This window comes from Notolepis coatsorum, assembly GCF_963971535.1.
Source record: "Notolepis coatsorum genome assembly, chromosome: 13".
Lineage (NCBI taxonomy): Eukaryota > Metazoa > Chordata > Actinopteri > Aulopiformes > Paralepididae > Notolepis > Notolepis coatsorum.
The window spans coordinates 18,611,904-18,756,082 of NC_140177.1; the positions used below are offsets into that span (position 1 = coordinate 18,611,904).

A 144,179-nucleotide genomic window follows, 5' to 3' on the forward strand; every position below is an offset into this window, starting at 1 on the left:
TAAATATAGGCAATAAAATTAGATCTGAATATAAAAATATGAGAAAGAAATAAACAGTGTAAACAAAGGTGCAGATGAGTGCAGAAAGTATGCCCTATCGGTTATATTATATGTTACAATAAATATAGGCAATAAAGAATTTTAATCTGAATATACTATGAGTAAGAGTAAAAGTAAACAGTATACACAAGGTACCCTAACTATCATGATATACATCATACGTTGTAGTCCGTGCAGGTTTTGGTGGATAAGAGTCAGACACACTTAGTGCTCAGACGTTCCTACTGTAGTAGTTCTCGAGTTCTGCGGCCGTTAGTATCGTGACGAGACCAGTTTGTCATATTTAATGTGCTGTTCCCACGGTGTGTCAGTGAACTGCTTCATCATTTGATTGTTTATAATATTTCATACCTGGATTTTGCTTGCTTGCTTTTTCTCAGCGCCGCCGACTGCGATGGTGGCAAAGTACTGGATGACACGCTTAGTGTTCACTGTCTTTCCAGCTCCAGATTCTCCACTGTAGAGAGTTGAAGGAAACATATATTTAAAATAAAAAACAAATGTTCATCAGGGACAATACTAGTAAGTGATGCAATCTGTTGTAAACACTAGGTTTTACAGAATGTTACTCACGTGATCAGGACAGACTGGTTCTCCCTATCTGTAGAATATATACAAACATTGTTTTAGTTTAAATATAACAAGATATAACTGGAAAAATCCCTGATGAAGACCAGCTTGGTCGAAACATGTTTTCAAACTATGTAGCCGTGATACAATAAAGACTTTTTAACCCTTTCACTACCACACTATAGAGGGTTAACCCTTTCACTACCACACTATAGAAGGTTAACCTTTCACTAACACACTACAGAAGGTTAACCCTTTCACTACCACACTACAGAAGGTTAACCCTTTCACTACCACTCTAAAGAAGGTTAACCCTTATGTAGTGTGGTAGTGAAAGGTTAACCCTTCTTTAGTGTGGTAGTGAAAGGGTTAACCGTCTGTAGTGTGGTTGTGAAAGGTTAACCCTTCTGTAGTGAAAGGTTAACCCTTCTTTAGTGTGGTAGTGAAAGGGTTAACCTTCTATAGAGTGGTAGTGAAAGGTTTACCGTCTGTAGTGTGGTAGTGAAAGGTTTACCGTCTGTAGTGTGGTAGTGAAAGGTTAACCCTTCTGTAGTGTGGTAGTGAAAGGTTAACCTTCTGTAGAGTGGTAGTGAAAGGTTTACCGTCTGTAGTGTGGTAGTGAAAGGTTTACCGTCTGTAGTGTGGTAGTGAAAGGTTAACCGTCTGTAGTGTGGTAGTGAAAGGTTTACCGTCTGTAGTGTGGTAGTGAAAGGTTAACCGTCTGTAGTGTGGTAGTGAAAAGTTAACCTTCTGTAGTGTGGTAGTGAAAGGTTAACCGTCTGTAGTGTGGTAGTGAAAGGTTTACCGTTTGTAGTGTGGTAGTGAAAGGTTAACCGTCTGTAGTGTGGTAGTGAAAGGTTAACCGTCTGTAGTGTGGTAGTGAAAGGTTAACCGTCTGTAGTGTGGTAGTGAAAGGGTTAAGATATTTTACTTCCTGGAAGTTCCTGCTAATACGTTTCGAGTGCCTGGGATCTTGTTTCCAGTTATCTTCTCAGAAAGACGTAAAAGCGCCTGACCTGAACTAGAGCGCAGGCCTAGTTGAACTCCGCTGCTTTGTAGAACAAAATAATTATAATTCTGATACATTTGACCCGGCTAAGAGGTTACCTCACCTGTGAGCATGTTCTGGAAGGCATTGTCGGACACGGAGAAGATGTGGGGCGGAGCCTCCATGCGCTTCTTTCCCCTGTATGCGTTCACCACCTCCTGGTCGTACACCGGGAGCATCTTGTAAGGGTTGACGGTGGCACAGAACAGGCCGGAGTAGGTCTGTGGGCAGGAACGCAGTGACACTCAGGCAGCTGCCATCACTTCAAGATCAACTAACCTTTTTTTTTTTTTTTTTTATGTACCCTACTACTATGCTACTATACTTATACTATTGTAACCGACTCACTGTTCACACTTTTTGCACAATACTGCACAATTGCACAGCCCTGTTAAATATTACATCCCACTGTATTGTTATTTTTATTCTAATTAGTGTATATAGTCGACCACATTGTGCACAATTGTACAGCCCTGGCCTATTTTATTTAATAATTATTATTATATTCTATTGCACTTCAATCTTAATTTAGTTTATATTCCATTTATTATTTTATTATACCTTAATTGTCTGTCTGTTAATGTCGCACCGAACGACCAAAACACATTCCTTGTATGTGCAAACTACTTGGCAATAAGGACCTTTCTGATTCTGATTCGGTGGCAGTCAACCAGCACCTGCTAACGGGTCTGAAGAACCTTTAGCTTAGCTGGTTAGTGCGGTCGCCTGTGGATCCTATGGTCCCAGGTTCAAATCCACTCGGTTACACTACTACCCGTCATGCTAATATGTCTATACTACCATGCACTCAAGAGTGTAACACTCAAGTTCGACACTATTTGAGAACGCCACTGACCCTTAGCTGCCAGAGTTGTACCCTTCCTGATGACACGTTGTTCACAATCTGTAAGTCGCTTTTAATAAAAGCTAAATGACTAAATGTAAACATGTGACACTGGTGGCCTGCATTCGTTTCCTCACGTAGATCATCCACGCGGCGTAACGCTCTTTGAGGTTATACAACACGGAGGCTTCGTTGAGGTGGGTCATCATGGCCATGTCCTCGATCTTGTCGTACTTGGGAGGGTTCATCGGGGTGACGTCCTCCTCCTTCACAGTTACAGTCTGACAACCCAAGAGATCAGAGTCTTCAGTTAGTTACCTTGTGTCTAAATGACAACGTTAGCGATCTATTTCTTTGACGTTCTCGCCAAATACCTCCTGGCTGTCCGTCATGATGACGGTGACTTTGCCGCCCTCCTTGCTCAGGATAGTCCCCTTGACGTACAGCTCCTTGGGGTGGGCCACGTAGCAGGCGGTCCTGCCATCGAAGGGCTTGTTCTGGGCCTCGATCCTCTCCTTCTCCGGCTTACGGAGGTAAATGGAGGCCTTGCCATAAGCGGCCATCTCTGCGTCCGTGCTCATGGTGGCAGGTTAGTGGTGTTTCTAAAAGCACAGACAAAGGTAAGGCAAGTCCACATTTCAACTCCTTTACCCTTAAACACATTAGGGGGTGATGGACACGGTAACGTTCCATGAACTGTGACGGATTTTAAGTCAATAGTCAAATTAAGGATCCAATTCTTTACTCACCTTTTTCGAGAGGAAATCCAGAGACGCAATTCTTCAAGGAGCTGGAAAACATAATGGGATCATTCTTTAACAACACATATATTACTAGAGAAGTGAATGAATGAATGAATGAATGAATGAATGAATGAATGAATGAATGAATGAATGAATGAATGAATGAATGAATGAAAACTTTATTTAACAGATTGCAGAATGGGTACAATACAGTACGGCTCAATACATACAATTGTTAAGGGGATGCAGACCTGAGAAAGACGTTTGTCTTGTTTCCATCATGGTCCCCCATTTTCAATTCATATAGACATTTATGACATACACAACATACATGACATTTATGGCATAGGGACATATAGGTATTTAGTACTGATACATTTGTGACATAAACGGTATTCAAATATACAGTACTGTTACCCCTAGATCCTGACAGAGTATATATGATGGGGAGGGGACTGTACATTAGGAGGGGGTGGGTGGGTGGGAGAGAAATATACATACGGCGGGGAGGGAATATATACATGCGGTGGGGAGGAGACTGTCTATTAGGAGGTGGTGGGGGTTTTGGGCATTTACGGTGGCCAGTTTCGAATTGCAGCCTCCCGTAGGTGCTCTTTAAGAGCGGTTTTGAATGTGGGTAGTGATTCACATTCCTTTACAGCTTTGGGTAGGGCGTTCCACATTGTTGTGGCATAATTGCGAAACGTGTTTAGTCCCTTGTTTGAGCCGAATCTGGGTTTTACATGATTTGTTGAGCTTCCTCTGGTGTAGTGGTTGTGGTATTCACTGACCTTTGGGAAGTATTTTGACATGTACATGGGTACCCCGGTCGTATAGTGTATCTTGTAGACCAGGCCCATTGCAAGTTGCTGTACTCTGTCGTCTACTCTAAGCCATCCTAGGTTGTCAAAGTGGGCAGGGGTGAGGTGGGTTCTGGGGTTCAGGTCAAGTAGTAGTCTGACCAGTTTGTTTTGTGATGTTTGTAATTTTGTTTTAAGCGCCTTTGAGGTGCTTTGGTACCATGAGGTGCACGCATAGTCGTAGTACCCTTGAATGAGTGCTCCTATCAGAGTCTTCAGGGTATTCTTGTTTACCAGAGAGGAGATCCAGTACAAGAATCTAGTTCGTTAGTTGACTTTTTTTATTACATTGGATGCCATTTTGTCACAGGAAAGATTTGCCTCTAGGATGGAACCCAGGTAGGTAATTTCGTCTTTCCTTGTGACAATATTGTCACCCACTGTAACTGAGAAGCCGTCGGTCTTGCTGAGTTTGTTATTTGAACCGAAGAGAATGGACTCTGTTTTGCCCATGTGTAATGATAGTTTGTTATCAGCGAGCCATATGCAGATTTTGCCTAGTTCCGTGCTGAGGGTTTTTTCAACCTGCAACTTGTTCTTGTCAGAGACCAGCAGGGCTGAGTCGTCCGCAAACAGGAACAAGTTGCAGTCACAGGCTGACGACATGTCATTTGCATAAATTAGGAACAGTAGCGGTCCTAGTATGCTTCCTTGTGGAACACCACAGCTCACTGTGAGGGGAGGGGATAGAGTACCGTTTACCTCTACCATCTGTTCTCTCCCCTCCAGGTAGGATTGCATCCAGCTCACTGATAAGCTATCAAAACCAATTGCTTTTAGCTTGTCCATCAGTGCCTGTTCAAAACATGGCCATTCGGAGGGCTCAACAATACACCCACCAAGTGTGAAGACCAGTTCTGGAGATATGTGTAAAGTGACATTGTTATAGCGCCACCATCTGGCCAAATGGCACCAAATTCGACGCTGCACTCCCCTGATTCCCCAGCAATAACACCCACCAAGTGTGAAGCCGATCGGATGGACAATTCTCCAGATATGCAAAGGACAGACTACAGCGCCACCATCTGGCCAAATGGCAACAAATTCAACACTGCACTAGACTTGCTGAACATGAAGTCGGTCAAATGAAGGGGTTCTCGAGATGATGCTTAGGAAAGTTAGACAGTTAGAGATGAAGGTAGGAGTTGAGTGAGGATAGGAGATGGCTTGCTACAGTGTTGCAGACCACACTCAGGCTCTCTCAACAGAGGTCTGGAGAATGCACAATCACTGGACAATCCATTAACCTTAACTTAATTCCACAAAGCATTACTTCAGATGCCCGACAATAAATCCCCAGGACCCGACGGCTTCCCTGCTGAATTCTTCAAACATTTCTGGTCAACAATATCTCCACTATTCATAAGGATGGCTAATGAAATAAAACATACCTCCAGAATCCCCCCACACATGAACACAGCACTCATCTCACTACTGCTCAAGCCGGACAAAGACCCAACCCTACCATCTAGCTACCGCCCCCTCTCACTGATCAACACAGATATTAAAATAATAACTAAAGCGCTAACCACCAGACTCATATCCACCTTAATTCACCCCGACCAAACAGGATTTATTAAAGGATGCCTCGGGTCAAATAACATGCGCAGATTATTCCATCTAATGAATATAACTAAACAACAAAACCTCGATGTAATAATCACCTCACTAGATGCAGAAAAAGCTTTTGATAGAGTAAACTGGTCATTTTTATTCCAGACATTACAAACATTTGGTTTCGGAGAGTCGTTTATTCACTGGATTAAAACACTATACACGTCACCCAGGGCCACTGTTACTACTAACGGACTAACATCACAAAGCTTCACACTTCACAGGGGAACCAGGCAGGGATGTCCACTCTCCCCCTCTCTTTTTGCCCTTTTTATTGAACCTCTCGCAGCAGCAATCAGACAAAATGATGATATCAAAGGAATCATTACACACAATACTCACCATAAGATCAGCCTCTATGCAGACGATGTGTTGTTATACCTACAGGAACCAACCAATTCACTACAAGCAACTACCAAACTCATAGACTCCTTCTCTAAAATATCAGACTACGCTATAAATTGGTCGAAGTCAATCATCTTGCCATTGTGGGGGGGTGATAGGAGCCCTGCAGCTCAGAGCCCATCCTTCCCCTTCCCCTCAGGGAATATCAGATATCTAGGAATCAACATTTCACCCTGACTGTCAGAGTTATTTCAACTCAATTTCATCCCACTGTTAAAAACAATAGAAGACGACACACAAAGATGGCTAAACTTACCACTCTCACTAATAGGTAGAATATCAACTGTCAAAATGTCAATTCTCCAAAAAATAAATGATCTATTCACTATGATCCCAACCCAGCCTACCACCAATTGGTTCACCTCCCTGGACTCCACCATTACTAAGTTTTACTGGAAGAATAAGAAAGCAAGAATTAAGTTAACCACCCTTCAAAAAAACAAAACCCAAGGAGGACTTGAAGCACCTAACTTTCTCAACTATTATCTGGCCAACCAATTAATATACATCTACAAATGGATTCACCCTACCCAACAATACAACCCCTGGGAAGACATTGAGAAGGACGTGTGCATGGAAATCTCACCACAAGATCTGCCATTCTTTAGCACAAGCATAAAACATCGCTCTTGTTTTAGGAATACAGTCATTTCCACAACTCTGACAGCCTGGTGGAAAGCCAACAAAATCACTGGTAACACACTAACCCCCTGTAAACAGTGGTGCAGTCGTGGTCACACGCGGTTACACGCCGTGTTACTAGATGATCACTGAGGCAGAAGTACGCGCGCACAAAGATGCGCTCTATCCATTCGTTGTGCGCTAAGTACCCGGCCAGTGGCCACCCATAACAAAAGCGCGTCTTCAACCACGCCCCCGCCCGCAAATACAAACAGATACTCAGCTGATAGAGTTGTGCCCTTCCTGATGGCTTGTCGTACAGAACTTGTAAGTCGCTTTGGATAAAAGCGTCAGCTAAATGACTAAATGTAAATGTAGATATGATCATTTGAGTACACCCGGCCACCCATAACAAAAGCGCGTCTTCAACCACGCCCCCGCCCGCAAATACAAACCGATATAAACAGATCATTTGACAACAGTATCATGTTCCTACCTGCAACGTAACCTGAACCAACGATGCCACCGCCGCTCCCCAAGAGAAGAAAGTTGCAGCTTCAGAATCAGCTTATCCAAAGCAAACTTAGTTTCGCTATACCTGCACGACCTCCAACGCCCGGGTACAGTACAGTACAGCTCAATACATGCATACAATTGTTAAGGGGATGCAGACCAAGACTTTCGTCTTGTTTACATCAGGGTCCCCCATTTTCAATTCATCATAACATACACCAGATAGACAGTCTTGCTCTCTTAATATGCTGGTTAAATCGGCTGTCTTTAACCTGAATTAGCAAACAAGATACAAAGCATTCAGTTGACTAATTGTATATGTTCTAATGTTCTCTGTTCTAATGTTCCTGCTACCTTTTTCAGCTTCGCTATTTCAAAAAAAAAAAAAAAATCTGTTCTGTGCGCATGCACGTACCGGCGGTCCGGCGCGTGCGCGTGCGTGGCGTGTTACCAGGTCCCATATTACGACTGCACCACTGCCTGTAAATACACCCCAATCTGGCACAACCCTGACTTTCAACTCGGCAAATCACCCATATACTTCCCAGCTTGGAAACAAAAAGGCATTACTCATCTTCACCACATCTTCACAGACAACAGCCTAATCACTTATTAAGATTTGACTGAAGGATACGGCATTGGGACAGACCAACACTTCCAATTTCTACAGCTGAAATCAATTTTGAAATAAAAAATTAACACTACACAGAATGATCTTGAACCACCTCCAATTATATTAGCAATGAATAAAATAACATCACAGAAGAAAATATTTTCAAAAATATACAAAATACTGGCAAGCGCAGACACTACATTCCATCTCCCCTTCACAAAAGGGAACAGGACTTGGCTTTCTCTCCCAATGCCGTATCCTGGGAACAAATTTGCACCAACACATTCACAATGACTAACAACACTAACCTTCAATTAATCCAATATAAGGTGTTACACAGAGTACATATCACACAGCACAGGATGTTTCAAATGGGATTTGCAAGCACAGATATGCTCCCATTGCACCCTCAACACCCCAGACAACTATTTCCATGCCACCTGGCTCTGCCCACCTGTTCAAGACTTCTGGAATTCCGTCATCAATACACTATCCCGGGTCATGAGCTGCAGCATTCCTCTCTCCCCCTCCCTCTGCCTACTTGGGGATACTACTGCTATCAATTTATTAGTCTAGAACACCAAACCCCTACTCGTTTCTCTAGCTGTTGCCAAGAAAACTATCCTCTTAAACTGGAAGACAAGAAAAAAAATTGAATACTGGGCAATGGTTGGGCCTTCTCTCAAATTACATATCACAGGAAACAATCTTAACCGTGGATCACATCGAAGTCTCACAATTTAATAACATCTGGGAATTGCTTGTGGATAATCTAGGCTCCTAATCATAGGAGATTGACCTGTGAGCCATCCACTCCATAACCCACCCCTCTCTCAATCCCCCTCCTCACCCGCTACTTTACTTACTCCCCTCTCTGCCCCCCCCCCTTTCCCTTGTCATGTGTATTCGTTGTTGTCCTTCATTGTCCTTAGTTGTAATTTGTTTGTCAATGTCTAGTCTGAGTTCCCCCCCTCTGAGAGGGCAATGAAATATATTTTTTTAATATTTTTCTTATTTTACTACACTTTTTATTTAATTTTGTACTGTAAATAGTTAAAACGTATAATAAATAATAAAGTTGTCCCCCGAAGAGGGGGGGGGGGGGGGGGGGGGTGGATGGAGTGCCCTCAAAAAAGGGCACAAAAAAATTAAAAGTTAAAAAAATAGACAAATTAAAATAACACCCACCAAGTGTGAAGCCGATCGGATGGACAATTCTCCAGATATGCAAAGGACAGACTACAGCGCCACCATCTGGCCAAATGGCAACAAATTCAACACTGCACTAGACTTGCTGAACATGAAGTCGGTCAAATTAAGGGGTTCTCGAGATGATGCTTAGGAAAGTTAGACAGTTAGAGATGTAGGTAGGAGTTGAGTGAGGAGATGGCTTGCTACAGTGTTGCAGACCACACTCAGGCTCTCTCAACAGAGATATGGAGAAATTCACAGTGGGATAAGTCACTAAACTCCATTGAACCCACACATCAGACCAAAACAAAGAAAATGTAAATAACATGCAATACCAAGCAGGGCTTCTTTTTCCTAGTGATTGCAGTTTGACAACATCACAGATTCTCCCTTTAAGTGTGTCGGGTGAGGTGAACATTACAGTTACATCACAGACTCTCCCTTTAAGTGTGTCGGTGATGTGAACATTACAGTTACATCACAGACTCTCCCTTTAACCATTTCACTGCCGCACTACCAAATGGTTAACCCTTTCACTGTGACAACACATCAAGTTAACCCTTTCACTGCCATACGACAAAGGGTTAACCTTTTCACTACCACACTACAAAAGGTTAACCCTTTACTATTACACTACAGAACCATCTGTAGTGTGATAGTAAAGGGTTAACCTTCTGTAGTGTGGCAGTGAAGGGGTTAAGTGTGTCTGGGTGATTGAATTTACAGTTACATTACAGATTCTCCCTTTAAGTGTGTCGGGGGGGATTGAATTTACAATAACCATGCTTTTATATAGAAATGTGTAACAACTTCTGTGCAAAACCGTTTGTATTAATTGAACCATCAGTGGCAGAGTTTAAAGTATGAATAAAGCTATCGTTCTAAGTCAGAATGTATAATGAAATGTAACTTTCCACTAAGTCGTGTTGGGGTTTGGATGAGGAGACTCACCTTCAGTTGGAACCGCTCCTAATCCCTCTGAGGGAAACTGTCCCCGGGACCATTATATTGGCTCAGTTCTACTTGGCCAGCTGGCACAACACACGGCCATTTTTGGCGTTGGCAAAGTGACACCTGATCTAAAAGTGTCAACTGATTTACAGCACGTGACAACAGCTTTAGTTCAGGGAACCTTGCAGGATTTACTGGTAAACATCATCTTAAAGATTATATGGCCTTTGGTTAGTGAATTATCGCTTTTGGGGGTGGATTTCTTTCAGATATTAGATTAGATTCAAATGTATTGTCATTATACAGCACAAGTACAGTACAACCTAAAGAAGTTTGGCATCCAACCAGAGTGCAAATGTACAGTAAAGTGTAATAGTAATATACAATGTATACAGGTGATTAAACTGGGTATAAAATATATAAATTAGTATTACTGAGTAATAGTGCTAATCAGATGTATGTACAGAGTTGAAGTATTAATATGTACAGTGATACAGGTATAAAGTCACTATGGTAGTAAGTCATACTGGCCAGCAGCGTAACTAGTAAGAGTGGATATTTGTCAGTTGTGGAAATACTATAGCATTGCTTTTGTTATTCTGATTGGTGCTTGGTTGTGTCATTATCTTTGGAATATTGTTTCAGGTTTGTTTCAGTGTTGTGTAATCAGTTGACTGAAATATTAGAAATTACAGCTTAATGATTTTTTTTATAGATTTTCTTTTTATGCTTTAATATTTATCATCAGGCCAGATGTATTGAAATGTAATGCAGTAATCGGGAAACCAGGCAATACTTTTTATATTTACAAGTAATGTTCTTTGTTTGTTTGTTTTTAACCAATTAACACTTACAATTAACTTATACAAATACAAGATGTTATAATTCACTGACGTGTCTCCAAAGAGGATAGCATAATATATATATTTTTTTCTTTTCATTTCTTTATTACAGAACAATAATTGTACTTAATTGTTCCCTGATGGAATATGTTAGATGTTTTTTGAAAGTGACATGTTTTAGCATTAGCAACACACACCACTGTGGATTAATGGGACTATCATGGACAGGGTGAGCCGTTTGAAATACCTGGGAGTCCACATTAGCGGAGGACCTGACATTGTCAACACACACAGACACTGTGTTAAAAAAGGCGAAGCAGCGCCTCTACCACCTGAGACAACTCAGGAAATTCAGAGTATCAGGGAGACATCCAGTCCTTCTACTCTGGGGCTGTGGAGAGCATCCTGACTGGAAACATCACTGCCTGGCAACTGCACTGCCCAGGACAGGAAGGCTCTACAGAGAGTGGTGCGCTCAGCAGAGCGTACTACGGGTATTACACTACCACCCCTGCAGGACTTATACAACAAGAGGTGCAAATCCAGAGCCTGCAGAATAATGAAGGACCCTCACCACCCCAACAACAGCCTGTTCAAGCTGCTGCAGTCAGGCAAGAACAGAGAGACTCCGACTCAGCTTCTTCCCCCAGGCCATCAGACAGACACACACACACACACACACACACACACACACACACACACACACACACACACACACACACACACACACACACACACACACACACACACACACACACACACACACACACACACACACACACACACACACACACACACACACACACACACACACACACACACTTGCACTCTCTCACACACCCCACATCCTGACCATCTGCCCCCTATACAGACCACCCTCGGAAGCCAGCCTCTTTGATGTGGGACCAGAGTTAAGGGCATGGCTACAAGATACGGAGTTGGACCTCTGACGTTACACGAAAGAAGAAGAAGATCCTCACTTGCACTCTCTCACACACCCCACACATGAACACCATGTATATGGTAACAATGTTGAGCTACACAATTAGACATAAATGGTATTTATTGTAAATACACAATCATTTTTAGTTTAGTTATTATTTAATTATTTTAGTTATTTTTTAATAGGCCTGATTTTAGAGACCAAACCAACCAAACACAGCAAAGTTAAACTTCAAATTAGGGAACGATATTTGTAAATGTGTGTATGTCTTGTTATGTCCTTCAGCATATCATTGGAATGAAGACCATGTACTGACGGATGAAGTAAAGGGACCTTTTTCTGCCAGACAGGACTCTGCTCAAATTCCTGACCACCAGGGGAAACGAGGTCAACAGGTTAACAGCTGAGCTGACGGTTGTTTAGATCTTTTCGTTGTGTTTTTAGTAGCAGGAGCATCAGCTGTGGTGGTTGGGGTCTTTGATAAATCCTGATAAATGCTGACACTCTGTCCGTGTACAGTAAACCCTGAATGGAGGGTCACTGATGTCCAGGACTGTCCCTCCCCTCCGCAACACAGTGCATCTTGATGATTAGCCTGTGTTTGTTTTTGTTTCAGTAGTTGTTTGGGAGCAAACCCTATACAGTGTGGTCATGTTTTATCATACCATCGCAATTGTATTATGTGCTTCATTGTTCTTATTTCTATTATTATTTAAACTTCAATTTGTCTTAAATTATTTAGTAGTTATTTTATTTTATTTATTTAGTATTATAGACAAATTATACACATACCATTGATTGATTGATTGATTGATTGATTGATTGATTGATTGATTGATTGATTGATTGATTGGAAATTGTATTAACAGATTGCAGAATGGGAATACAGTACGGCTCAATACATACAATACTGTTAAGGGGATGCAGACCAGAGAAAGACTTTCGTCTTGTTTACATCAGGGTCCCCCATTTTCAATTCATCATATGTACTGTTACATCCAGACATTTATGACATACAAGATATAAAAATATACAGTACTGTTCTGTTTAAGAGACAGATCCTAAAAGAAAATATATACATTTGAGGGAGAATAAACTGTATATACATTAGGAGGGGGTTGGGTGGGGGGGAGGGGTTGGACATTTACGGGGGGCCAGTTTCGAATTGCAGCCTCCCCTAGGTGCTCTTTGAGGGCGGTTTTGAAGGTGGGTAGGGATTCACATAATTTTACGGCTGTGAGTAGGGCGTTCCACATTGATGTGGCATAATTGCGAAACGTGTTTAGTCCCTTGTTTGAGCCGAATCTGGGTTGAACATGATTTGTGGAACTCCCTCTGGTGTTGTGATGGTGGAATTCACTGACCTTTGGGAAGTATTTCGACATGTACATGGGTATCGTCGTGGTGTAGTGTATCTTGTAGACCAGGCCCATTGCAAGTTGCTGTACTCTGTCGTCTACTCTCTAAGCCATCCTATGTCAAAGTGGGCAGGGGTGAGGAGTAAGGTCAAGCAGTAGTCTGACCAGTTTGTTTTGTGCTGTTTGTTTAGCGCCTTTGAGGTGCTTTGGTACCATGAGGTGCAAGAATAGTCGTAGTACCCTTGAATGAGTGCTCCTGTTAGAGTATTCAGGGTATTCGTGTTTACCAGAGAGGAGATCCGGTAAGAGAATCTTGTTCGTTGGTTGATTTTTTTTATTACATTGGATGCCATTTTGTCACAGGAAAGATTTGCCTCAGGGAGCCCAGGTATAATATTTGCTTGTTCTATTATCCATCATTCTATCACCCATAGCAACTCCCATATATCGCCGTACAGCTTGATGGGGAATCCCCTTTCAACTGCCCATCTGAGTTTTTTTCCTATTGCTAGGTTACAGGGAGTTGTTCCTTATCTTCATTGGGGAACGTCTGGGAGTGTACAATGGACCTGTCTCAAACCCTGCCCCTTTTCTTGATCCTCCAATCACAGCTGTCGCTTACCTCGGACAAACTTGGTTTGTCCGAGGTAAGCGACAGTTGTGATTGGAGGATCAAGAAAAGAGGGCAGGGTTTGAGACAGGTCCAGTGGATTTTATGGTGCGTGTGTGTGTTTTTTTTTATGTCGTGGATCTATTGTGATGTTACTTACTCTGTGTCAGTTAAAGGAGTGAAACTCTGGAACAATATACCGGATGAAATAAAAAAACAGCAGGAGTATTTTTAAGTTTAAAAAGATGTTTAAAAACAGGGTTCTAGAATCTTATAGTAAAATTTAACCTACAATCTGTTTTTTTTTCTACCATGAAACTCTGGTATTGAAGATGAATTTTTGATTTTCCTATGTTGGTTTATGTTCTTTTCAGGAAAGTTTTTTGTTGATTGTTGATTTTTTTGTTTGTTTGTTTGTTTGTTTTATCTTGCAAACTTTAACTTTTTTTGTTCTTTCTGGATCGGTTTTTGTTGGTTTTTGATTTATTTTTTTGTTTGTTATATTTCAAACCTATCATTTTCGTTTGTTTATTTGTGAAAATGTTCGAAAAATTATTTGTTTGTTTATTTATTTGTAAACATTCGAAATAAAATAATTCATTCATTCATTCATTCATGTTACTTGTTGTGATTTTGACTGGACTTGACTTCAGATACCGGAGTATCTGGGAGAAGACAGACCTGTGGCTATCTCTGAAGTTGTGAGGCGCACCAGAAATATTTAAATAGCTCGTCTTCTAGCGCCCAGTCATTGGTCGGCAGGTTTGTTTGTCAAGAGTCGGCCTGAACAGCTGCGTTAAGATAGCAATATGCTAATATTTCACCCGGGTGTTTCAAATGTTTAAAACCGTTGTACACCGGATTTTGATCACTGTCATGGAGCTCCATGATGACGCTCATAAGTCATAACAGGCTGAGGTATAATATAGGTGAGACGAATATGTCATATCTTGATCAAATAATAGCTAATTATTTAATTAAAATCCACTCCCATTCAGCCAGCGATCAGAAAGAGAAGGTATCCAAGCTAAATGAAGCTCTTTGTGGTGCTACATATCCCCGCACCGACAATGCAAAGAAAAAGGCGTTTTGAGCAGTGTGACAAAACAGTGGCCTCAGTTTGACAGCTTTACCCGCAGGTGTCGCCTCTCCAGCTGACCCTCAAAACAAACAGCATATCTGAAATAGAAGATGTGGTGTAAAGGTCTCATGCATTTTAATGTGCTGTAGGTGGTATTTTCTTGTTAAAATAAGTCTACATATCCTACCTATTAACATTTTATTGAATAGGATCACCCCTTGAGATGTACCATCTCGTTTTGGAGTTGGTCTCCCTCTAGTGGTCATGAGTAGTCACTGCACCGTGCGGGTCAGGAGATTTGTTGAATGAATGAATGAATTAATTAATTAATTAATTAATTAATTGATTAATTAATTAATTAATTAATTAATTAATTAATTAATTAATTAATTAATTAATTAATTAATTAACAGATGCAGAATGGGTACAATACAGTACGGCTCAATACACACAATTGTTAAGGGGATGCAGACCAGAGAAAGACGTTTGTCTTGTTTACATCAGGGTCCCCCATTTTCAATTCATATCGACATTTATGACATACACAACATACATGACATTTATTGCATAGGGACATACAGGTATTTAGTACTGATACATTTGTGACATAAACGGTATTCAAATATACAGCACTGTTACCCATAGATCCTGACAGAGTATATACATATGATGGGGAGGGGACTGTACATTAGGAGGGGGTGGGTGGGTGGGAGAGAAATATACATACAATGGGGAGGAGACTGTACATTTGGAGGGGGTGGGTGGGTGGGAGAGAAATATACATACGGCGGGGAGAGAATATATACATGCGGTGGGGAGGAGACTGTCTATTAGGAGGTGGTGGGGGGTTTGGGCATTTACGGTGGCCAGTTTAGAATTGCAGCCTCCCGTAGGTGCTCTTTGAGAGCGGTTTTGAATGTGGATAGGGATTCACATTCCTTTACAGCTTTGGGTAGGGCGTTCCACATTGATGTGGCATAATTGCGAAATGTGTTTAGTCCCTTGTTTGAGCCGAATCTGGGTTTAACATGATTTGTGGAGCTCCCTCTGGTGTAGTGGTTGTGGTATTCACTGACCTTTGGGAAGTATTTCGACATCATGTACATGGGTACCTTAGTCGTATAGTGTATCTTGTAGACCAGGCCCATTGCAAGTTGCTGTACTCTGTCGTCTACTCTAAGCCATCCTAGGTTGTCAAAGTGGGCAGGGGTGAGGTGGGTTCTGGGGGTAAGGTCAAGTAGTAGTCTGACCAGTTTGTTTTGTGATGTTTGTAATCTTGTTTTTAGCGCCTTTGAGGTGCTTTGGTACCATGAGGTGCAAGCATAGTCGTAGTACCCTTGAATGAGTGCTCCTGCCAGAGTCTTCAGGGTATTCTTGTTTACGAGAGAGGAGATCCGGTACAAGAATCTAGTTTGTTGGTTGACTTTTTTTATTACATTGGATGCCATTTTGTCACAGGAAAGATTTGCCTCTAGGATGGAACCCAGGTAGGTAATTTCGTCTTTCCTTGTGACAATATTGTCACCCACTGTAACTGAGAAGCCGTCGGTCTTGCTGAGTTTGTTATTTGAACCGAAGAGAATGGACTCTGTTTTGCCCAGGTGTAATGATAGTTTGTTATCAGCGAGCCATATGCAGATTTTGCCTAGTTCTGAGCTGAGGGTTTTTTCAACCTGCAACTTGTTCTTGTCAGAGACCAGCAGGGCTGAGTCTTCCGCAAACAGGAACAAGTTGCAGTCACAGGCTGACGACATGTCAGTTGCATAAATTAGGAACAGTAGCGGTCCTAGTATGCTTCCTTGTGGAACACCACAGCTCACTGTGAGGGGGGGGGGGGGGGGTAGAGTACCGTCGTTTACCTCTACCATCTGTTCTCTCCCCTCCAGGTAGGATTGCATCCAGCTCACTGATAAACTATCAAAACCAATTGCTTTTAGCTTGTCAATCAGAATGGAGTGATTGACAGTGTCGAAGGCCTTTTGTAGGTCCAGCATGACCATGCCGCAGTATTAGTACATGCCGCAGTCCGATAATATACTATAAGATACAATATAAAAAGTACAAAATACAAGATAGTACAAGGTAAGTATAGGTAGCAACAACAGTAGCAGCAGTGGCAACATCAGTGAAGTGACGGCACCACACGTAGCAACAGCAAGCAGTACAGTGAGTGGTGCAGACAGTATGTACAGTATGAACAATATGAATACTATGAGCTGTGTGGACATATTAACAGTGTAGCATTATAGCAGGACAGAGACTGACTGTATAAATATGAGAAAATAAATAAACATATGAGTACTGAAGACACTATAGCAGTATTAACAGAATTAACACTATGGACAGTTTAAACAATATGCATATATATATATATATATATATATATATATATATATATATATATATATATATATATATATATATATATATATATATATATATATATATATATATATATATATATATATATATATATATATATATATATTAGCAGAGAACAATATATAGAGCAGAGAACAATATATGTATATATATATATATATATATATATATATATATATATATATATATATATATATATATATATTGTTCTCTGCTCTCTCTGCCTGGAATGGACTTCAAAAAACGTTGAACTGCAGGCCCTCACTATACCATATCTGATTTTAAAGTTCAAATTACGATGATTCGAATGTCGATGATTCACTGCATAATGTGGTGTTATATTTTATATTTATTAACTTGACCTTCTCTCCCCAGCAACCTCCTGCAAAGCCTCACCTTCCCTCCTCGTTCTACCTTTTTTACCCATACCCTCCAATCTCCCCCAATCCCATTCAATCTTGTTTGCTGCAGCTCAAATGTATCCCCTTGCCCCATTTTGCCTTTTATGTCTCTGTCTGTGTTTGTGTATTGATTGATTGAAAATGTTATTAACAGATTGCAGAATGGGTACAATACAGTACGGCTCAATACACACAATTGTTAAGGGAATGCAGACCAGAGAAAGAGTTTTGTCTTGTTTACATCAGGGTCCCCCATTTTCAATTCATAACATTTATTATGACATACAGATATACAGTACTGTTACATCCAGACATTTAGGACATACAAGATATACAAATATACAGTACTGTTTATTTATAGACAGAGTTTCTAAAAGAGAATATATACATTTGAGGGGGAGGAAACTGTACATTGGGTGGGGGTGGTTTGGACATTTACCGGGGCCAGTTTCGAATTGCAGCCTCCCGTAGGTGCTTTTTTAGAGCGGTTTTGAAGGTGGGTAGTGATTCACATTATTTTACGGCTGTGGGTAGGGCGTTCCACATTGTTGTGGCATAATTGCTAAACGTGTTTAGTCCCTTGTTTGAGCCGAATCTGTGTTGGACATGATTTGTGGAACTCCCTCTGGTGTTGTGGTCGTGGTATTCACTGACCTTTGGGAATTATTTCGACATGTACATGGGTACCTTAGTGGTGTAGTGTATCTTGTAGACCAGGCCCATTGCAAGTTGCTGTACTCTGTCATCTACTCTAAGCCATCCTAGGTTGTCAAAATGGCCTGATGGAGGCGCTAGAGGAAAGATCAACAGGTCATGAATGTGCACATGTATGTCTGTAATAAATAATACAAGGTGTATACTGCACCTTGTGTATACTGTTTACTCTTACTCATAATAACTCATATATTCAGATTAAAACATTTTATTGAGTATATTTATTCTAACATAATATAACTGATGGGGCATACATACCCCAGATCTGCACTTATTTTTCTTTTTCTTATATAGTTAATTATAGTTATATTATTTTTCATATTTTTATATTCAGATCTAATTGTATTGCCTATATTTATGTCTTTCTACTATTACCCTGCCCATACCTGTACCCCCCCTCCCCCTCCTCCATGCTGCTATGACTCCCGCATTTCCCCAAGGGGATCAATAAAGCAACATATTATCTTACTGTAGACTCGCATGTTGGTTGTCCTTGTACCTAGAAACTTGACAAAATGTTTGAAAAAACCTGGACGTGTAAATAAATTTGTGCTCCTTTAAACATCTGATCCATTCATCTATTATTAGTTTTGTGTAAATAAGGAATTACAAAACAAGAAGATGTAAGACGTAGTTTATTAAATGACATATTCCTACAGCCAAAAAACATTATCATTGCCTTTATTTATCCTCAAAAAAAAATTGAGGGCGGGCCATCATTCACAATGATGTCAAGACAGAATAATAAAGTTACAAAATAAACAATCAATTAAAACAATTATATAAAAACAGTTCATAAAAGATACAAGATACAAAAATAGGTACAAACAGAGACAGAATGGTTTAAAACCGTAGCTTTAAAATGTCCCAAGGGTTACCAATTTTTAAGGTATTTTGCATAGAGTTCCAAGTGGTTGTCGGGTAAAGAAACCCAAGGCAGATCTTCTGAGCTCAGTACGACCTGGAGGACCTGCAGCGAGACCTGTCATTAGATACATACAGGATGCCGTGATGAGTGCTGTTGTAAACTACTAACGGGTCAGTCGCAGTCAACCAGCACCTGGCAACGAGTCTGACCCTTTAGCTCAGCTGGTTAGCGCGGCCGCCTGTGGATCCTATGGTCCCAGGTTCAAATCCACTCGGTTACATTGGTGACAGTGGTGGGATCTCACTGCCTTGTGAATTTGGATCCAGGTTCACTTAGAAATGGGGATGGGATCTCAGTGCCTTAACCCCTGGGAAAGTGCACGCATGGACGAAATAACGTGCAAGGACGCACTTCTGGGAGGGGATGATGACTGTAAACTAATAACGAATCGGTTGCAGTTAACCAGCACCTGCTAACGGGTCTGACCCTCTAGCTCAGCTGGTTAGTGCGGCCGCCTGTGGATCCTATGGTCGCAGGTTCAAATCCACTTGGTTACACTATGAACATCACCAGTAATAAACCTAAGAGGGAAGACAATGATAAACAGCATCTGAGTAGAGGCAGACTGAGGCCTAGAAACCACCACCATCCATAACAGAGAGAAGCCTATAGAAACCACCACAATCCATAACAGAGAGGTCTAGAAACCACCACAATCCATAATAGAGTTAGTTCTATTTCTATACAAAAAAAGATTGTCTATATGATATTTGAATGCGAATTTGTCGTCTTCCAGAACTTGAATAATGATTTGAATAAGTGCTGAAGACCAAGTTCAAATAATAACCAGGTGTAGCTTTTCTCACAAGAGACGTGCATTTATTCCTAAACTTCTAAATTAAACCCATAGCGGGACGCCTCTTCAGTGCTTCTGTTTCTCACCAAGAATAAGATTGATAGTCTGGACTAGACCTGTTTTTCACCTACTCTTACAGTAGGTGCTTATTTACAAACAGAAAGGAACGTTTTTGTAAAAAAATAAAATAAAATAATTATAAATAAAAAACCTAAAGCTAATTCAACCTCAGGAATTTCAGATGTAGGATGAATGTCACAGATGAAAAAGATATTTTTGTCAGAAGCTGCCTTTCAAAAGAAAATTATATTCTGTTAATTTGCTAACAGCTAATTCTGCTAATAATTATACAATTTAATCTGAACCGAAGGGTTGTGCAGAACTGAGGTGAAGATCTATACTATATTTACAACACAATCAACAGAGATTAACCGAGTATCGTTCGGTACCAGCACTGGCGCAGGTGTATTGGCAATTTGGTAATTTCTTCTTAACATGAACATTAACATGAGATGGGTGGGATGGCACAGCCGGGAATGTGTTGATGAAAATCCACTGGCAATGCAATGTTGGTATCCATTTTGACATAGAATCACAGGGAGCATGATGGTCAGTAACATGGGTCTCCCAGTCCCTCCGTTCTGCAGTAAACACAAAAATAAAATGTCTGATATCGCGTAATCCAATCAGGAGAGAAAACTCCACACTGAAAAAATTGTCTGACAAAAATAAGAAATAAAAACATGTTTTAAGCAAATTGTCTCCTTGAAATAAGTAAAACAATCTACCAGTGCAGTAAAATAATTGGCTTGGAAAGATTTCTTGAAATAAGTCAAATATCTAGGGTTCTTTCTCCTGATTGGATAAAGTGGGAAGGGATACCAGGTAATATATGTTGTGTTTACTGCAGAGCAGAGCGACTGAGAGACTCATGTTACTGACCAAACACTCTGGCTGTCAGAATGTAGAGCTATTTAACACTTATTCTAACAAAAATAAATACCACTTACTGTAAGTGACTTACAGCACCTTTAATGCACTGTTCTTAGGGGAATGAGAAGTGCTGATTTGATTGGTCATAACTGAAGCCCCAACCACCTGCTAACAATGTATTTATCAGATTCTTTGGACAAAATGTAGTGCGCTTGCATCTCTGGTCACAAATTACCAAAAACAAGTTGGACACACCCACCTGCACCAGTGCTCCAAGCGTCTGCACTCACATGTAGATCTTTTTCACCGTATATACGATGCATTTTTATACAACCTCATTCATTTTGCATAACCTTCGCATTATGTTATTTTCAATATGAAAATAGATGTTCTTTCAAATACTGGTTCTTGTACAAAGAGGTATTCTACGTTGGTGTGCAATCAATTGTCTAATTATTGAGACAACAAGATAAAGGAGGTTGTCTTTGCTGGTGTTATTGTTTTGACAAGGTTTGACACAGAGGTAATTAAATGGTAAATGGTGCATTTATATAACAGCTTTTATCCAAAGTGCTTTACAATTTATTTCACATTCACCCATTCACTCACACATTCACACACCGATGGCGGAGGCGACCATGCAAGGTGCCAACCTGCTCATCGGGAGCAGTTAGGGGTTAAGTGTCTTGCTCAAGGACACTTTGACATGCTGCCCGGGAGGAGCGGGAATCGAACCGGGAACCTTCCGATTACCAGACGACTGCTCTACCTCCTGAGCCACTGTCATTAAGGACCCATAATTATTCTGTCCTCAGATTCGTCTTTTGATGTGATCTAATGGTTGGAGTAGTCAGCCTTAATGACCTCTGTGTCAAACCATGTCAAAACAATGACACTAGCGAATAAGACCATCCTTCTCTCATTGTCTCAATAATTACATGATTGATTGTATATCAACATAATATTACCTTTTGACTATATATCACAGCATAAAAAAAAGAGGCACAACTGTCCTCAACGACATTCTGGTGTGGTTGCAAAAAGAAACAGTACACACATTGTATTCCTTTCTTTGCACAGAATGACTTCTCACCTTGTTCTCAAACAGTACTCACTGAACATGACAGTGATAGCCACATCTAATCATACATCCAGGCCCAGTGTGTCTGTGATGAATGGTTACGGGGCCTTGGTTTATAGAACATGACAGAACCGGTCACACCTGTCATATTGTCTTTCCAGAGCGTCGCCTGCGTGCAGCACCCTCCCGGCTACGTTAGAGGACCTGGGCTCCACAGTGGAGCCCCCCCCCTCAGGGTGCACCCTGCTGTCCGCCAGCTTAAACTCCACAGATGCGAACGAGGAAAAGCTGCCATTTTTCTTAGTCCACGTCCTCGAGGTGTCAATAGTGGGCGACGCCCTGAGGCCGTTTCCCTGGCTGCCGGTGCCATCTCTGTTCCGACTCTTGACGCTGGCGTCGTCCCGAAAGGGGTCGGAGTCGCTCCCGTGTGGCATGTTGAAATAGGCGCACTTGGGGGTCTGAGGCTTGGCCATCTCCTCGAGCTCCGATGAGGAGATTGCTGCGAGGGGGTCCTGTCTGGCGCCGCGGCGCGCGGGACCCTCGTCGCTGGAGTTCCCCGTGTCGACGGAAGTCATGTCCCCGTTACCGTACATCCCTACGTCGTCGGGGGGAGACCTTCTGATGAGGTGGTTCTCCTTCAGTAACCACCTCCCCTGATCGATCAGAACCCCGTCGCTTGAATCGGCCTCCGACGCGAGAGGAGTGCACTGCACTGGCTCCGTGTCGGCCTTCAGAGAGCTCGCAACGCTTGTCGAGACCTTCATCCCTGAGTCATAGGAAGGGCGGCTCCCCTCGCTTTTTAAGGTGGGACTTTGTAACATGTCTGATTTGCTTCCAGAGGATTGTTTTGAGCTACTATGCTCCCTGTGTGTTCTCCTGGTGGGAATGTCAGTAACACAACCGTGCCTGTGGCCTGGGGACTGTCTCTCCTCTCCGCTCTCTGTGGCGACATCCGTAGATTCCTGGCTCTTATAGCCGCCGCTCTCTGAGGTATCCGGCCTGTAGTCAGATAAGTCTGAGGTGTTGGGGCTCGGGAGTCGCTTCAGGCCGTACACACGGTCCTCTCTGGTCTTAGGGATCACCATGCGTCGCGTCTGTCCGAACAGAGCGCTGTCTGGCTCTATCCTAACGTTCCCCCGGGCATCGTACGTGAATATGAGCGAGGAAGACTGCAGGGCGGAATTGACGAAGTCCAACAAGTCTTGTGATATCTCCACAGGGTGAGGTAGGCGGCTGCTGCTCTCCTCCTCCTGCTCCTCCACTCCGTCCTCCGTTTTGTGCTCATTCGTGGTGTCTGTTCCGTGACCCTTGTCTTCGTCAAACTTCAGTTCGCATGAGGAATTGTACGACGACTGAACCTCTTTCTCTGTCCCCTGGGCGCCTGCTCCCTCGCTGCTGGCCCGGTCCTCGTCATAGCTGCCCTCTAATATTGCCCCGCCGGCATTACCGTCGGCGATGCTATCGGCATCGGCAGGCTCGTTGAGACCTTCCTCTTCTTCATCTCCCTCGGACGTACGTTCACACCCTTCGTCTAAGTCATTGTCTTGCTCTACCTCCTCTTCCTCCTCTACCTCATGCTGAGCCTCCTCTACATCTACCTCTTCCAGCCCCTCTTCTTCTTCTTTCTCTTTTATTGCTTCTTCCTCGTCACCCTGTCTGTATTCCCCCATATCTTGTTCCTCCCCTATTTCTGCTTCTCCTAGCCCTTCCTCCTCCTCCCCCCCTTCTCCTTCAACCTCATCAACCTCATCATATTCCTCTTCTTCTCCTTCTACCTCATCCTTCTCTCCGTTCCCTTCCTTCTCCTCCTCTCCCTCTTGCAATTCCTCCTCTGGCGCTGACACTTCCTCTCCCTCCTGCTCGTACATTACCCCCTCCTCACCTCCCTCCACCTCCTCCTCCTCCTCACCTTCTCCTTCCTCCTCCCTGACCTCAACCTCCTCCTTCTCCTTCTCTCTCCTTGCATCTGCCCCCTCTTCCTCTCCATCCTCCTCCGATTTCTCTCCTCTCTCTTCCATACTATCCCTCCTGTTCTCCTCTCCTGTTTCGTCTCCCTCCTCCCCATCATTCACCTCCTCCTGGTCTGCATCCTCTGCCTCTTCCACTCCTTTACACTCATCCCCTACTCCCTCTGCCCCTACTTCCCCGTCCTCCAGCTCCTCCCCCATCTCCCCCTCCCCTGACATGGTTCTGGTAGACCCACAGACGTCACCTTCAGTGCCCAGCTCGGAAATGTTTTCTAAAGTGCTACCTGGTTCTGTCCCTTCTGCTTCTGGTTCTTCTACATCGGAGTCCATTCCTTGACTCTCATCAGGTTTGTGTTCCGAATCATATATTTCTCCAGCAGCCAAAAGGTTATTTTTGTTGTCCTCTTCTCCAGGATCAGACTCTGACTGCTCTGTGATGTTGTGTTCTTTGGCAAACAGCTCCAGTTCATCTTCTGAGTCTGTGTGATGCCTCTCCCTTTCCATGTAGGTGATACTCTCTTCTATCTCAGGGTAGAAGCTTTTAGCTTGCTGGAGTGTTGATGAAATCTCTTCCCTCATGTCTCTAGAGATGTTGAGCTCATCCATTAGCTCGTCGATACGTAACCGCTGGTCATCGAACACGTCACCTCCTTCAGAGAGCACATCAAGCGCAAACTCGTGCTCTGATTTGGGAGATAGGGGTTCACTTTCAAGCCGTTCTCTCAGCACCTGGAAATCCCTCCATCTTTCTCTGAGCTGAGAGGATGTTCTGTTCTGGAGATCTGTCAGGCTTGCCCTCAGCTCCTCCTCATCCTCAATGGTGGAAATCTTCTGCAAGGACTCCATCACTAACATGGCCTCTGGGGCGCTTTTTGAGTCCTCTTGAGGCGAGTCCTCTTGAGGTGAGTCCTCTACCGCCGTGGAACCCATTAGAGTCTCTCGCAGGGACGTCACCGACAGGAATGAGAGGAAGGCTTTGGAGGTTGAGCCGAACACTGTGGCCATTTGAGATGAGAAATTGGAAACACTGCTACTCTTCTTGATATCGGGAAGTTGCTTGGGCTCGGCGACCCTTCTGATGAACTCAATCGAAGAGCAAAGCTGCCGCAGAATGGGTGTTATCTTAGTGTTGGCGCTCAAGAGGCCGGACGTGTAGGATGGCGATTCGCTCCCAAACGGACCGATGACCTCGGCAGAACCGACTCTGATGCTCGGCATGGAGGCACACAACCTCTGTCCTTCTGAGGCAGGTTCCCCGTGCCGCCCAGGAATCAACAGACAAGACATGGACTTCATGCCATCGTCTCCGAGCGATAGACAGTGTTCGCCTGTGCGAACCTGGCAGTCGCCCTCAGCCTCCGATTCAGAATCGGCACCTATCTGAAACACAACCTTTGTTTTAGGCGACTCCTCCGGGGCCGTCTCCTTGATGTATGGCACTGAGTGCTGGAGCCAGTTTTCTACATACTGGTGGACATCGGAGGGGGTGGGATTGAGAGCCGGCATTGAGATGCTCTCGTTCAACTTCAGAGTTTGCGTTGGCGATGAAGTTCTATAGTCATTCATGGATTTATGCCTAGCAACCACCTTCTTGGCCGGCAACGACGACCGATTGGGTTGTAAAATGCTTTGTATGTTTTTCTTTATTGGTGGTCTTGCAGTTCTGGTCTCGGGGGTATTTACATTATTACGGTATTGACCGTTATCCTTGGCAGCTCTCGGGTTCGTGTTCAGCTGTTTTCTAGACGACGACCCTTTTGTATTTTCAATGTTCAACGATAAGGCTTGTTTCACGCCGGATGTCGCGTCGTCCCTACTCACTCTCTTCCTCGTTAAAGGCTTCTCTGCTCCTTTACTTTTACGGAAATTCTTATCGCTTTCCGACGCGCTCCCGTTCTTCTTCCCTAGAGTGACACTGCCGGGTTTATCCCCGGAGGAGCGCTTCGTACTCCGCGAGGAGTCTTCTTGTTTTTTATCCGAGCCGCTTGTTGAAGGCATACTCTTCTGTTTTCCGTTAGGCTTCGCCGCCGTCTTCTTCTGCTTCTGTCCCGCGGCGGCTTTGTCTTTCTTCGCCGACGCCGTCTGCTTGGGTGGAGATCGAGCCTCTGGGTTTGCCGCGGTACGGGCCTTGTGGTCGACGGAAGACGACAGGTTGTTGCTACTCTTACACGTGGCGGATACAGGCTCCGACGACAAGGACAAGATCTCCTCTTTCCACCTCTTCACTGATTCAGCGGCGGGTGACTGCCCGGTGAAATCCACATCGCAGTCGTTGCTAGACGAATAGGGGCCGGAGTCCACCGAGGCTCGACTCTGTGCCGTCACGTAGTTATGTTTAGGTACGCCGTCTGAGCTATATTCCTCATTCGCAAAATAGTTGTCGTAGCAACCCTGCCTCTCGTAAATGTGCATCACAGTCTCTGTAACCTCTATCCCGTTGTTTTGTATCTGGAGGACCTCTGCTTCTCCCGGTGACCTGGGAGAGGAGTTGGACTTTTTGTTGCGAGCCCCTGCAGAGGCCGTCTTCCTGGGCTTGGGGATCGGCCTGTCACTGCTCTGTCTGACCACACAGTAGCCCTCGGCCGTCTCACTGTCGGCCGTCCTCTCCATGTAGGAATACTGACCCAGGCTGCTCTCACGAACCCCCGACTCCGTCACCGTCTTCACGCTCTCGACAGACGCCGTCTTCCTAAAGTGCCGAGGGCCCGGGGTAGGGGTTCGTTTCAAAGCGGATTTGGGTTTCTCGCATCCTCTCTCGTCGCCGACGCCCTTCCCGGCGTGAGTGTGGTGGTTCTCTTCTTTGCTTTCCTCTTCGCTGAACACGTCCTCGGCCATGGCGTTGTTGGAGTCGGGCGAGTCGCCGCCCGCCCGCGGCCTTGAGGCGTACGCCGGCGGTCTCTCGGCGAGGCTGCTCCGGCTCAGCGTGGTGGTCCAGTGGAGCAGCTCCTCTTCCTTGATGTTCAGACGGACCCTCATCTCCACGGTCATGCTGCCGTCTTGGTTCACGCGGAAGGACTTCTCGATGTCATCGTCCTGAGGCACCATGGAACTCTGGTGCCTGTCCTCCACCCGGAGGCGCTCGCAATTCTCCCTGTCTGCGCGTCGGTGGCGCGGGGTGACTTCCGCTTCGAACGAGCCGCTGCGGTGCTGCGAGTTCCTGCTGCTGTTGATTTGGTTGACGATGTATCTCTCTGAGGACAAGGAGAAGTTCCTCGAGGCTCTTCCACCGGAGTAGGGCCTGTGTTTCTCTTGTGTGGTGTTTGATGGAAGTATGGAGAGAAAGAGAGAGAGAGAGAGAGAGAGAGAGAGAGAGAGAGAGAGAGAGAGAGAGAGAGAGAGAGAGAGAGAGAGAGAGAGAGAGAGAGAGAGAGAGAGAGAGAGAGAGAGAGAGGAGAGAGAGAGGAGAGAGAGGAGAGAGAGAAAAAGAGAGTTGTTAGTGGGGTATTTTTTTTACTTCCAATTCAAAACCTCAAATTAGAATAAGCATTATTTATTATATTACTGGATATTAGATAGATAGATAGATAGATAGATAGATAGATAGATAGATAGATAGATAGATAGATAGATAGATAGATAGATAGATAGATAGATAGATAGATAGATAGATAGATAGATAGATAGATAGATAGATAGATAGATAGATAGATAGATAGATAGATAGATATCTTTATTGATAATGAACATATTGATAATGAACATACATATAGAGGCCCACCATTATCAAAAGGATAAAAACGCAAGAAAGCGTACAGCTTATTTTAAAGGGTAATACCACTGCATTTCAGTTTTGAAGTACAGTATGCTACTCATGACCTGTGTGGTCTGCATCAGTGAACATTCATCACCATCTCTGATGGCCAGAAACACCCCCACCCCATCCCCCAACCTGATTTGTGTAGTCATACTGATGTACAACTAGAGAATACATTGGAAAAGAGTGGAAAATGTTATTGTTGCAATACCCAATATGACCACCTGGGGATCGGGGCACATTTCAAGGTTTGGAAAATGGTCAAATAAATGTTCAGATAAACTTTCTTTGTGCCCATAGTGTCTACCGTTCATAGTTAAAGGAACACGTCCATTTAAAGGAACATGCCAACATTATGGGAAATGAGCTTACCGTCTTCTCAGACAATAAGATAGATACTCATTTCCTCTGTGCATTCCGTAGAAAGCTATCCGGCTGCAAGCTAGCCTAGCTTAGCACAAATGAATGAAAGCGGATACAGACCACTAGCCTAACTCTCTGGGAGAGGTGTTTTTGGCCAACAGCTATAGCTGGTCCGTATCCGCTTACATTCATTGGTGCTAAGCTAGGCTAGCTTTCAGCCGGATAGCTTTCTACTGAACGCACAGAGAGGAAATTGGTATCTATCTTCTTGTTGGACTCTGGAGAAGACGGTAAGCGCATTTCCGCATGTTTTCTTTTTCTTCTCCACTGCAAATATTTTCCTATTGAAATAGTCTAGTTTATATAAATAATATAATATAAAATAATAATAAAATAATCCAACATTCATTTAGAAAATCAGTTCTTCTCAGACGAGGACATTTAATCATGAGAACCTTCAGAAAACCCATCCCAAGGGGATCAATGAAAGAATCTTATATCTTATCTTACCGTATCTTATCTTAACTTATTTATTATCTTATTTATTATCTTATCTTATCTTAACTTATTTATTATCTTATCTTAACTTATCTTATTTATTATCATTTCTTATTTATTATCTTATTTATTATCTTAGCCTATCGTAATGTATCTTATTTCTCATCTTATCTTATCTTATCTTATCTCATTGGGACGGCCCTAATTGACAGACAGCAGATAGATGAGTTTGCACTTACGAGCTAGAGGCTGCAACCTGGCCGGCTCGGCAGCATCAGAGTAGACTGATTGGAGCGTCTGGCCCGTTCTCTGAAGGTCCGACTGGTTGTTTGCTAACCTGAAGGGCTCGTTGCCTGCTGCTACGATGACCCCAGAGCACAGGATCAGTGCAGCGAGGCCATCAACCTGAGAGGGGGATGAAACACAAGGTAAGGTTCAGTAAATATATCACAATGATATGATACAGTGTTGATCTAAAATGGTCATGTTTGAATTATAAGGAGATGTATTTCTATTGTCGAGGTTAACTTGTGGAACAATGCTGATATATTTAATTAATTTGATAAGAATTAATATTAATTTGATAAGAATATAGGACAGGCATATAATATAAGCATTATATGCTTCAGCCTGTACCTGTTCTAAAACTATTACTACTACTACTACTATTACTGTTACTACTACTACTACTACTACTACTACTACTACTACTACTACTACTACTACTACTACTACTACTACTACTACTACTACTACTACTACTACTACTACTACTACTACTACTACTACTACTACTACTGTTGTGAAGGATCAGATTAAACCGAATATATATATTTATTTATATATATATATTTAATTGTATTTGTATATCGTTTGATATCCCCTGTATATTCCTTGTACAATATGCACTGAATATCCCTTTAGTCTACTAAACAGCCCATAATAGTTTCATTCTACCATTGGACGAGAACCTGGCGCCAGGTTGCCATACCCCTAGGTCCAAGTTCAATCGTGCCGCCTAACATGTCGTGGCAAGCCCCGGTTCCGCGCAGGAATATGTCGGGCGAAATACGAATGGTACTATTTGTTCATAGCGCATATATATATGGCGCAAGTAAAGTAGAACTTTCTTTTTAGTCCAGTTCTTTACCCTCCAACAGAGTGACAGACGCAAAGCCTCCCCACGACGCACGTGTGGTGTAGTAAGGCCTACTTGGCCCAGAATAGGCATTGAGATATTGTGTAGATTAATAGTTGAATAGTCATAGTTTGGCACTATACCGTCGAGTTGGACGTATTCTATTAAGCTAATAATAGTCTATTTATGTATGGTGCATCGTTCGGTTAGAGTTCTAAAGTTATCAGTACCCCCATCGTTCCTGACGTTATCTGGACGCTTAACCAGGCTGAGCAGACCCCTAGTGGTGCTTGCATCCGAGGAGCTCCGGGCCAAGAGCGACTGGACCTGTATATTGGATTACTCTACCCGGACGACGGCGAGCCTTCCACGGCTTGGATTATGCTTTGGGTGCTTTGATTATTCCATGGATAAAGGCCAACACTGCGGAGTGTTGGAACTACCCCCCGGAGAGGACTCCAGGTGAGACGGCGCTCTACACCAGTGAGGTCGCCTCACGTCTCTCCATTGTGGACCGGCAGCTACCGTCCACAGAGGGTCCAGCTGTATTCGTCTGCGGACCGAGGTTCTGTGGGCACCGTGTCCAAGACTTTGGATTCTCCCAAGACACCGTCGGCCAGATGGGATACCGCCAGCGGCTTCTCTAACCCCCCCCTCCTACTGTCTTACAACCAGCGGGACACCCCCCCCCCCCTAGTGTATCCAGCTATAATCATTTAAGTACCATCGCTATCGTTTCCTAAATATTCCAGGTTGTATACTTACTCCCTGCGTAACCAGAGATTGGACATTCAATGTTGATTTACCTACGAATACTCATTTGCCATAAAAGTGCATGTTTCATATTTCAAATCATAAATGTAATTAAGTGAACGTTGTATATACCTTTTGCTATATAAAATATTCGATTTGGTACATTTGTGTGGATTCGTTTCATCAGGTGGGAAAGTGTTCATCATACTTATATCATGTACTGGATGGCCAGAAGTTAAAGTACAAGAGGTAGTGGTATTAAATATCATATCTAACAATACAGTCAGGGAATTGTACCCCTCAGTTACAATTGGTCCTTCGAGCCGGAGGGTAACTAGTGTAATATTAATATAGTGTTATTAATATCGAAATGGCCTATGATGAACACTCCACGAAACGATCCTCCTAACCTAGAACGCCCGCGGCGCAGACGACAGACACCTCAGTACTTAGAGGCTTACACTGTCAGTCAACTACCTAGCCTTCGACAAACGGTAAACGCGGTAAAAGTAGAAAGTAAAATTATGTCTGACCTTAACGACCAGGTTTCCCCGACCACAGAGGCCCTAGTAGGTCCTAATGTAACTGACCAAGCTCACGGTGGGGACCAGGAGGGAATTGACATGCCTTTACCCCCCGCCACTACCCAAGAAGTAGTCCCCGACCAGCCCTGGGAGGAAGACAACCCTACAGAGAGAGAACTCTGCACGGAAGAAGAGGAGGAGAGCGCAGAGGAAATAGAGCTCCAGGACTCCCCAACGAGTACCCCCAGGAGCGGCTCACGCAGGAGCAGCTCACCTCCACAACCGCCTTCCCCCAGCGAAGCGGAGAGGATGCTACAACAGGCGTTCCTCGTCAGCCTGACAGCCTCTACCGAACGCGAACGTCTCCAAGCACAGGCGCTTAGCGAGCGCAAACGTCTCCAAGCACAGGCGACCAGCGAGCGCGAACACCTCCAAGCGCAACAACGGAGCGAAGAAGAGCGCACACGCCTGGAGATGAGACGCCTTCAGACAGAAGAGAATATGGCAAGAGACCGGGCCGACGCCCAGCGCGCCGCTGCCGGTGCCCAAAGAGAAGCAGATCTCACCAAGCGCGAAGTCGAGCGCGACAAGTTACAAGCGCAGCTAATGGAGCAGCTGATCCGCAAGGCAACACCCTCTCCCTCCGCCAGGGGTTCAAGGAACTCGTCGAGACAACAGTCAAGGGCAGCGTCTCCTCAACGAGCAAGCGACCCTGAACTTGACCAACAGACCGAGCCTATACCCCCCGCAGACCCCCTTCACAGACCGGTCCAAGCGAGACCCAGCTACAAGGAAGGAGCGGCATACACTGCGGAGAAGCTAAATAAACGATTACAGGATCTGGAAGATCTGATAGAGGAAGAAGAGGGAGAGGAGGAGAACCAAGCCCGACGACAGCACAGTACTCCACCGGACCAGGAGGTCACATACAGTCCAGGCTATACCCCCGCGGCGCTGCGCTACAGACCCCCGACTCTATTCACGGGTGAGCACGACGCACGACCAGCCCCGAGGAACAGCACCTGGACCAGCGGGCCATGGTACCCTGTCAGTACCAGCCCACAGCGAGGCGCAAGAGGGGACTCGCCCAGAAGGTCTCTCCCCCAACGTTCGCCGATGTATCAGCCATCCACGGCGTCATACAATGCCACGCCGTCATTCCCAGACTTCGCCTATGAGAGTCGAGCACAGTACACGGAGCTCCGGATGTGCTTAGAGACAATGATGGTGGATGTCGCTGATGAACGCCACAAGTATGCAATACTACTGAAGCACCTGAAAGTACCGCGAGCGCACAATATAGCGCTAGCCTATGCCACCTCTTCGACACCATACACAGCGGCCCTAGCGGCGCTGGACCAGAGATATGGACGTATATGGGATTACGTAATCCAAGAGATAAGGCATATTGATCGCCTACCCCCAGCCACAGACAATCGCTCACTAGACGACCTGTCAATCAAAGTGCAGTCCCTAGTAGGGATGCTGGGAGCGCAACGGGAGAAGGGCATGCATGAGCTATACGCCAACTCTAACGTCGAGAGGATTTTGGAGAAGCTGCCACCCGCAAGACAGGAGCGCTTTAGGCGACAGAGAGATTACCGGGATCCCAACGGCCCCGAGCCATCCCTCCTTGATCTAGCCGACTTCCTGGCGAGAGAAGTCAGCAGCCTACGACTAGATACATTCGGGCGGAGCACGCCAAGCTCCAGAGAGGGACCCAGGAGAATAAATGATGGAAGAAGATCGGTGACTGTCATGCACCAATCAGAGTCAGCACCGAGCAGTAAGAGTCACAGCACCCCCTCGAGAAAAGAGAAGTGGAAGATAGCGTGTCCCTACTGTGAGAAAGAACACTGGCTGTCACAATGTGACCTATTCACAAAGATGAATGCAGAAGAAGTGAGTCAATGGATAAAGTCCAACCGGCGCTGTTATCGATGTGCGCGGCCCCACATGGCAGCCGAATGCCGCCTAAAGAAAAGGTGCAGCCGGTGCGATGGAGCCCATCTAGATATACTACACGACAGTAACGGAAGACGGCCTACACCTGCACCACGGAGCGGCACCAAGGCAAGTGTCATGTACATTGACCCCGCCAGCAGCAGCGGAGCCCAAGTGCTCTTAAAGGTAGTCCGTGTGACATTGAGCTACCAAGATAAAGTCATGGACACTTACGCCGTCCTTGATGACGGGTCAGAGAAGACCCTTCTGCTCGCCTCCGCTGCGACCCAGCTGGGACTGCGGGGGAGCAAGAACGAAATGACGATTCGGACAATAAGAAGAGATTTAAAGACGATAAAGGGCAAGAATGTCTCCTTCACCATCGCAGCCAACGGGCAGCCAGAGCGACGGTACAAGATTACAAATGCTTTCACCAGCCAAGAAATAGGACTATCGCAGTACACCTACCCTGTCACCAAGTTGATGGATAAATATGTGCACCTGTGCCAATTACCTATCCCGCTCATAGACGGCGCTACCCCGACCCTGCTGATAGGCTCCGACCATGCAGAACTCATAGTCCCGATTGACCGGGTCCATACAGGCCCCCGAGGCTGTCCTGCAGCAGTCGAGACCCGCCTAGGGTGGACCCTACAAGGCCCCCTCGCTAAATCTCTCAACCGAACAGCAGCCACTAGCTGCTTCCACTCCAGAACGACAGAAGAAGACACCACTCTCCTGCAGCATGTCGAGAGGCTATGGACCCTAGAGACAATGCCCTTTAAGAACGAAAAGAAAGATATTCGCTCTAAAGAAGACATTTACGCCATCAACCTACTCGAGCAGGGGACAAAGAGAGTCACAGTCGGCGGAGTGATGAGATACGCAACTCCACTCCTAAGGCGAGAGGGAATGCCCACCTTTCACGCAAAGAAAGACGCCACGGAGCGCTATCTATTGAACACGGAGCGGCGCCTAGCCAAAGACCCCGCTCAAAAGAGTGTGTACCGCGCTGAGATTGAGAAGCTAATCACAGCGGGACACGTAACAAAGATTGACATTAAAGAGGCCGATCAGACGACCGAATCATGGTACGTGCCGCATCACAAGGCCCATCACAACGGCAAGGATCGCATTGTGTTTAACTGCAGCTACCAGATCGGATCCCAAAATCTGAATAAAGAGCTCTTGCCCGGCCCCACACTCGGCCCCTCCCTACTAGGCGTGCTACTGCGCTTCCGCCAGGACAAGGTGGCTATCAGCGGGGATATCAAAGGGATGTTCTTGCAGGTGAGACTAGTAGAGGAGGACAAGCCTCTGCTACGGTTCCTATGGAGAGAGAGGATCGGAGATGAGAACCCAGCCATCTACCAGTGGGAAGTACTCCCCTTCGGAACCACATGCAGCCCGTGCTGTGCTACATTTGCACTACAGAAACACGTCACAGAGGACCCAGCAGCAGATGAAGAGGTCCAACACAGTGTGAAGAACAGTTTCTACGTGGACAACTGTTTACAAAGCGTTTCGACTCAAGAAGAAGCCGAGGCTCTCCTAATCAAGTTACGCGCCTCCCTGATCAAAGGCGGCTTTGATCTCAGGCAGTGGGCCAGCAGTGACCTGCACGTATTGCGCAGCCTCTCCTCCGCGGACAAGGCAGCCAGCAGCGAGACCTGGATGGCGACAATCCCAGGAGAAGCCCAAGAAATGACACTAGGACTAGTCTGGCGCTTCAAAACAGACTCGCTCCACTATAGACACAAACCCTTGGCTCCAGAGCAGGGAAGGTCGACGGCGATACCGACCACCAGACGGAGTGTGTACAGAACACTCGCCAGACAATATGACCCGTTGGGATGTATTCTACCTTACACCACCAGGGCAAAGATGATTGTACGAGCACTATGGGACAAGGACCAGGGCTGGGACGACCCAATACCCGCACACCTTGCCTCAACATGGAGAGAGTGGGAGACGGAACTCCGCTCACTCCCAGGTGTCAATATACGCCGCAGCTACTTCCTATCCACAGTGAGGCCAGAGACATGCGAGATTGATCTACACGTCTTCAGCGACGCCTCCGAAGTAGCCTACGGATCGGTGGCCTACTTGCGTGCCCAAGAGAAGGGAGGAAAGATACACACTGCTTTCATCCTGGCCCGCTCAAGAATAGCCCCACGTAAGCAACAATCTATCCCACGTCTAGAGCTCTGCGCAGCCCTCGCAGGAGCGCATCTAGCCACGTTAATCCAACGTGAACTCACCATTCCGGTGCACAGAACAATCTTGTGGTCAGATTCCACGACAGTACTCACATGGATCAAGTCTGATTCATGCAGATACAAAGTCTTCGTGGGAGTCAGAGTCACCGAGATTCAAGAGTTAACAGAAGAAGCAAGCTGGCGGTATGTGGACACCAAACACAACCCAGCTGACGTCATCACCCGGGGAATGTCTCTGGATGACCTAACCCGTCGCAACATCTACAGTGACGGACCAGAATTCCTCAAGCTCCCGGAAGGAGATTGGCCTACGCCCACCCCGCGGGAAGCAAGTAACGAGGAGGCTGAGAACAAGAAACCTATGTTCTGTTGACTGAGCACTGTCGCCTCCACAGACCCCAACATAGATGACTGCATTACCCTAGAGAGTGCGCAGCAAAGAACATTCCTGCGGCACCACCCAGAGATTCAGTCCACCACTGACATGTCAGCAGCTGACTACGAAGAAGCAGAACTTCTTCTACTACAACGAGCCCAGAGAGACTCGTTCCCCGATGAGCTAGACTGTCTACAGGGAGGAAACCCCGTCCCATCAGACAGCAGACTGATTCACCTGGCACCAGAGAGTGACGCCCATAATCTCATCAGAGTGGGTGGTCGCCTGCGGAGAGCCCCCGATCTACCAGATGACATTAAGTACCCGATCGTCTTGAACAGCCGACACAAGGTCACAGAGCTGATCATAAAGAAATACGACGGTGATGTAGCAGATGTCGACCCAGTCACCCCCAACACACTCCTAATGGGGCGGCTGGACCCCGCGCTACCCCAGACAATGTACAGGCCTGAAGAAGCGAACGGCCGAAGAATGTGGAGGTACAGCCAAGTACTAGCTGACAAGTTTTGGAGCAGCTTCCTACTTCACTACCTACCGTCTCTACAGACCCGCCAGAAGTGGGTAAAAAAGAGAGACAATTTGACAGAAGGAACAGTCGTCATGATTATTGACCAGTCACTACCCAGAGCTATGTGGCCGGCTGGCCGCGTAAGCAAAGTGATCACCGGTGCCGATGGCAAGGTCCGAGCAGCTGAAGTACTCGTCCAAGGGCGCACTTACACACGTCCCGTGGCGAGGCTCATAGAACTGCCCCGACTCCCAGATACTATCGATGATGACCATGACCCCATGACTTTGTGAGTTGACTGACCCTTACAGCGGACCTTGAGTGGTAGACAGTGCGGTTAATCTGTCTCTGCTTAGCTAATTAGGTGGGACTAATTAGGGGGCGGCTGTTGTGAAGGATCAGATTAAACCGAATATATATATTTATTTATATATATATATTTAATTGTATTTGTATATCGTTTGATATCCCCTGTATATTCCTTGTACAATATGCACTGAATATCCCTTTAGTCTACTAAACAGCCCATAATAGTTTCATTCTACCATTGGACGAGAACCTGGCGTCAGGTTGCCATACCCCTAGGTCCAAGTTCAATCGTGCCGCCTAACATGTCGTGGCAAGCCCCGGTTCCGCGCAGGAATATGTCGGGCGAAATACGAATGGTACTATTTGTTCATAGCGCATATATATATGGCGCAAGTAAAGTAGAACTTTCTTTTTAGTCCAGTTCTTTACCCTCCAACAGAGTGACAGACGCAAAGCCTCCCCACGACGCACGTGTGGTGTAGTAAGGCCTACTTGGCCCAGAATAGGCATTGAGATATCGTGTAGATTAATAGTTGAATAGTCATAGTTTGGCACTATACCGTCGAGTTGGACGTATTCTATTAAGCTAATAATAGTCTATTTATGTATGGTGCATCGTTCGGTTAGAGTTCTAAAGTTATCAGTACCCCCATCGTTCCTGATGTTATCTGGACGCTTAACCAGGCTGAGCAGACCCCTAGTGGTGCTTGCATCCGAGGAGCTCCGGGCCAAGAGCGACTGGACCTGTATATTGGATTACTCTACCCGGACGACGGCGAGCCTTCCACGGCTTGGATTATGCTTTGGGTGCTTTGATTATTCCATGGATAAAGGCCAACACTGCGGAGTGTTGGAACTACCCCCCGGAGAGGACTCCAGGTGAGACGGCGCTCTACACCAGTGAGGTCGCCTCACGTCTCTCCGTTGTGGACCGGCAGCTACCGTCCACAGAGGGTCCAGCTGTATTCGTCTGCGGACCGAGGTTCTGTGGGCACCGTGTCCAAGACTTTGGATTCTCCCAAGACACCGTCGGCCAGATGGGATACCGCCAGCGGCTTCTCTAACCCCCCCCTCCTACTGTCTTACAACCAGCGGGACACCCCCCCCCCCCCTTAGTGTATCCAGCTATAATCATTTAAGTACCATCGCTATCGTTTCCTAAATATTCCAGGTTGTATACTTACTCCCTGCGTAACCAGAGATTGGACATTCAATGTTGATTTACCTACGAATACTCATTTGCCATAAAAGTGCATGTTTCATATTTCAAATCATAAATGTAATTAAGTGAACGTTGTATATACCTTTTGCTATATAAAATATTCGATTTGGTACATTTGTGTGGATTCGTTTCATCAGGTGGGAAAGTGTTCATCATACTTATATCATGTACTGGATGGCCAGAAGTTAAAGTACAAGAGGTAGTGGTATTAAATATCATATCTAACAATACAGTCAGGGAATTGTACCCCTCAGTTACAACTACTACTACTACTACTGCTACTACTACTACTGCTACTACTACTACTACTACTACTACTACTACTACTACTACTACTACTACTACTACTGCTACTACTACTACTACTACTACTACTACTACTACTACTACTACTACTACTACTACTACTACTACTACTACTACTACTGCTACTACTACTACTACTACTACTACTACTACTACTACTACTACTACTACTACTACTACTACTACTGCCACTACTACTACTATTACTACTACTGCTACTACTACTGTGACTTTCAGTAGAAAGCTATTCGGCTACAAGCTAGCTTAGTTTAGCACCAATGAGTGGATACTGACCACTAGCCTACTGTAGCTGTTGGCAAAAAACACCTCTCCCAGAGTTGTAAACTAGGCTAGCTGATCCGTATCCACTTCCATTAATTTGTGCTAAGCTATAGGCTAGCTTGCAGCCAGATAGCTTTCTACTGAACACACAGAGAGGAAATTGGTATCTATCTTCTTGTCTGACTCGGGAGAAAACGGTAAGCGCATTTCCCATAATGTCAGCATGTTTGTTTAAGCTATTGCAACGGGCATGGCTGCTTCGTAAATAAGATGTGGCTTAGATATTATGTTTATCAAAATTGATTATTACAATCTGTAGGCCAAACTAAAAATTGGCAATTAAAAAGGTGAATCGAAATACAGCTCTTGTGTTTAATGACTGAATGAAAGTATTGCTCCCTCCTCCCCAAAAAAACATTGATAATTAATTTATCATTTAAAAATTTAGAAAATTGCGGGGTCCATGTTGTTTACATGTTGTGTGCATGCAACCCCTTCCCCACGTGGTGTTCAACTTGTGATAATGAAATGTGAAAACACCCAGGTGATATTAAAACCTCAATGTGCACAACAGACAAGTAGTTCTCCAGTATTTCCTATAGCAGACCAGACATAGTAAATAATAAGACTAAATTCTGTATCAATAGTCGTGACCTCTGAGACGAACCCTTGGTTGCTGTTGAACGACAGATGGACAGAGAGATTATGGAGTGACAACAACCCAGGAGGGGGTAAAGACTTCCATAGACTCTTAACACTTCCTGGAAGAGGGATGCGAGGTGACGCTCAACCCTTGATTTGTTGTTGTGTTGAAACGTGACAGAGGGGAAACCCTCACTTTTGTGTGTGTGATAAGTACATCACACACTGTCCTTGCTCCACAATGGTAGAATGACCTTCCCACCACAGCTGAAACCAGACCAATTGTCCGCCGTCAACTAAAAACACACTTCTTCAATCAATATCTGAAAAAATATATACTTACTTACTTTTCTTTTACTATTATGCACCTTGCCACTAATTCATCTCCCTTGCCTACAGTATATTACTACTACCTACTATGCTAATATGTCTCTACTACTATGCACTCAACACTGCAGCGCCAACGTTTCAACACTGTTAGACGAACAATGTTACTCATCTGCCAGAGTTGTACCCTTCCTGCTGACTTGTACAGAACTTGTAAGTCGCTTTGGATAAAAGCATCAAATAAATTTACATATTTAAAGAATCCACACATTTTTAGAAATGTCTGAGCACTTAAGTCAGTGTGTCTGACTCTTAAACAAAAACCTGCATGGACTACAACGTATGACGTATATCATGGCAGTTAGGGTACCTTGTTTGTACTGCACCTTGAGTATACTGTTTACTTTTACTCTTACTTATAGTATATATAGGCCTACAGATACAAATTCTTTATTGCCTATATTTATTGTAACATATAATATAACCAATAGGGCATACAGACCCTCATCTGCACTTTTGTTTACACTGTTTATTTATTCTCATTTCTTATTCAGATAACATTTTATTGCATATATTTATGTCTTATCTTACAGGAGAAGAATGCAGCTGCACGCTGCCATTTCAGGACTCCAGGGAGAGAAATATATATATGGTATATACAGCATTATTACATGGCGTTTTTAACATTTGCCGAAATGCTTGATTGTGATTGGTCAATAGCGCTCATCAGAGGTCCGTTATTACTCGATAACGGACCTCTGCCGAGCAATAATGACCGCTGTTCGCAGCTGAGCAATCAAGCCCACTGACACACACTGCATCAGTGCAGCCAATCGGACACACCTGCCGGCTGCCGGCAAAGCTGCCAGCGATGACAGCGCGGAGCGACAGAACAGAACGTAAGGTTATGTATATAACCAAGTTTTATGAATTATGGTGACGCTCAGCATCATCTGCACTGTACTTCACTTCGTGCACGTGCACTGAATAAAAAATTCCACCATGTACCTTTACATCCCAACATTCATCTGGCCACACCCCCATCCGCTTACCTTCATAAGCAGGTGTGTGGTCACCTACTCGCCTCCTTCCCAAACTTTCAGCACAAGGCGAGATCAAGGGCCGCAGCGGCGTCTGATGCTGAGCGTCACCATAATTCATAGAACTTGGTTATATACATAACCTTACGTTCTATTTCATTATGGCTTACGCTCAGCATCATCTGCACAAGAGGAGCTGAGCGGGAGCCATAGCTCGACAAATGTACCCCGCTGAGGCCCCCCACAACCATCAGACCGGGGAGGACCGAGCCCCCCGACCCTCCCTAATGGAGGGATACCCTCCCTATTGGAGGACGGGAGGGAGACGGATCCGACCGTGCGAAGAGGAACTCAAGCAACTCAACACACAGGGTGAGCAGACCGTGGCTTGACCCCACGACTACGCACACGCACAACCCGCATGCCACCAAGGAACGAACAGAAGGAACAACCCTCGTTACTGCCCCCAGAATCACGGGGTCAAGAGCAACCCCAACCCCGTGGCAAGGCCGTAGCAGCGGAGCGCAAAGGAAGACCCGGACCCACTGAAGGGACTGGAGCCCCCGGAAAAAGGGGGCCCGGAGAGGTCAATGACGCCAGGCATCAAGACCCCACCAGGCGGTCACTTAGTGACCCCGCCCCCCACATCGCCAGCGTATTCGGATAGAGCCCCTCGAAGAGCGGGCCCTTACCCCCCAATAGTACACCACCTGGCACACTGACCCTGCAGAACAGGCAGTCAGCATGGCCGTAAGCACTCAAAAAGTTCAACCAACGGACAGGCAGCGCACCGGGGAAACCAGGCAGCAGGCTGTAGACCTGAGCCTGGAGCACTGCGGACGAGACAGGCGCCAAAGGAGTCAACTGAAAACAGCCCCCCCGGCGGAAGGGGCGTATGCTGGCGTTGTTGAGCACCATGACAAAGCCTCCATCAAAAACCCCCACCCAGAGGGGTCGAGGCAGAGAAGGCTGACACGATTGGCAGACGTCATGAACGTGCAGGGGCACACTCAACCGGGTACTCCGGGAGTTGACTCTGCTCCAACACACCAGGGAATCAACCACCCTCTTGGTACACAGACGGTGGTTGTTCCTATAACCCCTCAAGAAAAAACTCCAAAACACACCAGCTATACCGCAGCACAAGTGTTCCAGTTTCCAAAAAAGGGTTATCCCAGGCCTACGGTATCAACAAAACATTACTTCGGACCGGGCCCGGCAGCCCGGGAAGCACACAGGATTACCAGAGGAGGTCCAGAAGACCACCCCAACAGCCCCCTCTTCGCCATGCGTGAGAGAGGAGCGAAAGAAGGAGAACCAGCCCCTTACAATAGTGCCAGGTACAAAGTGTACCCAACAAAGGGTCTCCATAACGCCTAACCCTGTGACACCCGGGCTGACCCGGCATTTTTCCCCCTGAAAAAAGCCCAAGTCCCTCAGGGTACCAAAACAGCAGATCTGCATCCCCGGCAGACAATGGGTTAACTGACCTGGACCAGCGCGACCAGAACCAGTCCCGTGCCCTAACCACGCCGACATGCCTACTCCAGGAGAAGGGGCAGATATGCGTGTTGATCTAAAACATGAAAAGAGGGCGCCACCCAGACGGTCCGGTTTGAACCGCGCTCTGTGGCCCACCCCAAGGGCGTGAGACCCCTCTACCTATGTTCTGATCTATTCCGTTAACATCCCCCAGATATGAACGAGAATCCGTCGAGACCCAGTAACAGGCTCTCGGAAGAGGAAAAAATCCCCCATCCCAGTTGCTTCATAAAAATGCTGTTTTAATAACAAGTAACCAAGGCGTACTAGCCACCCGCATGATTCTTATCAGAAACACCCCGAGCCAGCACTATGTATGCGTCGGGACACAAAACATATCAATGGACAGTCTAACCAGACCCCACATCGATCCCTCAAGGCACCTGGGAGAACGACAAGAAGGGTGTCGTGCTTCACATTCTCCACACTTTATTAAAAAAGAAAGAAACACCGACTGACATGAATCCCACTTGACGCAGCCGAAGATAAAAATTGGTTACATTTTTATATCCCGTCATCCCTACCACAGAGGATAGATGGAACTCCCCAGAGAGACTTCCCACGTGAGCCATAGATTGAAAAGCGACGGTAACATTGAGTCATGTGACCAACCGACTCAAGTTACGCGTATATCGAGCGTAGTGGAACCTTAATCCCGACACTCTATCCCGACACTTGACAATAACAGACCCTACATACGGGTCTAAACTCACGGAAGCCATCGTCCAATAGCAACGTGACTAGTGACGTGTGCTATGACGGGGGAAACCCAAGACTCAAAGCCTGTGATGGGTGTAGAGTCTGGGAAACCCTTCCCCCCCCCCTCCCTGCCAAGCCGCCTAACAGCTTGGCCCTGACTGAACGAAAAAGAGAGGCTAATAAACCCCCTGACCAATCAGAAGAGGGAAGGAGGGGTTTATCCGGCACCCCCTCACAAGCCCAACCCTTGCATACAACAACAACAATAGCCATATGATACCTTTAGTAGCAATGCTAATGAATAGCGCAAGCTAATACAATGCACGCTAACCACAGACAATCTGTGAACAGGGTTTATAGCAAGACCAAGTCGTGTGTGTGTGTGAATCCTACACCCGCATCCATGTTGTAACACAGAAGAACATTGATAGAGAGAGAGAGAACGGCTGAGCCGTGGTACGTTTTCATACGAGCATTACTGCAAACCCAACACAATAGTGTTGTAGCTCAATATCACTGTGTAAGCAACAGAGCACACAACTAACCTCTACCTTTATGTGGAGATTCAGGTCGAGGCAGAAAAAAACCTTTTTCAACCGAGTGTAGGCTGCAGGCCTTGCTTAAACTCTAACATGAATGTAACCCTCCTATCAACCCATACTAGCAAAAGATTCACACGTTGCAACCCCATCATATGTTTGGTGAATAAACACACAGTTTGTTAACAAAAAATACAGTCCCCCTTTAGAGGGGACTCTTTATTTTTGAACAAAATCATAGCGGGGCCGGGAAGAAAACAGGGGGAGACCACAGGGGGGAAAAGTCACTGGGTCTTAGCGACGCCTGCCACGAGCCGCTCGGGATTTGCCACCTCGGGGAGCCCCGGAGGGACGGTAAATGATCGGCGGCTGGTCACGACGGTCCCTACCGTCACCTCCGGGATTAGATGGGTTGGCTGCAGTGGCGGAGGCGCCCTCTCTCCTCCTGGCCTTCTTCCTTGAAGGTCCAGCAGTGGCGGTGGTGGCAGCGGCGGCCACGGCGGAGGATCCTCGACGACGTGGCAGCCATCCGACTCCACCGGCAACATCGGGCGGGGGGAAATGAGGCTGGAGCACGGAGCGCTCCTCCTGCATATCCCTGCAGGTTGAGGTCATCAGCTGCAGTGCCGTCCCGAATAGTCCAGCATCGGAGAGGGGTGCCGTCAGAAGTGGAGTCCTCTTCTTCTCCGGCACACGCGCCTGCTCCAGCCAAAGGTGGCGCTGGATCAGAGTGGCCAGGGCGCGCACTTTCCCAGCGGCTATAGCCTGCGGCTGAGTCAGATGCAGGATGGCTCCTGCCGACTGGGCGAGCTGATCATGTTGTACATCAGTCAGCTCCGTGCCGCCCGTCAATATCCCGGACATGAATCTCGCCAGCTGCGCGATGTTAGACGCGGCAGCTGGAGATTGTGTTCCGGTGATAAATAACTGGTCGCTCCAATATGCCAACCGCCTCGCCGATTTCCCTTGGGGAACCGGCTTCCGTAACGGCTCCCACACCACTTCCGGACAAAGGAGCACCGCCATCGGCCTATCAAGCCGTGGCACTCCCTCCTTCATACCGTTGACCAAACCCGCCACCCGCGTGACTTGCGCGTAGGCAGGGGTAAGGCCTATGATGTGGGAGACCACCTGACCTTGACGGACATAGGCCGCCATTGAGGGGAAAAATGGGTAGACAACGTCCACCCCTCTCACCGGGCGACGTTGCCATAGATGACCTATGAGATCATCAGGGACAGGAACAGGCAGTGGCTGCGGCAGCGGCACGCCGTTTGCGACTGCCGCCGCCGCCATGAGCTCGGGAAACAAAGCACGCAGTTCCCCCTGCATACTTTCCTCCTCCGAGCCCGCATCCCTCACATACAGCAGACTACTGGTCAAGGAGCCACATTCTGATGTGGCTGATAGCAGGGCATCCCGCCGACGAGTCGGAGGTTCTAACCCAACATCTTCGGACGGGGCACCCCAAAGCGACATCTCACCCCCCTCCAGTGTTACCTGGACAGGCAGGGAAGATGTCTCCACCGGGCCTTCAAACAAGAACCAGTCCGCCTTTATCATGTAGTCCTCTGTCTCCATCGGGCATGTAGAGACCGACGCATCCTCATCTGGCTCCAGCAACTCACCAAAACCAGGCCGTTCGCGTCTGCAAGCCACCATCTTGCGACGTGAGTGAGCTGACGCAAAAAGTTTGTGTCTCAAATCCCCTGCAACCAAGGGAACCGGCCGCCCAACAGCGGACGATTCCCCGGAAGCAGAGGAACCAGAGCCGGAACCAGGCCATCGCACAGGAGACGGCACTGGTGCACCAGCTCCTTGGAGAGGCAAACTACCCATCGGACGCCTACCGGGCGTGGCTGCCGACCACGAGAGAGGTCTCAGCCCCGCTCCAAGACGCACGACAGAGAATGGAGAATCGCTGGTGAAGAGTGGCGTTGCGAGCGCGACCCTCCGAAGTAGACATTATGACTTCGCTTTTTTCTTTCGAATATATGAGAGAAGAAAAAAACAAGCAACAATGTAAACACGTCTCAACTTTCTTCAGCTAACAACCTCGTCAAGTGTGGGATCTACCGAGGCCTCTGCCAAGAATCTTCGCAAACTGCATGCTACCATGTCCTCCCTCCTCACTCCCCCCCCACCTCCCCCTCCCTCATCTTTTTCTGCCGAAGACTTTGCGATCTTCTTTGAGGAAAAAGTGGAGAACATCCGCAGCTCCTTCTCCCAACCCCCACCCATTCCAAACGCTGAATCGAGAACCTCATCCTTCACTCTGTCATCTTTCTCTCCCATTACAGAAGCCGAGACCCTGACACTGGTAACGTCGAACCGTCCGACTACATGCCAGCTGGACCAGCTACCCTCCCCACTCCTCCAGACCATAGCACCGGACATCCTCCCATTCCTAACTGCAACCATCAACTCCTCACTCAACTCGGGGGTGGTCCCCACCTCCCTAAAACAAGCCAGAGTCACGCCCCTCATAAAAAAACCAACCCTGAACCCCACCTTCATAGCCAACTATCGCCCTGTCTCTCTTCTCTCCTTCCTTTCTAAAACACTTGAACGTGCTGTATCCAACCAACTTACTGCTTATCTCTTACAGAATGACCTCCTAGACCCCAATCAGTCTGGCTTCCGGACTGGCCACTCCACAGAAACGGCCCTCATTGCGGTCACAGAGGCACTTCACTTAGCAAAAGCGAAAGGCCTCTCCTCTGTCCTGATTCTCCTAGATCTATCTGCAGCCTTCGACACAGTCAACCATCAGATCCTCCTCGCGGCCCTCGCAGGAATGGGAGTGGCTGGATCTGCGCTGACATGGCTGACATCATACCTCAATGACCGCTCCTACCAAGTGTCATGGAGAGGGACTCTGCCGGCCACCCGCCCCCTCCGGACGGGTGTCCCCCAGGGCTCGGTCCTAGGACCCCTTCTCTTCTCCCTCTACACTAAATCACTGGGTAACATTATCACATCTCATGGCTTCTCATATCATTGTTATGCCGATGATACTCAACTCTTCCTCTCCTTCCCTCCCTCAGATATCCACGTCTCTGAGCGGATCTCGGCCTGTCTGTCCGACATCTCCGCCTGGATGACGACCAACCACCTCAAACTGAACCTAAGCAAAACAGAATTGCTCCACCTGCCGGCCAAATCCTCCCCCCTGACCGACCTCTCCATCACAGTCGAGAATGCAGCTGTGACCGCGTCGCCGACCGCCAAGAACCTTGGTGTTGTCCTCGACGACCAGTTGAACTTCTCTGCTCACATCGCAGCGACAACCAGAACCTGCAGATTCCTCCTGAGCAACGTCAGAAGGATACGCCCCTTCCTGACAAAAGAAGCCACCCAACTCCTCGTCCAATCAACAGTCATCTCCCGCCTCGACTACTGCAACGCACTGCTAGCTGGCCTCCCGGCCACTGCCACCAAGCCTCTTCAACTCATTCAAAATGCAGCGGCCCGCCTGATCTCAAACCTACCGAAGTCAGCCCATGTCACCCCACTTCTTAGGGACCTGCACTGGCTCCCCATTGCTGCACGTATCCGCTTCAAGGCCCTCGACCTAGCATACCGTGCGGCAAAGGGAACCGCTCCCGCCTACCTCCGGTCAATGGTCTCTAACTACACACCCTCAAGACCCCTACGCTCTGCGTCTTCTGGCCGCCTCAGATCTACTCCTATCCAAGCTCCCGGAGGGTCATCAAAGAGAAGCCGCCTATTCTCAGTCCTTGCCCCACAATGGTGGAATGAACTACCCATCCCAGTTAGGACAGCCGAATCCCGTCCAATCTCTCGCCGTCGACTAAAGACTCACTTCTTCAACCATTATCTGAAATGATAAAAAAATAAATAAAAAAAAAATCTAACCCCGACTAACCTTAATGTCATGCACTTGTCCTAATAAACTAACCTACACTGTAACACGCAACACTTTGATGAACATTGTTACTCAGCTGATAGAGTTATACCCTTCTTGCTGTCTTGTCGCACAGAACTTGTAAGTCGCTTTGGATAAAAGCGTCAGCTAAATGACTAAATGTAAATGTAAAAAATGTAGAAGGAGGCGAGTAGGTGACCACACACCTGCTTATGAAGGTAAGCGGATGGGGGTGTGGCCAGACGAATGTTGGGATGTAAAGGTACATGGTGGAATTTTTTATTCAGTGCACGTGCACGAAGTGAAGTACAGTGCAGATGATGCTGAGCGTAAGCCATAATGAAATAGAACTGCGTCTGCATTTGATCTCGTCTTGTTGATGGTGTAAAATGAATTAGGTATATTGTTAGTAAGTTAGCCATGTAATAAGCGGGATAATGTATAGCCTATACTCTGTCATTGTCGCAAAATAATTGACCTTCACTACGTTTAAAACACCTCGGCGAGGCGCCTCGGTGTTCTAAACTCCGTGTCGTCAATTATTTTGCAACCATACCTGTACTGCCTTCTGTATTGTTATTGAATGATGTTTCTCAGTTAGCAGCCTCTATACAGGTAAAGAGACTAATTTTGTCCGGTCTTACGGCTGCTAAAAAGCTGATAGCATCACGCTGGATTCAACCGGATAAAATGTGCCGGAAGGTATGGGTTCTTACCTATCTCGATGTGATTTATCTAGCGATATCTACCGCACGAATTTTAGGTGTTAATGAAGCCAGCATAGCAATCTGGTTAGATGTGGTGGAGAGGATAAGGGATAGCATATGAATTTGTAATTCCTGGTGTTAAACGGAATAATGGATGGATTGTCCAAGAGGGGGTCCTGAGGGGGGGGGGGGAGAGCATATGTATTGTATTGTATTTATTATGGGTAAATATTTTAATCTACATTTATTTTGATTTAAGTACTGGACTGTCATTATTGTTATTATTATGTCGATCATAGTCCTGTGATTTATTGTGGATTTCTACTGTTAATGTATTGTGTGTCTGGTTTTATGTACAAAAAAGGGTAAATAAAAAACATTTGTTCAACAATTATTTTGCGACAATGACCTCGTAGCTATACATTATCCCTTACTTATTGTACATGCTATCATACAGAGTTATGGGTTATATGCAGTTGTATATAGAAGGATTATTATGCAGGTATATTCAGACATAAGTATATATATATATATATATATATATATATATATATATATATATATATATATATATATATATATATATATATATATATATGCGGTAAATATAAAAGTATAAATGTAAATATGTGGTATATACAGCACTGTCGTACATGCTATCATACAGAGTATATGGGTAGACTAGTATGAGGTAGGTAGTTATGATTATTATGATTACAGTGTAGGGCAGTTGTAGACAGTGTAAGCAGTAGTAGGTATAAATTGAGTATAGGCAACAGAGTTCAGAGTCGTACAGTCTGGGTAACAGAGCCTATGGTTAGGTAATGCAGTCAGAGTTTATATGGTATAAACATGGTCAACGTGGCACAGAGTTCAGAGAGATGACAGAGAGCAGCTGATCCTGAGACTGCTTGACTTGGAGCGGAGGTTCAGAGAGATGACAGAGAGCAGCTGATCCTGAGTCTGCTTGACTTGGAGAGGAGGTTCCTCAGGGTGTAGGTCCTCAGACTTAATACTAAACATAAGTGGGAGGAGATGTTCATATTCAGACCGTTACTAAGCAGGTGCTTATCTCTGAAGTCGGGCAACGTGCCAGGAATATTGAAATAGCTTATCTTCCAGCACCCATTGGTTGGCAGGTCTGTTTCTTGGGGAGGTTTTTACTATGAATGTTTTCAATAGATCCTCTTTATGACACACGTGCAAAGAGTTGACAGAGTCATAATAGAGCAGATGCGTCAAGATAACGAAAGGTTATCCTATAACCTAGTTATATGAATACTGGCAGAGCGTCTCGCTCCTGCCATTATGAGATAACGCTTATCTCCTAGCACCTACTGTGCTCATGAACAAACAATTTGCACCCATGCACCTGACCAGGCCACGCCCCAACGTCCTCCTATAAGACGCCGGACATGGTCACACTCTACCTTCCTCGGAATTTTTTTTTCCAACATTGAAAACCCAACCAAGGGACCTCAGGGCGCTGAGAGCGAGACGCTCTGCCAGTATTCATATAACTAGGTTATAGGATAACCTTTCGTTATATAGCATACTGGTCATCGCGTCTCGCTCCTGCCATTATGAGATATGGGGCAGAGCAGACGGGTGACCCGACAAGTGTACCCCCTGAGGGCCCGTAAGCCCCACTACCAGGGAGGAGGGAAGTCCCGTCCACCCGCCCATTCTAACGAAGGGGGGGAGGCAGTCAACTCCACCAAAGTGCGAAAAAGAGGGAACTAGGGACCCCTAAAAACGCACAGTACAGGCGGGACCACGTGTGACACAGCACCCCGTGGCACACACCCCTGCTAGCCCACCAACTGGCGGGACGCAGGGGAGGTTCCAGACCTCAGAACCACCTGGGAGACAGAACCCCCAGTCATGTCCATGAGGTAAAACTTAACGAAGGGTCCCGGGGAGGACCAGGAGGGCGCAGCACAGATGTCCTCCACCGAGGCCCCCCCTAAGAAGGCGGCACGAGTGGAGTGCGCCCTGACACCCCCAGGGGGGACCTGTCCAGCCAACGTGTAGCAAAGGGCAATGCCCTCGCACAACCAATGTGACAGGCGCTGCTTGGACAGTGCCTTACCTGCGCGAGGGCCACCGTAACAAACAACAGTTGATCGGCAGCCCTGAGATCCTGCGTCCGACTGAGGTAACCCCCAAGCACGGACAGGACACGACAGATGAAGGCTCGCCTCTAACCCACTAGCGTGAGGAGGCAGATGAAACGCCTGAACCACAATATCCCTGGAGCGAAAAGAGCTCCGGATATTCTTTGGCACGAAGACTGGATTAGGCCTCAGAGTCGCCCTGCTATTGGCCCGAATAGACAGGCACTCAGGCTGCACCGAGAGAGCACACAGCTCACCCACGCGTTTAGCGGAGGTGATGGCCAAAATGAACGCGGTCTTCAAGACAGCAGATCCAATGGCGCCTGCTCAAGAGGCTCAAACGGGGCCTCCGACAACCGGCCCAGGACCAGTTGGAGGTCCCACTCAGAGACAGAGAACGTTCCACAGGCTTGAGACGCAGATCGCCAAGCAGGAACGTCCCACGAGAGGGTGGCTGAACAACGTTCCGCCCCCATACTCGGCCATACGCCACTCCCCAGCGTAAGCCGCGGTAGAGGACGGAGCGTGTGCGTACCGGATAGCGTTAAAGGCCAACCTTCACGTTGTATTTTTGTTCAATAAACAATGTGGACTAGGCCAACAGTGACTTTCATGAAGGAGGGAAAAAAAAGTATTGAAATTGACCCAGTTTTAGCGTTTTTATCAAACATTTTGTCTGCCCAACACAATCACCACGCACGTGGATATTTTAATCAATGGTTCATAACGTGCGTGTGTAATCGAAATGATCTCGTCACAACAGGTGCAGGGCACCAGGGGGCTCACCAGGGGGCGCTGAGAGTCACACACAACTAGTGGCAGGCACTGCAGGCAGAGAGCCTTGCTACCATAGATATATGCTTGCTACTACTAGCCGAATGAAAATGTATCTGTTTCACCTAACACTATTGCTCCGTGATTATAGCCATCCATCTCTAAAGCTAACCACTATTTGTAAAAGCCACAACCACGTTACCATATTTGTAATAATGTAAATCATTGTGTCGTTGTACACATATTGTGTTTATAACGTTAGTAGCTAACATAGCTTAGCTTGGTAGCTATTGTGCTAATAACATATCCCGACATCCGGCTCGCTGGCCGGCATGAACGGCCGACCCAAAATGGTTCTCTCCTCTCTGTACACCCCGTACCCACGGGTACCCTGCCGGGGGGCCCATGGACGCGACAACGGCGGCAGCCGTAGGGTGCTCGAGCCCGTAAAGGCTAGTGGTACACGATAGCTATGAGCTAACTAACGCTACAGGCTCAAACACCCTACGGCAGCCGCTGTTGTCACGTCCACAAGCTCCTCCGCAGGACACCCGCGAGGACGGGGGCACACAAAGAGGAGAGAACCACCCGCAGGGACGGCGGAGCTGTAGTGGTCCCGACTGTAGCAGGGACGGCGGAGCTATAGGCTAACTGTGATGCACCGAGTGGGCCACCATTGATCTAGTACTATGACCCGGACGGGCAAGGCATACGTTTCCTGAAGTGACGTCACGGCCGTGCTAGCGTCTGATAAGCTTTTAGATTCGGCTCATTAATATGCACCTGTAGTGACGTCGGTGTTTGATACGCTTTTTTGATTCGCGCGTGCATGTTATTCGTGCATGGACCTTTTTAACTCTTTCGAAGCGGCATTTCCGGTGTCAAATGGAAAAAAATAAATAATGAAATTATATACCAATGATGTAAACTACCCATAATTGATCAGTAGGGTTTAACCTGGATGTTGGGCTTTAACCACAGAATAGTCAAGACGCATCCCCACCAGATTCACACTGTCAGCAGCCAAGCCTAGAGGCTGCCCCAGAACAGGAAGGCTGAACAGAGTTCCGCGTGCCTGAGAGAGGGCCCGCGTGACTACGGAACAGGCCATGGCGGGGCCACCAAGAGCTGAATCAGGGCCGGGGACCACACAGCTGAGCCCCGGCCCGGCACGACCAGGACCAAGTCCCGCGCTCCCGACGTACCCACCCCAACAGCTGAGCTATCAGGTGTAAGGGGGGGAAAGTGTACAGAATCCCGGACGGCCACAGAATCGGTCCCAGACCTGCCCGACTATGTCTGGACGTAGTCCCCACTCGTCAGGGTGAGGACTGCCCCGCGACATCACACCTGCACCCACATTCACCCTGCCGGGGATGTGGAGAGCCCTCAGGCAGAGCAGATGGAGAACGCCCATAGCCAGTGCCCGACCGCCGCCCGGTGCAGACGGGGGGAGTGCACTCCTCCCTGTCTGACAATATACGACGCTGACGTCGTGTTGTCCGTCCTGACCAAAACACGCTTGCCCACCACAAGATGGTCGAGCCGTTTGAGGACCAGAAGGACTGCCTTCAATCCCAACACATTGAATGTAGCGCAGACCAGGCAGCATGGCAGCTGCCCCCTACTGCGTTGGTCCGACACGTCCCCCCCCATCCCATGAGGGAGGCGTCGGTGAAGACCGTGACGTGTGACGACCTGCTGCCCAAGGGGACCCCACAGGTGAGGGCACCAGAACCTCCCCAGAAGACGAGGTCCCCCAGTACTGACATGGGAACCTTCAGCCGCTTCCATATGTCTCACACCGGGTCCATTTCCATACTGGAAAAAACCACCTCTGCATCCTCCTTATGAAGAGGAGGCCAAGAGCGACCCCAGCAGCAGGCGCATCACGGACAGCGCCGTAACCGTCCTAGGACGGAACCTCCCGAGCGCGCCGAGAACCCAACCACTCGTCGCCGCTCCGAGAAGGATGCCCATATAGACCTTGAGCTTAGAAAAAGCCCAAGTACTCCACCCGTTGAAGAAGAGGAGAACTCTACTTCCAGTCTACAGCAAAACCCAGGCTGGTGACACAACACCTGCCTGGTATGAGAACTGGCAATCTACCCTGACCGGCCAAGGACCAGAACGTGGTCCAGGGCAGAATACAATTCGTAACCCCCGACGACGCAGAGGCCCCAGTGCGGTCTCCACGCACTTGGTGAAGATGCGGGGAGCCAGAGAGTAGCCGAACGGCAGCCTCTGGTACTCGTACGCTAAGCCCTGCAAAGGAAGCGTAGGTAAGCCCTAGGATGGAAGATCAGGATGCCACGCATCGTCCTCCTTTGGGACCACGACGATGGCTTGCTTCGCCCACAGAGATTGGATCTTGTCGGCCAGAGCTGTCACTGCTGTTGACCCCAACAATAGGGTCTGTACCAAACCTGAAAACGGGTGGGGTTGTGTAAACACAAGTCCCCGCCTCAGCGTTCTCTCCATCCACCTCGACATATGGCACTGCTGTAGCCATATGTGATGATAATCCCAAGCGCACCCGCCGCCACTTGGCGCCGGTCCGCCAGAAACCGTAGATAGGCGGCCCGGTCCCACCCGCTGTGCGTTGCCAACCCTGGACTCGCCAACCGCACGAGCAGGGCGTCTCGTGGAGCTGGGATACCGCACCCTGACACTACCAACGAGGCAATCGCACCCAAGGGGGGACCCCGACAGAAAGGGCCGGTTTGATATGGGGGAAGCTGACATCACACTGGGTGACAAAAGCTCCCCCACTGAACACCTCCCCGGCCTGGATTGCTGAGGAACTGTTCTACAGCTGGACATGCAAGACGTGAGGTCCCCACACTGCCCGATAGGGTGGGTTCCTACACACCGTAGCCCTGCAGTGATATTACTACCACCCAAATCACGCGCGCCTGCCTGATCACCGCCGGTCTTCCCGCTGTGGGAGGCACTAACGTGATACCCGGCCTGGCGAGGGCCTCGAGCTCCCCCGCTGACAACCTTTGTTGTTGACAGACACAACACCAGGCTCACCAAACACAGACGCAGAACGTGTGGCGTGGGAGCCGCTTGAAGGCACAACATTCTCACGGACAGACCCAGGGCTAGCCAGCAACTGGGTGTCAGCCCCTATACCCATGAGAAGCGAAACGTGGGGCCGCTTGCGCTTCATTGAAGGCACGCGGCCCGCAGCCAAAGGAAACAAATCAGAGCCCTTATCCCGCTGGTGTTGGGGGGAGGAGAGACTGGAGAGCGAGCTAGACACAGCTAGACGGTGACGGTTTTTTAGGGCGTGCTCATCTAATGTAGCCGATCCCTCGGCCGCCAAGGCTGTCGGCCTTGCGATCACCTGTTTTCTTTGTGTCCAGGGTACCTCAGGCGGGGGAAACATGGCCGCTGGTTGAGGGCCTCGCCACAGCCGCTGGCGAGGCCGCGCCCTCACCTCTGGCTGCACGGTGTGAGGCGGTGTGGGGCCTAGGTCAAATACCGCCTGCGCTCCTGCGGAAAGACCAAAGTCCCTCTGCGGAGAGGGGAGCTTCTCTCCTCCTCAAGGGGAGACTGATCCAACCAAGATGTCTGTAAACAAGCGTTGACAGCATCCTAGCCCTCCCTGCGGTTATAGCTTGCGGCTAGGTCAAAAGCTAATAACCTCAAAACCTTGCGCGATGTTTCGACGTCGGCTGGCCCTAAGGCCCCACCACCCGACACCATTTTTGACAGAAAAAACAGCAATTCGAACAATGTTGCTAGTCGCTGCTAATTCTATACCGTGGCGGTATAGGCTTAACAGCCCACCAGCCACCTGCCGGGCCGACTCGCCTCATGGCGTCGGCCGGGCGGGACACCGTTCCACCATGTCAGAGGCAAAGGACTGATGCCACCTGCTTCACAAGCATGGAGCACCAGTGGTGGCTGCAACAAAAGACTACTACCAGTGAAGCATTGCCTCACTAGTAGGAATGCAGCAACCTCCACTGTGGTGTGCACCCATGAAGGGGTAAATTAATAAATGAACGAAAACTCCACTAACACACATCAGAATGAGCTAGCCCATACACACAAATGTTAAGGGGATGCAGACAAGATAAAAACACCAGTCCCGCACACAATTCATAGATTCACAAAAAGCACACCAGCCCTAGGCCTCAGCCCATCCACCCATGAAAATGGTAAACAAGCCCCCGTCAAAACTCCCAACATTAGACACCGATTGACCGTCAGCATGAATGGTTAAGAGGAGGGAAGACCTTTTAGTAAAGACAGCCCTCGGCGGGGAACAAGAACGGAGACCCAGCATTGTAGCATTAGCCGCGTGCACTAGGATAGCTGGGAAAACACCCAAAACAGAGTCATGACGACCATGTTTTCCCAAATATCCTGCCCCTCGCGCCAATACACAACTCGGCTGTCTCACGGGACAACGAGCAGTATCACAAATGCTAGCATTAATGCCTGGCAGCGCAGGCCCTACCTGTGCGCAACCTAGCCCGACAGCTAGCCGCCACGCAACGTCCCTCGATCCGCTGTCACGAGACGAGGAAACCCCAGGACAGGCCCGATGCGCTGTTAGGATGTGCCGAGAAGATTCCAGCGGCTGGTGAATCTCCGGCGAAAACCCAACATTGTGTAATTTCTCTCTGCATTTCATAACAACTAGTTCATGGAATGCACTGCAGCGTCCATGTTGGAAACAAAAAAGAGGAAGGTAAAGTGTGACCATGTCCGGCGTCTTATAGGAGGACGCTGGGGCGTGGCCTGGTCAGGTGCATGGGTGCAAATTGTTTGTTCATGAGCACAGTAGGTGCTAGGAGATAAGAGTTCTCATAATGGCAGGAGCGAGACGCGATGACCAGTATGCTATATAACTGTGTGTGTGTGTGTGTGTGTGTGTGTGTGTGTGTGTGTGTGTGTGTGTGTGTGTGTGTGTGTGTGTGTGTGTGTGTGTGTGTGTGTGTGTGTGTGTGTGTGTGTGTGTGTGTGTGTGTGTGTGTGTGCGCGCGCGCAGCGGATTTGATCATTAATGTGGTCCGTTCGTCATAGAACACCAACAGGCTGAGGTAGAATATAGGTGAGATATGTCATATCTTAATAAAATAATAGCAAATTATTGAATTAACATCCACTCCCATTCAGCCAGCGATCAGATATAAGCAGCTCGTAATCACTTTGATGAAGAGACACGGGACAAAACACAGATCAACCTTTTTTTCTGTTAGCAACAAACCAGACAATATGGAAAGTGGTCACGAGAGGAACTGGAGCCTATAGCTCACTACAGTCACAATGAACACCTGTAGCTCACTACAGTCACAATGAACACATGTAGCTCACTACAGTCACAATGAACACATGTAGCTCACTACAGTCACAATGAACACCTGTAGCTCACTACAGTCACAATGAACACCTGTAGCTCACTACAGTCACAATGAACACATGTAGCTCACTACAGTCACAATGAACACATGTAGCTCACTACAGTCACAATGAACACCTGTAGCTCACTACAGTCACAATGAACACATGTAGCTCACTACAGTCACAATGAACACATGTAGCTCACTACAGTCACAATGAACACCTGTAGCTCACTACAGTCACAATGAACACATGTAGCTCACTACAGTCACAATGAACACATGTAGCTCACTACAGTCACAATGAACACATGTAGCTCACTACAGTCACAATGAACACATGTAGCTCACTACAGTCACAATGAACACATGTAGCTCACTACAGTCACAATGAACACCTGTAGCTCACTACAGTCACAATGAACACATGAAGCTCACTACAGTCACAATGGACACCTGTAGCTCACTACAGTCACAATAAACACATGTAGCTCACTACACTACAGTCACAATGAACACATGTAGCTCACTACAGTCACAATGAACACCTGTAGCTCACTACAGTCACAATGAACACATGTAGCTCACTACAGTCACAATGAACACATGTAGCTCACTACAGTCACAATGAACACCTGTAGCTCACTACAGTCACAATGAACACATGTAGCTCACTACAGTCACAATGAACACATGTAGCTCACTACAGTCACAATGAACACCTGTAGCTCACTACAGTCACAATGAACACATGTAGCTCACTACAGTCACAATGAACACCTGTAGCTCACTACAGTCACAATGAACACCTGTAGCTCACTACAGTCACAATGAACACATGAAGCTCACTACAGTCACAATGAACACCTGTAGCTCACTACAGTCACAATAAACACATGTAGCTCACTACAGTCACAATGAACACATGTAGCTCACTACAGTCACAATGAAGACCTGTAGCTCACTACAGTCACAATGAACACATGAAGCTCACTACAGTCACAATGAACACATGAAGCTCACTACAGTCACAATGAACACATGTAGCTCACTACAGTCACAATGAACACATGTAGCTCACTACAGTCACAATGAACACATGTAGCTCACTACAGTCACAATGAACACCTGTAGCTCACTACAGTCACAATGAACACCTGTAGCTCACTACAGTCACAATGAACACATGTAGCTCACTACAGTCACAATGAACACCTGTGGCTCACTACAGTCACAATGAACACCTGTAGCTCACTACAGTCACAATGAGTCTCATCAGATACGGTATTACAGCTTGGTTTGGTAACCTGTCTGTACAATTAAAGTCCAAACTGGTCCGTCTGATGCAGACTGCATGGAAGATCATAGGAGTGAAAAGTCACCCATCCCTGCAGTCTATTTTTGAACAGGCTACTCTAAGGCAAGCCAATAGAATAGTCTCGGACCCCTCCCATGTCTTACATGCCGAGTACGAGCTACTGCCCTCTGGGAGGAGGTTTAGAGTTCCACGCTCTAGACTAAATAGGTTTAAAAACTCCTTTATTCCGATCTCAGTTAAACTTTTAAATAGTACCAGATAAAGAGCAACTATCGAATAATGGATATTTGGTTGTTATATTATCGTGTATATTATAATATTAATATTATATTATTAGTGTATACTATTCTAATGTGGTGTTGCCAGACATCCTGCTGTGCAGGTACTTTACTGTATCTTTTATATTGTGTATTGTTTGGAATCAGTTGTGTTGTGTCATGTCTGTATGTATGTGTCTGTGCCTGTAGTGGGTATAAGCCCAAGACAAATTTCCCAGCTGATGGGACAAGAAAGTGACTCTTGACTTGACCTGTAGCTCACTACAGTCACAATGAACACATGTAGCTGACAGTCCAAATTCAAGATTCAATCGTTTTATTTGTCACATACATACACAAGGCATGCAGTGAAATGTAGGTGGCCATGCCCACCTCGATTGTGCAAAAATACAAATAATAACATAGAATAATAAAATAGAATAGATAATCAAATATAATAGACATGACAAAAAATATATATATAAACATTATCCTTATTTCAATAGTGTCAACTATTTGTGTGTGTGTGTATTTCTTAATGTCACTTTTCATTTGAAAGTGTCCATTATTCTCTCTTTCTTTGTGTTTGACTCTTTTTAAATATTTTTTTTTTTTTATTGGTCTTTTTCCCCCTCCATTTTCCTCCGATTTTCTCCCATCCCAATGTTAGTCGTATGCCAATTCCCAGTCCCTTCCTGATCGCTGCGCACTTACCCCCCACAGTCAGATCATCTGGGAGAGTGGAGGCTACCACGTGCTTCCTCCGACACACGTCCAGCCAATCACCGCTTCTTTTCACCTGGCAGCGCGGATTCTCATTGAGAGGGCGTAGCGTGTGGGAGGACCACACTATCCCCCTCACGTCCAATCCGCGCTTAGCAGGCGCCCCGACCGAACTGTAGGAGTCGCTGTTTACAACGACCCGGACCCACCCCGCCAGCTTCTCCCACCCTCTGATACAGCCAATTGTATCAGTGCAGACGGCCAGCCAAGCTGGTGACAACCCCGGAGCTGTGAGCTGGATTCGAACAGGCGAATCGAGCTCACAGCTCCGGGGCTGGTGACGAACGCAATCTCCGCTCGGCCACCTAACCGCCTCCTTTTTAAATATTTGTAAATATAATTATGTGTTGTGAGGACTGCACCTGAGCAGTCCCTGCTCCTGACAGCTCCCCCCAGAGGTCGCGTGGCGCTGTTACTCAGCCCCGACGCGCACGTCTCCCTAGACGTCTCCCGTCTTCTCATCCCACAGCTGATTCAAGTCTACAATCAGAGGCTCCTCTCTTTTCCCCTGAAACGGGGGAGACTATAAACGTTTGACCAGCCCAGAGGACAACGCGAGTTTGTTCTATTTGGAACAGTAGGTTTTTTGCGTCTTAATATCCCTCTTGACTATTTTTGTCTTTCCTGAGTATTGTGATTGCATTTCAATATTCTGAGCAATTTAACCTTCGTTGTTGATGCGCGTGTTATCTTCCTATTGTTAATCCTAATCTCGTTCTCTCCCCTCTAGTTTGGGTGTTTTGCTTAGATGTTTTGCTGGTTTACTAATCTTGTGTCTTTTTCTCTTGTGTCTAGTTTTGGGAGGACACCACTCTCGCAACCACGCCACGCTTGTCACGTTCATTCACTCGCTTATCTCTCCCGTGTTTTTCTTTCTCCCCCACCTCGCCTATCCCTCGCGTTTTATTCCCTCAGGGTTTCCCGATATTATTGCCTGGTGTTGCTGAGGCAACCTTGACCCACTACATATTTCAACACGGTAAGACTCCATTCTATATATTAATACACACACATAGTCTTCTGCTACACAATACATTTGGATAAACACACACTACATTCCTTGACAATGATCGCACACATGGACCGCCATGGACGGTCGCAAATCTCTGAGCTCCAGCAACAACTCCAGCAACAACTCTAAACAACACGGAAAACCAACAAGGTTTTTCATACATTTCATCATCTTCCTACTATGGATTACAGATTACTTTAATTCACCAAGGAAGCTAAACCAAACGGAATTGGATAAAAGAGAAATCGTAAGAGAAAGAGAAAGCGGTAGACACAATGACTTTTACCTCGACGGCTCGGAGCATAAACATCTGTCCATTGGAACTGCAGCTATCCACGGGTTCCTAACGGCAAATCCGGAGCGGAAGAAAATGCCCCCAGCAGGAAAATTAGATCGAAGGACGATAATCATCCTTTATCTACTCCTTGCAGGAGATATTAACTTAAACCCGGGCCCGGTTACACGGCTACAACAGCAAGCAATGAATCAGAGGCTCCCACAAATAGTGACGACTGCCGGCGCGATCAACAACAACAACAACGACAACAACATCCTACCTCCGGCGTCGGGTGCCTACATTCCACCCGACGCCGGAGCAATCAACACATCCGACGCCGCCGCAGAGGAACACACGGGAGGACGAGAGGTGAGAGAAGGTACCGGGGCTAATCAACTCGACGGTGATGCAGGTAGCCGGCAGGCTAACACAGCAAACTACCGGAGCCAAAGGACCCTGCCCTTCCCCCACCGAAAGCCACCCGGTCAGCGAGACATCACCACAGGGAGCCGGCGGGATGGAATCAACACAGCCCCCTGCCCCCCCCTCCCCACGGAATTCCATCACCCGGGCATCGAGACGGAATATACACAGACGCTAACAGATGAACCAGGACAGGATAAAAAATCACACCCACCCCCCCTCCCACACACGGACCAAATAATAACAACACAACCCACCCCCCCCCCCCCCCCCTGTCGCGGGACACCCACCCTGATCAAAGGATCCCACACCCCCCCCCCCGGACATCACAGAGCCCCCCCCCACCCTACCCACAGACGAAGAATGTTACCTTGATCTCAAAGATATAGGCAACACAGCAAACAAAAACGGACTACATATTTTCCATCTAAATGTAAACAGCCTAAGACACAAACTGGCAGAAATAAGACAACATTTAATTAGCGGTAAGGTAAACATTCTATGTTTCTCTGAAACTAAACTGGATTCATCAATAACAGACCCGGAAATAGAATTAGAGAACTATTCAATAGTCCGTAATGACAGGAACAGGCATGGAGGTGGTGTCTGTATGTACATTCATAAAGACACCAAATTCATTAACCGTACGGACCTAGATCATGAGGCTATTGAAACTGTATTTGTAGAAATTTTATTTGAAAGGGCTAAATCTGTTCTAGTGGCACAATTTACAGACCGCCAGACCAAAATGGTTTTTATGATGTGTTGGATGTGTGCTTAGCTGGAGCTGAGGATACAGAAAAGATTCTTATTGGGGATTGGAACACGGATATGCAACAAAAAGATGCACCCGTCTTCAAATCCTTCAATAGGTTTTGTGATCTGCATGGCCTCAGCCAGCTAATCACCCAACCCACACATGTATGTGAGTCAACTCAGACTACCATTGACCTCATCCTGACCTCTGACAAGTCCAAGATCTCCAATAAAGGGGTTATAGCATGCGGGTTAAGTGATCATTATATGATATTCTGTACCCGCAAAAAGCTAAAACAAAAGGCTGGCTGTCACAAAACAGTCACATCTAGAGACCTCAAAACCTACTCTAGCGAGGCCTTTAACCTTGAACTGGAGTCTGGACTGGTCAGATGAACTCAATGGTACACTGGTTGAAGAAACATGGCTTGTTTTCAAAACCAAATTTTCAACAATACTAAACAACATGGCCCCCCTAAGAACCACCAGGGTAAAAAATCGCGCTGAGCCGTGGATGCACACTGAAATACTGACCGCTATGAAAACCAGAGACAAAAAATGCTCTGAGTTTCGTAAAAGTCAGTCAAAGCTTACCAAAAGCACGAGCATTGAACTCCAAGCCCACGTGACTGAACTCAAACTGGAAAGAAGCAGACTAAGAAATGACGTAAACTCCATGATCAAAACAGCAAAAAAAAATGTATCAATGACAAAACTGAGGAAAACAAAAACAAACCACGTGAACTTTGGAAATTACTCAATAATCAACTAGGCTGCAGTAAAAAACTTAAAACCAGATTCTCAAACATAAACATAAAGACGGACAACACGCTCATCACAGACAAGCTTGATGTAGCCAATGACTTAAACATTTTATTCACAAACATAGCCACAACACTGGTAAACAAACTACCCTCCCACTCAGGGCATTATGGGGTAGAACACATAGTAGCATACTACAAGAACCTAGGGGTCCACAAAGACGACTTCAAACTGGAAATGGTAACAACAGATGAGGTACTCAAAAAACTGAGCGCCCTCCAACCTAACAAGGCCACTGGCCATGACAGCATCCCCTCCAAATTCCTCAGAGACTCAGCAGCCGCCATCACCCCAGTCATCACACACATAATAAACCTCTCCATAAAACAGGGACACGTCCCCAAGGACTTCAAAATTGCGAGAGTAACACCCCTGCACAAAAAGGGAAGTAAATTAGACCCAGGCAACTACCGCCCTGTTTCTATCCTTACCTCCATCTCGAAAGTCATGGAAAAAAAATTATACGAACAGGTCGAAAAGTACCTCGCGAAAAAAATCTAATCTACGAATTCCAATCTGGCTTCAGAACATCCCACTCCACTGACACATGGCTTCTCTATTTAAACAACCACATCAAACAAGAGGTGGATGCGGGCAAATACTGCGGCATGGTCATGCTGGACCTACAAAAGGCCTTCAACACTGTCAATCACACCATTCTGATTGACAAGCTAAAAGCAATTGGTTTTGATAGTCTATCAGTGAGCTGGATGCAATCCTACCTGGAGGGGAGAGAACAGATGGTGGAGGTAAACAGTACCCTATCCCCCCCCCCCCCTCACAGTGATCTGTGGTGTTCCACAAGGAAGCATACTAGGACCGCTACTGTTCCTAATTTATGCAAATGACATGTCGTCAGCTTGTGACTGCAACTTGTTCCTGTTTGCGGACGACTCAGCCCTGCTGGTCTCTGACAAGAACAAGTTACAGGTTGAAAAAACCCTCAGCTCGGAACTAGGCAAAATCTGCATATGGCTCGCTGATAACAAACTATCATTACACCTGGGTAAAACAGAGTCCATTCTCTTTGGTTCAAATAACAAACTCAGCAAGACCGACGGCTTCTCAGTTACAGTGGGTGCAGGGCCGCCTCAGGGGGTGTGCAAGCAGTGCGGTCGCACAGGGCCTCGCGGGAAGGGGGGCCTCGCACAAAAATAAAAATAAACAGAAATATTTTTTTTTTTTTTTTTTTTTTGCAAGGCCCCCCTTCCCGCGAGGCCCTTTTTCATCACAGACCTAAAATCTAGTTTTGCTTATATGCTTATATATTTCACATTAGACACGTTTGTAGAATGTTCCTGGCTCTGCGGCTCTGCACTATTCTCTATTGGAGCTCTGGGGCTCTGCAGATTGGTTTCAAGAAGGGAGGGGTTACATCATGTGTATGCCGGCGTGCGTCAGCTGCGTTTGACTATTTTGTGCGTGCAGCTTTGGAGGTTATGCTTAGTTATGCCAGCCAAAACGAAGAGGACGGTCATTCGGCAGATGGACTGAAGATGAAAGTTGTTGCATGTTAGACAGTTCAGTCAGGCTAGCCATCCCGGCTAAAGGCAGGGACAGCTAGTTAGCTTTAGCTACGTTATAATATTGAGTGCTAACGTGTGGTTCAGTCGGGATAGCCATGATGATGTCGGCTAGTAGCTAGCTTAGCTAAAGGCTAACTAGCGTTAGCTAACCTAGAGAGAGCGCATGCAGCATTGTTATGCCAAGATGAAGAGGACGGTCATTCGGCAGATGAACTTCGTCAACTCCACGCGGTTGTCTCCATCCTCTTGGACGTTTGGTGAGTTTTTAATGCACTCTATTCTATTCCCGCCGTGGATATATCTCTCTCTCTCTCTCGGGAGCCAAACGGGCCGGCTAGCTGTTGTAGTAGCTAACGGTGTGTGGCCTGGTGTCAGCACCTGGTGCGAGGGAGGTGAGCTTGGTGTTTCATTATGAGAATATCTCCATGCTCAAGTCGGCTATAGTCCGCGAGGGACTTGTTGCCGGCACCGCTATGGTAAACACCACTCTGTAGTGGGACGTGTATTGCCTTCTTTTTCCCTTCCCTCTTCGGATGAGAAGAGGAAAACACAGCGGCTGTCTGAAGTGTTGGCCTGTATTGCTTTTCTCACGTTGTACAGTTTTTCAGTGGTAGCCGCATAGCTTGCTTCTGCGTTAGCTAGTGGTTAGCGATAGCCGGGTTGAGCTAACTGTTAGCCAGTTAGCTGTTTAGCTACGACGTTAGCTGCTCGTTTTATGATGTGTTGGATGTGTGCTTAGCTGGAGCTGAGGATACAGAAAAGATTCTTATTGGGGATTGGAACACGGATATGCAACAAAAAGATGCACCCGTCTTCAAATCCTTCAATAGGTTTTGTGATCTGCATGGCCTCAGCCAGCTAATCACCCAACCCACACATGTATGTGAGTCAACTCAGACTACCATTGACCTCATCCTGACCTCTGACAAGTCCAAGATCTCCAATAAAGGGGTTATAGCATGCGGGTTAAGTGATCATTATATGATATTCTGTACCCGCAAAAAGCTAAAACAAAAGGCTGGCTGTCACAAAACAGTCACATCTAGAGACCTCAAAACCTACTCTAGCGAGGCCTTTAACCTTGAACTGGAGTCTGGACTGGTCAGATGAACTCAATGGTACACTGGTTGAAGAAACATGGCTTGTTTTCAAAACCAAATTTTCAACAATACTAAACAACATGGCCCCCCTAAGAACCACCAGGGTAAAAAATCGCGCTGAGCCGTGGATGCACACTGAAATACTGACCGCTATGAAAACCAGAGACAAAAAATGCTCTGAGTTTCGTAAAAGTCAGTCAAAGCTTACCAAAAGCACGAGCATTGAACTCCAAGCCCACGTGACTGAACTCAAACTGGAAAGAAGCAGACTAAGAAATGACGTAAACTCCATGATCAAAACAGCAAAAAAAAATGTATCAATGACAAAACTGAGGAAAACAAAAACAAACCACGTGAACTTTGGAAATTACTCAATAATCAACTAGGCTGCAGTAAAAAACTTAAAACCAGATTCTCAAACATAAACATAAAGACGGACAACACGCTCATCACAGACAAGCTTGATGTAGCCAATGACTTAAACATTTTATTCACAAACATAGCCACAACACTGGTAAACAAACTACCCTCCCACTCAGGGCATTATGGGGTAGAACACATAGTAGCATACTACAAGAACCTAGGGGTCCACAAAGACGACTTCAAACTGGAAATGGTAACAACAGATGAGGTACTCAAAAAACTGAGCGCCCTCCAACCTAACAAGGCCACTGGCCATGACAGCATCCCCTCCAAATTCCTCAGAGACTCAGCAGCCGCCATCACCCCAGTCATCACACACATAATAAACCTCTCCATAAAACAGGGACACGTCCCCAAGGACTTCAAAATTGCGAGAGTAACACCCCTGCACAAAAAGGGAAGTAAATTAGACCCAGGCAACTACCGCCCTGTTTCTATCCTTACCTCCATCTCGAAAGTCATGGAAAAAAAATTATACGAACAGGTCGAAAAGTACCTCGCGAAAAAAATCTAATCTACGAATTCCAATCTGGCTTCAGAACATCCCACTCCACTGACACATGGCTTCTCTATTTAAACAACCACATCAAACAAGAGGTGGATGCGGGCAAATACTGCGGCATGGTCATGCTGGACCTACAAAAGGCCTTCAACACTGTCAATCACACCATTCTGATTGACAAGCTAAAAGCAATTGGTTTTGATAGTCTATCAGTGAGCTGGATGCAATCCTACCTGGAGGGGAGAGAACAGATGGTGGAGGTAAACAGTACCCTATCCCCCCCCCCCCCTCACAGTGATCTGTGGTGTTCCACAAGGAAGCATACTAGGACCGCTACTGTTCCTAATTTATGCAAATGACATGTCGTCAGCTTGTGACTGCAACTTGTTCCTGTTTGCGGACGACTCAGCCCTGCTGGTCTCTGACAAGAACAAGTTACAGGTTGAAAAAACCCTCAGCTCGGAACTAGGCAAAATCTGCATATGGCTCGCTGATAACAAACTATCATTACACCTGGGTAAAACAGAGTCCATTCTCTTTGGTTCAAATAACAAACTCAGCAAGACCGACGGCTTCTCAGTTACAGTGGGTGCAGGGCCGCCTCAGGGGGTGTGCAAGCAGTGCGGTCGCACAGGGCCTCGCGGGAAGGGGGGCCTCGCACAAAAATAAAAATAAACAGAAATATTTTTTTTTTTTTTTTTTTTTTTGCAAGGCCCCCCTTCCCGCGAGGCCCTTTTTCATCACAGACCTAAAATCTAGTTTTGCTTATATGCTTATATATTTCACATTAGACACGTTTGTAGAATGTTCCTGGCTCTGCGGCTCTGCACTATTCTCTATTGGAGCTCTGGGGCTCTGCAGATTGGTTTCAAGAAGGGAGGGGTTACATCATGTGTATGCCGGCGTGCGTCAGCTGCGTTTGACTATTTTGTGCGTGCAGCTTTGGAGGTTATGCTTAGTTATGCCAGCCAAAACGAAGAGGACGGTCATTCGGCAGATGGACTGAAGATGAAAGTTGTTGCATGTTAGACAGTTCAGTCAGGCTAGCCATCCCGGCTAAAGGCAGGGACAGCTAGTTAGCTTTAGCTACGTTATAATATTGAGTGCTAACGTGTGGTTCAGTCGGGATAGCCATGATGATGTCGGCTAGTAGCTAGCTTAGCTAAAGGCTAACTAGCGTTAGCTAACCTAGAGAGAGCGCATGCAGCATTGTTATGCCAAGATGAAGAGGACGGTCATTCGGCAGATGAACTTCGTCAACTCCACGCGGTTGTCTCCATCCTCTTGGACGTTTGGTGAGTTTTTAATGCACTCTATTCTATTCCCGCCGTGGATATATCTCTCTCTCTCTCTCGGGAGCCAAACGGGCCGGCTAGCTGTTGTAGTAGCTAACGGTGTGTGGCCTGGTGTCAGCACCTGGTGCGAGGGAGGTGAGCTTGGTGTTTCATTATGAGAATATCTCCATGCTCAAGTCGGCTATAGTCCGCGAGGGACTTGTTGCCGGCACCGCTATGGTAAACACCACTCTGTAGTGGGACGTGTATTGCCTTCTTTTTCCCTTCCCTCTTCGGATGAGAAGAGGAAAACACAGCGGCTGTCTGAAGTGTTGGCCTGTATTGCTTTTCTCACGTTGTACAGTTTTTCAGTGGTAGCCGCATAGCTTGCTTCTGCGTTAGCTAGTGGTTAGCGATAGCCGGGTTGAGCTAACTGTTAGCCAGTTAGCTGTTTAGCTACGACGTTAGCTGCTCGTTTTCGCTCGGCTGGGAACGTTAGCTTGATGCTATCAGTTAGCCTAGAGTTAGCTGTTAGCTTGTGCTACGACCATTGACATTAGCCGTGAGAATAGCAGGCCCTGGCACTCTGACTACGACATCATCTTTGACAGAAGATGTAGTCGGACCTGCACCATGACAAGGCTCCGGCCATAGCTTCTTTTTGTCTCGCCAGCGAGAGGCCTTTCGTCAACGTGGAGACCTGTGTTGCGGCCTTTCGCCCTGCGTTCCTTGGTGCAGGTAAGATGTCCATTGGACATTACCCCACTCTTCCATCCTTCCCCTCCCGAATGTTTTGTTAACGATGTTTTTTTCCAGGCAAAACATATGTTACTTCACAACATTTGGAGATACGACATGTGCTGTGTGTGAATTGTCTTGGTCGTTTGTGTAGCTTGGGTAGCGTTGGCCAAAGCTGTGTGTGGCCTGGTGTCAGTACCTGGCTACTCTATTTGCAGTTAGCCTGGCTCCTTGCTACTTTGTTTTCTCTGGTATAGACCCTCTTCTCTTTGGATTTAAGTGTTGATATTTGTCCTTTTGGATCTATGTATATTCATGTTGCCTTTGTGAAGTTATCTTTTCCTTCTGTTTTGTTCTTCCATTAAAAGTTGAATATCCTTTAGGGGCTCATCTTTGCTTATCTCTCTCATACATGCTCTCTCTCTCTAACACACACACAGACATGCTCTCTCTCTCTAACACACAAACACACATGCTCTCTCTCTCTCTCTCTCTCTCTCTTTCTAACACACAGACATGCTCTATATCTCTCTCTAACACACAAAATGACATGTTCTCTCTCTATATATTTCTCTCTCTTTCTAACACACATATACATGCTCTCTCTCTAACACACACACAAACAGACATGCTCTCTCTCTATCTCTCTCTCGCTGGCCTTGCTCTGGTGGAGGGTCAGGGGCATTGCCGGGTCTGTGCAGCGATAACACTGTATATTGACTGTAGAACGGGAGCTCTCTCTCGCTCTCTCTCTTGCTATATGTTGACTGTACCATGCCCAGCCTCGGGCAGCGCTATTATTTAAGAATATGTTGACTGTACCATGCCCAGCCTCGGGCAGCGCTATTATTTAAGAATATGTTGACGTAAAAATATTTTTTTTTCTTTTTTTTTTACCTTTTAGAGGGGGGGGGGGCCTCGCGTTTAAATCTTGCACAGGGCCTCGCATTTCTCCCAGGCGGCCCTGAGTGGGTGACAATATTGTCACAAGGAAAGATGAAATTACATACCTAGGTTCCATCCTAGAGGCAAATCTTTCCTGTGACAAAATGGCATCCAATGTAATAAAAAAAAGTCAACCAACAAACTCGATTCTTGTACCGGATCTCCTCACTGGTAAACAAGAATACCCTGAAGACTCTGGCAGGAGCACTCATTCAAGGGTACTACGACTATGCTTGCACCTCATGGTACCAAAGCACCTCAAAGGCGCTAAAAACAAAATTACAAACATCTCAAAACAAACTGGTCTGCTTGACCTTACTCCTAGAACCCACCTCACCCCTGCCCACTTTGACAACCTAGGATGGCTTAGAGTAGACGACAGAGTACAGCAACTTGCAATGGGCCTGGTCTACAAGATACACTACACGACCAAGGTACCCATGTACATGTCAAAATACTTCCCAAAGGTCAGTGAATACCACGATCACAACACCAGAGGGAGCTCCACAAATCATGTTAAACCCAGATTTGGCTCAAACAAGGGACTAAACACGTTTCGCAATTATGCCACATCAATGTGGAACGCCCTACCCAAAGCTGTAAAGGAATGTGAATCACTACCCTAGTCTGGTTTTGAATTATGCCAGAGTTGTTGCTCATCTTATTTGTTAGCGTGCCACCTAGTTTTTTCATAGTGTATTTCCTTGGTGCAAAGCCCTGCCTAAAGAATGACTCGAGGTTAGTTATATTTTCAGTAGTGCTGTCAGGCGATTAAAAAAATTCATCTAATTAATTACAGGATTTGTAATTAATTTATCTAATTAATCGCATTTTAATCGCATAACCATTTTATGCCTGATATTCTATATTCTATAATCATATTTCAAATTGCATGTGTCCGGATGGCAGAATTCAGTACTGTATCTACAAAACCGTCTGTTTAATCATCTTCCATCTATTAATTTGCTTAGATTTTCCAGGTCTGGTCAATTTGAGCATGGTGTTATTCACAGTCAAAGATAACGTTTGTTTTATTGATATTCTCATCTGGTTCATTACAATTTACTCAAGCCTAGTAACAGACACAGTATTTCTGACACTGGGAAATTCATACATTCCCTGAGATCCATAGATGTCCCTAGAATCAGATACCAAGAACATGCAAATGGACCATATTAAAAAAAAGTCTGTAAATGTGTATTCTACGTTCTTATGGAATGAATGAGATAAAAAAAAAATAAAAAAAATTGTAATTAATTTTGACTTAATTTTCATAACGCGATAATTTGCTGTGTAATTAATTAATCTAATTAACGCGATAAACTGACAGTCCTAATTTTCAGTGTATTTCCTTGGTGCAAAGCCCTGCCTAAAGAATGACGGTGGAGGTTAGTTATATTTCCACAGTGTATTTCCTTGGTGCAAAGCCCTGTCTAAAGAATGATGGTGGAGGTTAGTTATATTTCCACAGTGTATTTCCTTGGTGCAAAGCCCTGTCTAAAGAATGACGGTGGAGGTTAGTTATATTTCCGCAGTGTATTTCCTTGGTGCAAAGCCCTGAATAAAGAATGACGTGGAGGTTAGTTATATTTTCACAGTGTATTTCCTTGGTGCAAAGCCCTGCCTAAAGAATGACGTGGAGGTTAGTTATATTTCCACAGTGTATTTCCTTGGTGCAAAGCCCTGCCTAAAGAATGACGTGGAGGTTAGTTATATTTTCACAGTGTATTTCCTTGGTGCAAAGCCCTGCCTAAAGAATGACGGTGGAGGTTAGTTATATTTCCACAGTGTATTTCCTTGGTGCAAAGCCCTGTCTAAAGAATGACTGGAGGTTAGTTATATTTTCACAGTGTATTTCCTTGGTGCAAAGCCCTGTCTAAAGAATGACAGTGGAGGTTAGTTATATTTCCACAGTGTATTTCCTTGGTGCAAAGCCCTGCCTAAAGAATGACGTGGAGGTTAGTTATATTTTCACAGTGTATTTCCTTGGTGCAAAGCCCTGTCTAAAGAATGACTGGAGGTTAGTTATATTTTCACAGTGTATTTCCTTGGTGCAAAGCCCTGCCTAAAGAATGACAGTGGAGGTTAGTTATATTTTCACAGTGTATTTCCTTGGTGCAAAGCCCTGTCTAAAGAATGACGTGGAGGTTAGTTATATTTTCACAGTGTATTTCCTTGGTGCAAAGCCCTGCCTAAAGAATGACGTGGAGGTTAGTTATATTTTCACAGTGTATTTCCTTGGTGCAAAGCCCTGCCTAAAGAATGACGTGGAGGTTAGTTATATTTTCACAGTGTATTTCCTTGGTGCAAAGCCCTGCCTAATGAATGACGTGGAGGTTAGTTATATTTTCACAGTGTATTTCCTTGGTGCAAAGCCCTGCCTAAAGAATGACGGTGGAGGTTAGTTATATTTCCACAGTGTATTTCCTTGGTGCAAAGCCCTGCCTAAAGAATGACTGGAGGTTAGTTATATTTCCACAGTGTATTTCCTTGGTGCAAAGCCCTGCCTAAAGAATGACGGTGGAGGTTAGTTATATTTCCACAGTGTATTTCCTTGGTGCAAAGCCCTGTCTAAAGAATGACTGGAGGTTAGTTATATTTTCACAGTGTATTTCCTTGGTGCAAAGCCCTGTCTAACGAATGACAGTGGAGGTTAGTTATATTTCCACAGTGTATTTCCTTGGTGCAAAGCCCTGCCTAAAGAATGACTGGAGGTTAGTTATATTTCCACAGTGTATTTCCTTGGTGCAAAGCCCTGTCTAAAGAATGACTGGAGGTTAGTTATATTACCACAGTGTATTTCCTTGGTGCAAAGCCCTGCCTAAAGAATGACGTGGAGGTTAGTTATATTTCCACAGTGTATTTTCTTGGTGCAAAGCCCTGTCTAAAGAATGACGGTGGAGGTTAGTTATATTTCCACAGTGTATTTCCTTGGTGCAAAGCCCTGCCTAAAGAATGACGGTGGAGGTTAGTTATATTTCCACAGTGTATTTCCTTGGTGCAAAGCCCTGCCTAAAGAATGACGTGGAGGTTAGTTATATTTTCACAGTGTAATTCCTTGGTGTAAAGCCCTGCCTAAAGAATGACGTGGAGGTTAGTTATATTTCCACAGTGTATTTCCTTGGTGCAAAGCTCTGCCTAAAGAATGACGTGGAGGTTAGTTATATTTTCACAGTGTATTTCCTTGGTGCAAAGCCCTGTCTAAAGAATGACTGGAGGTTAGTTATATTTTCACAGTGTATTTCCTTGGTGCAAAGCCCTGCCTAAAGAATGACAGTGGAGGTTAGTTATATTTTCACAGTGTATTTCCTTGGTGCAAAGCCCTGTCTAAAGAATGACGTGGAGGTTAGTTATATTTTCACAGTGTATTTCCTTGGTGCAAAGCCCTGCCTAAAGAATGACGGTGGAGGTTAGTTATATTTCCACAGTGTATTTCCTTGGTGCAAAGCCCTGCCTAAAGAATGACTGGAGGTTAGTTATATTTCCACAGTGTATTTCCTTGGTGCAAAGCCCTGCCTAAAGAATGACGGTGGAGGTTAGTTATATTTCCACAGTGTATTTCCTTGGTGCAAAGCCCTGTCTAAAGAATGACTGGAGGTTAGTTATATTTTCACAGTGTATTTCCTTGGTGCAAAGCCCTGTCTAAAGAATGACTGGAGGTTAGTTATATTACCACAGTGTATTTCCTTGGTGCAAAGCCCTGCCTAAAGAATGACGTGGAGGTTAGTTATATTTCCACAGTGTATTTTCTTGGTGCAAAGCCCTGTCTAAAGAATGACGGTGGAGGTTAGTTATATTTCCACAGTGTATTTCCTTGGTGCAAAGCCCTGCCTAAAGAATGACGGTGGAGGTTAGTTATATTTCCACAGTGTATTTCCTTGGTGCAAAGCCCTGCCTAAAGAATGACGTGGAGGTTAGTTATATTTTCACAGTGTAATTCCTTGGTGTAAAGCCCTGCCTAAAGAATGACGTGGAGGTTAGTTATATTTCCACAGTGTATTTCCTTGGTGCAAAGCTCTGCCTAAAGAATGACGTGGAGGTTAGTTATATTTTCACAGTGTATTTCCTTGGTGCAAAGCCCTGCCTAAAGAATGACGGTGGAGGTTAGTTATATTTCCACAGTGTATTTCCTTGGTGCAACTGTCTAAAGAATGACTGGAGGTTAGTTATATTTTCACAGTGTATTTCCTTGGTGCAAAGCCCTGTCTAACGAATGACAGTGGAGGTTAGTTATATTTCCACAGTGTATTTCCTTGGTGCAAAGCCCTGTCTAAAGAATGACTGGAGGTTAGTTATATTTTCACAGTGTATTTCCTTGGTGCAAAGCCCTGTCTAAAGAATGACGGTGGAGTTTAGTTATATTTCCACAGTGTATTTCCTTGGTGCAAAGCCCTGCCTAAAGAATGACGGTGGAGGTTAGTTATATTTCCACAGTTTATTTCCTTGGTGCAAAGCCCTGCCTAAAGAATGACGTGGAGGTTAGTTATATTTCCACAGTGTATTTCCTTGGTGCAAAGCCCTGCCTAAAGAATGATGGTGGAGGTTAGTTATATTTCCACAGTGTATTTCCTTGGTGCAAAGCCCTGCCTAAAGAATGACGGTGGAGGTTAGTTATATTTCCACAGTGTATTTCCTTGGTGCAAAGCCGTGCCTAAAGAATGACTGAAGGTTAGTTATATTTCCACAGTGTATTTCCTTGGTGCAAAGCCCTCTCTAAAGAATGACTGGAGGTTAGTTATATTTCCACAGTGTATTTCCTTGGTGCAAAGCCCTGCCTAAAGAATGACGGTGGAGGTTAGTTATATTTTCACAGTGTATTTCCTTGGTGCAAAGCCCTGTCTAAAGAATGATTGTGGAGGTTAGTTATATTTTCACAGTGTATTTCCTTGGTGCAAAGCCCTGCCTAAAGAATGACGTGGAGGTTAGTTATATTTTCACAGTGTATTTCCTTGGTGCAAAGCCCTGCCTAAAGAATGACGTGGAGGTTAGTTATATTTTCACAGTGTATTTCCTTGGTGCAAAGCCCTGCCTAAAGAATGACGTGGAAGTTAGTTATATTTTCACAGTGTATTTCCTTGGTGCAAAGCCCTGTCTAAAGAATGACTGGAGGTTAGTTATATTTTCACAGTGTATTTCCTTGGTGCAAAGCCCTGTCTAAAGAATGACGTGGAAATTAGTTATATTTTCACAGTAAAGAATGACGTGGAGGTTAGTTATATTTTCACAGTAAAGAATGACGTGGAGGTTAGTTATATTAATGACGTGGAGGTTAGTAAATATTTCCCCCAGAAGGCTTTAGCAGCTCGTCATCTTTTGGAGATGTATTGTTTTGTTTTGTCCTCTTATTAGGGGTCCAAGGCCCGGCAGTGCTGGACATCTGTTGTATAGAACTTTCTCACACCGGCAAACAGACAAGACTCTTTCTTCTGATTATAATCCAGTTGATCTTTGCCCCAAATGACTCCGTTGAGGCATAATGACAGTGGTATAGCCAAGAAGCTCTTGTCAAAAAGGCTTTTCTTTTTCTGTTTACTGTTATATTTTGTTGTTGTTTCTAAATTGTATTTTTCCCTATTACTTTGTAACAGGATCAGAGGTTATCTTTTTTTTTTTTATCCACTTTTTCTCCCATTTTTCTATTTTCTCTCCCATCCCAATTTTCATATCGTCCAATTCAACCCTCCCCTGTCTTTGAACGTTGTTTCTTGCCTCCCACAAGCCGGCTGCAATGTGGACTAAGTCATACATAGCACGAGTCCCCTCCGATACTCGAGGTAACAGCCGTCGCATCTTTTCACCTGCACGGCTCGATCTTTCAGCATCGGGGGTCTGGGCTTTGGAGGGGCCCGCCCCCGTCGCTTCTTGATTCTACTGCGCAGGCGCACCAACCGACCTGTAGGAGTCGCTGTCCACAACGCCCAATCCCCACCCTTCAGTTTCCCTCCCCGTAATACGGCCAATGTGTATTACTGTGGACGACCAGCTAAACTGAAAGCAATGTGGAGAGCGGGGCTCGAACAGGAGGCATCCTGTTCGAGCCTAGTCTCCAGCATTCGCTGCGAGCGCCTTGCCCACTGCGCCACGTAGCCGCCCAGGATCAGAGGTTATCTAACAAACATAATTATGATTTATTTTTTAATTAATTGTATCCTATACATGTATGCATCATGGTTTCGCCCTTTCCTAAAATGTCTATGCAAACCCGGGGGGCTGGGAGGTGGGTTAAGAAGCGGCCTGGGCTGTCTTGCAGCCACAGGACCGCCAGAACGGAGGAAAAGACTGTCGCAACTGCAAACAGGCAGGCTACACAGAATATGAATATACTGACGGACAATCTATATACTGAAAAGACACTTTTTATGCCACTGTGTGAATTAATATGAAATGCTGATGTGAATGTCTCTTTCCCCTGAACTTGCTGAGAAAAAAAAGACAAAAGAAAAAGTTGGTCACAAAAGAAAAAAAAGGCAAGGGGTGTCGTTATAAATTGAAATTATTACATTTCGCTTGGGTAAAGCAGAGAATGTGAAGCATGGTTAAAATGCCATCTGAACTCGGAGCCAATACAATTTCAACCTTTAACTCCCAACAGAAGCAGAGTTGTGGCTTAGATTAGATTATAGACCAGTTGATCTTTGCCCCAAATGACTCCATCGAGGCATAATGACAGTGGTATAGCCAAGAAGCTCTTGTCAAAAAGGCAAGGGGTGTCGTTATATAAATTGAAATTATTACATTTCGCTTGGGTAAAGCAGAGCAGAAAAACAAACCAGAGGTGGCCCTTCTGAGGACGCATGTGAAGCATTGTTAAAATGCCATCTGAACTCAGAGCTATAACTATAACTCCCAACAGAAGCAGAGTTGTGGCTTAGATGAGATTAGATAAAGACAGACCCAAACCCTCAGGTTAAAAGCCGTTGGTCAGAGTCCTAAACCAATCTTTACTTACTGTACTAGTGAACATCAAGCACACTAGCTTACTGTACTAGTGAACATCAAGCACACTAGCTTACTGTACTAGTGAACATCAAGCACACTAGCTTACTGTACTAGTGAACATCAAGCACACTAGCTTACTGTACTAGTGAACAGCAAGCACACTAGCTTACTGTACTAGTGAACATCAAGCACACTAGCTTACTGTACTAGTGAACATCAAGCACACTAGCTTACTGTACTAGTGAACATCAAGCACACTAGCTTACTGTACTAGTGAACATCAAGCACACTAGCTTACTGTACTAGTGAACATCAAGCACACTAGCTTACTGTACTAGTGAACATCAAGCACACTAGCTTACTGTACTAGTGAACATCAAGTACACTAGCTTACTGTACTAGTGCACATCAAGTACACTAGCTTACTGTACTAGTGAACATCAAACACACTAGTTTACTGTACTAGTGAACATCAAGCACACTAGCTTACTGTACTAGTGAACATCAAGTACACTAGCTTACTGTACTAGTGAACATCAAGTACACTAGCTTACTGTACTAGTGAACATCAAACACACTAGTTTACTGTACTAGTGAACATCAAGTACACTAGCTGACCAGTGAACATCAAGCACACTAGCTTACTGTACCAGTGAACATCAAGCACACTAGCTTACTGTACTAGTGAACATCAAGTACACTAGCTTACTGTACTAGTGAACATCAAGTACACTAGCTTACTGTACTAGTGAACATCAAGTACACTAGCTGACCAGTGAACATCAAGTACACTAGCTGACCAGTGAACATCAAGCACACTAGCTGACCAGTGAACATCAAGTACACTAGCTGACCAGTGAACATCAAGTACACTAGCTGACCAGTGAACATCAAGCACACTAGCTGACCAGTGAACATCAAGCACACTAGCTGACCAGTGAACATCAAGTACACTAGCTGACCAGTGAACATCAAGTACACTAGCTGACCAGTGAACATCAAGCACACTAGCTGACCAGTGAACATCAAGCACACTAGCTGACCAGTGACCAGCAGCACTTACTCGTCGACCGTCTGCAGAGTAGAGCTTCAGGACTCTGAACTGCATGGTCTGGGACAGGTAATCCAACAGAGCGTCAAACGTGGGCGCAGTCCTCTTCTGCAGCACGACGGTCCGCTTGACGGCAGGGTCCCTGTTCTTGATGACCACGAGTCTCTTCGGCGTCCGCACCGCCACCCGGTCTGTGATCCTCGCCGGCCGGGCTTCATTCCCTCTGCCAGACCCGCCACGCCATCTGCGCCCTCCGCTGACGGGCCTGGTGACGGGCCGGGTGGTGTTCCACGGCACCTGCCGCCGGTTGACCGCATCCAGGTCCAGAGGTTTGACCCGTCTCTGATCGGAACACACGTAGGAGCCGCCGTCGTGGAAGTCCTCCAGGCCCCTGATGGGGCGGGTCCCGCGGGGCGTGGTGATGGTCCGCACTCCGAACGGCAGCGGCACCTTCTTGGACAGGGCGTCCAGCAAGGCGTCGTACGTCTTGAAGGTGCGCGCGTTGAGGACCATGCGGTGTCCGCTGAACTGCAGGTCCCCGCTCTTGTAGAAGCACAGCCGCTTGGAGGCGGACGGGTCGGATGTGGGCAGCAGGGAGCGGGAGGCCGGCGTCTGCCCGCTCTCGGAGGACACGCCTTGAGAGGGCGGCTCCGGGGGGAGGGGCGTGCTACTCATGTCGTCTGCAGACGTCTAGAGAGAAACCGGAGAGAGGAGGAAGGATGGTCAGTTGTGGATTGAAATTACTTATCCCTGTGAGGCCCAAATAAAAAAGACATTAGCAACTTCAGAGGCCAGAGAGTGGGACCTATTTACTATCCAATAGCATAGTGAGGCTGAACAACAGTCCCCATTGACTATGTAAAACAAAAAAAAACATTTACAGACTTTATGAATGGAAACGGACAGTGACAGTTAGCCTTCGGGAGAGGTGTTAGTTGGACAATGCATAGGCTACCCGTCACTGTCCGCTTCCATTCATTGTGCTAAGCTAGGCTAACGTGCCGCCCGATTTCTACTTTCTTTCTACTGAACGCACAGAGAGGAAACTGGTATCTATCTTCTTGTCTCTCTCTCTGGAGAAGACCATAAACTAATGTCCCCAAATGTTGGCGTGTTCTTTTAAGGATCGGACGGCCCGTATTCGAGCCGTCACACACTTGCGCGCACGTTGCGGCATTTTGCCCTCGTTTGTCGAGCGCTGACAGTGGGGGAAGGTGACACAAAAAGACAAAGAAGTCCATTGTTTTGACGTCACTAGAGCATCAAAATGAATGGCAGCGGATGGCCATTTTGGATAATCATGCCGAATCTTTACTGCTACACACATTACAAAAACCTTTATAAAACAATCCTTTTGTGCTGGGTTTTTATAAACGTTGAACCTGTACTACATAAGACTTCAGGCTACGTAACCATTATGTTTCCATACCAGCTCCTACCTCTCAGCTTAAAAACAGCTGGCAACCAGTAAAAATAAATGTGAGTACACAACTTTTACTTCAGTGTGTTCAAACCTTTGTTACTCTATTTCATTAGCACTCAACGTGATTTGTCTTTATTGTGTACGAAACGTCAGAATGTTACCTTTCAATAGAGACCAGACGCATGCATGTGCAATAAGTATAAAGTATAATAAATCGCAAATAACTTTGGGTATGCAATCGTCAAAATAATAAAAACGAGACCCATTTTTGCCCGATCCTTAAGAGGTTAAAGGAAATGAGTGGACCCCTAAGCCACGCCCAGAACACCATCACACACCATTACACCCATCATCACGATAAGTATCCCTTATCTACTCTTACTTACTTGTACTATCTACCCCTTATATATATAAGTGTATACCTTACCTACTCTTACTAGTTACTACTGGCCAGTATGACTACTACCATAGTGTGTTTATATACCTGTACATATTTATACCTGTACATATTAATACTATGGGGGCGACAGTGGCTCGGGGGGTAGAGGTTCCTGGTTCGATTCCCACCGCCGTCAGTGTGTGAATGTGTGAGTGAATGCATAAAATGTGAGGAACAAATTGAACAAAAGAGCTTGGGATAAAAGCGCTATATAAATGCAGTCCATTTATAAATGCAGTCCATTTACTACAACGTTGTCTAATTAGCACTATACTCAGTAGTACCTATTTGTATATTTTATACCCAGTTTAAATCACCTGTACATTGTATATTACTAAATGTATGTTACATTTGCACTCTGGCCAAACTTATTTTCCTTGTACTGTACTTGTGCTGTATAATGACGAAAAATTTTATCTAATCTAATCTAATTATTATGTCGGTGTTTCTTTGATTGCTTTTTCAAAACAACAGCTGTCGCTGTAAGCATTAGTACTTAATTCATGACCAACTTAAGTGATGAGCTGCATAAATAGCAGCACTGGCTGTGGCTCCAGAGACACGCAGCGGGGAACTGTCACAGCGGGACACTGCATAATCTGAGCCTAAGAAGATGAGATGACACACGCTGCGCGGTGAACGTTTCTAACGCTCCACGGTGATCTGAGGAGAGAACTTAACCCTTCCACTACCACACTACAAAAGGTTAACGCTTTCACTACCGCAGTACAAAGGGTTAACGCTTTCACTACCGCAGTACAAAGGGCTAACCCTTTTACTACCACACTACACAGAGTTAACCCTTTCACTACCACACTACAAAGAGTTAACACTTTCACTACCACACTACAAAGAGTTAACGCTTTCACTACCACACTACAAAGGGTTAACGCTTTCACTACCACACTACAACGGTTTAATGCTTTCACCACCACACTACAACGGGTTAATGCTTTCACTACCACACTACAAAGGGTTAATGCTTTCACTACCACACTACAAAGAGTTAACGCTTTCACTACCACACTACAAAGGGTTAACGCTTTCACTACCACACTACAAAGGGTTAATGATTTCACTGCCAGACTACAAAGAGTTAACGCTTTCACTACCACACTACAAAGGGTTAATGCTTTCACTACCACACTACAAAGAGTTAACGCTTTCACTACCACACACACTACAAAGGGTTAATTCTTTCACTACCACACTACAGAAGGTTAACCTTTCACTACCACACTACAGAAGGTTAACCTTCTATAGTGTGGTAGTGAAAGGGTTAAACAGCCCGAACACGTCGATTGTTGATCGCCAATATTAGATTCGATTCAAATGTATTGTCATTAAACAGCACAAAGTACAGTACAACGAAAAGAGGTTTGGCATCCAACCAGAGTGCAAATGTAACAGTAAAGTGCAACAGTGATATACAATGTACAGGTGATTAAACTGGGTATAAATTAGTACTAATGAGTAATAGTGCTAATCAGACGTATGTACAGAGCTGTAGTATTAATATGTACAGTGATACAGGTATAAGGACACTATGGTAGTAGTAAGTCATACTGCAGTGTAACCAGGGCCGCCGCTAGGGGCGTGCAAGCATTGCGGTCGCACAGGGCCTCGCGAGAAGGGGGGCCTCGAGAGAAGAGAAAAAATTTACATTTTTATTTTTTATAAAAAAAAAAATAGAATGTTAACAATCACTTTCCATCACAGACCTAAAATCTAGTTTAGCTTACATGCTTTCACATTAGACACGTTTGTAGAATAGTGTTCCGGGCTCTGCGGCTCTGCAGATAATACTATTGGTTTCATTCAATGACCCGTATACCTTTTTGCAAAGCATCGTGGGAGGACTAACACTAGGGGGAGCTGGTTGGCATCGGTCTGGTAGTCGGTAGAGAGATGTGAAGAAGACCGGTATTATCCACGAGGGGAGGGGGTACAGGTACGGGGTCTATTCGGCGCTATTCACGGGAGCGAGTGGATGTCTTGGCCAAGAGCATCCTACTTTTGAAAACCAAATGTGCAGCATGGGAGCAGAAGAAATAACGCTGCGTGCCGTAAGCTTATCAATACCAAGTATAGTGATTAGGTTATGCCAAGACGAAGAGGACATTTGGCAGATGGACTGAAGATGAAAGTTGTTGCGTGTTAGAACGTTCAATCAGGCTAGCCATGTCGGCTAGTAGCTTAGCTAAAGGCAGGGACAGCTAACTAGCGTTAGCTAACCTAGCTAGCTAGTTAGCTTTAGCTACGTAACGTTATCGAGTGCTAACGTGTGGTTCAGTTGGGCGAGCCATGTCGGCTAGTAGCTTTGCTAAAGGCAGGGACCGCTAACTAGCGTTATCGAGTGCTAACGTGTGGTTCAGTCGGGCTAGCCATGTCGGCTAGTAGCTTAGCTAAAGGCAGGGACAGCTAACTAGCGTTATCGAGTGCTAACGTGTGGCAGATAAACTAGGAACAGACTCCCAAGTTCATCCCAACGGGGGGGACAATATCATGGGACTGGTGAACTTTGTCATCTTGTGGTTTATCGGGGAGTGAACTCCTCCTGTCTACTGTGACCTCAGTCCTTGTGTTGTTTTGTTTACAATGTTTAATTCCTGCCTGGCTCAAGACCCTATTAGTATGTGTCCCTATTATCCCTGTTAGTCTAGTGTCCTTGTATTAGTGTCTAGTCCCCCCTTGTTGTTTTGTTACTTCATGTTCCTGTCTAGTCCTATCTTCCCCGTGTTGTTATGTTACATTGTATTGGAACCTGGTATTAGTGTCTAGTTTGTTCCCTCTGTATATTCATGCTCCTGTGTGTGTGTTGTCCACTCTATTCCCCGGTCTGGTTTAATGTTGGTGTCACTGTTAATGTCAGCAGGTGTGTCGTGTTAGTAATCAGTGTGATTAGTCCTCCTATATATTCTGTGCTGTCCTGTTACTTCCCTGTCGGTTTGTAAACGTATCTTGTGTCGTCCGTTGTTGTCAGAACATTATTATTATCATTATACCATTGTGGTTCTGATTTCAAGCAGCACCCTTCCGTGCTCTTCACGTTTAAACCCTTTGTTGTATATTCATTATCTGCCAGCTTAGGCTGTAGTATGTTTGTTGTTTTGTTCTTGTAGTTTTACTGTAAAGAGCGAAGTAAAGCCTCTTCTCAACTACACCCCGCTTGTGTCCTGCCTCTCTCTCATTCCTGTATTGCGCCTGGGTCCACACCACCAACAACGAGATTCTTACAACTATAGAAATACTGGGCTATTGAATCACTATAGAAGTGAAGCCTTTCTACAGTAAAACCACAGACACACTAAATCTATATTGTGTACAACAGAAACACAGGAACACTATAAATCATTACAGTATTCTTGAGGTAAATCAATATTGTTTATGACAAAAACACAGGAATACTATAAATCATTACAGTATTTTTGAGGTAAATCAATATTGTGTATGACAAAAACACAGGAATACTATAAATCATTACGGTAATTATGTGGTGCATCTATATTGTTTATGACAAAAACACAAGAATACTATAAATCATTACAGTATTCTTGAGGTAAATCAATAGTGTGTATGACAAAAACACAGGAATACTATAAATCATTACGGTAATTATGTGGTAAATCAATATTGTTTATGACAAAAACACAGGAATACTATAAATCATTACAGTATTTCTGGAGTAAATCGATATTGTGTATGACAAAAATACAGGAATACTATCAATTATTACAGTATTCTTGAGGTAAATCCATATTGTGTATGACAAAAACACAGGAATACTATAAATCATTACAGTAATTTTGAGGTAAATCAATATTGTATATGACAGAAACACAGGAATACTATAAATCATTACAGTAATTTTGAGGTAAATCAATATTGTATATGACAAAAACACAGGAATACTATAAATCATTACAGTATTTCTGGAGTAAATTGATATTGTGTATGACAGAAACACAGGAATATACTTTTTATACAAGTGGATATACAGTACCGGCATACAGGAACATATATTTCAAGGCTAAAGTGAGAGACAGGTAGACGCTCTCAGGTCACATAGCTTCCTACTGAAGCAGTAACTATCATCTGTTGTCATATCAAGGTACTAAGGTGATGAATACACCTATAAAGGGTGATATGATAATAAATAAAGCTTACCTTATCTCACATTTTCCTGAATTGTGACGGCCATGACAGCAGAAACAGAGCGTCCAGTCCTCCAGCGCTGGTGAAAGCTGCTCAACACCATCCGAGGGGCTATTTTGGGACGCGCGCCTTCACGGCCAATTTGCTTAATCTTAGTCTTTTCTCACGGTTAATCAGCATATAAAGACAACTGAACTGAACCAGAGAGAACCCACCTACCAGTTTCGATAATGTTGTGTGTACTCGTCGCATTTAGTAAAAAAAAAAATATGCCAGTGTTTTACCTGTCTGTGCAGGAAATCAAACGTATTTGTTTGAGGCACATGTTTCTATGATAAAATAATAATAATTAATGAATAATAGAAAATAATTATTAAACAGAGCTATCTGTAAAGGAAAAATGTTGTATGTATCAAAACAAATGCCTATCTTGTGATTTGAACTGAGATGGGCAGTGGTGCTTTGGGTCTTTGGGTCAGTGGGGCGAACAAGAGAGAGAGAGAGAGATACAGTAGAGAGAGTGAGAGGGGTAAGGGTAATATTCTATAGGACAAACGTACGCGTCAGATATTGGTACATTTCTACCCCTCCGTAGAAGTACCACAGATGGCGAGTACTATTTCTAATTAGCCAGCAGCCTGATAATCAGATTGGAGGAGTCTTGGCCTAGTGAGGATTACAGTAGGTGAAAGGGTTTATGTGCTTGCTGACAGTGTGAGGCCCAGTATGAGGTAGAGGAGAGGAAGCACTTTCTATCTGAAGGTGCCCGTTGGAGTTTTACATAAACGCAACTTCCTATTCCTTTAGCGTGCAGTGGGGGTGGCTACACCTGCCCTGAGTCAAGATAATTACACCTGGAATGGGTTCAATGTGCCATCCTCTCACACGCACACACGCACGCACACACACACACACACACACACACACACACACACACACACACACACACACACACACACACACACACACACACACACACACACACACACACACACACACACACACACACACACACACACACACAGGGAAAGCCTTTTGTCTAGACAACATGTACCATCTGCTTTGGCTTATAACATCTTGCCACTACTCATCAATAAACTGCTCTGTCACTGTGCTTTCACCATCATCACCTGTGTCTCTGTGAAAGAGAGAGAAAGAGCGCCCCCCTTGAAAGACACTTGGGTCGCGCCTGGCATGGTCTACTGCCACATAGTGTGTTTGCTTTTAAATGTCATGTACAATGAATAACATGAGGATGTTGGACATAATTTCTCATTCCAAATAAACCTCAATGGATAACACTGCAGATATGTATGTATGATAGCATGTACAATAGTGCTGTATACCGTATATATACATTTATATTTACTGCATATATATATATATATATATATATATATATATATATATATATATATATATATATATATATATATATATATATATATATATATATATATATATATATATATATATATATATATATTAGTGCTGTCAATAGATAAAATTTACTAATTAATCTCACAATTTTCTGTAATTAATCTAGATTAAAAATCGCATTTTTCTACTTAAGACTGAAGCTTGTAACAGGATATTTACTTGAGTAAAATCATGGAATTAATGTAAATCAACACAAAGAAAGTATATTTAGATTCAAAGACTATTTTAATAGCTTTCTTTGAATAGTTTCTCTCCTGTGAAATACAAATGTTCAACAAAACCATCAACATTGACTCAGCTAGACCTCTTTCTTATATCCGCGGTGCTAACGGAAATAAAAACAACCCAGGCCTATGTTAAAGTGCAGATTGGCTTAGAGGACGATAATGTCTTGTATGAACTACCAGTAATATAAATCCTATTAACAACAAAAATGTGTTCCATCTTCATGTCAGATTTTCAAAAAGGTGCATGAGTCAATGCAAAAAAAGAACAAGCAAAGATACTGCTGAAAGTTCAGAACATTGAAAATGTTTCACTCCATAGATTAATCTAGATACATTTTGTTTAACGCTTTAAATAATTTAAATTAATCTCCAAAGTTAAAGCATTAACTTTGACAGCCCTATTAAGGCTGTCAAAGTTAAGGCGTTAACGCACAATTCTGTTAACGGCACTATTTTTTTAACGCCCAATTAACGTTTATATATACGCTAATATATATATATATATTTTTTTTTACTAGACTTCACTCAGGTGTATTATTGATACTCTCATTGATACTTTGTTTGTTTCTGACTCAAAGTGTGTGTGTGAGAGATAGAGAGAGAGAGGGCGGGGGTGAGAGAGATGAGGAAGGGGTAAGAGAGAAGGAGAGCTGGTAGAGTGTGTCTGTGTGAGAGAGAGAGAGAGAGAGAGAGAGAGAGAGAGAGAGAGAGAGAGAGAGAGGGGGGGGGTGAGTCCTCAGCCCTTGTGTGGGTGAATGTAACAAGTTCCTAACGTTTTCTTTCCCCTATTATTTCATGCACACTTTATTCATTGTTTTAAATTAATATTTTCTTTTAAGTTATTTTGTTAAAGTTAAGTTTGTTAAGTTAAATTTGCAATGCATGAGGGTGTTAAATGGCTGCATAAAGCAAGCATTTGTTGACTCTCATGTTGATAATAGTATTAAAACTTGAAAAATATCCGTTTAAGGTAGATACAAAAAATAAATGTGATTAATTTGCAATTAATCGCGGTATGGACAATAATGCGATTAATCAGATTAAATATTTTAATCGATTGACAGCATTATACTCTGGTTAGATGCCAAACCTATTATCGTTGTATTGTACTTGTGCTGTATAATGATAATACATTTTAATCTAATGAATAACACTGCAGATGTCCACACAATATGTAGTGCAGTAGGCTTGAGTCCTGCCTTGTAAACAGCAGATCAGGTGGATGTGATTGCATCAATGTATGGTATGGGTGCGTAGTGGCAGAGACGGTGAACCACTCACTGAGTGCCCCTGACCGGCACGTGCTCTGAGGTTATGGTTAGGGTTAATACCTTACACTAAGCACGTGCTCTGGGTTAATTCTCTGAAAGGTGGGGATGGACCAGGGCAGGGGACTTCTTCAGGGGGGTGGGGGTTCAAAGACGGGTCACAGTCTACTGTGCACAGTCATTCTGTTGCAGGATATGTGTGTCGCCAGGGAATGTGAATGAAACAGGATCCACGGAGTTCTTACCAGCCACATTTGACCTGGATGAAAAGACTTTACACCAGGATTATGTTTTTGTTGGACCCTTTTTATTTGTATTTCTTCATATTATATTCTGTATATCGTGCAGGAAGCTAACTTTGTATCCACCATGAACTGTGGCTGGTAAATTCAAATATTAACCTGCTACTTTAGTTTGGGATCTGGGAAAACATTTAAATATTCCTGTACTGTATGGTTTCCTTCCTTGCCTGTACTATATGGTTTCTTTCCTTGCCTGTACTATATGGTTTCCTTCCTTGCCTGTACTCTATGGTCTCCTTCCTTGCCTGTACTGTATGGTTTCCTTCCTTGCCTGTACTCTATGGTTTCCTTCCTTGCCTGTACTGTATGGTTTCCTTCCTTGCCTGTACTGTATGGTTTCCTTCGTAACCTGTACTGTATACAGTATACACTATGGTTTCCTTCCTTGCCTGTACTGTATGGTGTCCTTCCTTACCTGTATTATATGGTTTCCTTCCTTTCCTGTGCTGTATATATGGTTTCCTTCCTTTCCTGTACTGTAAAATTTGGTTTCCTTCCTTACCTGTACAGTACATATTGACTGTATCACGATGTAGCCTGACTTCTAACTAGTCACTTACTGTCAAAAGTCACATGTCATTTGCTTGGATTAAGTGGATCCTAAATAGCTTATCAAGCGCTGCAGGATGAATGCAGTGTCACCGGCAGTGAGACGTGTGAATGTAAGACGTGTTGGAACAGACTGTAAGACGTGTTGGAACAGAGACTGTAAGACGTGTTGGAACAGAGACTGTAAGACGTGTTGGAACAGAGACCGTAAGACGTGTTGGAACAGAGACCGTAAGACGTGTTGGAACAGAGACCGTAAGACGTGTTGGAACAGAGACCGTAAGACGTGTTGGAACAGTGACTGTAAGACGTGTTGGAACAGAGACTGTAAGACGTGTTGGAACAGAGACTGTAAGACGTGTTGGAACAGAGACTGTAAGACGTGTTGGAACAGAGACTGTAAGACGTGTTGGAACAGAGACTGTAAGACGTGTTGGAACAGAGACCGTAAGACGTGTTGGAACAGTGACTGTAAGACGTGTTGGAACAGAGACCGTAAGACGTGTTGGAACAGAGACTGTAAGACGTGTTGGAACAGAGACTGTAAGACGTGTTGGAACAGAGACCGTAAGACGTGTTGGAACAGAGACCGTAAGACGTGTTGGAACAGAGACTGTAAGACGTGTTGGAACAGAGACCGTAAGACGTGTTGGAACAGAGACTGTAAGACGTGTTGGAACAGAGACTGTAAGACGTGTTGGAACAGAGACTGTAAGACGTGTTGGAACAGAGACTGTAAGACGTGTTGGAACAGAGACTGTAAGACGTGTTGGAACAGACTGTTCTGTAAGACGTGTTGGAACAGAGACTGTAAGACGTGTTGGAACAAAGACTGTAAGACGTGTTGGAACAGAGACTGTAAGACGTGTTGGAACAGAGACTGTAAGACGTGTTGGAACAGAGACCGTAAGACGTGTTGGAACAGAGACTGTAAGACATGTTGGAACAGAGACTGTAAGACGTGTTGGAACAGAGACTGTAAGACGTGTTGGAACAGTGACTGTAAGACGTGTTGGAACAGAGACTGTAAGACGTGTTGGAACAGACTGTTCTGTAAGACGTGTTGGAACAGAGACTGTAAGACGTGTTGGAACAGTGACTGTAAGACGTGTTGGAACAGAGACTGTAAGACGTGTTGGAACAGACTGTTCTGTAAGACGTGTTGGAACAGAGACTGTAAGACGTGTTGGAACAGAGACTGTAAGACGTGTTGGAACAGAGACTGTAAGACGTGTTGGAACAGAGACTGTAAGACGTGTTGGAACAGAGACTGTAAGACGTGTTGGAACAGAGAATGTAAGACATGTTGGAACAGAGAATGTAAGACAGGAACACACTCCACTTCTTATTTTTACAAACGCAGGTACAAAACAAGGTAGACTTTTAAGACATGCCTATTTTCGATAATCAATTGATTATGAGTGTAAAGGGATTACAACACTCTCCATAATTGTCAAGTTAGACCGCGCTCTCAAATTCTGACACTGGGTGCTGTAATCCCATAAAGTTGAATATAACAAAAGCAGTATAGCCGGACCAGCACTCTCAGGTTCAATAGTTTTAATGGCAGCCGGAATTGGAAACAGACATTGTTTCCAATTCAGGCTGCCATTAAAACTATTGAACCTGAGAGTGCTGGTCCGGCTATCCTGCTTTTGTTATATAACACTCTCCATAACAAATAAAGGACATGCCCATGTGAATTAAATGATAAATTATCTGAAATCTATTTTTGATTGACTGTCCACACATATTATGGTCTCAGAAATGCCAATAATACCGTTGTACCAATTCCACTTGTGCTTTCTAAAGGCCAAATTGGCCAATAACAAGAACCCTTGCACAGAAAACCCATATAACTTCAAAATATTTTTTTTTACCTTTCCTCAGACAGCAACAGTTGTGATTGGAGGATCAAGAAAAGGGAGCGGAGTTTGAGATGGGTCAATTGGTCCCTGCCCAGAACGTTCACTATAGCCCTCCAGGGTTCCGGAGAGTGATATTCTATTTGGTTTATTTGAATGCAATTCTATCTATCTTAGGAGTCTTTTGTCTATTTTATGGTCGTGTATTTTATGTCTGCACTTTATGCATTGCTCTTGATCTGCCAATTTTTTCTACTTTTATGCCTGTCTTTTTTTACCACTGTGATGCACTTTGAGGTGCAATTCTTATTATGAAAAGTGATATACAAATACAGTTATTATTTTGAAACATATTGCTTTTTAGAAGGGATATTAACCAACACCTAAGTTATTTACTTGCCACATTTCTAACTGATCAATATCCAGTTGATTGATTGATTGATTGATTGATTGATTGATTGATTGATTGAAAACTTTATTAACAAGATTGCAGAATGGGTACAATACAGTACGGCTCAATACAATTGTTAAGGGAATGCGGACCAGAGAAAGACTTTCGTCTTGTTTACATCAGGGTCCCCCATTTTCAATTCATAATAACATTTATGACATACACGACATACAGTACTGTATGAGGCCCCTGGCCTCAACCCATGTTACATTTTGGCCCTCGTGTCTGAGGGTTTTGGGCCTCCTGGTCTAGAAGTTCTGGACTCTGCCTGGATCTGCACTGTACTGCATGTTACACCTGTGTTAGATTTCGACCAATCAGCCAGTATCACCTCTTCCTCTGTAGTTCTGCGTTGTGTTTATTTCTTTGACGTCTTCTCATACTGGCTGTACAATCTTTGTCATTCCCCTTTAATGCAATCCGTAATCATAATAATTCACACCGTCAGACATGTTACCTTTCTCGGAACACGTTGTTTATTACATAAACAAAAGCCTCAGATGTTACCCATTTCGTATTGTCCTTGAAAAGTCTTTGATGGAACACTAAATTCATTATTCTATCGTCCTTTCTGCTAGCTGTTTCTGTTAGTCCAATGGTGGTTGAGGCCTCGTCGTTAGCCAAAACCCTTCTTTGTTAGCCGAAGCTAACCTCCTCGAGGCATAGGAGGGGGGGGGGGGGAGGCCCCTCCCACCACCCTCTAGTCTCTCTCTCCACGTCTGCTCGTATCAGCCTTGCGTCCTGTTCTAACTCACACGCGGAAGAAAACTCACATTATAATAATCATCATCATCATTATCATCTCGGCATAGCAAATGACAGGCCCGCCCCTCTCCTCGTTCCTATGTGACGCGCTGTCTTTGACCACAGCTATTTGACCCAGATCACTATAGCAACGGCAATGTTGATATTAACTTACCCCAAACAAACGCTGTGGCTATCAGCTGGTGATGATAACAGCACAGCCTCATCTGCAGGTTGTTAATTAGCTCCTACCACACACTAAACATCCAAAGCCTGTCTGCACTTTTAATCCTTATCAAGATTGGTGGGTCTCATATCCAGGGGGGACGAGTCCGCCTACAGGAGGGAGATCGAGAGGCTGCTGAGCTGGTGCAGCTGCAACAACCTGGACCTCAACGCCCAGAAAACAGTGGAGATGGTAGTGGACTTCAGGCGGAAGGCAGCCCCCCCCACCCCGATCATTCTGGGAGGCACCCCGGTGGCCTCTGTGGAGTCCTGCCGCTTCCTCGGCATGACACTCTCCCGGGACCTGAAATGGGAGCTGAACACTATCGCTCTCAATAAAAAGGCCCGGAAGAGGATGTTCTTCCTACGTCAGCTGAGGAAGTTTAGGCTGCCGAGGACTATGATGGTCCAGTTCTACACTGCCATCATCCAGTCCATCCTCACCCTCTCCATCATCACCTGGTTCCCTGCAGCCACGGTCAGGGACAAGGCCAAGCTTCAGCGGGTGATACGATCAGCGGAGAGGGTGATCGGCTGCCCCCTTCCCTCCCTCGAGTCCCTACATTCCTCCAGGGCCTTGAGGAGGGCGAGGAAGATCATGGCAGACCCCGCCCACCCGGGTCACGACCTCTTCACCATGCTCCCCCACGGCAGGCTGCCCAAGACATTAAAGTCCCGCTATAGACTCAGCTTCTTCCCCTCAGCAGCTTGCCTGGTAAATGAGTCAGGTGTCCCCCTGCTCCCCCCCCCTCTATGGCGAGCTGCTAGGGCTGGACCTCTGGACTTGAACTCTGCTGCACTGTTTCCATGTCCCGTACCACTGCACTTTACTGTCTTATTGTTGTCTCACTGTTCTGTCCTGTTTTGCACTTACTTATTTATTTATCATTATTATTATCATGTTGTTCCTATATGTGAAAATATCAATCATGCACTGTAATGTCAAATTACGTTCCATTTTGTACCTGTACTAAATGGCGAATAAAGAAATCTGAATCTGAATCTGAAGATGACGAAGGACCTTGGAGCACACCCCTGCTCGCCATGGAGACACACTGCCTGCTGACACACTCTCTCTCTGCTTCTGTGTTGCTCTCAGATGGCTATAAGCAGTGCTGCCATCCACCTACATTGTATACATTTAGTTTACATTATATACACTGAAAAACCTTGAGATCCTTCACCTGGCATGCATCCAGTCTGCCCAGGCCAATTAATGACGTCGGGGCCGGACTGGGAAAATCATTCAGGCTGGGAGATATAGCGTGAAGTATAGCTCAAGTCAGGTCACTTTTTAAGCAGGGGGTCTGAGGGTTTGAGGGTCTGGAGGTCCTAGTTACACTGCTGGCCAGTAGGCTACAACTTACTGCCTATGAGGTCCACTCTACTGGTTAAAGTTGCTTACTCGTGAGTAGTACGTTCATTGATAAAGTCTACATTTCAGAATACAATGGGGCTTAGCTGTATATTTAGGTTATTGTATTATATGAATGTTTATATGTTTCTTTTTATAACCTTACATTGAAACAGCACTAGGAATATTGATTGGATTTAGATAAAGTCATTGAACTGCCTTATTTGTCATAATAGAACATTCTAGAACATTTATGATGTCACAGTATGATGTCATAATCAAACATTCTAGAACATTTGTGATGTCACAGTATGATGTCATAATAGAACATTCTAGAACATTTGTGATGGAGAAGGAGGTCTCGGAGATGGTGGAAGACTACGTTTGCTGTGGAACGGTGGGCAAGCCTTGCCCTCCGTTTTGCTGTGGAACGGAGGAAAAAAGAAGAAGAAGATTGAAGGAAGAACGGCAAATGGAGCTACGAATAGTAGATAATCGCGCTGGCCTTGGTTTAGCTGTGGAAAGGATGGATGGTGAGAGGGGCGCCGAGTGGCGGCGTCTGCGGTGTGAGAAGGGCGAGGAAGATAGCGATAGGGGTAAGACTGGCAAAGGGAAGGAGTCGGGTGGAGACGGAATGGAGTACAGTGGGGAGGAGAGGGAGAAAGAAGAGATGGAGAAGGAGGTGTGGGAAACGGTGGGGAAGAAGAGGAAGAAGCAGACGGAGAGGGACGACAGTGATGGGGATAGCCAGGGCAAGGGTAAGGGGTCGGGTGAGAGTAGGGGGGAGGAGAGTGGGGGAGAAGGGGGGAAGAGGAAGAAAGTGGGGGACGATAGCTCAAGTGGGCCGGGAGACGAGGGTGCTGGAAAAGATGTGGCAAAAGCGGAAGTGATCCATATAGTGGTCAGGCTTGAGGGGGAGAGGGGTGAGAGGAAAGTAGGTAGGCTCGAGTGGCCCAAACTCATTGCCGAGCAATTAGGGGAGGTAAAGTACGCGAGAGTTTTGTGGGATGGGAATCTGGCCGTAGGGTGTGGTAGTGAGGGGCAGGTAGAGGTGGCTAGGAAGATGCGGAGCATTGGGGGGGTGGGTATAAGTAAGGTGGCGAGAGTAGGGGAGAAGAGGGGGGGGGGGTGTAAGGGGGTGATAGCTGGGGTACCGGTCGAGGTTACAGTAGAGCAGCTGGTGGAAGAGCTAATGGAGAACGGGCGTAATGGCATAGTTAAGAGTGCAGAAAGGATGAAGAGGGGAGCAGAGAGGGCAGTGACGGGGACGGTAGTGATTACGTTTGAGGGTGGGGTTGTTCCTAGGGAGGTGTTTGTAGGGCGTAGGATGTATAGGGTTAGGGAATTTGTTCATAATCTTCTTAGGTGCTATAGGTGCCAGGAGTTTGGCCATATAGCTACCACGTGTAGGAAGGGGCTGAGGTGCGCTAGGTGTGGCGGGGAACATGAATATGGGAATTGTGGAGAGGGAGTGAAGCCGAAGTGCTGTAGTTGTGGTGGGGAGCATAGTGTAGCGTTTAGGGGGTGCGAGGTGATGATGAAGGAGGTCGCGGATCGGAGAGAGAGAAGGGAGGGTAAGTTGACGTATGCTGGGGCGGTTAGCAGGGCAGGACAGGGTAGCCAAGAAAGGGTGCAGGGGGTTGAAGGAGGGCATTTGGCAGTGAGGGTAGAGCAGGTGGAAAGAGAGAGGGGAAGGGAGGAGAAATTAGGTATTGTGGCCTTCGTGGCAGGGGTAGTTACTGGTATGGCAGAGGCTAAGGGTAGAACAGAGATGGTGAAGATGATTGTTAGGATAGCGGTTCAACATCTGGGATTGGAAGGTCTGGACTGGAAGGAGGTGTATAGTGAATTGGCTGAGGGGGCTGCGAGGGACAAGGCTGCGAGGGACAAAGCAGCCCAGGATAAGATAGCAGGGGGCAAGGAGGGTCCCGCGGAGGGGGGCTCAGGCAGGAAGTAGCAGCAGTAGCTGCACTCCAATGGACAATGTAGTTGATGACGGGGTCCAGTAGAAGAAGAAAAAGAAGGTGAAGAAGGAGAAGAAGAAGAGCCCATAAAAAGAATTGCGGAGGGCAGTAATACGCCACGATGCGTCTACTCTGCCGGAAATTCAAATAAGAAGAAGAAGAAGAAGAGCTTATTGTGCATCTTGAAACAGTGCTGAGCAGTACTGAACAGATAGACTAAACAACATAGATTGAAGCCTTGCCTACCGTTTAGCTGTGGAAAGAGCCGGCAAGGTGATTTGCGGCTTTCAGGTGTGGAGGAATTTTGTCATGTGTCGAGTCGGCAGTGATTTTGGAGACTGGGAAAATAGTTTTCTTACCTTGTAGTAGTGACGTGAATATTTAGTTAGTTTAGGAAAATAGCTTTAGGATCACTTCTGTAAAGAAAGACTTCGCTGTGGAAGAGAAATAAACCATTTGGATATCTTTGTTTTACACCGGAGCGGCTGTGGACATTATTTTTATTTATCAATGACCAGACTACTCACAAGTAAGCAACTTTAACCAGTAGAGTGGACCGTCGGCCCTCATAACTATTAGTAAGAAAACTGTTGAATACATACACAATGTTCTAGAATGTTCTATTATGACATCATACTGTGACATCACAAATGTTCTAGAATGTTTGATTATGACATCATACTGTGACATCACAAATGTTCTAGAATGTTCTGACTAGGGGTGTAACGGTACACAGAAGCCATGGTTCGGTACGTTACCTCGGCATTCGGTACGAGTTCGGTACAACAGAAAAAAAATATTTATTTATATTATTTTTTTGTATTTCTTTTATATATTATATTTATGATAATAATAATTATTATTATTAAATAGAATAATTTTCTATAAGCTTGCCGTGGTAGTCAGTGATACTGGTGTCATTCTGTGTTCAGGCATCAACTTTCCTACTGCCCCTTGAGAGAAAACGGTGCTTTTTCAATGTATGTGATGTATAGATTGGGGAGAGATGACCACAGCTAAAAACGGTGGTAATGAAATGTGCATGGTTCGCTTTAGAAAACGGTGATAGAAGAAGAGGCAGTAGCCATCACTGCAGAAGGTTTAGCAGCCAGCCGAATGTTTACATTCCTTGTAAGAACATAGATAACAGAGTGTAGGCCCAGAGCAGGAGGAGAGGGGTGACCTCTTTAATGCAACAGTGGATGAAACGTTTAATGGTGTGAAAGGTTAGCAGTCGTCATGACAGCACGTCGCATGACAACCAGGAGAGGGGCGGGGGGCCGTCGTTGCTACGACGAAGACCTATAAGTCGAACGGTGTTTCCGGGTAGGGCAGACTAAAATCTGACTGAGACTAAGAGGGAAGAAACCAGAAGAGACTCTCTCCTCTCGACGAGAGAGAGGGGGGGGGGGGGGGAGAATGGCACATCACCAGTAGCTTCGGCTACCACGAGGATGGTTTTAGGCTAACGAACAGGCCTGAACACTATTGGACTGAACAGCAAAAGGACGATAATATGAACACACCGAAAGATCATTAGAAATATACTCTTCAAGGACAATACAATCTGTTAACATCTGAGCTGAGGTTTCTGTTTAGAGAAATAAAACCACGCTTTTCCTTGTAAGGTATTTCACGTTGTCGAAGTGTCGAATTCTTACGGAGGTGGGGAAGTATTATGGTTTACGGATTGCACTAACGGGGGGGAGATAAGGATCTTATCTACCAGTATCGGAGACGTCAGGACCATTAAAAGTACACAACGCAGAGGAATTGGATGGAGAGCCAAACAGACGAAGACGTGATACTGGCCAGTTTGATCAGAATCTTACAGTTGATGCCGTTGGGACCCGGATTTGCAAGAGATTAAAACAACGGGAACAGTTGGTTGTTGATGACAGCCAGAAAGCAAGAGATAAGAACAACGGATAAAGACTTTTTCAATAATGGGGCGACAGTGGACAACAGTCATCAATGTGTGGGAGAATCATGATCGAAGCAAAGCCGGCCAGCCCTGGGAGAAAGCGGCGAGTCGAGCGGTCAGGAGGCGAACCAGCGCTGTAGGGGAAACAGCGCTCCGATCAAAAATGTGAGTTCACTGTGCACACGGTTGTTTTGATCTAAATGCCAAATTAAAACGAACAGATAGTGAATCCGTAAACGTAAACATTTCTAGATTGACACAGAGAGAGAATGCCAGCTGTAATAATATGAGCAGAGAGCCATGGTGAAAATCGAGGGTGTTATCTACAGAGAATGAAAAGCAAATGAGGCAGGCTGCACAGTTTTGGTTTAAGGAGGGTAAATGCGAGATGCGGAAAGGGGGGGGGGGGGGGGGGGCGCTTGAATCAGATCGAAAAATTGTTATGGCGGGACTGTTTTCATAACAGAAGGAAAGTCGAAAGGAGATTGTACCAGTGTGTATTATGTCCGATCAGGCAAGAGTATTAGTCTGAGAAAGCGTCCCCTGATAATGGATAGGAAAGAGAGGAAAAACAGCTGTGTTTTTAGGCCGTGGAAGGAAGGGCAGCGTTTGTTTGTTTGAGAGAGTAGCCATTATGAGCGAGTCAAAATGGCCGTGAGCACCACGAGGAGATAACATCTGAGAACCAGGAAGTGACACGTCAACTAATACAGGCAAATGGAGGAGTAGGTCGCCACCTAGTGGCGGAGGGGGGGGGGGGGTAGTGCTGGGGAGTTTCCATTACCCATAGGGGAATATTTAGAGTTTAATTCAATTAAGGAGTTTAATTGCGGAGGGGGGGGGGGTAGTGCTGGGGAGTTTCCATTACCCATAGGCGAATATGTAGAGTTTAAGTTAATTAAGGAGTTTAATTACCAACTGCTTGTGTGTATACACGGTGGTGTATGTGAGAACTTTGTAAAGGAACTCAAAGTGTGGTATATAGAGCGACGTGACAGCTCCAGGGCGACGGTAGACAGCCCCGTAGGGTATATAGAGCGACGGGACAGCTCCAGGGCGACGGTAGACAGCCCCGTAGGGTATATAGAGCGACGGGACAGCTCCAGGGCGACGGTAGACAGCCCCGTAGGGTATAGAGCGACGGTGACAGCTCCAGGGCGATGGTAGACAGCCCCGTAGGGTATAGAGCGACGGTGACAGCTCCAGGGCGACGGTAGACAGCCCCGTAGGGTATAGAGCAACGGTGACAGCTCCAGGGCGACGGTAGACAGCCCCGTAGGGTATAGGGCGACGGACAGCTCTGTTGTATGTTAGATGATAGTACGAGTACGTATGTGAGTTAGGGGCAGGGAACCAACCTGCTCTGTTGTATGTTAGAGCGATGCTCGGTTGTATGTTATTATCATAATAATAATATTGATATACAGGTTAATTGAATAGTTTATTATTGAATGGGTTAAATAAGAATTGCAGAGAGAGATGAGATGCGGTTTATTAAATAAGTTTAATTATGAAATAAGAGGGAGTTCGATCTCCAGTGGGGCCTTCTCACACCTAATAAATAGGCAGAGTCTTGAGGGGACACGTCACCAGAAAGAACTGGCGCGCGCTGGGGGTCAACCGTGGGACAAACGTAGAGCGCCGAGTGGGTATCGTTTAGCTGCTGATGTCACGCCGGAAGACAACAAAACAGGGAACAGCCCTGTAGGATTAGATATGGGTGTTGAGAAGGTGGGGGACTAATAGAGAACAAATAGCGCCATGGGCTGTAGGACACTCACACCGTCCAACAGTCTGAAAGGGCGTGGCCATGGCAGGGGCTTGCAGAGGAAAAAAATATATAGAGAACGAGCTGCAGGCCCCAAAGCCACGGTAGACTAATAGAAAACACAGGGTCGAGTGTACAGAAAAACTGCCGGTGTTGTGTTTCTGCTTTCAAGGGGGGAATGACACCGACAGCGATGGAGATGACCAGGAGACAGACTGGAGGAGGAGGAAGCCGCAGGGGCCAGGCACAGCAGCCTGGTACACAGATGACCCACGACGAGAGGGAGGAGACGGCGGCGGTGGAGATGAGCCTCAACCAAGATGACCGACAGGGCGGAGATGACCGACAGGGCGGAGATGACCGACGAGGCGGAGTCCAGCGGTCGCAGGCGGTGTTGCCCAGGGGAGAACGAGGCAGACATCGGAGGGGCCTTCACGGCGGAGATGCTGTTTAGAGAGCGTTTTGAAACAACAGAGCACGGGCGGTGAATCATGAACAAACAGGGACTTCCTTTCAGAGTCAATCAGGAGATCGAGAGACGAGACAACAGCGAGAAGTCCTGTGTTCATTGATTAGGAGTATGAGATATAAATGGAGGATTCATATATAAGATATATGTATAGAAGGATATATATATATATATAGAAGGTAGATATAACTGAGAACAGTAGAACAACAGGATATAATTATTGGGAGCAGACAGGGGGGCTCCAATGGTTATGAGTCGTTGGATGTTGTTGGTTTTGGTGGTCGGTTTCGGTTCCCTTTGTGCACGAAGGGGGGCGCAAACAGACATCAGGCAGCAGGATCACTGGGTTGACCGTGGGCCGTCTTCGTTTCTTGTGCACGAGAGACGAGGTTGGTTTGCTTCAACCACAGGCTATTTTTGGCATAATTAATTGAAAAACCAAATAATGATTTATGATTCTGAAGGGGTGATAAGAATCAAGGGGGGATTGAGAGAAAACGGTGCTTTTTCAATGTATGTGATGTATAGATTGGGGAGAGATGACCACAGCTAAAAACGGTGGTAATGAAATGTGCATGGTTCGCTTTAGAAAACGGTGATAGAAGAAGAGGCAGTAGCCATCACTGCAGAAGGTTTAGCAGCCAGCCGAATGTTTACATTCCTTGTAAGAACATAGATAACAGAGTGTAGGCCCAGAGCAGGAGGAGAGGGGTGACCTCTTTAATGCAACAGTGGATGAAACGTTTAATGGTGTGAAAGGTTAGCAGTCGTCATGACAGCACGTCGCATGACAACCAGGAGAGGGGCGGGGGGCCGTCGTTGCTACGACGAAGACCTATAAGTCGAACGGTGTTTCCGGGTAGGGCAGACTAAAATCTGACTGAGACTAAGAGGGAAGAAACCAGAAGAGACTCTCTCCTCTCGACGAGAGAGAGGGGGGGGGGGGGGGAGAATGGCACATCACCAGTAGCTTCGGCTACCACGAGGATGGTTTTAGGCTAACGAACAGGCCTGAACACTATTGGACTGAACAGCAAAAGGACGATAATATGAACACACCGAAAGATCATTAGAAATATACTCTTCAAGGACAATACAATCTGTTAACATCTGAGCTGAGGTTTCTGTTTAGAGAAATAAAACCACGCTTTTCCTTGTAAGGTATTTCACGTTGTCGAAGTGTCGAATTCTTACGGAGGTGGGGAAGTATTATGGTTTACGGATTGCACTAACGGGGGGGAGATAAGGATCTTATCTACCAGTATCGGAGACGTCAGGACCATTAAAAGTACACAACGCAGAGGAATTGGATGGAGAGCCAAACAGACGAAGACGTGATACTGGCCAGTTTGATCAGAATCTTACACCCTTTAACAACTAGGTGTAATAATAGACCATAAAATCTGTTGGAAACCTCACATAAAACATGTCCAATCTAAACTCTCACGAAGAATTTCAGTCATGAGTAAAGTAAAGCACATTCTGGATAGAAAATCACTCTACATTCTCTACTGTTCACTAGTTTTACCATATTTAAATTACTGTGCTGAAGTCTGGGGAAACAATTATAAGTCTACACTACAACCACTTTTTATACTCCAAAAAAGGGCCATAAGGATAGTTCACATTGCAGGTTATCGTGATCACACTAACATATTGTTTTTGGAGTCAAAGACATTGAAGTTAAATGATCTTGTGGAATTTAAAACGGCACAATTAATGTATAAAGCAAAAAGTCATGCACTTCCAAGAAACATTCAAGAATTGTTCTTTGATAGGGAGGGGGGTTATAATCTGAGGGGAGAACACAATTTAAAGGTGCTAAACGTACGCACTACCATGAGAAAATACTGCATCTCGATATGTGGAGTGAAACTGTGGAACAGTCTAAATGTGGTGCTAAAGCAATGTCCAAACATGAGACAATTCAAACTGATGTATAAGGAAATTATGTTCACAAGGTACAGGGATGAGGAAGGGACTTGATATTCACAGGTGTTTACATTTTTATTTTGTTTTCTATTTTATTTCTTTTATACATATATAGTTTTTGTTTTTTGTTTTGCATATATATATATTTTTTTTTCTTTTCTTTCTTTTCTTTTTTATGTTTAAAATAGTACACTCATTTGAGTAATGGAAAAGGGGTAGGATTAAATAAGTGTATACTTCTTCCTACTCCTTTTCGAACATGCAGATTGAGTTGTTTTGCTTTTTGTTATTGTTTGTTTGTATTCATTGCATGTTCGAAATAAAGATTCAAATCAAACTTATCCTTGCGCATCCTTAAGTTTCAGTTTCACTTCCAGAGAGAATTAACTTCACGATGAGACTGAATACTAGAGAACAGATGACATGTTACTTACAACAATGGCAGAGGATTATTTGGATTTAAACACAGTGGAGCTCAGATGATCTGTCCGGAAAAGTATGTTTATTTTTTTTATTTGATTGTGGGGAGAATGTTGATGTGTTTGTTGGCGCGTGTGTGTGTCGGCGACGCGTGTGTGTGTCTTTCCATTGGTTTCATTTGGTTAACGTTATTGAGCGAACAAGAAAACGACCCTGCAGCTGTTCCAATGTAAATGTGCCTTTCTCGTGCACTTTTGTCCGCTCTGAACTGAAGTCGGAGAGGGAGGGATGCGGAGCGTTTTGCGCAAGCTGCCGACTGCGTGTGTTTCCCCACGCGTGCCGTGTGTGTGGGGTGCTCCGTGTCCCTCTCTCTCCCTCTCTGTCTCTCTCGCTCGCTCGTCACAGTCTGTATCCCGACTGTGACGGTGTGCCGCACGCTGTTCTCGCATGTGCGACTGGTGTGTTTGCGCTGAGACGTATTCGTCGTATGGCACGCGTATACACGTACCGTTACACCCCTAATTATGACAAATAAGACGGTTCTATGACTATCTAAATCCAATCAATATTCCTAATGCCGTTTCAATGTAAGGTTATAAAAATAAACATATAAACATTCATATAATACAATAACCTAAATATACAGCTAAGCCCCATTGTATTCTGAAATGTAGACTTTAACAGTGTAGACTTTAACAGTGTAGGCAACTAAGCCAATAGAAATAAGGTATAACTCATGAGTGCTTTGGCTCCTATACGGCCCCTAATTGTACTTCTAATCTAGAGACAATTACTAACAACTAAAATACTAGGAGCTAAACCAAACACTATTTTAAAGGGGAACTATTTTACTATTTCTTTCACTATTTGGGCACTTTTACACAATTCCTGTGAGTCTATGGAACACCTCTGTAATATATATATTTTTTTTATTCATTGTTTTGTATTTCTAATCAAGTCCTCAAAAACAGCATTTTTCTACCTCAAGATTTCGAGCTGTTTTGCAGCCGCAGCTGCAGGTGCCACCTAAACCACTGTGTGCTTCGTCGCCGCCTGAACATTAACATGCAGCAGCGACTATGTGACATCACATATAGGCACATTTTCAAACGACTCAGTTCAGTGAGGGTGAATATTGTGAGAGGAGAATTGGAAGAATGCGCCAATATGAGAATTTTGAGACATAGATCATATTAATATAAGTTCACATAGCTAGGAAACAATGCTAAACACTCAAAAAGGCCATTTATAAGATAGTTCCCCTTTAACTGATACTGTAAGTGTCTCTGCTGCTGGATAACCAATACCTGGTGCCAGATGTCACTAGTACATGGCACACCGTAGGAGGACGGTCTTTACCACCGCCTCATTCAGCTTCTTGGAGAAGACAGACCTTAGTGATAGGTCTATCTAAAGTGGTCGTCTTTGTCTTGACACGGACCCGGCGCACGAGCCCTGTGCTGGTCAGGAACCACGGAGTTGCGGGCTGCAGAGTCGTCGATGATCAGGAGGACGTCTCCCTCAGCGAAGTTGAGTGACACACGTGTCCACTTCTGTCTCTCTTGGAGCTGAGGTAGATATTCCTGTGTCCATCTTTTCCAGAATATGTCTGCCATATACTGGACTTGTTTCCATCTCCTGCGGGAGTAGAGCTCTTCTTTCACGAAGAGGCCTGGAGGAGCAAGAGGTGGTTGGCGGTAAGCGCTTCCAGGTCGTCCGGATCACTAGAAGCCTTGGTTATCGGTTGACTGTTAATGATGGCTTCTGTCTCACACAAGACGGTGTGTAGGCCTTCTTCATCCAGAGTCTGGAGCTTTAAGGTGGTGCTGAGAATGATCATCCGCTCCCAGACTCCGCCATGGTGAGAACCGGTAGGGGGGTTGAAAATCCATTGGATTCCCCTCTGTCGTAGTGTTCTCGATCTTGGAGCTATTCCATTGTTCCATAGCTCTTCTTAGCTCGCGCTCCGCTGCAACGAAGTTAGTCCCGTTGTCTGAACGGAGGATTTTCACCTGGCCTCTTCTCGCGAGGAAGCGGCGGAGAGCGGCAATGAATGAGTCGGTGTCCAACGACGATGCCACCTCAATGTGGACAGCACGGATAGCCAGACAGGTGAAGATACCACCCCACCTCTTCACAACGCTTCTGCCGCGTTTGACTTCGAACTTACCGAAGTAGTCTACCCCAGTGTTGGTGAAAGGGGGATCATCTGGAAGAACCCTGTCCTGGGGTAAATCCGCCATCTGTTGTGTCCAGCAGCACCGTGTGAGCATCGACAGGTTACACACTTGGAGAGGACTCTGCGTGAGCTCCAGGGATCCAAAACTTGAGTCGCAGCTTGGACAGTACGTGGTTACAACCGCTGTGACCCACATTCTGGTGGATGTCTCGGAGTATAAGCTCTGTCACATGGAGATCCTTAGGTAGGATGGCTGGGTGTTTAGCCTCTTCAGGCATCGCCGATTTGTCAAGTCTTCCACCTACTCTGAGGATTCCATCTTGCAGTACTGGCTTGAGCTTAGTGATATGACTGCTCATCTTGACGTAGTCACCTTTCCGAAGCGCTGCGATTTCTTCTGAGTATTTCTGTCGCTGACTGTAACGAATGATCTCGAGCTCTGCTTCCTTTATATTCTCCACAGTGAGGTTGGTCTTCTCCAGGTTTGCCTTGAAGATCTCCATCTGTGTCTGTACCTCAGACTGTGTGAGCGAATGATGCTCCACAGTCGAACACCACGCGGATCTTCCTCTTCTTGGCATGGTACACGCCATGGTGTGGCAAGTACCAAACTTTTCCATCGCTGCGGCTGCGCTCCTCACTGGGAACCTTGAGTGCGTAGCCCTTTGCGATCCAGTCGTTGACGAACACTGAGTAATCAGTGTGGAACTGGGGATTCTTCGTGAACCTCTTCTTTAAGTTGAGAGCTCGCTGTTCAGCTACTCTTCTGTTGTTCGGCATCTTGAAGACTGCATTCCTCAGTGGTAGGCCGATGCTGTAGTGTCCCTCTGTAAGTTTCACGGACTGCGAGACCAGTTCCAGAAACTGGATGTCGTCCCTCGACTTCTCAAGCCGGTCGTCTTGACACTCTGGGAAGTCGTTCTTGAACTGTTGACTCCAAAGTTCATCTAGCGTGGCCACGGATGTGCGGTTGGACGTGACTTGTAGTTTCATGGCCATTTTCTCCTCTGAGGGGGCCATTGACGATCCAGCCCAGTCGCATTTTCACTGCGTACAGCCCTTCTTCCACGCTGGGTACCACCTGCCATGGTTCCATTGCCTTGGGTACGTCAGTCCCGATGAGAAGGCCTATCTCTGCCTGGATCTTCGGGATTTGCACTTCACTGAGATGGGGCCACTTATCGACTTCCTCTTGCAGTGGGATGTTCTGTTTACGAGCAGGTATTGACTTCTGAGAGAAGGTGTTGGGTAGCTCTAGGAAGTTGTCACTATCCAAGCTACAGACTTCTAAACCAGACACCATCTGGCTGCTCACGACCTGCTCGCCTCCCATGGTCTTTAGCAGGATACTTGTCTTCCTGCCGGTGACGTTAAGCGCTGCTATTAACTTCTCTGTGCAGAAAGTGACGTTGCTGCCTGGGTCGAGGAACGCGTAGGTAGCCACCATCTTGTTGCCGTTCTTGGCTTTGATGTGGACCGGAACGATAGCCAAGATGCTTTCGGCGTTGCCGGCCCCAGTAGCTCTGCAGGTCCTCGTTTCTGCATTGATGCATCCACTGACCATAGAACTGGCTTCGCCTTCTTCTTCCCCGCCCCTGTGCTTATTTTCTTTGGGCGCATCATCCGATGTCTCCTTCTTGTGCCTTGCTTCATCATAGGCAGCTTTGTTCTTAAAGGAAAACTCCAAAATGTTGGGAAATTAGCTTATTTAACATCTTCCCTGGAGTTAGACAAGAAGATACATAAATGTTTTGTCTCTGTGCGTGCATTTAGCTTTGGGAACAGTCGCTCCGTTAGCATAGCTTAGCTTCATCACTGGAAGTGGGGGGGTGCAATAGCCTGACGTTCCCTTACAGTGTCCTACAGTCACCAAATACACTCCAAATACAACTCCATGTAAACATGTTGTGACCTGTGTATTTACCACGTGGAGAAATAAAAAATAATTGAATTAGACAATTACGTTTTCTAAGCAAATATACTCTGAACTATTTTTTGCCTAAGCACTCGTCTCTGCGCGCAGTCAGTGATTTCTACGTGAAGCCGTGTTTGTAGACATTCTCATTCATTCAAAGGATCCGAACCGATTGAAGTTTATGGATACCATGACTTAAAATCCTCTTACCTTGACGATTAAAAGCCTCCCCAATTTAGAAAACAGTAATCCAATGGCTGGTATTGATAATATAATACTAACTACTGCACGTAGCTAACCGGAGCTAACACAGAACCGGATGGTCACTAAAGCAAATATAATGACTTCCTTTCTGGGGGTTTTCAAAATAAAAGTGCGACGTTTATAGCAGCGGAAAACGTTTATTTTGTACATTATCTAACTTTAGGTTAGTTGTAATGCCGTTTCAATGTAAGGTTATAAAAATAAACATATACACATTCATATAATACAATAACCTAAATATACAGCTAAGCCCCATTGTATTCTGAAATGTAGACTTTAACAGTGTAGGCAACTAAGCCAATAGAAATAAGGTATAACTCATGAGTGCTTTGGCTCCGTTATTGAAAATAAGAACTTGTTCTTAAAGGGGAACTATTTTACTATTTCTTTCACTATTTGGGCACTTTTACACAATTCCTGTGAGTCTATGGAACACCTCTGTAATATATATATATATATTTTATTCATTGTTTTGTATTTCTAATCAAGTCCTCAAAAACAGCATTTTTCTACCTCAAGATCTCGAGCTGTTTTGAGCCTGGGCTCCTAAACCACTGCGGGTCGTCGTCTTCCCCTGAACATTAACATGCAGCAGTGACTATATGACATCACATATAGGCACATTTTCAAACGACTCAGTTCAGTGAGGGTGAATATTGTGAGAGGAGAATTGGAAGAATGCGCCAATATGAGAATTATGAGACATAGATCATATTAATATAAGTTCACATAGCTAGGAAACAATGCTAAACACTCAAAAAGGCCATTTATAAGATAGTTCCCCTTTAATTAACCTGCCTATTCAAATAAATGTTTGATGATGATGATGATGATGATGATGATGATGATGATGATGATGATGATGATGATGATGATGATGATGATGATGGTACCAAAGCACCTCAAAGGCGCTAAAAACTAAATTACAAACATCACAAAACAAACTGGTCAGACTACTGCTTGACCTTACGAGATGTCCCACTATATTACCTGTCTATTGCACAATGTTGTTTTTATTGGATTCTATTATATGTTGTACTACTGTATTGCACATCGTTGCGGGCAAGACCAACCGCATTTCATTGTATACTTGTATGCCGTGACAAATAAAACTCTTGACTTGACCTTACTCCTAGAACCCACCTCACCCCTGCCCACTTTGACAACCTAAGATGGCTTAGAGTAGACTACAGAGTACAGCAACTTGCAATGGGCCTGGTCTACAAGATACACTACTACACCACTAAGGTACCCATGTGTATGTCAAAATACTTCCCATTGGTCAGTCTTTGGGTATGTGTCCCTATTTTATGGAGAGGTTTATTATGCGTGTGATGACTGGGGTGATGGCGGCTGCTGAGTCTCTGAGGAATTTGGAGGGGATATTGTCATGGCCAGTGGCCTTGTTAGATTGGAGGGTGCTCAGTTTTTTTGAGTACCTCAGCTGTTGTTACCATTTCTAGTTTGAAATCGTCTTTGCGGACCCCTAGGTTATTGTAGTAGGCTATGATGTGTTCTACCCCAAAATGCCCTGAGTGGGAGGGTAGTTTGTTTACCAGTGTTGTGGCTATGTTTGTGAAGAACATTTTTAAGTAATTGGCTACATCCAGCTTGTCTGTGATGAGTGTGTTGTCCGTCTTTATGTTTATGTTTGAAAATCTGGTTTTAAGTTGTTTACTGCAGCCTATAAATAATAATAATAATTTAGGACCTGCTCAGAGGTCATTAATCGGCATGCATGTATGCGATTCGTCTCTGCGATTAACCCATCCCGTCGTCCTTCCCCCCCAAGGGCAGCCGGGAGCAGACAGGCGCAACGTGAGCTGCGCCAGGGGACCAATCCAAGTGCTCCTGTCCGTCTTCGTCAAGGACGCCACAGCGTTAGCGATCTTGTTGTTGTGCATGTTTTTCCATTGGGTTTATCTTATCGGGGGGGGGGGGGGGGGGGGGGGGAACCCTTGCGAGCACGGGGAGAACATGTAAACTCCACACAGAAACAGTGGCGAATCCTTATGGAAGCCAACGGAAGCCATGCCTCCCTAATATTAAAATATGAATTAATATCAAATATGAAATATGAAAGAAAAAAAAATATATATATATAGTTTACATTCTTTTTCATCTCTGCATCTGTGTTATAATTTTTTATTTTTTTAAATGTCTCCCTCTTCTCCTTCTCACTCCCTCTAACACACTGTCAGCCTCACTATGCTCACTGCAGCAGGAGAGGAGGCAGATGGTAGGTCTCTTTCTCCAGGCTTCCAGCATTATAGAGTCCAAATCCGATCCTAGCCAATCAGATTCGAGCTGACTGCCACACCCTAAAAGTTTAAAACGGGGCTGAGAGGAAAACACTCAGCATATTTTCCCCTCTGCACTCTGAACATTGTATTAACCCGTAACTGTTCCCACGGGCCGAATATTGCCCCGATCCTCGCGAGATTAAATCCACGGGGACCTCTCGGCGTGCCGAAGCTTTTCCTAAATCACTTCCATCATCGAAAATGAGGGGAAAAGGTCGGCTCGCGACCCTGAAAATGTCGCATGATTTTAAAAACGCTGTATTAAGTGAGCCTATTATGGGATCCACGCGAGCTTTCTATCGTGGAAACATCTGGGCGTCCCGCAACTTTTACTGATTCACATGTAGCCCCTAAAATGCTTAGAAAAGGAAAACAGAAAGCGTGGAATAAACTCGCCGAAACGGAAAAGTGTCCCACGGGCGCGCCGTGATTCCGATCCGCGTGAAAATATTCACGGCCATAGAGGAAACCGTGGGACACCTTTTTGCAACCGAATATATGTCTCGAATTTTCTCCCACGCGGCGCGCAAAATCGCGCAAGGAAAAATCTTACCAAAAATTAACCAATGCTCCAGCAGTATTAATGACCCTGATGTAAACAAGACAAACGTCTTTCTCTGGTCTGCATCCCCTTATACAATTGTGTGTATTGAGCCGTACTGTATTGTACCCATTCTGCAATCTGTTAAATAAATAAAAAGAACGTTTGACTGGCCGCCGATTTTTTTTTGGCTTCCCCTGTTATTTTACCCACGCGACGCCACTGCACAGAAAGGCCTGGGAGATACCCCACCTGGGTAACTGGCATCATGGAAACCTGGTCTGAAGCGGGAATCGAACCCTGGACCTTCTTGCTGTGAGGCGACAGTGTTACACAACCGTGCCGCTCTAGTTGATTATTGAGTCATTTCCAAAGTTCACATGGTTTGTTTTTGTTTTCCTCAGTTTTGTCATTGATGAAATAATTTTTTGCAGTTTTGATAAATCTGATCTGTACTGTATTGTACCCATTCTGCAATCTGTTAATAAAATGTTCAATCAATTCAATCAATCAATGCCATGCCTTTCGGGACCTATAAATTGCACTTTGACGCCATCTAATGACGTTTTGTGATATTGACCAGCGCCATTGATAATAAGGCATGGCCTTTGAATCCATCTCGATTAGTCGTCCCTGGAAGTAACTCGTGGCTCGACTAGCCAGGGCTGACGTGACGTCAGTGTGCGGTCTGCTAAGCCGACGCCGCTCATTGTTTTAGTGGCGTGGTCGCGTTTTCATCCTATTTCCTTTTTCTTTTATAGATAACACATTTTCCCTACGTTTCCCACGGGGCGGCGGCGAATCGGAAAACATGGGCAAGAAGGAAGAAGACGAGATAATTAGAATAGCAAAGAAGATGGATAAGATGGCGCAGAAGAAAAGCGGGGTGAGTGAGGAGTGAGGCGCCTGACTCACATGAATGAACGGCTGCTGTTGATGATGATGTGTGTTAGCTTGGTGCTAGCCCCTTTCGTGACTGATGCACCGAGTGAATCCACAGTCACTTGCTCCTCAATAGCAAACCAACGTATTGTTGACCATGAAGGACTGGTTCTAACCGAACCGTTCGTTCTACAAGTATCACAGAGACATTTCAAATGTGCTCACAGTTGCAAGGGGGTTTCGGACAGAGATACGGGATGGTTTGAAAGCTCTGCGTTGCTAATAAACATTTTAAATATGTTTTATAAACTGGTCAACGCTCCACTGTTTCCGGTGTTGGGTGCCTGATGCGCAGGCGCACCAGGCAGCCAACGCCGGAAATAAACCCGTTTTGAGCAGTGTTGACCAGTTTATAAAGCATATTAAAAAATGTTATTAGCAACCCCGAGCTTTCAAACCATAGCGTTTCTCTGTCCGAAACCCTGGTGCAACTGTGAGGAGATTTGAACCGTCTCTGTGATATTTGTATAACGAACGGTTCGGTTAGAACCAGTCCTTCTTCATGGTCAACATACGTTGGTTTGCTATTGAGGAGCAAGTGACTGTGGATTCACTCGGTGCATCAGTCACGAAAGGGGCTAGGTGTTAGCTCGCCGCTAGCTGTCGTACTAACTAAGCTCTCTTCTTGACACAGTGCTGCTAACTAACGTCCTTACGAGCTCGGCTGCTAACTAACAACATTGTTCATTCGCAAGCCTCAAAAAACGCCAGGCGTCAAAAGTTGCTATTTGGTTAGTTAATAAGTAAAGCTAAGAAGGGCAGCATAGCTCCAGCTAACATTATTAGCTGTGGAACTTAGCTTGTGTTCTTGGAACCAAGTGTCCGAGACCGTGTCGTGTCTAAAGTCACCTAGTGGGTGCTGCTTCTCGTGTGTTTTTAACTTAGTCGCATCGGGTCATCGATCCGATGTTACACGCGTTACATGCTTGGCGTGACTATTGGGACTATTGGGACATAAGGAACGAGCAGCTAGCTTTAACGAGGTAACGTTAGCTACCATATGCTAACGTTTGTAAACAGCAACGCACGCAGCGACATCACCATATAGATATATCCGTCACGGCGAGAGGGGGGGGGGGTGGTGATGTTGTGATCTGTAGCTAGATCGCTGGGTACTGGTAGGTGATTAGTAATATACTAGACTATTAGTAATTGGTTAAATGCAGTATTGTGTGTGTGTATGTTACATGGTCTCTTTGTGGACCTCTGTCTCTCTCTCTCTATCTCTCTCTCTCTCTTACAGTCTGGAGCTTTGGACTTACTGAAGGAGCTGCGGAATGTGCCCATGACGCTGGAGTTGCTTCAGGTATCTTTGCTCACATCATCTCCTCTAGCACCTCACCTACACTGCATTTGTTGGGAGAACTGAAAGCCAAGTCTCTCTCCCACAGTCCACCAGAATTGGGATGTCCGTGAACGCCATCCGCAAGCAGAGCACCGACGACGAGGTGACGTCTTTGGCAAAGAACCTCATCAAATCCTGGAAGAAGCTTTTGGGTAAAGAAACTGAATCGGTGATAAAGTGATCACATAGGGAGGATGACGCTATAACAACACCAGCCTGACACGCCGGACTCGTGAAACATACGCACGCTGACTCTCCATTGGGTCTGAAAGTGGCACAGTGAGAAATAAACAAAGAGCTTGCTGGTGAAAATAGTCGTCAATAATGTCAATTTCACTTATCAGTGGCTCAGGAGGTAGAGCGGCCGTCTGGTAATCGGAAGGTTCCTGGTTAGATTGCCGTGTCGAAGTGTCCTTCAGCAAAGACACTTAACCCCTAACTGCTCCCGATGGAGCATGGTTGTCTCTGCCGTCGATGTGTTAATGCGTGGGGGAATGTGAGGCATAACTTGGATACAAGTAGTGCAGTCCATTTTTACCATTATGGTGATGTGTTGTTTACATTTAGTCGTTTAGCTGAAGCTTTTATCCAAAGCGACTTACAAGTTCTGTGATGGTGTTTCTCGTTTCTCATGCCGCAATTAATGGCGCTGTGATTACACTAAAGTACAGGGAAAAGACATTTATTTGTGTGTGTGTTACCAAAGCAACAGGCTGTCAAGCCGGGACTTGTATTGAAGTAGGGGTGCACCGATGTATCGGTCGGGTATCGGTATCGGCCGATAAGTGCCTTGTTGACTGCAATCGGCCTATCGGCCGATAAGCTTGAATGTGCCGATGGCAATAGCCGATAAATATCCATCAATTTGTGTAGCGTCAAGACAAAAAAAAGTTCACTCGCGACCTACCTGCACAACGCCGCCCCCGGCCCACACACACGCACACAAGCTACTGCATCAAAGTTACTACTTATGATTAACAAGGCATTCGTTTTGTGGCATTAACATTATATAGTTAGTGTTACACGTTCATAACATCAGCATATTATTTACCCGAACGTAGCAAGCGTTCATACTAGCTCAGTTCCTTCCGTTGCTCACAGAGCCCTGAGTTTTACCCATTCTGCAATCTGTTAATAACGTTTTCAATCAGACACATGTATAGAAAGGCTTTGTTTTATTATAACATTAGTTGCAGTAAAATCATTATGCCTCATTTAAGTCATCCTGCGGAGCTAAAAGCTAAACGTCAGCCGCACCGTGTTGTTCTAGAATACCTCTCGTCAACTCAAAATCAATGGCGGACAAAAGCAGGAGTAAAAAATGCAACACGCTTGCCGATTGGTGGTAACAGCAGAGGCGGGTGCAAGCGGTGTGTGACGTAATTGGCAGAATCGACTGTCAATCAAAATGTCATTGGTTGAGACAATAGTATCTCGCTGCAGCCCAGCAGGTAGACCATGCTGGGAGAACTAGTATCTAGCTGCAGCCCTGCAGAACATACTGGGAGAGAGATAGTGCTATTTCTTGATGTTTCCTTTTTTTAAGTAAGTAAAGAGGCCTATGTTCATATCGGTGAGCACAATTTGTAAGACAAATATACAGTAGTTTCATAAAAAAAAATATATATATATTACAAAAAAAAATATTTTGCCACAAGTATCGGTATCGGCCGATTGTGTTAGTTGAACAATCGGTATCGGTGGCAAATTTTCATATCGGTGCATCCCTATATTGAAGTTTAGAATATATGCAAGCTATGCTGGTTAGTAATAATACACTTTATTTGTATAGCACCTTTCATACACGAATTGCAGCCCAAAGTGCTTCACAGCAGTAATGTAGACCTAAAATAGACAAAGGCGTAAAATTAGCAGGGAATTGACTAAATAAAAGCAATGCATAAGATGAGTATGAAATAGACCACAATCATAAAATGGGCAACATGCCATCATACGTTATCACAATTGACCTGCACTATACGTCCTATCAATCGATTGATAATACACTATGAATTAACAAGTTGTAATACTGTATACATTAGCTGTATACTCTATGAATTAACAAGATGTTAATACTGGATCCATTAGCTGTATTCTCTATTTTGCTTCTACACCACATACGCTCGGACCACAGTCACAAATGAGAGGCGCCTCAATTGCTCGATAATAGTACAGAGAGGAACACAACATAATCTTTTCCCCTGTACCTTAACACATTGAGTGCCACGCCTAGGCCTGCCGCGATGAGCAATAAATCGATTAATCGGCGCGATAATTAAAATGAATGCAATGATTTTGACGGGCGCGATTAATTGCTATTTGCGTGTTTGTTTTAATGAGGCGGAACCAGTACCCCTTGTCAGTCACTCTCCGTGTGGGGGGCCGCTGGCCTTACTACAGAGTACAGCACGGGAGCTCCGTGGGGCACTAGCAACGCCACATAGCTTAACTACATTTCTCAATAGTGTTGCTCCTTTTAACCAAGTAGCGTTCTTTGTAGTGTAGCTATTTTTAGACCCAAGTAGTTACTCGCTACTGCCCGGAGAAACTGGACTGCTAAATAAAGATTAAAGATCTAGTGTTGATGCTATTCAATGCTATCAACATTAGCTAAATGGCTAACAAACGAAATACAACATATAGCATAGCTACAACACAGAATAACGTTAATACAATTACATGCATCATTGTTTACAATGAACAGGTGGGGCTAGTCAAAGGACTGGACACGGGGACAAGTTAAACATGAATTAATTCATTATAACGGGTAGTTTTGAGTCGTGCCTACGCACCACAGGGCTACTATTCTATTATATACGGCTTTGCCGCTTCCTCCTCATCGTTGATTGTTTACAATGAACAGGTGGGGCTAGTCAAAGGACTGGACACAGGGACAAGTTAAACATGAATTAATTCATTATAACGGGTAGTTTTGAGTCGTGCCTACGCACCACAGGGCTACTATTCTATTATATACGGCTTTGCCGCTTCCTCCTCATCGTTGATTGCCTGTAGTAGCTGCATCTAACGTTAGTAGCTAACGTTAAAACTAACCTAAAGTTAGTTGTTCACCAACAATCTCAACATTTGTTTTATCATTAGCTCAAAAACACAGAACCGGACGAGACAAGTTGGCCGCTCATAGGTGCTGCTAGGATAATAACAACAATACTTCCACTCCGGTCTGTGGGTGGGTTTCAAAAGAAATGTCTAAAACACCGGAAAAGACGGTTATTTTGTGCAGCGTTTTCCTCCACGAGTACTCGAGTACATCATGTGATCAATCGATCTGGATTATTTTTGCCCATCCCTAGTTTATCATGTGCTGAAGTCTCCATTCCAATAGAGATAGTATATATTTTGGTGTTTATTTGATTATTGTTTCACTGCCTTTTTATTTACGTTTCCACAGTTTTTTCCTCGTACTTTATTAACATTTTGTACATGGTACCGCAAGGTACATTAATAATACATGTACATGTTAAAAGGATGACACAAAAAGCCAGACAGAGGGCTTGTTTCCAGTTTCAGTTTGTTTTATAATAAACAATCAAACTGAGCATTTTTTTATTTAGGATATTTAAAATGTCTTCCAATGTTAAATAAAGGTTTATTGCACTTTGAAACGGTTTCCTTGCATTATTATGCTATTATTATATTAGTAAAAAATAAATAAAAAAGGTTAATTGAAAACTTTTGGGAAATACATTTCTCAAAAAATAAAAATCTCTCAAAACCGCAATAATATCGCTTATCGCAATATTTTCTGGGACAATTAATCGCCCAGCAAAATGTGTTATCGTGACGGGCCTAGCCACGCCCCTTCCGGGAAGTGACCCCTTCCGTGCCGTCCATTAACCCCATGTAAACGTTTTATACCGTTTTGAATATGAACATAGTCCGGCCGCTTCTGAGGAATTCCAGGGAAAAGACACAAACAGCGTTTTTGTGTAATTCAATAAACATGTTGTAATTTTTCGCCTGATTATTGGATCTTCCTGAAATCAACACTAGATCATCACTATTATCCTTTGTCGTGCACGCATGCAATGTGATTTAGACAGGTGCCCCCCCCCCTCCTGCAACCCAATAGAAAACGGCGAAACAGCTATAACACAGATAGCTTCAATCGCAGTAGAATTCATTGCAGCATGAGAGGCGAGACACTAACACATCACGTGGTAACAAGACACTAACACATCACGTGGTAACAAGACACTAACACATCACCGTGGCAACAAGACACCAATACATCACCTTGGTAACAAGACACCAATACATCACCTTGGTAACAAGACACCAATACATCACCTTGGTAACAAGACACCAACACATCACCGTGGTAACAAGACACCAACACATCACTGTGGTAACAAGACACCAACACATCACTGTGGTAACAAGACACCAACACATCACCGTGGTAACAAGACACCAACACATCACCGTGGTAACAAGACACCAACACATCACCGTGGTAACAAGACACCAACACATCACCGTGGTAACAAGACACCAACACATCACTGTGGTAACAAGACACCAATACATCACCTTGGTAACAAGACACCAACACATCACCGTGGTAACAAGACACCAATACATCACCGTGGTAACAAGACACCAACACATCACCGTGGTAACAAGACACCAACACATCACTGTGGTAACAAGACACCAACACATCACCGTGGTAACAAGACACCAACACATCACCGTGGTAACAAGACACCAACACATCACCGTGGTAACAAGACACCAACACATCACCGTGGTAACAAGACACCAACACATCACCGTGGTAACAAGACACCAACACATCACTGTGGTAACAAGACACCAATACATCACCTTGGTAACAAGACACCAACACATCACCGTGGTAACAAGACACCAATACATCACCGTGGTAACAAGACACCAACACATCACCTTGGTAACAAGACACCAACACATCACCGTGATAACAAGACACTAACACATCACCGTGGTAACAAGACACCAACACATCACCTTGGTAACAAGACACTAACACATCACCGTGGTAACAAGACACCAATACATCACCGTGGTAACAAGACACTAACACATCACCGTGGTAACAAGACACCAACACATCACCGTGGTAACAAGACACCAACACATCACCGTGGTAACAAGACACCAACACATCACCGTGGTAACAAGACACCAACACATCACCGTGGTAACAAGACACCAATACATCACGTGGTAACAAGACACTAACACATCACCGTGGTAACAAGACACCAACACATCACCGTGGTAACAAGACACCAACACATCACCGTGGTAACAAGACACCAACACATCACCGTGGTAACAAGACACCAACACATCACCGTGGTAACAAGACACCAACACATCACCGTGGTAACAAGACACCCAACACATCACCGTGGCAACAAGACACCAATACATCACCTTGGTAACAAGACACCAACACATCACCGTGGTAACAAGACACCAACACATCACCGTGGTAACAAGACACCAACACATCACCGTGGTAACAAGACACCAACACATCACCGTGGTAACAAGACACCAACACATCACCGTGGTAACAAGACACCAACACATCACCGTGGTAACAAGACACCAACACATCACCGTGGTAACAAGACACCAACACATCACCGTGGTAACAAGACACCAACACATCACCGTGGTAACAAGACACCAACACATCACCGTGGCAACAAGACACCAATACATCACCTTGGTAACAAGACACCAACACATCACCGTGGTAACCAGACACCAGCACATCACCGTGGTAACAAGACACCAACACATCACCGTGGTAACAAGACACCAACACATCACCGTGGTAACAAGACACTAACACATCACCGTGGTAACAAGACACTAACACATCACCGTGGTAACAAGACACCAACACATCACCGTGGTAACAAGACACCCAACACATCACCGTGGTAACAAGACACCAACACATCACCTTGGTAACAAGACACCAATACATCACCTTGGTAACAAGACACCAACACATCACCGTGGTAACAAGACACCAACACATCACCGTGGTAACAAGACACCAACACATCACCGTGGTAACAAGACACCAACACATCACCGTGGTAACAAGACGCCAACACATCACCGTGGTAACAAGACGCCAACACATCACCGTGGTAACAAGACACCAACACATCACCGTGGTAACAAGACACCAACACATCACCGTGGTAACAAGACACCAACACATCACCTTGGTAACAAGACACCAACACATCATTGGTCAGTCAAAATGAACTTTATTGATGACCGTTTCCGCCAGAAAGGTATTTGTTTATTTATTAATGTGCCACTTTCACACCCAACGGAGAGCTAGCTTGCGTACGTTCCGTGGGTCTGATGTGTCAGGCTATGAATGACCAAGACGCTGTTATTTTGTCCAGTCTGCAAGTCGGTCAGTAGATGGTAGATAGTCATTTAGCATCGGTCAGTAGCAGCGTTAGTCAGCATTTAGCATCAGTCAGTAGCAGATTATTTACCTATACAAAAAAGGGAAATAAAACCGCATTCATTAGCCACATGTGCTATGCATACAATGGGGGAAATAAGTATTGAACACGTCAGCATTTTGTCCCGTAAATATATTTCAAATGTGGCCATTCAAGTGAAATTTTCACCAGACTTTGGTATTAACTCAGGGAATCCAGACAAAAAATCTAAACATTAAAGTCCATACATAAATAAAGTTATGTGTAATAAAGTGGAATGACATAGGACAAAAGTATTGAACACACTAACTGAAATCAATTCAATACTTAGTGGAGAAGCCTTTGTTTGTAATGACAGCTTCAAGGACGCTTTCTTTATGATGTAACTAATCACCCGCAGTATTCAGGTGTGATTTTGGCCCATTCCTCGACACAGATTGTCTTTAAATCTTGAAGATTGTGGGGGGGGGGGGCCTCTTGTGAATCTGGATCTTCAGATGCTTCCACAAATGTTCAATTGGGTTTAAGTCAGGTGATTGACTTGGCCATTCCAACAAGTTGATTTTCTTTCTCTGAAACAAACTGCAAGTTTCCTTTGCCGTTTGCTTTGGATCGTTGTCCTGCTGGAAGGTCCGCCCACGTCTCATCCTCGGCATCCTGGTGAATGGCAGCAGGTTCCCCAAGAATTTCTCTGTACATGGCTCCATTCATTGTTCCTTCAATGATATGAAGTCTGCCAGTACCAGGAGAGGAGAAGCAGCCCCACACCATGATACTTCCACCTCCAAACTTCACTGTTGGTATAGTGTTATTTGGGTAATGTGCAGTGCCATTTCTCCTCCAAACATGGTGTGTTGTGCGACAGTCAGAAAGTAACATTTTGGTCTCATCTGACCAGAGTACATGCTCCCAGTAGTTCACTGGCTTGTCCAAATGTTGTTTGGCAAACTTTAAACAAGCTTCAACAAGTCTTGCGGGCTGAGCATGCACAGAGGCCATGGCGGTGGAGTGCATTGCCTATGGTCCTTTCTGTCACAGTTGTACCTGCTGCCTCCAAGTCTTTCTGGAGCCCTTTACTAGTGGTCCTTGGCTCTCTGGCTACTCTTCTAAGTATCCTTCTGACTCCCTGCTCAGAAATTTTGCGAGGAGCACAGTGCGTGGCCGGTTGATGATGGAGTGATGTTGCTTCCACTTATGGATAATGCCCCTAATGGTGCTCACTGGAAGATTCTGAAGTTGTGAAATACGTATTTAGCCAATTCTATTGTCGTCATGATTTGCAATAATCTGTTTGTGAAGGTCTTGAGAGCTCTTTGCTTTTACCCATCATTTGACGTTTCTTGTGTGGCACCTTGGTAACACTTTTTTATTATAGCCCCTCAATATATTCTAACCCAGTTGACATTATTAGCACAGATGGGAGGTAGAGTTGCCTCCTAATTAGTTTGTTTTCAGCTATAGTTCCTTGCCTTTCCTTGCTGTGGTGTACTGCTTTTTCTTAGTGTGTCCAATACTTTTTTCCTGTTTCATTCCACTTACACATAACTTTATTTACATATGGACTTTAATGTTAAGATTTCTTGTCTGGATTTCTTGAGTTAATACCAAAGTCTGGTGCAAATTTCGCTTGAATACGCTCATTGGAAATACATTTACTGAACAAAATGTTGATGTGTTCAATACTTATTTCCCCCACTGTATATAAATGAGAATTGTGGATATAAACGGTGCAATTTTGACACTATTGATGAACAATACCACTGACCCCTAGCTGCCAGAGATGTACCCCTCCTGCTAACTTATTCACAATTTGTAAGTCACTTTGGATAAAAGTGTCAACTAAATGTAAATGGTGTTGATTTCAAGCCTTGATTGGGGCAGTGCATGCAATGTTCTCCATGCTCTTTGAGTTCACTTGGGCAGAGTCAAATGCCAAATGTTTGTAGTGTAGTGAGTTTACTCCAAACTAAATTCTCATCCGGGGAGTGACCATCTCACCTTGCTATGTTGAGCTGACTGGCTGACATTGTGGCTCAGGTGGTAGAGCGGTTGTCTGGTAATCTGAATGTTCCCGGTTCGATTCCGGCTCCTCCCGGCAGCGTGTCGAAGTGTCCTCAAGCAAAGACACTTAACCCCTAACTGCTCCCGATGAGCAGGTTGGCACCTTGCATGGTTGGTCACCTCCGATGTCGGTGAGTGAATGTGAGGCACAAGTTGTAAAGCGATTTGGATGAAAAAGCGCATCTGCCGCCCATTTACCTTCACATTGTGTTTCCCGCTGGGCACCAGATGAGCCTGGAGGCGGCGATAAAGATGACAAGAGGAAAGACCCGACAACGCCGGTCGTCTCTCCATCAGAGGGAAGTCCAGAGCCAAAAGAAGAAAGGTAAATGGAAGTTAACCTCTTAACACATTCACGGCCATTCATGGGCGCCTGAGCAATGGAGCAAGTGGAGCAGGTGCATCCCCACAATTGAACTTGGGGGAGCAAACGTGTGCTTTTGCACCCCCACTTTTTGATCATATGAAAAATATGATATGCCCCCCCCCAATATATCACTGTAAACATAACTATGTAATTTCAATCAAATTAATAATACGCAATGAAAGAACTTGTGCTGATTATAGACACTTAATAACGAGTTCTTAAGTTTCCAAAGATTGCGACCCCCCCCCCTCGCATTTTCCTCACAATGGTTTGATCAACTGCCTCCCACCCCCAGCAGTCAGTGGCGCATGCAGGTAGGCTACAGTGAGTGTGTGGGAATATCACCGTGACCGAGTCTGTCATTGGTGGCAGTCTGGCAGACCTTTCCAGTAAGTTGTTCAAACAAAGGATATGTTAGACATGTCTTTACTTCTACCACTCAATACAATAAAACATTTATAATCATCACATTCTCTTTATTTTCGCTGCATTGAATTACAGGTCACTCTTTATGTTAGCTAGCGGTTAGCTCACGTTTGCTAACTAGCTAGTAACAACCAGTGTTTGTGTTTGACTAGCTAGCTACCTGGTAGATTGAAGCCCATTAGAGTTTGAGTTTATTATGATCCCCATTAGCTGTTGCATGACAACAACTAGTCTTCCTGGGGTCCACACAAAACATTACATTCGACAAGACTTTTACAGAACAGTAAATAATAAACTGATTTCCGGAGTCCATTTTCCTTCAAGCATTGACTTTCATATTTTCCATCATATACCACTTATTTTCTGATTTTCATTTAATTGGAAAGAAAATAATGATGATGATAATAATAATAATAATAATAATGGTAATAAAATAAGAATAGCCTTCAATTCAACTACCTACCTGAAATGAAAATAAAGGAGAAGAATGAATTATAGAATGATAGAAGATAATGGAATCCTTTAGGATCCCATAGGGTTTTGAGATGGTTTGATTGATTGATTGAAAAGTTTATTAACAGATTGCAGAATGGGTACAGTACAGTACAGCTCAATACATACAATTGTTAAGAGGATGCAGACCTGAGAAAGACTTTCGTCTTGTTTCCATCAGGGTCCTCCATTTTCAATTCATCATATGACACACACGACATACAGATAGACGGTACTGCTACATCTATACATTTATGACATACCAGATTTTCAAATACAGTACTGTTTGTGATACACTGTACATTGGAATACTGACCTACATTTGACATAGAAACTGTACATTGGAGGAGGTTGGGTAGGTGGGGTTGGGTGGGGCTGTACATTGGAGGTGGGGGGGGGGGGGGGTTGGGTACATTGGAATACTGACAAAGCCATGCTTGGTCTTTATTGTACATCTGGGTTAGGACATTTGTAGGGGCCAGTTTTGAATTGCAGTCTCCCGTAGGTGTTCTTTGAGTGTTTTTGAAGGTGGTAGTGATTCACATTCCTTTACAGCTTTGGGTAGGGCGTTCCACATTGTTGTGGCATAATTGCGAAACGTGTTTAGTCCCTTGTTTGAGCCGAATCTGGGTTTTACATGATTTGTGGAGCTCCCTCTGGTGTTGTGATCGTGGTATTCACTGACCTTTGGGAAGTATTTTGACATGTACATGGGTACCTTGGTCGTGTAGTGTATCTTGTAGACCAGGCCCATTGCAAGTTGCTTTACTCTGTCGTCTACTCTAAGCCATCCTAGGTTGGCAAAGTGTGCAGGGGTGAGGTGGGTTCTAGGAGTCAGGTCAAGCAGTAGTCTGACTAGTTTGTTTTGAGATGTTTGTAATTTGGTTTTTAGTGCCTTTGAGGTGCTTTGGTACCATGAGGTGCAAGCATAGTCGTAGTACCCTTGAATGAGTGCTCCTGCCAGAGTCTTCAGGGTATTCTTGTTTACCAGGGAGGAGATCCGGTACAAGAATCGAGTTCGTTGATTGACTTTTTTTATTACATTGGATGCCATTTTGTTACAGGAAAGATTAGCCTCTAGGATGGAACCCAGGTAGGTAATTTCATCTTTCCTTGTGACAATATTGTCACCCACTGTAACTGAGAAGCCGTCGGTCTTGCTGAGTTTGTTATTTGAACCGAAGAGAATGGACTCTGTTTTGCCCATGTGTAATGATAGTTTGTTGTCAGCGAGCCATATGCAGATTTTGCCTAGTTCCGAGCTGAGGGTTTTTTCAACCTGTAACTTGTTCTTGTCGGAGACCAGCAGGGCTGAGTCGTCCGCAAACAGGAACAAGTTGCAGTCACAAGCTGACGACATGTCATTTGCATAAATTAGGAACAGTAGTGGTCCTAGTATGCTTCCTTGTGGAACACCACAGTTCACTGTGAGGGGGGGGGATAGGGTACCGTTTACCTCCACCATCTGTTCTCTCCCCTCCAGGTAGGATTGTATCCAGCTCACCGATAAACTATCAAAACCAATTGCTTTTAGCTTGTCAATCAGAATGGTGTGATTGACAGTGTCGAAGGCCTTTTGTAGGTCTAGCATGACCATGCCGCAGTATTTGCCCGCGTCCACCTCTTGCTTGATGTGGTCGTTCAAATAGAGAAGGCATGTGTCAGTGGAGTGGGATGTTCTGAAGCCAGATTGGAATTCGTAGATTAGATTTTTATCCGTAAGGTACTTTTCGACCTGTTCGTATACTATTTTTTCCTATAGGATTCTTTTGGACTATTATGGGTTTGGTTCCAAAAATGTATACAGATTCTTATAGGATTCCCATAGCATTTTCTGACTAGGGATAACAAATTAAGCCACACATACTTGGATCATATGTTCTTTTAACAAGTGTTTTAGTGCGCAGGCGCTTCCAGTTAGAACCTCACTGTCGGAAAAGCAGAAAACATTTTATGATCTTTTTTTTTCTAGTTATTCTTAAAGAGAATCACACATTCCATTATTCTATCGATAGTAAAACAATGAAAAAATTATTTAATATATAGTGCAACATTAACTGAGCTTTAAAGTGAAAAGAGCAGCTTTATTGGTCAAGATTGCAGAAATGATTACTAAGCACCCATAAAAAGCATGCTTAAATCAATATACAGTATATATAGATTCATATATTATTATAGTAATTGGCTATCTTACTGCAATATAAACTGAGCTTTATAGTGAAAAGAGCAGCTTTATTGGTCAATATTGAAGGCTCTATATTGCAGGAAATTGCACGTACAGTTGTTCATTAAATAAATTAAAAAAAAATGCCGTGGAGGGGGTAGTGCCCGACCTACAAACCACCCCTTGCCTGTCACTTACTAATCTTGCACCCCCACTTTCAACTATAACTAGGCAGCCATGCGGCCGTTCGATATCCCCATCTAGCTATATCTGAGCCAGCTTTCCATTACACACTTTCACTGTGCGTCTCGTTGTTTGTAGAGCTAAATCTATATTTAATATTATTGCTATCGATACAATATCATGGTCATTTGACATTATGAACCTTCCGTTCAAGATGCAAAAAATAAATAAAAAATCCATCCATACGTTCCCGTTTTATACCATGGTGAATATGGGTGTTATTTCGGAATCATCAGGGCTAATTCCTTGGAGGCTGTTTATAAGCCGCAATGTGTATTATACCAAATCCATTGGCGTTTCGTCCCTACACTACACACGCTACAATAAAAAAAAAATCAAAATGCATATGAGAGGTATTATGTTTCATCATGAATGCATGAAAGCCAATAACGGCATTCGTTATTACCACAACATACGCTGATCAGGGAGATGGCTATGAAAACGCGGCACAATCAAGCTGAAATTGACGTTAAATTGCTCTTACCTGTGGCTGGTGGGATTCCAAAAATAATATTCCAATTATTTGATTGCCATCTGGTAGACCGTATGTCCATTTGGCCCACGACATAACCCACCAGAGCATAATGAATCTGGGGTCTTCAATGCGAGCGAGGCTGAGTGTACCTGTCTGAGTGTGTACCTGTGTACCTGTCTGAGTGTGTGCTCCTCCCTCAGCAGCTCCAGCAGTAACTCCAGCAGTAAGAGTGAGCATGCAGACGTCACGCCCAGCTCCACGCTCATCTCCACCTTCCCCCGCGCGCCCATCACCTCGGACTCGGTCAGGATCAAGTGCCGGGAGTTGCTGACTGCCGCCATGCAGACGGGGGGTAAAGTCCTGTTGTTGTTGTTGTTTTAAAGAGGCGCAGCAGCTTCAACGCATGCAGGGGCGACAGCAGCTCAGGAGGTAGGTCTGGTAATCCGGAGGTTCCCGGTTCGATTCCCGCTCCTCCCGGGCAGCGTGTCGAAGTGTCCTTGAGCAAAGCCACTTAACCCCTAACTGCTCCCGATGAGCTGTTGGCACTTGGCATGGTCGCCTCCGCCGTCGGTGTGTGAGTGAATGGGTGAATGTGAGGAACAAATTGTAAAGCGCTTTGGATAAAAGCTGCTATATAAATGCACCATTTACCATTTGCATGCTTTCGGGAGGTGCCTCCTGGTTCTAAGCGTTGGTTTTTGCTTGTATTCCAGATGACCATATCGCTATCGGTGCCGACTGCGGAGAACTCGGAGCACAGATCGAGGAATATATCCTTTTCTTCCAATGTTTTGGCCGCCTCCTCCGATGATAAACTGTAAAGTTTTTTTGAGTGAATCAATGAATAAAATTTATTATTTAGAACAATATAAAATTATTAAGAAATAACAATGAAAAAAAAAATACAAAGATAATTTTCTGGGAAAATAAAATAAACAAAGTAAGTAAAATAATAAACAAAACAATCTCTTGTCCAAAAAGGAATCCGGAAGAATCCGGTCCAACCCCCTTATTGCAATAAACCCTTACGATTCTTTCCAAGCACAGTGTTCAATTGTCTTCCAACAAAATCCATCTGCACAAAACCACTTGTCAATCGATCAAGTTAATATATAATCATTAGTGTTGTTAACACATTCCCCGCCAATGATGAGTTAACTCGTTATAGCCCGCCAATCGAATAAGTAAACTCGTTGTTATGATCGTTATTTCTTTAATTCGCTATTTCCATTCATAATTCATCCAGCAAGGCTGTGTGAAAATCTGGCACTCTGTCTGAGATCGCAACGGCCCGATACCGCCGTCTGGTGGTATTCAGCCGATGTTGCACTTACTTTCGGCAGGAAGCTTGGCTCTGTGCGTCAGTGAATGTCGTCCGGGCGGAGTTATTTTGTAACGTGGATCCAGATACACAGTCGAGTGCATTGAATCGCCTTCGAGACGCAAGAATCAATGCTTTTGGAGCTTATGGCGTCGGCCAAACGGAAATACGATCTAGCAGATGGCAATCAAATAATTGGAATATTCTTTCTGCAGTCTCATCGGCCAGAGGTAAGAGCAATCTAATGTTAATTCCAGCTTGATTGTCCATTGCTTTCATTGCACTGATCAACGTATGCTGTTGTACTAACGAATGCCGCTATTGACAATCAATTAATCATAAACGACCCCCCCCATTTCCTGCATGCATGATGGAACATAATATATACCGATCATATGCATTTTATTTATCTACTTTTTCTCCCATTTTCTATTTTTCTCCCATCCCAATTTCGTATTGTCCAATTCTACCCTCCCCTGTCTCGAACGCTGTTAGGCCATGCCTCCCACAGGCCGGCTGCAATGTGGACGAAGCCTTGCATCACGTGTCCCCTCCGCTACACGAGGAGGCAGCCGTCGCATCTTTTCACCTGCACAGCGCGATCTCTCAGCGGCGAGGGTCTGCGTGGGAGGGACACGCCGCCCCTGTTGCTTCCTGATTCTACTGCGCAGGCGCACCAACCGACCTGTAGGAGTCGCTGTCCACAACGTCCGATCCCCACCCACCAGCTTCCCACCCCTAACACTGCCAATTGCGTTAGTATGAACGACCAGCCAAGCTGGTAGCAATGCCGAGAGCTGGGCTCGAACCCAGCATCTCCTGCATTAGTGGCGAGCGCCTTGCTCACTGCGCCACTTAGCCGCCCTCCGATCATATGCATTTGAATTTTTTATTGTAGCATGTATAGGGACGAAATGCCAATGGATTAAGTATAATATGCATCGCGGCCTATTACTAGCGTTATAGGAATGATCCTAGACCACTCTAAAATGATACTTATATTCACCACGGTATACAACGACAATGTATGAATGGAAAAAATATTACTTTCTCACATCTTGAACGATAGATACCCAATGTCGAATGGGCCATACTATTACATATATAGCTATAATATTTAAATAGTTATAGCCCTGCAAACAAGGTGAGCGACTCCCACCGTTTAGTGATGGCGTCAGCCGCTAATGATGCTTATATTGCGTGGCAGCTATTGTGTTAACTAGGGATGTTTGATATTGGCTTTTTTACCGATATCCGATATACCGATATTGTCCAACTCCGATATCAACCGATACTGATATATCGGTTGATATAAAAACTGAATAATTTCAGGTAATTAACATTACATATCTCTTGTTGTGGAATTAACACAACATTATGCATACTTTTGACAATAAATAAAATAAGAATTTTTGTCTTACTTGCTTGCCTGGGTAAATAAAGGTTAAATAAATGTAAAAAAAAAATTAAAACGATACCGATATTTTCTGATATTACATTTCAATGCCAATATCGGCCGATAATATCTGACATCCCTACTGTTAATAAATAATAGTTATTTTACAATCAATAGGCTACTGTCTATCCAGTATCTTTAGAAAGCAAAAGGTATCTGCTGACTAAAGTTTACAAGTTAAGGGTACACCAAGTACACACTGTTCAGATGTCTTCCAACAAAATCACTTGACGATCAGCCAATCAAGGCAATATACAATCATTACTGTTAATAAATAATGTGTTTTTTTTTATATTTCACAATCAATAGGCTACTGTCCATCCAGTATGTGGAATGCACCTGATTGGATAAATGACATGCCGGTGCTCTAGTGCGACATCTAGTGGCTGAATGTTATCTATAGCATCTTTTAAACTTTAAGCCACTGGTGTGGAGTTCCTTGACCTATCACCACGTATCTTCCAAGAGTTCAAGAACACTGACATGAAATACAAAAACCGTGTGCGGAGCAGGATCGCCAACCTGAAGGACATAAAGAATCCCAACCTGAAGAGGACGGTGCTGTGTGGGAGTGTGTCTCCGGAGCGCATGGCCAAGATGAGCGCCGAGGTGGGTGCTAGTATATATACAGCCTTGGTCTGTTCCCATCAGAATTGATCGACCCTGTGCCCTACTCTCTGCATGGATATTCGATGCATGTGTCGATTGAAGCCGGAGAGGTTAAGAATGTGCATGATCAAATCATCTTGGTTAATACAAATCTATTTGCTAAACATGGTAAATCGAATACAACGGCAACAACATTGCCGTTCTCTGGCCAGGAGAATTGGGTCAAGAACCCTGACTTCTTTGTGGGGTCACCTTATAAAGGAAGGAGGCGGGAAGGGATTCACCAGGTGATACAGGAAGGAGGTGAAGAATACAGGCAGGAGGGGGGAAGATGTTATCAAAAGGACTAGAATGAGGGTCCAGGATGGGGGAAGGAAGGTGTTATCAAAAGGACTAGAATGAGGGTCCAGGATGCGTTATTTCTAAACCTAGCCGCATTTCTGGCAGACGCTCTCTGATTGGAACTGACTGACGCTCTCTGATTGGCCACTGACGCGTTAGCCCAATCGCGTGATGAGCTGTGTCTTTGCCCATTTCCACGCCAAACAGCCTGCAAACTACCTGGCGTTCTATCGCCATGCTCTAAGACAAACTCTAACCTTAACCAACTTCGAAGAGTGCCTAAGCTTAACCGTCGAAAGAACTTGCCGTCACGCTCTTAAGACAAACTCTAACCTTAACCAACTTCAAAAGAGTGCCTAAGCTTAACCAGTGTAGAAACAGGCGTCGGCCAATCAGAGAGCGTCTTGCCAGAAATGCGGCTAGGTTTAGAAATAACGCGTCCAGGATGGGGGAAGGAAGGTATTCTCAAAAGGACTAGAACGAGGGTCCAGGATGGGGGAAGGTGGTTGGTAACAAAAGGTCATGAAAGCAATCTTCCACACATATTCTATCAAAATCAGTCTAATGTCGCAACGGCACACTTTCAGGGTATCTGCAGGGTATTAAAAAGTCTTCAAAGTATTCTATTCATAATTCTCAATTTGAAAAGGTATTAATTAAAAAGTCTTCAATTGAATTTGCACAGGTATTACATTTTGGGTGTCGGGAGATGAAATAATATTAAATATATGAAATGTTTTTATATCAAGTCGTTGTTTTTTGCGGGGCTACCGGGGGCTTGGTGCGTCTGGCAAGAGCTTGTATGGAATGCTCAAGAATTGATATTGGCATGCAAGTGCAGCCGGAAGTTCAGTGTTGCTATGTGTTTTTATTTTTTCTAGTATGGTTGGGAAATTGGTATAAAACGTTGCTCTAAGTCAGGGGTTCCCAACCTTTTTTCCCCCAGGGACCCCCAAACATCTCTGATGAAATTCCTGGACCCCCCTCCTAATAAAATACCATAAAATACTTATTTTTTTGTCATTTTAATACTTTCTTTTGTCATTTTAATAACAAACTGTTTATACACAGGCATAATTAGACCCACTATGCTTCTTTGACTTGTGCCTTCAATCAACAAATCTCATCTTGCACCATATGTATTTCAAAATGTTGGCCAATATTCAAATCCTGTATTCATCCTCTCAAATCGGGCCCTAATGGTGAACGGTTTGCATTTATGTTGAATGAAGTAAGAATCTACTGCAGTAAAATATCCTCACCTCGAGTGGTGGTAGTAAGGTTGACTGACATGAGAATGTCCTGCTTCAGATCCTCATTTTCGATATACTACACATAAACGATGAGCACAGCCTCGTCTGCGACAGTTGTAGTTTCATCAAGTTATATGGCAAATGGACCCTTTCTAAGCTTTTCTGACAGCTGCTGCTCGCAATCACTTGGCATCTTATCAATTCGGTCTTTCACTATATTGTTCGAGAGTGGTACTGATTTTAGTTTATCTGCCACCTGTGGGCCGCACAGTTTCTAAACCATTTTGATGCAGGCTGGTTTGATGAGCTGCTCGCCAATATTGTGCGGTTTCTTTGCTTTTGCAATTAAAAGCGAACACTTAAAGGAGGCTTCGGTAGCCTTCTGTAAATCACTGCCACCCCTGCTCCACGCTACTCTAACATCAACGGGCTTGTTCGCCTTGAGAGACTGTTCTTTCCTCCGAAAAAAGTCCGGATCCTTCCCAACGGTTTCTGGGTGCTCTTCAGCTTGCTGGGCTTTAGGCTCGAGTTTGCCAAATTTTCTCCACAAATCACACACTCAGGTCGTTTGTCTGGTCCCTCAGTGAAGCCCATGGTGATGTAATTTTCGCGATTGCTGTAGGTCCTAACTTTTTTTGCAGGTGAGCTGCCGTCATCTCCTTTTCGTTTGTCACACATTTTCACCTCTGGCGGCTGACTGCAGACGAGCCGAGAAAGTTAACTAGCGTGCTAGGCTAGCTACGGAAAGTGATACAGTCAACTGATTCGCGTTTTAGCGGCTACCCGGTAGCCTACTGTTAACGTTCAAAAATCATGTCTAGACGTTTAATTATTTATCTTTATTTTTTTATTGTAGTGGAGAGACTATTCATGCTTCTGATGATAAAAATATGCTAATTAAATATTTCTCTGAAAAAAAAAAATACCTCAAATCATCTGTGGTCTGGCGGACCCCCTGCGCCCCCTGGCGGACCCCAGGTTGGGAATCACTGCTCTAAGTGGTATAAAAAATTTCTTTAAGTCTTACATTTAACTTGCAGATACCCTGACTTCCAGATAAACGTGGATGTATGTCAACATCTTGATTTCTGGTCATTTTGGGGTTAAATAAACAAAAGTCTTTGCTTTCAGAATATGAAGGGGCTAGGTGTCCCTGAAACAACCACGGATCAATGACGCGATTGAAACACAGCAGGGTCATTACAATAGGCTGAAAATCCTTCTTGTTCACCCAATAACGTTAACCGTGGGAGACACACACACCTTTGTTGTTCCTTGTGACTTTCCTTCACAAGTTGATCTGAGAAAAAAATTAGGGATGTCCCGATTGCATTTTTTTGCTCCCGATCATGTGATTTTGAGTATCAGCCGATACCGATCTTTCCCGATCCGATCTTTCACATTAGTAACCGATTTCACGAATTTAGTCAGAAACTGGCGAAGTGAGACAAGCCCTTCTGTTGCCTCAATAGCCCCTCGAGCGCGGTGGCTCACATTATTACATTCACCCTGAGCCCCTGAGAATGTGCTTCATACGAGAAATATTAAAAGTTTCAATCTGTTTGCACATTAGTATACATTCACAGTAGGGCTGCAACTAATGACTGTTTTGGTAGTCGACTAATCTGTCGATTATTTTTTCGATTAGTCGACTAATCGAAAACCAATTATATTTAAAAAAAAATTAAATTCAAAAAATGATATTCTTTTATTTCTTTTTATTTCTTTTTTCCACTACCTATCTTTGTGAAAGTGGATTCTCAGCTCTGGTCCAGCTGAAGACAGAGTAGAGGAACAGATTGGACATTGAGCATGACCTCAGAGTTGCTTGTCTACCATCACCCCAGACTTTGAGACTCTTGTCACTCAGGACCAAACAACATCATAACATGATGATCCCATAGCAAATTAAAATAATGACTCTTGAAACATTTGAATTTGGATCTTAAGCAACTTTAAATGAAAATGTATTTGAAGAACAATACAGCAAATGCAATCACTCATAACAAGATAAATAAATTAAATAATACAAATTAAAGTGGAAGTGTACTTTAAATAACTAAAAAAATAATAATAAAAAAGAAATAACTAGCAGCATCTGCCCCCAGCACCGCGGCTGATGGGGCTGTAACTTGGTCCAGGACCAGGAGGGTGACGTGGAACAGCTGTAAGGGGAGAGGGGGATGAGTCAGATCAGACAGACTTCTAGGTCTTTTGTTTGCTGTGTGTGAGAGGAGTCCGTGTATGTGTGTGTGTCTTACTCTGATCGCTGTGTGAGTGAGAGGAGTGTGTGTAGGGCTGGGCGATATGGAAAAAAATCATATCGCGATAATGATATGATAATTTTATTTTATTTCTCGATATCGATAATTATCGAATTGTTATAAGTATAAATTTTTTTTTTTTTTTTTTTTAACAACATATGTATGTTTATTTTGCAGCAATTCTTTGTCATTGCCGCCATCTTTAGTGTTACATCCCCTCACACTCCAGTTCTCAGGCTGCAGCTGGTTTAAAAGCTAAAGTAAACCGGCTTCTCTGCTGGCTGTGGCTCCAGAGGAGTTGAACAGTTCTGGCTCTGCTAGTTTATTTTCGATCTTTTGGCGCTTTTTTGGTGGACAAACCACCGCACATGTGCACTGTGACTCGTGACTGGAGTCTAGTTCTGCTAGCACACATAGCCTACTGTGTACAGACGGTTTCAAAATGTATTTTAAATTAGAAAGCAAACAAAATAAATGGACAAGAGAAAAAGAAATCTGAATTTGGTCAGTATTGTCATTTGGACAAGCAAAGCCATTACTTTAAGTTGCAGGCAAGAAAGACAAGTCTGTCCACTGTCTCTGGTTTTAAAACTGCCCTGTTGCAGGTAAAAAAAAGAAAAAAAACGATTTTTCGATTTTTATTTCGATATTCGATATCGATTATTAAAATATATCGCGATATTTATCGTTATCGTTATATCGCCCAGCCCTAAGTGTGTGTACTGTGTAATTTGTGTATGTGTGTGTGTCTTACTCTGATCGCTGTGTGTGAGTGAGAGGAGTGTGTATGTGTGTGTCTTACTCTGATCGCTGTGTGAGTGAGAGGAGTGTGTGTGTCTTACTCTGATCGCTGTGTGTGAGTGAGAGGAGTGTGTATGTGTGTGTCTTACTCTGATCGCTGTGTGTGAGTGAGAGGAGTGTGTGTGTCTTACTCTGATCGCTGTGTGTGAGTGAGAGGAGTGTATGTGTGTGTGTCTTACTCTGATCGCTGTGTGTGAGTGAGAGGAGTGTGTGTGTGTCACTCTGATCGCTGTGTGTGCGTGAGAGGAGTGCCGCGTGTGTAATGTATTGTGTGTCTGTCTAGTCTGTCTGATCATCTCCTGCAGGGGAACACAGTACACCATTTACAATTTCTTTAAATTGCAGTGCAGGAACGTGAGCATATCGACATGCTCTGGAGTGAGGCTGGCCCGCTTCTTTGAGGCGATGTTCTCAGCTGCTGAGAAGAGACGCTCAGAGGGAGTGGAAGTAACTGGAATGCACAAGTATGACTTGGCTTGTGATGCAAGGGTTGGGTACTTTGCCTCATTCAACTTCCACCAAGACAGGGGATTTTCTGTCTTTGAGATGGGCTGCTCTCCGAAGTACATCAGCACTTCGTTAATGATCGCTTGTGTGCGTGCATCCTGATCATTGCTCTGTGTCACTGTCTGTTGACTCACATCCAAGCAGTGAATCGAGAGCTGAAACAGACCTAGTTGTCTCAGCTGAGGCTGTGGCATCATTGTCATTAATGTCAAGTTGAACAACAGCTTCTTCATTCCTAGTGGACTGTAGGACCAGAGCTTGCAATTTATTCTGAACAGTGAAGCTCTCCTCTGGTGTCAGGAATTTTAGATTTCGGAATCGTGGGTCTAGTGCAGATGCAATGATCGTTTTGCTTGGGTCATCATCTTTGATGGCAAGCTCTGTTGACCAGCGTGTAGTGGTCGCCACTGAAGCAGCCGCCTGGAAGGCCTGCACAGGAGCTGTATCATAGGCAGTGTGGGTGGACTTCAGAAGCCCTCTGACTAGAGGAGGCAGGGCGGAGACGGTCACATAGTTTTCACCACTCAAGTAGACCGTGGCACATTCAAAAGCTTGGAGAGCTTTGGCCAGTTCATCTAGCAGGGTCCACTGCTCAGGCTTGAGGTCCAGGTATTGTTTCCCTCTCTGTGTTACTGCCGTGTCAGACAGAGTCGCAGTCAGTGGCCATCTCTGTTCCAGCAGGCGAGTCACCATTTAATAAGTGCTGTTCCACCTGGTAGAGACATCTTGGATAAGTTTGTGTTCCGGGGTGCCCATCTGTTTCCGCTTTATTTTCAGCTTGCTTGAAGCCAGTTCACTCCTTTTAAAGTGCTCAACGAGACACCTCGCTGCTCCTAGTGCTTTACTAATCAGAGGCTGTTTCAGTGCATGATTGAATTGCAATGCAGACAAACAGCTGCATACAGTGCGACCATTTCACTCACATTTGCCCATTCATTTTTGGACACATCACACACCATCGGTGTGTGTACTGTACGTGTACTGTCATAGCTCCACCTACAGGCCTAATGGAGAACACCAGGAGAACACCAGGATGTGAATGGAGGGTGAATGTGAGGTATATCGTGTAAATAAGTTTTGATTGATCGCAAGACTACACTGTAAAAAACCTAATAAAACTATGTTTATTGTCATTGTTTTAAGAACACAAGTTGACTTGGTAATACTCACATTTTTAGTAAAAGAAATGGCTTTTAACATGTGCAATGTTCAATGAAATAGAAAAATAAATAATAAAATTTGTTGATTAATCCCACTGGTCACAATGGTGACCCTAATAATGTTTTTGTTATAAGGCTCTGCAAATGTTACTGAATGATGTATTTCCAGCTAAATTGAAATAATAAACAAATAAAGGGTCTTAATTAAATATGTGGTAGTAAAAATAACCTGTGGGAGGATTTCAACAAGATGAATGCGACAACAGTGCAAAATATTTCACTATAATATTTCAAAGCAAAAAAGATATATACAGTATATATATATAATTTTATTAAAAAAAAATATATATATCTCCCCTGTGCCTATGCCTAGGGTTGCCTACCCCTGATCTAGAACTTACCCATGTTCCGACATCACCGTGGCTCCGGGGTGCTTTCGTTTTAGATGCTTGTGCATCGCCGTGGTGCTGCTGTGGAATGCCAATTCCACCTTGCATAATCGGCATTTAACAGTTTTCTTCGGTTTGTCATCGCTTTTTTTTTTATTCATCTCCGTCTTTCTCTCTCCCTTCCGCCATCATTCACATTCTTTCTTCTTCTTACCCGGGCCGTTACTACAGAATGCAGTCAGACAATGGAAACGACACTGCCCCCAGCAGTTACAAATGAACATTTGCGTCACTGATTGTTTATGCGACGCATCAACGCAACAATTTCTCGACGACGATTTTTCATAATCGATTATGTCGACTAATCGTTGCAGCCCTAATTCACAGTGTTACGTAATGATTTGCTCCATTTTGGTCTGAAACGCAGACGATAATCCTCAAAGCGAATGTTGACGTTATCCAGGCGAACGTTCATTCAAGCAAGGCATTGCAATCAATACAGCGGTTTGGCAAAGCCCCAGCTGCCTCCCCCATTCCTTTGTTGTTGTTTGTGGCTGTTTCTCAGGTGGCGTATTAGATTGGTCGTGTAGAACGCAGCTCTGTTCTTTCCTCCACACGGAACGTCCGCCTTGCAAACATTGCAACTTGCTATTGGACTGGCTTCGGTTTCAATTAAAAAATGCTTCCAAACTTCTGACATTTTGTCTAGCTGCTCCGAGTCATCAGGTGGACATAACCGGCCGGTGTTGCGGGAGCGATGCATTGTGAGCTTGTAGGTCTGCTATTTTGCGGGAGCGATTCATTGTGAGCTTGTAGGTCTGCTATTTTCCGCATACGTCACTGTAGTGCGACGGTGTAAATCAGAGGTCCCCAAACTACGGCCTGCGGGCCCGCCTCCACATTTGGCCCGGCCCCCTAGAGCAGTGGTTCCCAAAGTCGGGGTCGCGACCCAAAGGTGGGCCGCGAGCAGCCACGGGTGGGCCGCGAGATGATCTAAAAAAAAATAAAAAAAAATATTTTTTTTATTTTTTATTTTTTTATTTAAATTTTTTTGTCAGGCCACTGAACTTAGAAGCAGGCCAGGACAGTGTTTCTAGTTGTATTCTAAAATTCTATTCTATTGTATTCTAAAATGTGACTATATGGTTTTATATTAACTTAATAAATAAACAAAAACGAAAAATCTACTTATTTCAACGAACATTTCAAACTAAATAACAGATTATGCACATAAAACGCTGAAAACAACCGAAGCAACAATAGTATTTTAATGAGGCTATTATTATTATCATTATTATTTTGCAACAAGTTAGCCCTCTCATAAATAGCACATATAAATGAATAACTAACTTGAACTAACTTAATAGGATTGAAGTGATATTTGGCTTAAAAAATCGGTCGCCTGGAAAAAAATAAAAATAAAAAAGCCAGACGATGTGCATTGGGCCGCGGCTCTCTGACGCCTTATTTTCTGGGCCCCGGCCTGAAAAGTTTGGGAACCCCTGCCCTAGAGCCCCGGAGCTTACATTTAAACATTTTTTTTATAGATGGCAGCATCCCCATTGTCTGTGCTGAATGTTTGTTAGTGTTTGATATTTTGTTGGTTTTTACTACTTCTAATCTACTACTACATACTCGTCCATCCTTTTCTGCTTCCTCCTTTGGCTGGTAGTATGTTCCTCAATCCCAAGGCCATTACATATGGTCTTTGTCCTGTCATACATGTCCACTGCCATCTCTGAGGTGCGATAACCGTTGAGTGTGTCCTGCACTGTGCTTTTAAATAGTACAGAGCTAAAGCTAGGTGGTCTGTAGGTACTGTATATTTATTTCATAAAGTGTTATTTATTTCATTAATAGTGTTATTATTTATTTCCTGAATTTTTTTTTTCTGTGACGATCCCGGAAAGGGTTATTAATATTTTGTTGTGTGGCTTTCTGGAAAACAATAAATGTTTACGTTTAGGGACCCCTGCGATCGTCACACTTTTTTTTGTTACAAACTGACCCCGGCCCCCACCAGAGAAGGGAAAAGTTATGTGGCCCTCACAGGAAAAAGTTTGGGGACCCCTGGTGTAAATCAAAGGAAATACGTTTGTTTTGGCAAATTCTTCTGCTCTGTGCGACAATAAATAAATGAATGATGATATGTAATTTAAAACCAAAACCAAGGCCTCAGTATGAGTTTAAGACGTGAACATGGTCATGTTTGTTGAATAAAATTTTATTTTTATTTATTTTTTTACTCCCGATCTTTTGAAAATCATGTGATCGGCCCCCGATCATCCCTAAAAAAATACAACCCTCGTCCTCTACATCGGCTATTCGTTTAGAAATGAGTTAACCTAATCAATACGATCGATAGATTCACATGAACAAGAAATAGCTGTTGAACAATCAATCAGCCTGTGGTAACAATGTCGGACAAAAATGTAATGCTCACATCCCTCCTACAACTTCAAAGTGGGTAATATGCTCTTTTTAAGATAAGATCAGATATTCCTTTATTGATAAATTCGGGCATCATAGCAGCATGGGGGAGGTACAGGTATGGGCAGGGTAATGGTAGAAAGACATAAATATAGGCAATACAATTTTATCTGAATAGAGAAAAAAAATGTGTAAACAATATAATTAACTGAATATATTTAGTTTCTAAAGGGGATTTATCTAACGAATTCAATTTCCTCTAGTGATTTGAAATTAAAATAACAGTCATAGGTAACCGGAACTGCCTTGGTTGTTTTTAATTATCTAAAATATTTGCAGAGATGAGCAGCTAAAATATGCCTCTCTCATGTCACTGCCAACCTGGGTAGACTATCTGTCAGGCCAGCCTGTACTTATTACCCTCTATAACAGATGTTGAGTGTTTATACTGGAGAAAAAAACTGTGTTGAACATAATACCAGGCAATATACATTCCAATTAAAATAATACTAATAATTATTTAACCAGACGGGTCAATTAAGAATAAATTCTTAATTACAATAACGGCCTGGCGAGAGTACAACCCGTCCGTCATGGGTAACGGGGAAAGAGGACAAACGGATGAAAATAGAAAAGAGACAGACGATATATACGTCACAGAGGTAAGGGAAATAATTAAAACGCACATCAAACAAACAACCAAATAAAATGACGAGGTATGTAATACATGAAGCAGAACAGACAGAGTACAGTTAAAAGGCTGGGTGACAGTTGCAGGTGTTTTGTAAACAACTCTGCGATAGAGTCCTTACAAGTAGCGAAGGGGATCAGTTTGTCCATTTTCAAGGTATTTTGCATCTCGTTCCAACTGCTTGGAGCAGTGACTTGGTTTAATGTACCGGTCATGACTGTTGCTTGATTGCTATGGTCTTTGGAAGTTGTGTTCTGCTATGTGGATATTGTATATGTATCTGTTGCTTGTTCACATGCAGCTTCTGTAGCTGTATGTGCCACGTTGTATGTGAGTTGACGTGCAATTTGTTCATTCAAGTATTTATTTATGCCAACTCTGTTTAAAATAGTGGCCTAAGCCATAATTTCTCGTTTTTCAGGAAACATAATAAACTGAACCATATATATTATAATATTTATTAATAATTTCACACAAAAATGTTATGACAATAGAAGACGATTAACATAAAAATAACGATGTCTATCAATTATGTAACATAAAAGGAATAAATTACTTAGGCCAATTTACGAACATGCAGTTGTGACTTGAGCCATTTTAAACCTGACTTAGGCCAAATTACTTGTGACTTGGGCAAAACATGTCACTTCTTTTATTCCCATTTCTTTGACAGACAATGGGGAAGGATATGCCACACTAGCAGGGCAGACAGAGACTCCGGAGACAGAGGGCAGTTTGGCCGTGGTTGGCCCTGTAAATTCAATAAAGCAAACTCAACAGTTACAACTCAAATCACTTATGAGGGCCGAAGTTCCACTCTACTGGTTAAAGTTGCTTACTCGTGAGTAGTACGTTCGTTGATAAAGAAAAATACTGTCCACAGCCGCTCGCTCCAGTGTAAAACAAAGATATCCAAATGGTTTATTTCTCTTCCACAGCGAAGTCTTTCTTTACAGAAGTGGTCCTAAAGCTATTTTCCTAAATATTCATGTTCCTACTACAAGGTAAGAAAACTGTATTTTCACAGTCTCCAAAATCACTGCCGACTCAACACATGAAAATTCCTCCACACTGGAAAGCCGTAAATCAACTTGCCGGCTCTTTAAATTCTGAGAGAATTGTGGACTATTATAGAGACACAAATGTTCTAGAATGTTCGGTTATGACATCATACGGTGACATCACCAATGTTCCAGAACGTTCGATCATGACATACTGTGACATCACAAATGTTCTAGAATGTTCGGTTATGACATCATACGGTGACATCACCAATGTTCCAGAACGTTCGATCATGACATACTGTGACATCACAAATGTTCTAGAACGTTCGGTCATGACATCATACTGTGACATCACAAATGTTCTAGAATGTTCTATTATGACAAATAAGACGGTTCAATGACTTTATCTAAATTCAATCAATATTCCTTTTTTTTGGATAATTTTATTTTCATTTTCAACCAGCATGGATACATACATGATATGGTCAGTGTCAAAATATAGAATCATCCATTTTGGTTATTTCCCCCACCCCCACTCCCTCTCCCCCCACCAGTTCCCTCCCACCAGCCCACCCCCCCCTCCCAGATTCAACTCAGACTCAGATTCCACTATGGGAGTGTACCCAACCTTTCATTCTCCATATACGTCAAAAAGGGTTGCCATGTCTTATAGAATCTATCCGTAGAGCCTCCTAAGGTGCATCTCATCTTTTCCAAGTGCAGGAACCCCATTACATCTCTGGTCCATTGGACATGTGTGGGAGAGGCCTCCTGCTTCCACATCATAAGTATTAAACGCCTAGCAATTAAAGTAGAAAAAGCAATGATTTTCGAGTGTTTTATGTGAATAGGTATATCCTCTGGTGCCACTCCAAAGATTGCGATTATAGGGGAAGGGTCAATTTTGGTTCCAAATATTGCAGAAAAAGTATCAAATATAGATGTCCAATAATTATATAGATTTGGACACGTCCAGAATGTATGAACGAGAGAACCTGTCATCGTATTGCACAAATGATCTGTCCCTCGATAAAACTTAGCCAACTTCTCCTTTGAGAAATGTAGACGGTGTAGCACCTTAAACTGTATGAGCCCATGTCTGGCACATATTGAGGAAGAGTGAACATTCCGGAGAATAGATTGCCATTGTTCATCCGAAAATTCTACAGACGGATCATCCTCCCAATGTGATTTGATAATAGTGAGAGAGGGGGAATATAGGGTCGACAATATATCATACAATACTCCAATCGCTCCCCTTCTATATACATTAACATCTAGAAATTCATCTAAAGTTGTTTTTTCAGGCAAGTTGGGAAATGTAGGATATCTGTTGCATACAAAGTCACGAATTTGCATATAGCGGAAGAAATGAGTCCGGGGGATGTCGTGCTTTTGAGTCAGCTGAGTAAATGAGGCAAAAACATTGTCAATATACAGATCTTTAAAACTAGATATACCCTTATTGCTCCAGATCTTAAAAGCAGAGTCCAATAGGGACGGTGGGAACATATGATTGCAAGGGATTGGTGCCCGAGACGACATTGATTGTAGACCGAACCTTTTCCTACATTGTATCCAGATTCTAAGAGAGGTTATGTCGGTATGCATCCAATTTTAACGGAAGAGCTGAGCTGATCAAAGCTTGCAATGAGGTTTTTCCGCAGTGAGAGGACTCAATATGCAACCACGCTGGAGTCTCAGTCGACCGATCCCCCATCCAGTAAAGAATATTGCGTGCGTTTGCTGCCCAATAATAAAATTTAAAATTTGGCAAGGCCAGCCCCCCTGACCGTTTCACCTCTTGTAAAAATGGCTTCCTAATCCTTGGAAGTTTGCCATTCCAAATGAATGCCGAAATCTGTTTATCTAGTGTGTTAAAGAATTGTTTCAGTAAATAAATTGGGACGCACTGAAAGATATATAAAAATTTGGGCAGGACATTCATTTTAACAACGTTAACACGACCAATTAGTGATAAGGGAAGCCTATCCCATCTTTGAAGATCTGATTTAGTACGCTCCAGGAGTGGTGCGAAATTTTTCTCGTATAGATTTTTATGTAAGCGAGTGACCTTGATGCCTAGATAAGTCAGATGATCCGCTACCTTAAATTGAAATGCCTCAAATGAGATCTCCTCAGCTTCACTGTTAACGGCTAACAACTCGCTTTTATGCATGTTCAATTTATATCCAGAGATACAGCCGAAATCTCTGAAAATGGTAAGAGCATGGGGAAGCGATTCCAAAGGGTCAGACACATAAAGTAACAGGTCGTCAGCATAGAGGGATAATTTGTGTTCTAGGCCAGCCCTATGGATTCCCCTGATCCTGTCTTCCGCTCGCAACTTCATAGCTAAAGGTTCTATAGAGATTGCAAACAGGAGAGGGGACAATGGGCATCCTTGTCTGGTTCCACGATTCAGTGGGAAATAAGGGGAACATACATTGTTTGTCTTGACACAGGCCATGGGCGAGTTATACAAGAGCCTTACCCACAAAATGTACCTTTCACCTAGACCGAATTTTCCAAGAGTAAAAAGCAAATAATCCCACTCCACCCTATCGAACGCCTTTTCAGCATCTAATGACAGAGCAATCTCAGGTGTCGAGGGTGAAGGGGTATATAAAATATTAAATAGCCTACGCAAATTAAAGAAGCCCTGTCTGCCCTTTACAAATCCTGTCTGATCCGGGGTTATCATAGAAGGTACCACATGTTCTAATCTGAGAGCTAGAGTTTTAGATAGTATTTTACAGTCGACATTCAAAAGTGATATTGGGCAATACGACGAACATTGCAATGGGTCCTTGTTTGATTTTAACATAAGTGAAATTGTCGCTTGCTGGAGAGTGGGAGGCAGGCATCCCGAGTTGAAGGATTCAGAGTACATGTCCAGCAAGAGCGGAGACAATTTGTCACTAAATACCTTAAAAAATTCCGCCGGAAAGCCATCTGGACCGGGTGATTTACCAGACTGCATTGATTTGATCGCCAATTTAATTTCTTCTAAGGTGATATGCTGATCATGTTCACTTCTGTCATCGTCCCCCAAAGTTGGAAACACCAGGCCCTCACAAAATGCATCAAACACTTCAGGGTTTTTTAACGAGTCCGAATTATAAAGTTTCGAATAGAAATGTTGGAAACTCTCATTTATTACTTTAGGGTCCTTAGAGGGGTGTCCAGATTGGGTTTCAATTTCAGGGATCATGTGCAAAGCCTTCGATTTACGAATTTGGTGAGCTAAGATCTTGGATGGTTTGTCCCCATGCTCATACCATGACTGTCTGGATCTATGCATCAGCTGTTCCGTCTGCTTAGTGGAGAGTAGATTGAATTCCGTTTGCAAGTTTAGTCTTTGTTTATAAAGGTCTGGCGACGGTGCCATTGAGTGCTGCTGATCCAGCTTCTTAATGAGATCTGCTAGTTCAGTTAAGCGCTTTTCTTTCTGCTTTCTGATAAACGAACAATATGAAATTATATGGCCCCGTAGAAATGCCTTTAAGCTCTCCCAAATAGTGCCGAATGTTACATCAGCAGTCATATTTGTTTCAAAGAAAATGTCAATTTGCTCAGAAATATGTTGGACAAAACCGTTATCTGACAGTAGTAGAGGACTAAGGCGCCACGTGTAAGCCGAGTGCTGGTTTGGAAAGTTGAGCTCTAAAGTAAGGGGACTGTGATCCGAAATTACTATGCTATTATATGTGCAGGTCTTAACATTAGGAAACAGTTTTTTATCAACAAAAAAATAATCAATCCGTGAATACGTTTGGTGGACAGGAGAGAAGAAAGAATATTGTCTAGCTAATGGATAGAGAGATCGCCAAGCATCAACAGCACCATATAACTCCAAGTAGGATTTTAGGACCACAGAGGATTTTGATATAACACGGGATCTTATTGAAGATCTGTCTAACACTGGGTCCATTGTGGTATTCATATCTCCCCCAAGGATCAGCTGATGCGTATCTACATTGGGCAAGGAGTAAAGGAATTTTTTTAATGTACTATCATCCCAATTAGGGGCGTATACATTTGCCAAAATTAGAGGGGTATTATATAATGAGCCCACCACTACCACATAGCGACCCTGTGGATCAGTGTTTACACTTGAGACAATAAATGGGGTAGATTTATGAATGAGAATCGCAGCACCCCGTGCTGTATTGTTAAATGTTGAATGGAACAATTGACCAACCCAATTTCTCTTAATTCTCAAGTGCGATGCATTTCTCAGATGAGTTTCTTGAAGAAAAGCTATATTCACCTTAAGGTGCAAAAGATGAGACAATACCTTAGTACACTTGAGTGGATGGTTCAGTCCTTTGACATTCCAACTGATAAGGTTGACTTGGCAACCCTTAACTTTCGAGGTTGTAGTGGAGGGTGTCACCATCCTGAATCACTGGAGAAAATATGAAAAACCCTGTATACACATTTGCACAGGTAAAATGTATGAAAAAAGAACAGTTGTGTGACCTCAGAGCAAGAGAAGATGTGAAACGGAGACAAAAAAAAACAAACCAGAACATAAACAACCAACACATTGACCCCCCCTCCCCAATATACCCCCCCTCCCCAATATCCCCCCATGTCATCTCTAGGACAACCAAAAAAAGCCCAAGCTTTTGTAGCTTCTCTCTAGACCTCAATGGAACCCTGGTCCTACCAGGCTAACCTAAACAAACCTTTAGCTAAGCAAACAACAATAATATAAAAGAAAAAGGGTATATCCCTATTGCAGTGCATGCAACCTACAGTACCATGCTTTGTCAAGGTACCCGAAAATATATTTTGTCACTACCGTGGTATTTTATATTAACGAATAACCCCAGTTGCCATAATACATGGAGCAATATAAATAAAAAATAAAATAAAACACCTTCAGAAAGAAAGGTAGGGAAATAGCAGTGTCCTTTTGTATTCACAAATAGTCCCACATTATAAAACTTAGTAGGGCCCGATGCGTAATATGGGAACCAAAAAATGGATAATAAGAAAATAAATTAAAAAAAAGAGAAAGAGATGGATTTCATTATCTGGTCTGTAACTCAAATCCAAAAATGTGCGTCTGGGTCCATCTGTTGGACACTTGAATATGGTACAATTTAGGTGGTAATCTACATAGAATTAGGTAACAATAGTCTCTCAAGTTCGAAATAAAATAGTGGCTTATACAGCCATTACCTGACCATACTCATGTCATGGTGTTGATCGAATCTTCTCTTTCACAAACCCATAACTAAGCAAACAATAATAATACAAAAGAAAAGGGTATATCCCTATTACAGTACAGACAACCTACAGTACCATGCTTTGTCAAGATACCCGAAAATATATTTTTGGTCACTACCGTGGTATTTTATATTAGCGAATAACCCCAGTTGTCATAATACATGGAGCATGGAATTTGAAAAAGAGATGGAAAAATAAAATAAAAAATAAATTGTGGCTTATACAGCCATTACTTGACCATACTCATGTCATGGTGTTGATCAAATCTTCTCTTTCATAAACCCGTAGCTAAGCAAACAAGAATAATACAAAAGATAAAAGATACCCATTGCAGTGCAGCCAACCTCCAGTATCATGCTTTGTCAAGATACCAGAAAATATATTTTTGGTCACTACCGTGGTATTTTATATTAACAAATAACCCCAGTTGCCATAATACATGGAGCATGGAGTTTGAAAAAGAGATGAAAATAAATAAATAGAATAAAATAAAGAAAAAAAATACCTTCAGAAAGAGAGTTAGGAAAACAGAGAGAGAAGAGGGGGTATTAAAAGGACTCCCCCCCCCCCCCCCCCCCCCTTTTTAAATTTGTTTTTATCTAAATCTATATAATATTAACAGAGAAGGCATTTCAATGTTCAGTCATTCAGTGTCCTTTTGTATTCACAAATAGTCCCACATTATAAAACTTAGTAGGGCCCGATGCCGCCTTGCGTAAGATGGGAACCAAAAAATAGATAATAAAAAAAAGGAGAAAGAGATGTATTTCATTATCTGGTCTGTAACTCAAGTCCAAAAATGAGCGTCTGGGTCCATCTGCTGGACACTTGAATATGGTACAACTTAGGTGGTAATCTACATTAAATTAGGTAACAATACAATAGTCTCAAGTTCGAAAAAAAAATAGTGGCTTATACAGCCATTACCTGACCATACTCATGTCATGGTGTTGATCGAATCTTCTCTTTCACGTATGACATGGCCAGATCGGGGTCCTCGAATGATTTCTCCACTCCGTTGAACGTGATCCGGAGTATGGCAGGGAAGCGGAGGCCGAATTTGACGTTTGGTTTGTCATATTCATAAAGAAGGCGCTTCACCGCTGTGAAGGCGGCCCGCTTCCTGGCAATCTCCGGTGCGTAGTCGGGAAAGATAAATACCCGCTTCCCCTTGTAAAATAGTTGTTTCTTCTGATTTGAGAGTCGGAGAATGTGATCTTTGACGTCTCCATGGTGAATCCGCATTATAAACGGCCTGGGTTTCTCTCCATCCCATGGCTTCTGTGCCAATGTGCGGTGTCCACGGTCCAACCGTGGAGCATCCTCGAGGTCCAAAATCTCCTTCAGCACAGCTGCACAGAATTGTTGTGGATCATCTCGTTCGCTGCCCTCCTCGATTCCAATCAGGCGAATGTTCTGGCGCCGGCTGCGGCCTTCCAAGTCCAAACATTTGTCCTTCAAAGTGCGCATATCCGACTGTAGCCGTCCAACTATAGTTTCCAGAGCCGTGATAGCTGCATTCTGTAGCATTTCCCTCTATGTCGTCAATGCGTTTAGCATTATGCAAGTTAGCAGACTGTAGAGCGCTGACGGTCGTATGTAGCTCTTGGCGGATCGAAGCTATTTCTTTAGTGGCCGTCTGTGTATCCATCTTTGCTCCAAGGGTTTCAATAGCCGACATAATCTTATCCACAGACCTCGAATCAATCCCAGGCGGCCCTTGGGTAGTGTCAGTGTCAGTCCCCGAGGAGAGTGCGTCATCTTCAGGTGTCTCACGGGTATCGCCAGCCTCCATACCTTTTGTTTGGGCACCTTTTCGTCTCCCACCACATCGAGTAGTCATCGCCGTTTAGTGTATAAACTGATTAAATTCGATTCGCCGAGTGGTGGAAAATGTTATATATAAGAATTAAGCGTAGGTTTAATTCATTCACATGGTATATTAACTTCAATTATGATAGTTGTTTGCTGAGCTTCTGGCTGCACAACCTCACATGTCGGCCATCTTCCTTTTCCTCTCAATCAATATTCCTAATGCCGTTTCAATGTAAGGTTATAAAAATAAACATTCATATAATACAATAACCTAAATATATAGCTTTGGCTCCTACATCACTCTTGGCTAAATCAAACATGCCAGGTGAATCAAACACTGAGGAGGAGGCATGTTCCTCTCCTCACTTCTCCCCCGCAGCTCTTCTTTACTGGGTTTTTATTGTAGTTAAATCACTCAAAATCAAACAAATGGCAGGAAAAGCAAACACTGGGAGGCATGTTCCTCTCCTCACTTCTCCCTACAGCTCTTCTTTGCAGAGCTATTGATTGATGCCTATTTATGTGGCAAATTATCGAAGAAGTGATGACACTCGGTGGGCATGACATGTTTCATGGACTGAAGGTCCTGAAACTTCCTCTCGGTGATTGGCAGAGCATGTGGAAACATTCTAATCCATGTCATCAGCTCGTTTGGCACCTGGACCCTCTGTGGCAGTGCTTCTCATGAGTTATCCGAGAAGGATAGCTTGTAATGGACCTTGCCATCACTGCTAAACTGAAGAGCCCGCTAATTATGTACAGTCGGATCTCCAGCTTTTTTGCCTGGTCTGAGGATGTAAGAGCCATTCAATTTCAGGATTTCATCATGCTTGACCACCTTCACATGGTAGGGTGATGGTCTGATTCTTGCAGTCTGGAGTATGATCACGTAGTCTCTCGGGGTGATTATATCCGTAATAATTTTACTTTCAATGGTACTATGCATGCTGTCGCACTCCATTTGTATGTGTCCAGCAACAAGGTACTTCTGTGTTATTAGTACCCCATATTTCCTGGCAAGCTCAGAAAATGCATTCGCCACATTTGCATTGCGGTTCTGATAACCACAACCATCGCTCCACACTACTATATCCTTGATTTCTGGATGATCTTTGATCAAACCTTCAAAATGGCGATATTGAAGGTGTGCGAATACTTTGCTACTGAGATCGCCCTGAGTCTCGTCCCACATGTAGCAGTACCCTTCCTTTTTATTTCAAGTCATATAGGGTAAAGTTATGGACCTGCAGTTTTGTTTTGTAATACAGGAAGCTGGCTTGGGTTTTTGGACACAGCAGCACGGCTTGCAAGTCCATTGTCCAAACAGACTTCTCATTGTTTGCAGAATCCTTGTTGTGTGATTTCTCTTGTCTTGCTTCATCATTTGCCATCACATGTGCATCATATTTGGCCTTACTGATATTACCATGCTTGAATGAAACACAAACATCACACTGATCTTTTCGAGGAATGAATACGGAATACTTTCCTTCATGGAACACATCTGTAAAATGCCGTATCCCAACGGCCCTCACTCCAGCAGTTGCAGCTGCTTGTTGATATTCCCGATGTAGTTGGGAGATGGTTGTGCCTGGGTGAAGGAACTTCTTGTCTTTGTAGGTCGCTGTGCTTCTGCAGTAATGCGAATCAACAGTGAGCAGGTCCTTCAACCAGTCCTTAGGAAATCTGTGACATCAGTTT

General features: G+C 44.6%; 2 protein-coding genes across 3 annotated transcripts in view; one reads left to right on the forward strand and one right to left on the reverse strand.

Annotated features, from left to right (window-relative positions):
• Positions 1-22,215: 22,215 nt before the first annotated feature.
• LOC311239280 (uncharacterized protein) lies at positions 22,216-76,743 on the reverse strand (the record flags this gene model as incomplete). Its single annotated transcript, XM_084327585.1, has 5 exons — positions 22,216-23,958; positions 24,067-25,536; positions 25,891-27,317; positions 28,924-29,089; positions 76,081-76,743. The coding sequence occupies 5 exons, from the start codon at positions 76,741-76,743 to the stop codon at positions 22,216-22,218; spliced, it is 5,469 nt and encodes a 1,822-aa protein (XP_084183711.1).
• Positions 76,744-106,878: 30,135 nt separating this feature from the next.
• tcea1 (transcription elongation factor A (SII), 1) overlaps positions 106,879-144,179 on the forward strand; it is a 49,316-nt gene continuing 12,015 nt past the window's right edge. Inside the window, exons 1-7 of one of the 2 annotated variants that reach the window (XM_084327967.1) lie at positions 106,879-107,075; positions 108,375-108,437; positions 108,523-108,628; positions 117,257-117,353; positions 121,396-121,547; positions 121,909-121,965; positions 124,427-124,581. In XM_084327967.1, the coding sequence (XP_084184093.1) occupies positions 107,001-107,075; positions 108,375-108,437; positions 108,523-108,628; positions 117,257-117,353; positions 121,396-121,547; positions 121,909-121,965; positions 124,427-124,581 (705 nt within the window). In that variant the 5' untranslated portion in view covers positions 106,879-107,000. The remainder of the gene's footprint in view (positions 107,076-108,374; positions 108,438-108,522; positions 108,629-117,256; positions 117,354-121,395; positions 121,548-121,908; positions 121,966-124,426; positions 124,582-144,179) is intronic. The other variant, XM_084327968.1, reaches the window with a different exon arrangement.